Source organism: Cylas formicarius, unplaced genomic scaffold, assembly GCF_029955315.1.
Source record: "Cylas formicarius isolate icCylForm1 unplaced genomic scaffold, icCylForm1.1 PGA_scaffold_6__28_contigs__length_40554024, whole genome shotgun sequence".
NCBI lineage: Eukaryota > Metazoa > Arthropoda > Insecta > Coleoptera > Brentidae > Cylas > Cylas formicarius.
The window spans coordinates 5,171,068-5,281,438 of record NW_026844347.1 but is presented as its reverse complement, the minus strand read 5'-3'; the positions used below and the strand labels follow the sequence as shown (position 1 = coordinate 5,281,438).

Genomic DNA, 110,371 nt, shown 5'->3' with positions numbered 1-110,371 from the left:
CACTGGAACACAGTGTTCGAAGTGTTTTCGGAGCGCGAGCATTGAAGATGCCAAGTGAGATTTTGGCGAAACGTCTGCAGGATTCCAGTCGGATGCAAGATTTGCAGGATTCCAGTCGGATGCAGGATTCCAGTCGGAGTTCAACGAGCGAACGGATGATATCCCGGAATATAGTGTCATCATATATATATATATATATATATATATATATATATATATATATATATATATATATATATATATATATATATATATATATATATATAAATATATATATATATATATATATATATATATATATATATATATATAATATATATATTATATATATATATATATATAATATATATATATATATATATATTTATATATATATACACTTCGAACATTGTGTTCCAGTGTATATATATATATATATATATATATATATATATATATATATATATATATATATATATATATATATATATATATATATATATATATATATATATATATATATATATATATATATATGCATTATAAACTATTTGATCATGACAGGATTATAAAATGAAAACAAACATTAAATATACCAGATAGTAAAAAATAAAATACTGATTTATCACTAAACTAACACAATAATTCCCCTCTGGTTTGAACAGGTCCAGGGTAACCGATTTTCGACACCTCTACGAACTAACTCGCTTATCTTTTTTGTGAAACGAAAAATATGGCACAACCGAAATATCTGTATTATATAGATATTGCAAAGCACCTCTGTTTTCTATTTGAGAACTTATCAAAAAACTACAAGTATACGGAAACACGTCAATACATTGTCTTACAAAACTTTATTTTTAATAAAACACCCTTCATATTAATTGCATTTTGATAAAGTTGCATACAGTAAAATTTAATATTATAGATTTAAAGAAGCTCGTAGTCATAGCCATATGGCTATAGGAAATGACACCCAACAATAACACGTCGTCATTTGCTCTTATCCAATTTGTTTTTAAACTGATTTATATGACAATTTAGCGCATGTACATGCACATGTAGACTCTTACAGTCACATCATAACGTGATTTCACTTTTAAACAAATATAATTTGGTAAGACATTTAACGGCCCAGCACACTAAAATTGTCTTCGTTAGTTAAGATGATTTTGATGTTAACTCATGATCAATTGGAAATTAAATCAAGACCGCATATGAAGTTCGATTAGTTCTTGTTAGCCAAAACCGCAGATATGCGATAGATTGCATCATTAGTTTCAAAATAAACAGCGCTGTCATTTCAGTCACTGACATTGTTCACGTTAACAGTTATCCGAGGAACATATTATTTTAGGGCTATATCAGTTTCTTGATGATGCGCCGTTGCTAAACTCTTATTGTAATGCCTGACGTGTCATAACGCATCAGAACGATCCGTTACCTCATAATTAGAACTAATTTCTTCCAAGAATACGTTTTGTCCATCTGATAAAATACTATGATTAAAATGACTTACCAAACAACAGACTCTATTTAGTGTCAATTAATTATAATTAGCAACATATATAATACGTAATGTATATTTTTGACAACTCCAGAGCAGTCAGTTAGTATTTAATTGATATTATTAATAATTAATATTAATGTTATATCCAAAATTCATCATATCGGGCATTTGCGTTCCTTGCAGATTTGTATATTTTGTTTTGCATAAAACTTTTCTAAAAAATTCGTTGAGTGACCAAAATCAATAAAAAAATTAATATTAAGTTTGTGTAATCTTATTATTAAATTTCCGGATGAGTATAAAACTATCAGTACAAATATGCTAATGCAAGGAGAAGCACGGGTGCAAACTTATTCTGGAACGTACATCTTGAATATTTTCGTAAATCTCTCGTTTGTTTATTTACCATAGCATCGTTCTTATATTTTAATATATTTTTTAATTGAAACAATTTAATAGAGATGGGTAAATGGATAATCCTCAATAATAAGTCAATATCTACTAAAAAATTCTCTATCATTGAAATGCCATCGGAATGATTGAACTATTTATCCATGCAGTAATAAAACGTACCATTTTTTTGTTTTGGTTAAACTATTAGTGCAATGTGGCAAAATAAAACTTCTCCAAACCCATAAACCCTCAAAGTTATTTTGATGATGACTATTTTTATTATTAATAAAATTATTTTTATACGTTATGAAGCAGTAAGCTGCATAAATATTTGGATTGAATTGAATTATACCATTTTTAATGTACGCGTTTACACATTTACGCACTCCGTAGTTTTTAACAGACTGTAGGTAAGTACCTTTTATTTGTTATTTTTCTCATATGAAATATGAGTTGTTATAAACCCGTTTCACAAAATGTAATTATTCATCTCTCACAGAAAAAAATGGTAGCATGTGAGTTGGCAGAGTTGCCAACAATCGAACGGATTGCCTTTATATTTTTATTCCGATCGGAATTTACGATTAAAAATTTGGAATTGAATTTAGCAATGTTGCCAATAATCTGGGGAATATTCCTCAAATATTTTTTTAGAATTCTTGTCGAATGATCAATAGGTTGAATTAAAATTATTCTTGGTTCAATAATATTGAAGACACCCATATTTTTACGTATTTCCACATCAATCTAATATCGGATTTAAATTGACAATCAAAAGTTTGATACTTTCTGGACAATTTTTTAAATTATTGATTAATTTAAAATTTTCAAAAAATATTTAATAACAAACGTTTTTTAATTATTTCCGGTTATAAATTTTTTACATATATTTTAGTTTTCATCTTAAAATAAACATATTTTTTTAGAACCGGGTGTGTATCTTTATTTCATTTTACCATAATAATTTAAGAAATAATAATGAAATAAAAAAAAGTGGAATTCTGCTTTTATGCTGTTATATGCTGGCAAAGAGTATCTGATTTTACTTAATTATATACAATCATATGTAAGACATGTAAACTTTTTCATTTTTTTTTAGAAAAATTCTTTTCATTAGCATTGAAAAAATTACTTAAAATCCAATTCATGGTATAATTTTTTTTATCATCATTACTTAGAGTGCAAAAAGTAGTAAAAGTGGTAATATACATTAGTTTTCAATTAGAGCTAGCAAGAAACCCGGATTTTCCAAATTTTTCCAACTACTTGAAATTAACTCCTGAATTTATAAAAATACGTTACTTCTGCAAATTTCCCACTAGCCCTTACCGTTTCGAAACATCAAACAACATTTCCTTAAAACCTCAAGAGACAAACTAAATTTTCACAGCTGGAGTAAATGTTTGTCCTATACATACCCACACAATAACTTCTATAATATCGTATTTAAGGTTTCTGAGAAAAATTTTTCAGTAAAAAATGTTTGCAGTGCAGCTGATGGAAAAGGATAATTCTACAAATTTTAAAGTGCATGGATCGGACACTATGCGGACTTTTAAATCAATTTTGATGTGCAATCAAATGTTGTAGAGAAAAAAGTACCACCTATTACATTTGCAGCACTTGCTTTTGGCTATATTTACTAAATGTAACTATTCTGAAAAGTAGTCGCGTCTCTCGTTTAATTTGCCATGAACTTTAGCCATATAGCTGTTAGCTACTAACTAGTCTAACAATATTTCCAGTAGGAGAACAGCAAATACTAAGTATAGGCTCTAATGGACAGAATTTTTTAGGACTTCCAGTTGTTTATTTGTAGGATCCTTCAAAGCGGTGTTCTTTTGATATCTATACCTAAAGACGCATTTCGGGTTGAATCTTCATGGGTCTCTGCAAAATGCAACACAATATTTTGGCAGATATTTTACGTCTTGCAAACGTCATTTTTGGCATTAAAAATTAAAAATGTCAAAAACGGTTAGAATTAGGTATAGGACATTATACACAAAATATTTATAGAATTTTGTATAGAATTCAAAAATGAAGCAATATACCAGGTGTTCGATTTAAAAGGAGACAGTTGATACTCGCCCACGAAATATGAAACACCCTGTATATATAACATTAAGATAAATTGAAGTTTTGTATTTTGTATTTAACTTTTGTCTCCATCCTCTATAGTTTCTGAGGTAAGGTAGTGTCCCAAGGTAAACAACCCACCCTATACAAATATCCATTAAACAATGGGTTATCCGAAACAACACCATTCACTAACTTAGGTATGTTTAAATAAACAAATTTAATTAATATAATTTTATTATAATTATTATTTATAATTTCTTCAATCCATTTAAAATAATTATGGTTGATTTACTCCATTCCGGTCATTTCACATTGCCTTTGGTTTGAGGCTACAAATAAAGTTTTGGTTAGTTTATATACTAGTTTAATTTTACAGATTTTTGTACTTCTTCTGCCTCTTTTTTAGTACGGATTAATTAAACAATTATATGAAGAGCATTAATAAAAAATAAACGTAAAATACTTATAATACGAAATTAATTATCATAAATTAGCAGCGAAGATCGTTAATATTCAAGATAACTAATTTCTTACCATTACATACAAATGGCGCGAAATACTTCTATCAACCAACTGATTTAATTGATCTTGTCTTAAGGCTGGACCTTCTGTACTACCTTCTGGGATTTTTAAAGTAAATTTCGGTAACATTATGCAACCTCCAGTTAATGGATACAAATTGTATTGCACAGTTTTCACAGAATTTGGTAAAACAGATACCCCAAACTGCAAATAGAACTCTCTTAATGTAGTGATAAAAATGTTGGAATAGTAGAACCTCTGTGTAGCCAGCAAACATAACTGCTTCTTCATCATTTGCTTCCATCCCAAGATTCAACTGCACAAGATGTGATGAATGATTGATTAAATGGTAACTAACAATCACAGGGGTTCTAACAAATCCGTGAGCAGGTGCAGTCATTTTTAAATTTAAAGGAATCCAATCACAGTGGTAGCCATACAAGGTTACCTGTGTTGTGGTTGTTTTACCGTTTTGCCTGCAACAAAATGCATTACGAAAATAAACAACACCTGATTGGGGTTGGTTCATGCACAGAGCAATTATTTTTATTGTATTCTATTCTATATGTCTATTTTGTTCTCAACTTAAACAAAATTGTATAGTAACGTCGAGATGTGTAATATCACCAGGTACTACAAAAAATGATGAGATGTTTTTTGAAGCATAATTAAAAATAATTTTAAAATAGCCTTTTGTAGTTACCTTTTCACTTCATCTGCTATATTTATACACAATCTCTAACCAATAGCCTTGAGAATATTTTACCTGCTCCGCTTTATGGAGAGAGAAATAGGCAGGTAGAGTTCTCTAACGATATACTGTTTTTACCACCTTTTATGATTTTGACTTCAGAATGAGTTCAAGACCCACCTGTTGTAAAGCGAAAGGGACCATTCTTTTTAGCACATGTACGACAACCAGTTTTCTTTGACTAAACTGCTATATTAATTCATATTGGTGTGCTTTTCATAAATCTGCCAAAAACAGTCCCTACTTGAGGTAGCTCGATTTCAAGTTGAATTTGCCTATTAGATAGGTTGATCCCCTATGTTAAAAACACATTAGGAAGCACAAACTGATTTCCAAGTGACGTTAATTATTATTTTTATGTAGAACAAGTTTTTTTAAATAAATATTCTAAAATTGTTTTATAGCTAAATTTACTCCTTCATTTACATTTATAATAAACATTTTAAAGTAAGAATAGATTTTTCGCCGCATGGACTAATAATAATTGAGTAACCTCACCAATGAAACTCTACACTAATCCGTCAGCTTTCAGCATTTGTATATCGTTTGGAGAACTATACATTAACATTTGATGGGAGCGCTACAGGAGAGTTAACATAACTGTCGGAATGAATAACCATCAAACAGCACGTGAAAAGAATATAATTCAACAGTAGAAAAACTTAATTTCGTCGAAATGTACCAAACTCTACTTTTTGATAGATATACATTGGAAGTTAATAATCTAACATATAAAAAATAGTTAATGGGCAAAAAAGTCATTTTCCGCTGCAATATTATACGCTTATTACACCCAAATCCTTGCAATATAATGGGTAATTGTGAATCGCAATAAGAAATAAACAGTACCTTTTCCACTTGATAGTATATTCGCCTACAGTAACGTTTTGATCTGACGATTTTTCACATACTGCCAAGTAAAATTCGTTGGCAATTTCTTCTTTATAAAATGTTAATCCTGCAATTTGACTCTTGGTATTCTCTTCCAGTGCTTTCACAGGAAGTAACTAAAAATGAAGTCAATGTGTAATTGTAATCAACCACTAAAAGACAACTTACAAAGTCCAATGATGTATCCTCTATGAAAATGGGCCAAGGGGATAAAAAGTGAAGAAGCGCAAGTACCGCAAAATCTTCATGGGCATAAAATTTGTGAATTTCGTTCATCATGGTAGACATATATCTGGTACTAACTGTGAATGGTTGCACCACAGGTAAAATAACTGTTTCATTTTTAACACTAAGTACTGGCTTTTCCGTGTCAAGCGCATATGTTATTTTCAATTGGAGAGTCCTTATCCCATCAACATGAATTCTTACAAAGATTACTGAAGACAACTTAGCGCCGACTTTCAACTGTTGGGGCGTGTCTAATATCAAAGGAATCTTTTCTTTTCGCATTAACGAGGATTTATAAATTTCCACTAAAAAAGGAAAATAATAAAAAATATTTTTAATAATTCCATAATACAAATCTTTTTTTCATAAAAAAAATAGGTAAAGGCAATGTATCCTTTTAAGGTATACTCACTTTTAGTGTCATCCTCTAGTCCTAACTCAACAATCAAATCCTTAATATTAGACTGTTCCTCATTTACAATTACAATATTTATTTCGTAACATTCTCCCACTAATGCCGGCGGTTCATGCTCACACTTTACGCTTATTTTTGATTGTCTTGGAACAATTAGAGCAGTAAGTGAAGGTTTTAGGTTATCAAAATCTAAGACATTCTTGCATAGTTTAAAGTAATTTAGTTCCGAATCTTCATTTGATACTTCTATGCTATTGAATTTTAGATGAACCAAGCATTTGCCGGGATCACCTATTGACAAATTTATGCATTCTATCTAAAAAAAAAGAATGTTTTGTTTCATCATGATACAGAATCTATACGCAGCCATACTGTATATTCCTTTTTTATACTGGGCTTTGAATCGATTTTTGAAAAATCGATTTACTTTTAAAAATGTTATGATCTTCAAAACTGTGAAATCTTACCTAACAAAACGATATTTTGGGTGTAAATATTATCAGTTACCTCACTTAGTACGGTGATGATCGCCACCTCCCACAAAAATATTATGACAAACAATGGAAGGGAGTGAAGATAAACATCATTCATTATCCTCAATTCATAATAAGTTAAATGAAGTATTTAAAAAATCATTTGAACAATTACTGTTTAAACTCTTAAACTAGTTATTTCGTAGTAGTTAAATGAAAGAATCAGTACATGTCTACAAGAAATGTTACCTTGATTTCTTTATCTATACTGTTCATATCTGGCTCAAACTCAATATAAAACTTCTTAACCTCATTTGAGAGAAAAAGCAAGGAATTATCATTTACATTCTTTACTCCAAATTCTGATGTTGAGTCAGTTGTAGTTATATTCACTGAAATGTGAATAAACTTCAATGGAAATGGACAAGTGCACCTAAAATAGCAACCCATATATACATTCAATTGTATTACCCCATATGACTTACCTGACATAAATTTCTAAAGCAACCATCTGGTCGACTTCATAGTTGGATTTCAAAAACCGCGCTTTAATTTCCACGCAGGTAATTTTTCTGTCGATATCTACCGACAATTCTAAAAAGTTTTTGGCGAACACCGGTTGCCACAAAATTATTGCATCCTGAATAATATCGTGTGGAAGTTTAGGATCGCTATAAGGTATTTGTTTCTACAAATTAAGTATTATTTAGCTGCAACTATTAATTACCCTTAACAACCTTCAATATTCTCATAAAGTTTTCGTATATTTTCCGTTTCTCTTCGAAACTAATAGTCACAAATGAACCTAGGAGTTCAATGACAAGTACAACATAATCCTGAACATTGGCCGTTAAATATGCGCATCTTAGTGCTTTTTCTAGAACATGTGATATAATACTCCACCATTTTTCTTCTCTATAGTCCGACAACATATGTGTATATAACCTACGTAGAATCTATTAAAATAAATATATATTCGGCTTTTAAAACTTCATTACATACGTGAGAGCTTTTCCAAAATCTTTGGAATTATAACACTCATCCGCCATTTGTAACACAAGATGTCGCCTTGTTCTTGGACATTTATAAATTTTAAATTGCTCATTTGCTAATCCAAATAGGGAAATAATCAGGCTCTGGAAAATATTCTTGTTTATCAACCCTATAAACACTATTGTTCCTCTGCCGTCACTTCTTTTCTGTATTATAGACTTTACTTATCTTAATTGAAAACTAAAGCTATAATTTTCAGATTATGCTAATTTATACTGAAAATAGCGATGAAATAGAAGCTGAAAAATATATTAGCAACAAAAAATTAAATTACTTCAAACTTTCATTCAATTATGCAATATATACAATTATTAAAACAAATCTTAATTAAGAACAGGCATTGCGGATGATGCTCAATCTCAACAACATGATTTGAATTTGTTTTTATCCTAAAATGATGGCATTAAAATTTTAAAATTGTTTTCATATTAACAATGGCAATATTTTTATAGAATCTGAAAAGTAAAGACAACAGAAGTTTAAAATTGTTCTCTAACACACTTTAAAGAAACGCAAATTACACTTTTTTGTAACAAATTTATGAAAATCAAAATCTTCTACTACTACACTACAACTACATAAACATTTGTGTATATTATAACCTTTATGCATTAAATATATAGCCTTTATCTACTTACGGAATGATTTATCTGATTTTCTAAAAATTGAATGGCTTGTATCCCACTTGTTTCAACCGCAGGATCGGGTGGTTCACCAGAAAGTTTTCCTGGTCTCCAAGGTCTTTGTCCAAAAAATTCCACTTTGTCAAAATTGGTCAGTGGATCTGGATAAGGATATGCCATTGACTTCTAAAAATAATTACATAATTATTCCCAGTCAACCATATTTGCTGTACACGGTGATTTATTTGTAATGGTAATAATAACAGATTTATTGAGACCTGTCTTCTTCACCGCCCTGTCTAGGATCCACTTGCGTTATTTTCTATGTCATATTACATAGTTTCCTTAAATACTTTAAATCCCTTTATTTCTGACCCAATTTCTGTTATTTCGTGGGTCGTATTTTTTGCATATTCTCCAGAGTATTTACATAGTTAATAGTTAACATTTTAGTTATTGTTTCCATTTGGTGTTTAAGGTCCATGAAATTTTTTTGTCGCCAACTGAAAGCAACCCTCAATCTCAACTAACTAAAAATTCATAGACTTAGTTTATTTTTTGTAGAAATCACAATATTGAAAACATATTGCGTTTGATTTAAAAAAATATTTTTATGGCTACACTTGTATAAAACACAGATATCGTATTTAGCCATACTATTGCACCATCCTGTTTGTATTGTCCATAAGTGTACGTGCACACCGCAAGCAATGCAATGCCATCAATACAAATTCGTAAAATAAAAAGGAAACGTTCCTAGAGCGGCCTTCTTTTCTATGACATAAAGAGATGGGTGTTACAAGATCCTCGCAGCCAGAGAAGATTAAAAAATAGCCCACCAATAACGACAGAAATAATATGGTATGCAAACGGCTCAAAAATTCAAGGAGTAGTAGCTGGAATATATGAATCTAGGACGAAAATGAAAATTTTGATTCCAATGTGTAAGTTAGTGTTCCAAGTAGAGATTACCATAGTAGAACATTGTGCAAGAGAAATAACGATGAAAAAGGTTCATAATAAAGCAACTGCGTCAGTCATGTGCCCATTAAAGCTACATTATCTAGCAAAATAACATTGAAGTTAATTCTGGAATGCCGCATTAAACCAGATGGCAAGTCAGAATAAAGAGACGGCGCCTTGGGTACTACGCCAAGAAGATAACAAAGGTAGTAAAGGCGCTGACGAAGTAGCCCACCAAGGATCATCAAGGCGTAACCCTTTGGTGCGGGCCTAGATCCGTTGCAAAATCAATCATCAAAAAATGGTTGGAAAGAAAATTCTGACACACAAACACAAACATTCTTTGAGGTCCATGGGCCCAATTTACAGCAGACCTGCAAAACTGTAAAAGAAAGGCGATAAGAATAATGATAAGTCTATGGGTCTAACAACTTAAAGAACCCTATGGGAGAGAAGAAAACACTGAATGCAGATTCTACCAATAGCAGGAAACACCCACACAAGTACTTTGACAATGTGAAGGACTATGGCGTTTTCATCAGCTGGGCTTAACCAAACCAGAAGCAATGAGGTTCACCAAGGAGCCACTATCAAAGATGTGGATTTTACTCACCAAATGAACCTGCATAGAGCTCTATAGCTATGGAGAGAGTCGGAATAACGGACAGGCCAATTGCTAACTCTCTTAAATCTTCTACAAATCATCGTGCCTTCCTTAATGGATATGTAGAAATTCCTAAAGAAAATTTCCTAGTACCTCAAAGCAGAGCATTCTTGAATCCGAAAAGGTACTGTTTTGACTATATATTAATAAATCAGGAAACCAATGAATAAAATTATTTAAATTCAGTAAATACAATTTTAACGATTTACCAAAGTGTAGTGGTAGTAGTTCTTGTAGGATGAACAATTAATAAAAGTTTCACAACTTTTGCTTTCACAATTATTTAACATTCATTACACATTGCACCCAGTCATATCTTCAACGCATTGAACAAACACCAATGATATCAACAATATAAACAAAATATATACCAATATAAATAAAAAAATTAACACCACATACATTTTCTAATTTGTTAGTATTTAAAGAGACAAAGATTTTATGATTGTACTATCTGTCCAAAGGTGCTTCAAAAATGTTCTGGGGAGAATATGTTTTTCCAAACTCACAGTTGGTTTCTAAAAACATACTTACATAAATACGAGTAGTGCATTAATTTTGAACATGAGTTTAGATGAAGAGTAATTGTATTTTTCCATGTTAAACCGGGCGAAAATATTTGTAACTTTATTCAGTTGACTTCTATAGCAATGGGTACAATAAAAAAAACTGTTTTTGAGGGGCTTATATATATTTTCTGCCCGCTTGTTAACAGGATTATTGACCCTCTACATGCTCCCCAGTTTTTTATATGATTCTTTAACCATATATGTGCTATATCAACTAAACCTTACTCCTTATTTTAAATTTCAAAAATAAATAACAAATGAAAAGGCAGCAACCAAAAAAAAATTTGGAAAGGTCCTTTGTCACCACAAAAGATCAGTTTTTTTCGTCTCTAGGGAAAACTCAGACTGGCGTTTTTAATCTTTATCAATGTTTGGTGGCGCCATTTACTGAAACATATTTTAAATATCTTAATTACCGCACAGAATTCATGACAGGACTTTTTCCTTAAAATAGCATACTGTGCAGCCTGTTGGTAATATATCCCAGGATGTTGTGTCTGTACAGCAGGTAATCCAAGTTTAACAGCTTCATAAAAAATATCTCCAAAAACTTCAAACCTAGAGAAAAAAACATGAAAAAAGAATAACAAACTTGAAACTGAAACTTACTGTTTGGATAACCAAGCATAATGTTCAAAAGTGAGTTCTTGAAATCCCATTTTGTTTCTAAATTTATCAATGTGCACCTTAAAATGGGCGATAGCATCACGAGGTAGGTTTAATATGAACATCAGACGGCAAATTTTATAATTTATAAAACATGCAACTGTCCGAATTTCCAAAGCATTGGTATCTACTATTCTTATATCCAATAAATTATTATAAGCTGTTGCATAATGCCTAAAATATATACTAATTAATGTTTGAAAATATGTTTGGTGGACATACTTATGAGCAGTATGAATGTCTTGTCTCAGCTCACTCAAATATGCCATTTTAAATTGATGCCTCACAAATAAATACTGATGTGAAGTCTTATTCAAATGTTCTTTGTGTGCTTTGATATTTTTCAGATTGTTGTAGTAATATGATTGAGCAAACTCCAAAAATGTATTTTCTAACCTTATTGTATAACCCTAAATCAACAACACATTTAGTATGATTGAAATGAGAATCATCATCAATGAAGTCATACCATTATATGCTGGCCATGAGGCAAGACATAGAGCGACTGTGAATTCAATTCACAACTTGAGCATAAAGTTATTGCTCGTTCTGCAGCTAATGGATCGTCAGGAAGAGGCGGCTGACTCTGAATTAATACTACCACAATACGAGTATCCCTGCCTTCTAAAGCTATCCTATATATAAACAAAAATTGATTCAATTACTTATTGACAGTGATGGTACAAACCAATAAAATTTAAAACTTTAATTTAAATGAGGGAGCAAGTGTCTTCTATGCTGTTTTTGGTGTAGAATTGTATGCCAATGCCTGTATATCCGTAATACATACCATAGTCTTGAAAAATGAAAATTATTTATGGGATTAGATATTTTAAAAATTTATTTCAAAAGTCTCCTTTGCAGTGTCTAGTTGAAAAATGTTTTATTAATGGCGGTATGTATTAACTATAACCAACTGCTTATAAAATAAGGCAATGAAACATTGGAGCATGAGTTATGTGCAAATGACTGATGTTATTTAATTTGAAATAACACTTACTTCATGGATTGAACCCTTGATGCACATTCAATCATCTTTTCATTCCACAAACTATCATTCCAATCCAAATCATAAAATATAATAATCACCGCAGGCACTTCATTTAGATGTTTTACCATCCAGTTACGTTTCAAAATACCTTTGGGAATGTACCAATCATATGAATTTCTCTTAGGTTTAACAACAGGAAATTTGTAAGTATTGCTAATCAGCTTATAGCTGACTGGAGCTTTTTCCACCCTATTTGTAAATGCTTCCCAAACAGATTTATGTACTGCATTATTAATAGTATCTAATCCAGAAAATCCTATCAAAGCTAATGGTTTAATAATTAACTCTTGTGGAAGGTTGTAACTATTCTGATAATTCATCAAATTTGTTTGGAAGTTGTGCATTTTTTGTCTAAAGTAGGGTTGAGATTTTGAGGGATGTTAGATGAGTAACTCTTTCACTTCTCCTCTTGGTAACAAGAATACCAATTCCAGATTAATAACCTTTTCTTTCAAATATATAACTCGTATTTCGTTTCATATGATCATATATAAACATTTTTGCGAGTTGTTTGTCAATTTTGTCATATATGTCATACATCATCTTCTTTGTTTTTGCAGAAGCTTGGGCAAATATCTATGAGTACACGCTCATTACTGCTCACTAGAAGCTTTAATGTTTATGAATTTTTATTGGAGGAGAAGCAACCACTGAACAAACAAGGGTAGAAGAGGTAGAAACCACAAGTGTTCGTCTGGTTGCCTAACATTTTTTAGGTTACACTAAAAAATTGGAACATCAATGTGAAGAACCCGCATAACTACTGGAGATCTAAAGGCCCTGCCTAATGCCGATAATGAATGAACCTATGGAGAAAGTATACAAAAAAAATTGAGTAGGTCGATTTAACATGCGCATGCGTGAGATTTAAAATTTCGTTTTTAAGCAATTACCTTGTTGCATTTAACAGTCAACATGGCCGCTGACATTTGGTTAATAAGTTCACAGTTGTGCAGCGATAATTCAGTAGATCTCGTTAAATATTTAAGTGTTAAGAGTGTGAAAATCTGTGTTTAAAAAGAATATGGTGCAAAGTGCAGGTTAGTATGTTAAATGTAGAAGCGCGGAAAATCATCCCTTCTCTTATTGCAGAACACTAACCCAGTATAATGTTCAAAATGTTTCTACTCTCTACCCTAAAATATCCAATTATGAACTAAGCAAACGTGCGCAAGGTACCATTTATTTAAGGCGTAACCTTCGATAATCACGGTAGTAGCTTTATTCTGGACTTAGATTCGGTATGGATAGGATGTTTTCGATTTTGAACATAATGATATTTTTCTACTCCAATTTGTAAAATACCTATTTCTTATCTGCTTATTCTTATTTCTCTTATTGTCACTGCCACATCACTAAGTGAATGTATTCGTGGTGTTTTCCAAACATATAGTTTAAAAATAATGTTCCTCGAAAAAGTAGAATACCCAACAAGTTGTTAAGCTTCAGTCACTGGTTTAGTAAACACCACTTCTGCTTGTTCATATTACACTATTTCAATGTTTCTGAGGGAATATTTTTAATTTTGACTGTTTATTACTTCATCCTTTTACTCCAAATATCTTGACGGATTCTACTTTTTCTAATAAAGCGAACGCTGTTGTGGAATCTGGTCAGTCAACAGTTTTCTACAAGTGCTGTTCTTAGGGATCACGGCTTGCTCAAGTATTATTGCCTATATGCCTGTAAACCAACTTTTGCACCTTAGTCTACAAATTTTTATGTTCAACCTTCGTCTTCAAAAAGGGGCGGTATATTAGTTTCCATTCCGAAATACATTTTCGTGCTTTCAAACCTCAACAGCAGAAATGTTAATTTCATCTGCTAGACAGATTTATAACTGGTAGGTTAATTAAAACTGTCTTGTGAAATTTCCTGAAAATCTTTGCTCTCATGATTATTTAAATGATATACACTGTGGATGGTGTTTAACACCAGTTTACCTAAGAATTTTTGTGTACTTTGTAGGAAGCATGTAAAAATTCTATACCCAAGTTGCAAGATCTAAGAAACCTAACTAGCATCATAAACTGATTGATTTTCATCAAGTCAGAAAACATTGGTGTAGTATTTATTTAGGTAACTAGGATTATTTTGCACAGTAAAACATTGTTAATCTTAATAAAATATATTTTTAAATGTAACATAAAATAGAAAAACAATTTACTACTATTCTTACAGGTGAAATGAATAGAAGGTTAAATATTCAAACACATCATCATAGATTACGCTAAAAGTAATCAAACAGATGATGCACAAATTCATTTATCATAACGCAGCGTTAAAGCCTTTTGTACATTTATAAATAACATTGGTGAATTAAGCTTTGATAACTTAACACAAAGACTTCTAGTTAAGATAAATGAATTTCTTTAACTGCCAATTATACCACATATTGGCCTTGCTTAATTAACTTAAGCAAGCTTTGGTATTCCTAAAAGTATATATTAATAAAATTATAAAACTTTATGTTAAAACACATTAAAATAATAAAACATACAAGTAATGTCAAATAGTATAGCAACTTGACTCTACTTATAAAATACTTTAAAAATGTGTCTAAAAATGGACCACAGTTTTTGAAAGGCTGCATGAAGATCACACATTCTTGCATAATAAAAGAGCACAATGTTTTGTACTAAGTAATTTAGTTGCCGTTCAACAAAAATAAGTTATTAAAACAAATATCACTTTAACTATATCTATAAAAATGAATTAATATCTGGCGCTAAACTGCCTTGCTTTTATATTTTGATTAGCGATCTCACTTTGTTAACACATCTGTCCATAAAGTTCCTTTTTCGTTTGGGATCACTCTGATTACTATTTACGGAAGTTTTATCCAAGTCAGCACTGTCTATCGAATTATCCAAAATGTCATCCATACTATGGAATCGTTGCTTAGTAGTTGTGCAAGTTTCAGTCTCTTCTTCATCAGTTTTGTCATTTTCGGTATTGTTACCATTTCCCTTGGCGAAACTGGTTCTGGACGGATTTTGCATCTCTTCAGTTACTGCTAGAGCTGTAATTGTGGGTTCGGACTCGATGAGACCATCTAAACTACGAGATCTATTAGGAGTTGTGGGACTATTGTTCATTGCCAATGACGAAATTGGTGTAACCGAGCCTCTCCTATAAGGATACTGAGGTGGCAACCCTCTCGAGGATTTCGGGGTTATGATCCAATGGCGGGACGGGCTTCCTGCTTTGAAGTATCTGAAATTAGGAACTGAAATATAAATAATTAGTCCAAGGGTTCGGTTAATTTTAAAGGCAAGCGTTAAGGTAAAAGCTATAACCCACGCAGAAGCAGCTCAGATACAAATTGTAGCATGCGTCTCAAGGATTGCATGCCCATTTTAGATTGGTAGTCAGTTGAAAAACATAATAAAAGAACGTTTTCTTTGGAAACAATTAGTTCATTTCTCCTGATTATGTATTCAAGTCACCTGCGTCAAGTGACAAAATTTTGAGTTAGGTATGGTTTTTTATAAATATGATCTTTATTCACATAGCAACTATCTAGAAGTATGCGTGTGACGCTCATACTGCTGTAAGCAAGTTTGGCTCAATACACTCTTATTTATGGAAGGAATACTCAAAATAACTTACCGAGGCAAAGGTGTTGGCGCATGAACCGAGGCTTGGGGTCCATCTAGTCAATCTCGATTGTAACCTGAATTACCATTAACGTCTTTGTCTGACCCTTTTCCACTTCCAGAGTCATTGCTGTGCATTCTTTGATAGCTTGGCGGTTGTCGCACCATACTGGGGTTGGATGGTGTACCAGGAGTAATGTCGCCTTTAAGACCAGTTCTTATGAGGCTACCATCGCTACACCGTGTATTTAATTCACCGCGCATAAACCTGGAAAGAATATTGCTGATTACCTCATTTGAGACTAAATAATAAATAATAATTTGTATTTAGTATTATTAAATTACTTAATAATTAATAATTAGTTGTGGCTAGTTCTGATTAGTTTTTGGCAGCTGAAATTGTAGTTAGTCACATTTAAAATGCATTTAACTGAAATGATATATGATATCCATTTTTTTACCATTGTCGATGGAAGTATTCTTTATGCAAAAATTAGTTTTGCCGTAATTTGAAACATATAAACATACCAGCCACATAATTTCAAAGGGATTAGTAAAACATCTCACATGCAATTAGTATTAACATGATTATAAAAAATAAAAATACCTTAAGCAAATACTGGTAACAAGCATGCTCCTCTACCTAAATGCTACCAGATTTTTCATTCTCCCGCCATTACAATTTTTGTGCAGCATGCAAAAAAGCAAGATAATTAAATTTGATTTTCTACAGTGGGAAGGGCTGATTTCTGTATGATTTTTTAAGATTCATTCTAAATATTTTACTTCATATATGATGTTTAAAATATTAAAATTGTACTCACATTGCTTATTTAAGTTTATCTTTATGTTGTATGTTACTATTTATAGAGAATTAAGGCTTAGCAAATAATTTAGTCAGTTCCATTTTTGATTGTATCAATATCTTCTCTTTAGATCCCTTCGAATTTTTCTATGAAAAGAAAAACAAAATTGTTAATGAATTGGTAGGTTGATACTACCATCAGATAACTAGGAAATGTGAGACCAATGACAAATAAAAAGTTTAACTTGAATTAAAATGATAATTTTTAAAACTACCATCACCAAAAATAGTTTATTATCATCACATAATGAAAACAAGTACAAAGTTATATAAAATTAAGAATCGCTGAAGATAGGTGTTCCATTGAGAAACCTGAAAAGTTAGCTTAGTATTTTAAAAAGTTCAGGGTTAGTATATCAGTAAATCTTAGAACAACAGTTAAAGTTATCAGCAAATTTAACAAACCTTTCTAGCTTGTCCACACACGCGTCTTGATAATCGTGTATCCATCGCACTGCATTAAAATGGCACACTTGTCTCATATCTTCAGGTAACTCATCCGGTTCAGGGAATGTAAAGTTGTCAATAATAGGAATAATATTACAGTTTGCTGACAAAGCTGCCACAATTTCCTAGAGTAATTTTAGATTCAGATATTAAATATGATCAAATAATGGAATGTTATCATGTACTTACCCTATGCACCCAGTCTTTTCTCTCAACATCCTGTTTGCACCTTTCCAAAGCATTTGGTGTTAATACTAACAAAAAATGTTTTGCTTTCTGTATGCTTTGCAGAAGATTATTATCAAATTTTCCTGCCTCCAACCTTTCTACATCTATGAATACACTGAATCCCCTAAGCTGCAAATGGACTTTGAGCAGACTGGCCAATTGGGAACCATTTGACCTTCTATAACTAACAAAAACATCTAGGGATTTGTCAGAATTTTCGTCATTCATTTCTCCGCCCATTCTGTTCTCAAGTTGCCTTATGCCTTCCATTATCCTGTATCTATGTATTGAGTTCAAAATATTGCATTCATTAAGCAACTGGTCTTCTGAAATATTTCTTAGTGCATCTTTGGTTTCTACACCGGCATTCAGAAGACTGTAAGTGTATATTGAGAACTCTGGACCCATTGTTTGTAGAAAAGTGTTTATATTTGCGGTATCTTTGGATGTATAATCAGCCATGCGTTTTAACTTTTGCAACTCTCTGGTGAATCTGAAACAAGACAATGTTAAGATACTAAATCTAAACTATGAAATCCATTTCTACCTTTTTCTTTTGATCCCATTTGTAAGGCCGATGTCATCGCGCAAATTTTCTTCTGTAAGTTGTAGTAAAAGATCTCCATCAACTCTACTTTCTTCAAAACTAGGAACATAATCTGAGAATCCAATTTGTTTGACCCATTCTTCGACATCTTCCGTCGACCACAGGGGAACTTGTTGGCTTAATTTATGAGGCACTTCCTCTCCGATATGGCGTAGGGCTTGAGCAGCATATTTAGATGCAACTGCATTTGGACAACTAGCTACTTTTTTCAGCGCTTCGACAGCACCGATTTCAGAGAAAATATTTGTATTGCCTTGTTGTTTCTTAATTCCAGCCTCCATGCAGAAGTGAAAAGCGGCAAGATTTGTGGCTTCTTCTCGTTTTGAGCTTAGGACCGGCACTAAATGCTTTAACCACGTTTTGCTTTGACCGTGGGCGTGGGCTAAGTTTGATTTTGCGAACTCTGATGGGTCGTGAGAGGTAACAAATGGTTCAACTAGGCCAAGTGTTCCAGATTGAATAACTTCAGCTTCTATTTCTGCGTTGGCTACCAAAACAGTTATTGCAAGACATGCATAATACTTAATATTATCATCATTATGAAAGGCAAGTGGAAACAACCACATTGGTACTTTTCTTTTGATCATTGCTTCTTGATTTTCCGCACCACCATATAAACTTAAGTTGGCCAGTGCTCCAGCACAATGCCTTAAAGTCTCTACATCACTTTTTCTGCATTCAAATAATAGAGCATCCAAGCCTCCTAGCCTGACGACATCACTACATGTTTCCTCACTGTGTTTGAACAAGTGCTCTAAAATTCCTGTACCAACCCTGGAATGTTCAACCGAATTTGCATGTTTTGTGCATACACAGGCAACATTAACCACTTTCTCCAAACCGTGTTGCACGACATGCGCCCTGTTTTCAGTTGTAAGGCACTGTTCCAATAATTTAGCACTGTTGAACTGTAGGTCTTTATCTCCTTTGGTACAGTTTCCCATAAGCATGTCTAAACCACCGCAGTTTCTGAGTGCATTGCATAATGAATACCCCAATTCGTGGCCATACGTTGGTACCGCCCAAGCTTTTTTAATCACATCGTTAATTTTGTTTATGATGTCTGGCGCTTTGGGATTTTGCTCGATTTTTAAAATGCATTTTACGGATGCGTCAAGATACGTCGAATATTTGTGTATCGCCCGTTCAACTTCTGATGAACTGGAAACTGCCGATAATTGATCCAAATCATCTAAAGGGGTCGCCAAAATCTCCTCCTCCTGTGATCCGTTAAGTAACTCATGGAACTGCTGAAACCAATGTTAAACCAACTCATAAATATCAAACCACACATGAAGCAAAAACTACCTGTGTTAACATAGAAGCGGCTGTAGATGTAATTCCTTTAGAGGTGGAGTAAACGGCGTGACTAGAAGACCTGTGCTTTTCTTGGTTGTAAATACCGGTGGACGTTATTGTTTGCCTCTGTTGCTGAGATTCGATGTTAGATTTTTCTGTGCTGAATTTGTCCGTAGTTAGCTTCATGTTTGTGTGCGCTAGGTTCTTAGATTCTTGTTGGCTAAGGTCTCCCGCTTTTAGGGATCTCGCTTCCTGGACAAAAGAAAATAATTAAATCTTCGGTATGAAATCGAATAGTGTAGTATTAACAGAGTGGCGCTAAAATATGTCATTTAATTTTACTCAAATACAAATTAATACAATGGAAACACACGTTGTATTGAAATTTTAAACAAATTCTATTTAAATTTAAAGGAAACATTTTCTTTCTCTCTCTATAAAACAAAATTATTAAGAAACAATCCTATTGCTATAAACTTTCATCAAACTAATTCGGAAAGGTAGATCAATTGTGCTCCGATATTATAGAGACATTGTCTACCCATAGCGAAAACCAAGGAAAGGTTTCCATCCGAATAGGAAATGATTTGCTAGAACCAGATTGTCAAGATAGTAAGGAGTCAACTTGTATGGAAATTTATGGAAACCTACCGTCGTGAGGTGGAATATGGATTTTTGAAATGCGCTGAATGTTCTATTTTGCACATTGTCAAGATAGTAAGGAGTCAACTTGTATGGAAAGTTATGGAAACCTATCGCCGTGAGGTGGAATATGGATTTTTGAAATGCGCTGAATATTCTATTTTACACATCATTTTAGAAGCAAGCGCCCGTTGTATGAATGAAAAAATTCATTATTTATTATTATTTTGCTTTATTCGTATTACTGTACCGGTTTAGTAAGATTTCAGTACATTCATTGGGGCTACACAGTGTGTTAAAATAAGGTTAATAACGCACTGATTAGACAAGAGACATGTGTTAAATTAAATAATACATTCATGATTCATTTCACTTATTTGGAATTCAGTACGTGTTGATAACAATTATTTTTAGAAAAAACATGTGATTGCCACAAAAGTTAAGTAAATTCAAATCTGTAAAATGTTATTGATTGATTGAGAATCCGTTAGAAAATGTAATAATATTCATGATTCATGCAATCATAATATTCATCATAATGTACGACTTTTAAAAAATATATTTTTTTAAGTTTAACGTACATAATGTTTTTTAATTTTCGAGGCCCATTATAGGTTGCATAATATGTTTAACGACACATCGTTCACAGTTACCTAAAGTCAAATCTATAAAACACGCTGAAAAAATTGGATTTGTGCCCATTGTCATTTATTTTTGATAACAGGATGACTGGGTTCCTATTTTTGCTCATTATTGCAAACTAAATTGCTAAACACATAAACTGTCCAAGAAACCGACCAAAGTGGTTGGGATATAAATTTCACTTCGCACTTGATAAGGTCGGAGTGGTATAAAGTGTAATAAAAAAGAACAATGAATTACGTTTGATATAAGTTGGTGACGCTTTGACGGTGTGTATACAACATTCGACGTAAGCACCGGTAAAGGGTCCTCGTTAAAATCGACACTTCTAAAGGCACCTCTTTTCACCGGCCAGGGTGCTGACATTTTAGTCGACGACATGCACTCAAGTTACACGCACTCGGAGTCAGAACGAACACTCGACACTCACATGATACGGACGCGCGGAAATGAATTGACGCACAATACGACTACGCTCGTGGCGCTGAAAGTGACTGAAACGACGGATCATGCAAAAATTTGGTTTATTTCTGGCTTGATTCTGCGGTTTGTTTGTTTTAACGCACAGCTGATAGATTAAATTAAAGTAGGGAACATTTATTGAGTGTTTATAAACGTTTTCGTATTTATCTCTATATCATGCATGCAGTGGGATAAACTTAATACATACTTCCGATGTACGTGGTGAACATAACGCTGGCAAACGTAACTCGTAACTAGCACTTTGAACCCGTCGCGTTATCATTTACGTGTTGTATTACGTTCAATAAAATTAAAAAAATATAATAAGGCTGTGTGGTTGCGTGTGTAAAGCAGCGTCGAATGTCTCGTCGCGCAGTCGGCTAAACGGCGATTTTAGCAAATATAAAGAAACTTAAAATTTTAAAAATATTTTATAACAACTTATTTCCATTTTAATACCTTAAATATATGCCAAAACGTGCAGAAATGTCTAATAAATATTTCTTGTGATTTTATATACAGGCAGTAACAAATTTAAAATGTATAATGTATTAACATTTATTATATAGTGATATTGGAATGTGGAATTTTTTTGGCTATAAGCTGAATAGTTTAAATTTCATAAGGGTTCAAATGGTTGAAAATAGACCAAAATATCACTTTTCAAGTGTCAATAGCTCAAAAATAATTGAGAATAGAGTCATGTAGATCAATATAAACAATACTTGTTAAGATTTTTCAGGGGATTCCAATATAATGTAATGTATTATGTGTGTAGGGTGTTTAACCTATTAAACTTTCGATAAACCAAGTTGGAAAAATTGATGTGGTTTTAAAATTAAAATGTAATAAAGATTGTAGTGGTGAACACTTTCTGAGCACTTCTCTCTACTTACTCTTTACATAACGAAATTAATGCAATGAAAAACAATACAAAAAGAATTTTGTTGGTATAAACCCCTTTGTTTAAAAAAAACTGCTTGTAGGCAAATTTTGGAGATCAAATTTGGCTTTAAAATTTTGATAGGGAACTATATGACTATACGAAAAAATTATCAACTTGAATCTAGCCGAATCTAACCTTTGAAAAATATTACAAGCTATGTTAAAACATTACCATAGTTCATTTTGATATAGCGAAGCGTATTTGACATTTAGCTAATTTATAAACTGATCCGCCCTGCATAAGAGCAAAAACTATGGTAAACCTGCAAGTAATAATTAAAATACAAAACTTTTATGGTCAACTAAAAGGTTAATGACAGTGACAAATGGTTTTAAAAAAATAATAAACAAACGAAATATATCAAAAACTATACCTAACAACGTTTGTGCTAAAGCAAAATTTCGAAAACGACTTTAATTTCTAATCTCTCAATTGGCTGTTTTAAGCAACGCAATGAGTATTAGGTAGCTACAGCGGCATAGTACTGCTTTTTGGAAAGCTTTTTTATTTCAGTATTTTTTCAGAAATTTTCGGTTTGGGTTATGAACGGGGTCCAAGAACCCAGGCGCATCAATTAAAATGCTAGCCAGCGGATATTGTTGACAATAGCTTATTATGCAACAAGTGCGGTAAACGGCATTTGACTCACGAGTTTATTTGACACGAGCGGAGCGAGTGTTTAATAACGAGTGACTTGCCGAACGTGTTGCATACTATACTTTTTCTAGGACCGTTAGTTTTTGGATATTTTGTCGCAAAATAACATGAATAAATTCACTGACATGACCGTCAGAATTGGCAAATGTCAAAATTCAAGGCGTGGGAAATATCTCCGAAAACATCCGATTGCTCGAAAACCCGTGCGGTAAAATTCCGGAAATGTCCGAAGTGGCTCGGATCCGTGGGAAACGAAACTGACGTGGTAAAGTGACGCTTTCCGCGCGCTAGATCGGTGTGTAATTAGGCATTTTAAAGACAGGAGTAGAAAAGCCTAATTTCCTAATAGGGTATTCTGTATACCATAATTATTATTGATTTACCCTCTCCTTCAAAACAAAGACGAATATTTATGAACACTTGCTAAATTTTCTTTTTTTTTCTAAAGAGGTAAATATTTATGTGATCGGTAAGGTTCTTTTTAGAAGCGGATATTTTGGGCTTATGGTTTATGTGAAAAACGGGAATGTTAAAGAAATCGATTTAAAACATATTCTAGAACTCTAGTTACGTATCGTAAAAAAGTCAAGTCAAAATCTCTTGACGAAGTGCAACATTATAAGCAAGAACAGCAAAAAGTATAATGAGACTGACAGGAGTGCTATTTGACGATCTTATTTGTTATTGGTGCTTAAATGCGAAATGACCGATTAAACAGCAAAACGCGTTGAAGCCAAGCTCGATAAGCAAATTGATGTCGAATTAAACGAACCTTCGACCAATGACTGCATAAGTCTCTCCTGGTTGTATTGAGAGCCGCTCCCACGGGGCCATTGCCAATGAACGTAATTAAATAAGGATAGCAAGGTTTCGGAAAATATGTCGGTAAACTATTTGTAAGTAGACGCCCGAGAGCGGCGTATTTCATAGCTTCCGCAAGGCAAACTAAAGGACGACCAAGTGAGCAAACGCTGCGACGCCATTCGATATCGATTTGGAATTGCTTGGTGGGAATTGCGATGGAATCCACACAACCTAAATAGTTCTGGATGTTTACATTTATTTCGGAAATGTCTGGTCCACAATGTTGGGACGATTCTAAAGTGACGAATATAATTTTTTGAGTTTGTGGCCCAAATTCTAATAAACTATTTATTTACTATTTTTTTACAAATGTACAAAAAAAAACAATTAAATTACCTTCCAAATGATCGCTTGAAGGAAAGCACTGAGTATTTAGAACGTATTCAGAAAATATTCATCAACATTCTACAAATGAATCCGTTCCGATGTCCTGTTGGTTGCGGTGTACTCTGGTAATAGTGGTTGCAGATTTTTCAAAGAAACTTCCACAGGCTCTTGTAATACTTTTTACAAAACTTCTGGATTCCTCCTGTATCGGTTTTTGCTGAGTCGAACTCGTCAATCATCCTGTGGGCTTCTTCAGAGCTTGACTGAAACGTCAGCAAGTTCGACTCGGCAAAAACCGACACAGGCGGAATCCAGATATTTTGTTAAAAGTAACGGTTGCAAAATTGGAAGCTGTTGTCATGTGCTGAATTGCAAGTTTAATAATTATTAATGTACCATTTAAAGCTTTTGTTTGCCGAGGAACTACAAAAATTATAGGAACTTACAGTCTAGACATTATTATAATAACTTCAGAGAGATTGGTCAAGTTTACTATGTAATAAAAATGTTAATGAGGTTTGTAACAAGTTTTATCAAACATTGTATAATATTTTTAACGACTCCGTCACTTTATCAGTTATCCATAAAAGATCATTTCCTGTATCAAAGCAATTAAGCGAAAGCATAAGTTATTCAAGAAACACAAATATAACAGATCAGAGTCAGTCAGTTTTAATCCAATATAAAACAATACATGCGGACATTGAAAGAATAATTGACGTCCCATGTAGAAACCACATCTTTAAGGCCGAAAATGCAGTCACAGAGGATCCGAGTTCTTCCTGGTCATTTATTAGATTTAAGCGTTCAAATACCGAATTGCCAGAGATTTTCACCAGCCCTGAAGAGATTGTTAATGGGTTTGCTAATTTTGTTGGGGGGTATACAAGACTCCTCAACAACAGATCCCTCAGTTGAATGAACTTTCTAGTGTATTTATTACTATTGATCACTTAACTGGATGACACTATATTAAGAGCATTAGCATGAGTTAAGAACAAAGTATCTTGTGGTCCTGACAAAGAACTTTGTTTGGTTATGCGAGATTGCGCACATGCTTTGGTAAAACCATGTCTCTTATTTTAAACTTAGCCCTAGCAATAAACATCTTCCCAGATGTCTGGAAGGAGGTCAAAATTACTCCCATCCTGAAGAAGGGAAAAGCATCTGATATATCCAATTACAAGCCAGTATCGATAGTATCGCCTTTTGCGAGGGCTTTCGAGATATCACTGCGTGATAGTATTTTCAACCAAATGGTAACCCACAAACAATATGGTTTCTTTAATAGTCGAAGCACCATCAGTAATTTGGCTAGCTTTAAATAATTCACTGCTAAGGTTTTTGACGACGGGAGGCCGCCATACAAAGACTTTTCAAAAGCCTTTGACCGGGTGGCTCACACGGTACTGTCCTCTAAACGAAGATGCTTGGATTTTGCGATGATCTTATGGCATATAGCGCCATTGATATTCTTGCTTTGCTGATGATGTGAAATTGTTTAGAATAATTGATAGTGTGGTGGATTGTGTCTCTACAGAATGATTTGGAGATTATTGGGTCTTGGTGTGTTTCTACTAACCTACCCCTGAATACAGATAAATGTTTCGCGATGACATTTTCAAACAAAACTAATACCATAATTTTTAATTACCATCTGGATAACGCGTTATTAAGAAAATGTGACAATTTTAAAGATCTGGGTGTAACGTTTAACACAAAACTCTCCTTCAGAAATCACGTCGATGAAGCCTGTAGAGGTTCACTCAAAATGCTGAGATTTCACCTAGTATCGCCAAGAAACATTTTTTTGATCAAAGGACCTCTCTATCAGTTGATGAAATTATTGAATGACTTCTGTAATGATATTGATTTTTTTTGTCTGAAATTACTTTGCTGGAGTGAATATAGTTGAATACTTATTATTGTTATACTTTACAGTTCCTAAGATAAAATTGTCTTCTAAATGGATGTTAATCTGTTAGACAATATAGATTATTATTATTATATAGGTAAACTTTGTTTAATCCAAAGTAGAGTACATAAAATACATATTTTTAAATATGTATTCTTTTATTTTTTTTTCCTAGGGATTGCAAATAGCAAATATCTGTCATAAATTAACCGTTTACGAAATATTCTATTAATATTAGTAGAATGATTCTAATGTTATATACTATCTGTATCCATTGAAAAAACTGTATGGAGAACATCAATAGAACATCAATAGAAGGCTTCAGATATTCAAAATGTAAAAATAAAATATTCTTTTTCTATTCCATACTTTAAATGGTTGTTGGTTGATTGTGGACCTACTATCCTTACTCGTAGAATGTGTATATTATTATCGCCGAAAAAACGATCAATATTAATGTTGTTACGCCCAACTGTTATCGAAAACACGTAGTTATTATCAGGTTTTGCATTTCACAAATAAAATCATTATTAATCACCACAAACCACAAAGTTATATTGTGTCGCCGGCAGGAACTTTCCAACCATTCATTTGATGCTGTGAAATTTTCCATCTTCAAACTGCCTGCTGCCTCCAGTGCTTTTTGTTTGAGCAGCGGCCCAGATATTGGAATGGCTTTATTTCTTGCCTCGCAAAACCAACTGTAAACGCCTTGATCCAGTGCCAATTGGACTTTGGAAATTTTCGCTTTTCGCTTCCTCGACCGTCTTTTTTAATTCAACTTTATTTTTCAAAATTTCGTTGATTTGCGTTTTTCCAACACTAAATTTTTCGGCTAACTTTCGCGAACTCAATGAATACTTTTCACTTTCTACGATTATACTCAGTTTTTCTGTTAATGATAAACGTTTTCTTTTTAGCGACATGGTTAATTCGAAAGTTCTTATGAACGAATCAAATAACCGAGAGAATGTTTTCAAACTGCTTTAAACTAATTCTATCTCGTAACTGGAAGATATTTTCCAAGGTATTCAAAATTGACGGTTATTACTCCTTAACGTGAAATTAAAAAAAAAAAAACATTAAATTTCTAATATAATTTTACGAATTAAGGAAAGACCCGGGCAAGCTGTAAGAATGAAATATGGCCGAACAGGTCCGTACTTTGCTTAGAATTAAATTTTTGGGGTCTTGTTAGGAAAAATATTAAAAAATATTTATTTATTTATGTATGTATTTATGTTTAAATCTAAAGTAAAATTACAAATTATTTTTATTGCCTACTTAAATTACTTAAAATTCTTCACATAATATATCAGTATCACTATCGCTATCATCGACTGTTCTAATTATAATTTGTTCTATATTATTTGCAATATGGATTGTTCTGCTTTTTCTATATATTTAACAGAATTTGCCCAACTTTGTGAAGTGAAGTTAAAAACTTCGGTTTCTATAAGTTTGAGGACATTGGAATTAACACGGGGAAAAACATTGTTACGACGAATGGCAGATTTCATTTGGTGCCAAACATGTTCAATGGGATTAAATATACAGTGGTAAGGTGGAAGTCTTAAAACTGTATGTCCTAGATTTTTTGCATAATTATAACAGACGTATTCCTTTTGTAGGTTCAAGCTTTGTAGAACCTCAATTAATTGCCTTTTGGTATAATCTTCGTGAAAATAAATGTCGTTATTATATACGTAATTTTGAATTGTTGCTTTTGTGTCACATAAGGAAGGGGTTTTAGTCAACCGTCTACTAGTCTACTGTGATAACTTGCATTGTCCATTACAATTACGCTATTAGGAGGAATGTTTGGAACTAGTTTGTTTTTAAACCAACTTTCAAATAAATCAGCGATGGTGTCTTCATGGTAATCCAGAGAAGAATCTTTAATATTTTTCGCAGACATAGAAAGTCAATTTGGGAGCCAACCATCTTTAGAGCCAGCATGCAAAATAGTTATTCTTTTACAACTTTTTGATGGCGCGTTTGTTTTACACTTATCGCTTGAGTCAACCCTACCCTTTTCCGGGGTATTATAAGTTTCAAACCAGGTTTCATCCAAGTAAATAATTGGCCTTTGTTGTTCTCTGTAAATCCTAATTTTATCTAGATATTCCAGTCGCCATTTCCGAATTCTAAAAGGTTCCATTAAAACTTGCCTTTTGTCAATTTTGTTAAATCTAAAACCCATGTGTTGAATACACTTCCATAAGGTAATTCACACATTTAACACCGGTTTCATCTTTTTCAAACCTCCTAATTAAGATATCTAATGTAGGCACGCTTTGTTCCTCGTATAACTGGTAAATTTTACGCCGTATTATATCTTGATCATTTTCATCTACACTGGAGAAAGTGCCCAGCATCGCTTCTTTTTTTCCTCGCTGAAATGGGATTATTCACAATTTTCCATACAGTTGATGTTCGAATTTTCGTCAATGTGGCCGTTTCTTCTAAAGATGCTTGCTTGCTGGCACCAGATTCAAATAAACATTGTTTATAACTTCCTGAGTCTCAATAGAATAGTGTTTTCTACATTTGGGTGGGAGCATCTCCTGAGATAAACTAGACTAGACTAGACTAGACTACACGAAGTAAGAATGATTACTAATAAACTTAAACTAAGTAGTATACCAAACCAAAAATATTAAACACAGATCTGAATTTAAATTCCGAAACTCTAGGTAATAATCTTGTTGCATTGTATGTTAATGACCACCCTTGGATAATCCCATTCAAAAGCAATTAGTCACTATGTTACATCTATGAACAGACCATACCTATTTCTCGGCTAGCTAACGCGTTCGCAAATTTCAGCGATAATAAAATACCAGAGTTCTTGGAAATGAATTTACGTAGAAAAAAATAATTACAGGCCCATTAAAACGGGGAAAATAAAAACGGTTCGTGTCGTGCAAAGAACAAAAATCACGCCACAGTCGTCGCTGCCAGGAATATGAGGCGGAATCCTTGACCTGTGTGTATTTGTTATTGTTGCGAGACCCTTGCGCGAACATTATTCAGGCCAACCGGGCAAACACACTCAACACTCCTTTTTTCAGGCGTGTCTGATATAAATACCTGGTGACACAAAATCAAGTTCATTCGTTCGATTTTTAAATAAGATAAATAGGAAAACTTATTTTGAAAGAAAAATCCTAACTCCAAAATGTCCAATTATTCACCGATCACTTATAAAGTTATAAGGCGTCCAAGTTTTTGTGGATTCTGTAAAATATTTATTTTGTAAGCTGTATCGATTTCGATACTCGTGAAAAATAATTTATATGCAACAAAAACAGTTCGAAGGGGTTAAACTGAGTATCATTGAGAAACGGTTTGCCAATTTGACTACTCGTACCAAATTTCAATTCATTGTTAGCAAAATTGTGGGAGGAGACGCAAAAAAACAAAAAATCTTTAAACTTTTTACACTTTGCATCTCGGAAACAAAGGTTCCACGGGTTAATGATATTCTTATTATTTTGTTTTGAACGTTTAACATGCAATAAAGCAAAGGTTTTATTCCAAATAATTAGGTAATTTTCTCATTTATCTCTACATTTTTTGTGTACAGTTTACAAAGACATTCAAAAGGCTAAAAAGTTTTCAAATTAAATCTTACCGCAGTTAGGTATAATTTAAAAATCGACACAACGAAGTTAATGAATCTGAACAAGGGCGGGTTAACGTGGTTCTAAGATTATTAACGAGCAAGAGAGATTCAATATCATAACATTCTATAAGCATTATTTTTTCTTTCAAAGTCAGAGTTGTTTTTAATTGTAGTTTATTTTGTATTAGTTTTCAGTACCACTGTACAAGACCTAACGGTCGGAAACGCTCCTAACCGAAAGTGCCGAAAACCTTCGAAATGATTCGCGACAGCGTTTAATGAAGCTGACGGTTAAAATAGACACTATTTGAAATTAGAGAGTAGAAGAAAAAATCGAAATAAATATTCAAAGATTATTACCAGCTAGTTAAAACAACACACAAATTACCTACTTCCCACTCGAATGAAATCGCCAAATTCAACTGTCAAGGCCTCTACATGTATTTGTTTATCTAGCAGACACCTTCACACTCGTGCCGGAAAAAATCATCCGGAATTATAAACCCATCTAAATAGATGCCACAAGCGTAAACCCGCCTGATCCTACGCGCATATCTAATAATGGAAAGGCATGTCGTTTTTAACACTTCTTTAATTGCCTGCGGTTCATGAGAATTTCGAAAGTGTAAATAAATTTTTTGGAATTGTTTGTTTTTCATATATCGTTTGATTTTTGGCGTGCTTGATCTTTTACTGCTTCGCTCATATCGACGGTAGGATTTTTGGGAAACGGTATATTTTCAGGAAATGAGCGGATTATAACAGATAATAAGTACGGAATTTTGCCGGCTATCCACTACAAGAAATTACTGGAAAAATGTTAATGTCCAAATTTTTTCGACAAAAGGGGAGTAATATTATCACATCCCACTGTTAGAATACACACACAATATATTGTTTGTTGGTCAATTGACACAAAAAAAATTGACCGGTCAATTCCACAACCCTAGTTGTTTTAATAGATGCTTCCTTCATACTCCGGAACGAATAAAGATATCGGTTGTGTTTTAAACATGGTTTCTTGAGTGGTTCCTTTGCTGAGCTTTCTGAATCCGATGAAATAATTAAATGTTTAAATTAAATAAGAAAACGAACTTTTAAATAACACACAACAAGGACAGTAACAAATATCAGCGAATCCCAACATGTCATAATATACTTTAATTAGGAAAAGTTCAACCTTGCTTGTCGTTGTCGTCCTCAAATGGTAGGGATTAATTCATGCAGCCCTATTCTAGTCCAGGGAGGAGAAAAAATACTTTAACGAAACCAAGTGAAATTCATAAACAAATCTTTAGAATTCATTGTTTCCAACTATCTCTATCATCGGATTGATAATTGAAGTTTGAAAATAATATTATATTGATACTGCTTATATGGTGCGGGTTTTTGATTTAACAGTTTTTATTGTAGGGCGCAAAATAAGGGAAAAAATTGAGTCCATGGTGTTTCCTCAGTTGAGAGTTGTTTGATATTCACTTACTTTAGCTTTAATTTGACTTTTTTCGGCGGATATCCCGTCCATCTCCAGTCTTGCCTTGGTAGCTGCCGCGGCACTGTTTTCCTCGTACGTCATGTCGCCCGCTTGAATCTTCTTCATTTCGGCAACTTTTGCACTTTCCTTCTCCGCGCTGATTCCATCTTTAATTACCTGCAATTAAGATAAATATTGTCATTTAAATAAAAATAATTCACGAAGTCATTTCGAATACTCATCCCAAATTAAACTATGTATGGGTATCATTTGTTTTTGTCGTTTGTGCAAATCAAACTGAAATATGAGTGTTCAGTGAACCGCGCTGACCTCCTCGGAAACCATAAATTTTATTCAGAACAAGTAGAGTCGGTTGCGTTTAGTATTCGCGGCACCAGTTACGTAACGAGTAACTATATATTTCGCTGCGGAGGCTAAACCCCGACAAACGGGAGACAATGCAATGTTTTATTACAGCAATAAATAAATCTTGACATCGGATCGTGATTTTTTAATGGAAATCCTTTTGTTTTGCGGCAAAATATGGAAGGCGGTTTTTTCATTGTTCCTTCAGAGCGACCTTCACTGTTAATGGTTGTAAATTGCACTGAGCCACAGTGCTTAAATAATAAGGAATAATTGCTCTTCATGATAATAGCTCTTGATGACGATGACAAGAATACTGTAAACGCAAAATTACAAAAACCATTTTTTAATAAAATCAATAAAAAGAACTTTGGATATTTTTAAAATGTTCGAAAAAAATCAAAAAATAAATTAATTTTAACTAATCAAACTCTTGACTGGAACCTTCGGCACTGCACTAACACACAATAACGCGTTTTACCACAAACCGAAACTCAATTTTACTATATCTTAAGAATAACTCGATTAAAGGAGAAGAGCCTTTTTTAGGAAGGCATTCAAATTGAGTTTTTTTTGTCACACATGTAAATAGCTCTTTTAAAAAATCATAGCTTGTTAATTTTCAGCCCAAAACTCAGTAAAAATACCGAAAAGGTACAAAAAATACGCAAGATTTACAATTGGTCACGATGTCAAAGATTTCGACCTAAATAACTAAGGAGAAGAAAAGACTTTGTAAGCGAATTCCTTATTTGCACATGCATTCTAAAATATAGATTAAACGGTCTTGTACCAAATGGTAAAATCCCCCTTTTTAGATTTCCAGAATTAATAAACAGGGTGTTGCACAAGTTATCACCAGGGTAAGGTTAAAAAATTATAAATAAAATAGTTAATCGTTTAGAAGTACGAAACTGCCTGGATTACTCCAAGACCAACATTTGCCACCTCATTTATTGAACAAGTCTTCTTATTATAATTTATAGTATTATCTGTTGCTCTATAACGGTTAAGTTATTAAACGCTCAATAAAAACCGATGAGTAATTTTTTGTCCATCATGCAGGCAAACCTACCAACGTGTAATCCATAAATTAGTCAAATAGGTAAGGGTAATGAAGTCGTCCAATTCCCACACTATTTTGAGAAGCCTATCCATATTTTATTATTCACATTGTAAAGAAATTAAGGCAGGCTTTATAAGACGAATAGACGAAATGTTATTTCTGCACTACAGCGCATGATCAATATAAATCATAAAGTGTTCAAACTTGTGACTTAAAATTTCTCGATTGCAATAAAGTCCTTATGGTTATTTCGTTGATCCATTCACAAATCACGTAACATATAAATGTTAACGGCATCCTGCAAAAATACTTACTTTTGTTTTCTTAAAATTATTTGTAGTCTTCTGTTCGAACTTGAGGCTCTCCACGGTATTCGTTGGTGAACCGATTTCGGAAGGGACAGGGGTATCGTCAGGGAAAGTCACCAAAGGCTGCGAGATATTCGTCATGTCATCGTCGTCCTTGTCTACCAAGTTCTCCAGTGAGCTTCTTAATTTTTTAATGTCGATTGCGGAAATACTGCTTTTCATGTCGTTTAAATTGTTCTTGAAGTCCACGAGGTCTGATTTCATATTAGATGCCTTCAAGTCGGAGCTAGAGGATAGGTGCACCCTCTGCGTTGAAGTCGTAGTCGAAGAGGTCGAAGATTTGACACGCGTCGTAGTCGAACTGGTCTGGGAATTGCTCTGCAACTAGAATTTAAAAGGTCCCGCGATAAGTCACTGTTGTTATTTTTATTTAGGTGAATCTTTGAGTTTATTTTTGGAAATTTTAAAAGGCCAAATATTTGCTGGAACGATGCCAGGTAGGGAAAGCGTACAAAGCGACAAAATCGTATTTATTCGTAAAAGTGTTTGGTTCGTTTTTCCAAATTTTCATCGATATGGAATTTTATTGCGCAACTGTAGAATTTCGATCTTATAGTACTTTCGAATAACACAGCGAAGTGGAATGCATATGTAGTCAGTTTGGCTTTTGGCAACTGTTTGAGGACTAATAAATTACCCGAAACTAGAACGGAATTTGTATCAAGAATTTTATTATCTATTGCGAATCAGTTCTAGATTCTGAGTTTTTAAGTTGTTTTTTCTAGTTAAAATGTCTCATAGATTTTCTATCGCCGAATGTACACAAATATCAATTAAATCTAATTATAAAATATCGGTCAGTCTGAACTTACTTCTTAATAAAGATTAACCAACAAAATTTCTCCACTTTTTAGGAAAATTAGATCGATACATTTTTTAGCAAATTCCTACGTCTCGTTTTGCCAAACGTGAAATATACTGATATATATTCTCGCACATCTATCACATATGTATTACATATCATTTATATGATCTACCGCCAATAATTATAAGAGCATACTTTCTGTACAGAATTGACGAAGAAAACAGAACAGCATGGCAAATATGTTGTAATCTATCAAGAAATTATGGTTAAATTAATAATAAATTCAGGCTTAAAACTGCAGCGGTATGTTGTTAATGAAGTGGAATATACAGGGTGAGTCGAAAAGTTCGGTGAAAATATTGGGACTTTATGAGATTTCTTATTTCCGCATCTGGCTTTTATCATACGGGGCGTTCAAGTTCGCAAGTTCAAACAGTTCGCAGTTTTATACATATTTTCTGTAAGGTGAAGTACCTTTTGCCAAGTAAATTTTGTAAGTAAATAATGCTTACTATAGAAGAAAAAGAGGTTTTGTCTACCCAATTGCTCTCCCAAATATCCCCATTTACGCCTATAGTCTTAAAATTATTCATTTATTAATTGCATAATTTTTTCTTTGTTTCTTTTTAATAAGAAATTCTTAAGCATAAAAGATAAGCTTACTTTCTTTAAATGTTAAAGACAAAACAAAGACCACTAAAAATATCTACTAAGAATCTTTTTTTTTTCTTCTTAGTCCAGATATAGCAAGGTACGAACATTATTTTGCATTTTTATGAAAGTTAAAGACATCTCTGACATTATTCGTATAAGGATTAACGAAGGAGGTAGACACACAAATTCATTTTGTCTTAAAATAATTCAGTTTATAATTGTATTGTGTATCGTATGTAATTGTTTTTATTTATTACTATTATTCTTTATTATGCAAGTGAGAAAATTATGCAAACGGGTTTATCATTAAACGAAATAAATGTTGAAACCATAGGCGTACATTTAGCAAATTATTGTATATACCAAGCTTCAACAAAATATGTGAGAAACTGTGATATTTATAAATGAAAATGTTATTTTTTAAATCAAATAAATCTGTGTTATATAAACCGGGCCACTCACCAACTCACCCTGTAGACACATATAGAAAATGTTGACTTCATAATAACCAATTAACCTCAGAAAAATCTCAAACTATTTATAAAATGTGTGCCAATAATCTCGCTTGAATTAAAATATATTACAAGTTTTTCCGGAAAGTCCAAGTGAATCACCGTTGGCGCCAGTTTTCTTTTAATAATAAATTTTCAGAATGAATAACTTTACGCCAGAACTGAATGAAAATCTTAATTCTTGAAACAACAGCCGAGTCGTCGAATTAAAATAAAACTAAATCGTTTACAGTCGTTTATATATGTAATTTTGCTTTGTTCTTAGTACGTAGGTTGTACCATTACGAATATTAGTTAACGATAAATGGCCCTTGATTCTACAAAAAAAATTCTTTTTTCTATTGTTATTATTTTATATATATATATATATATATATATATATATATATATATATATATATATATATATATATATATATATATATATATATATATATATATATATATATATATATATATATATATATATATATAATTATTATATATTAAGTATGTCTGTCCACAAGACGTTTTTGAAACGAGACGCTTATTTGGCACTTTATTATGGTTGTGGTAACTTGACACTATAACCACCACTTCTTTTTATTGTTAAAGGTTTTTGGCATTACTTGTATTTAAAATACAAGGTACAAGCTATTAAATCTAACCAATAAGCAAGATATGTGTGTGTATTCCAAAAGATCTGGTAAGATCGGTAGGGATATTTTTGATTTGGTTCAAATATTATGTTTGCAGTAAGATGCAAGTTAGTTGAATTTAGCATTTAGACGTAAAAAAGGTGCACGTTGCTATGAGCAGCCACTGGGGCATGAAATGATAGAGGTGCATGAGAATTAAAATATAAAAATTTGATATTTCTGTACCTTTTTTTAGTTCTATAAATTTTATAAATTATTATTTATTTTAACCCATTATTATTATTTTTATTTTATGGATCAACCCAACTCACGTAATTTGAATCAAAATATTACTTCGAATATTATGTAGAAAAAACAACATTCCGTATCTCAAAGGCGGAGTTCTTGAACCCACGTTTATAGAAACTTTCTGTTTTGAAATTAATAAAGTAACTTTAAATTGTATAACAGAAGCTTTGGTTAGTTTTCTGTGAAAATACTTTCGCCGTCACTAATCGAAAATTCCTTGGATACTTATTTCTTATTTTAATGTAAAAATTAAGATAAACAATAGTTAACAAAATTTGCTTCTATTGCTCTAGATGTATTTTTTTTTTATTTATTTGGTAAATTTTCATTAAATAGAGCTATATACCTAAATTCATACCTGACATTTGGAGTTGCCATTAGAATAAGCAAATCTTTTTATACAAAGATCTACCGTCTGTGCCAAGTTTACTTTTTTATCTGGCGCAGACGGATTAAAGCAACAAATATGCCCTCTTGATTTATTCATGTTGACGCACCTAATGGCAACATTGACCCGACTTTACAAGTTTTCTTTGTTTAAAAAGTTTATAAATGCAGACATGACCGTTCCCAACAAAGGGGAAAACCACATTTGCAAGTTATCTTCTGAAACGCCCACGAAGTGCCAGAGAGACTCTCTTGGTGCGACCACTAACTTTTTATGCGACGATTTGACAGTTTTATTAAATTCCAAAAATTACCTGCGAGGTCGTCACTATTGCCCTTGGGATGGTTTTTATGGTCAGCATGTTCGGTTCGTTTCCATTGGCGTTGTCATTTTGAAAATCGGTAGCCATCTGCAACAAAAAATCACAATGTATTGATCTAAACTAGATATTCCATTTTTTTTATATAACCAAAGCTTGAGCATTATAACACCTCCGTTTAAAGTGTCCGTCAAGTTAGTGCCCCTAATTTTATAGAAGGAAGATAATATATTGCACGTGTTTTATTGTACGACTGTATCAAAATTATTCCGTGTGAGTTTTTTTGAATTCGGATAAGCCGTTTGAAAAATACAGCGATGTAAATAATTATAATAGACATTCAGGAATCCACTCATACTAAGATCGATCCCACATGAGAATCAAAAACTTTTACGGAATGGTGCAGGTTTTTTAACAGTGGTATTAAAGTTATAGTTTAATTTGAGAATTTTCGATCTTGAATTTCATGATTCATCCTATCATTTGCACTCCCTTGTGGTGAAATGCGGAGCTCAATAGCCAAGTTTGATAAACGCTACTTTAGTCACGAGCGGAGCCCAGCGCAGCGAGTGTTTAATAAACAAGTCACTACAGTCAATGTTGCATCTCTACTTTTTCTGCGACCATTACTTTTCGCGTACATTTTTGCCAAACAACACGTACCAAAAACTTGCAATAACATTATGCAGTTACTACTGACTTCTGTTTTCCGAAATGTAGAGAAATTATCATCCGTATAAAAACAAAAGCAATTTAATAATTTAATGGATTCGTGGGAATTGCTTATGTACCGAGAATCAGCCGATTGTATTTAATAAATTATCTTCCTCTCAATGAACCTTTTATGGATGGACGCAATACATTTCTCATTCTATCTTGCTTGCGTTTCATTAAATAGACCCACGTAATTTGTTGCGTAATAATTGGATGTTGTGTTTTATGGAGTTGGTGGAAATGCTATAAAAAATTTATTGCAGGTATAATTTCTCATATCCGCACTTTTATTATAGCACTGCTTCGTCAAAACTTTAACCCGATCATTTCTAAATGTAGTTTAGATAGACATTATGCGAGATTGGGATAAGGGAGGGGTAAGAGATTGTTGGTAACGTATATTCAAGATCAACAAATTTTTTCTTGCGTAAAGTAAAAAAGAGTAGGCTAGCGCTCGCCTACCAAGTCTTTCTGTTTAGCAGATGAATGTGGTGCTGTGATAAACAGATAACAACGTCTGTGATGAGATTTGGTAAGGGAAAATCATGATATACATACAAGCTATCCCAAATGAAGACAATTGGCAGAATAATGTCAGCTGTAATTGTCATACGCCGAGTAAATTTTTCATGTGAATGTTTTAAATATACTACCAAAAATTCCATAGACAAATATCCAAAAGCGTGGGTATTCCCTGCATACCTACGTATAAATCGGGTTATCTTGAAACCATCAATCATCTTCAAGGTAAGATGAATTTAGTAACTTCCTTGATATTACCTGGATAATATTTGCACCTCTATTTTAAATAAAATTTGCCAGCTCTAAACAACCTATTGGTATTGGCAATAAATTTTGCAACAGGGAAGATAGTTGTCAAAAATTGACGGCCGAAATGTTTTTTCTTTAACTTACCCCTCATATTTTTTACCAAATTATTTGTTAGGTCCATTCGCTAACCAAAACTATCCATAACTTACTTCAATGAAAACCAAAATTAACGCGGCTCGTTTTGCGATGCGCGGTATCTTACAATAAACTGTTTACATTAAACTGATAAAAAGTATTTCTGTTGAATTATTTATCTCCTATCGCTCGTCAACTATGCTCGACAAAGATAACATAATCTTAAATACCTTTTTATTCGGTTGTATTTACGGTAAAAGCATTTACATTGGTCAGACGGTGTATAATCCCCAATAAACAGATAACGTGCTAATTAATTACCCATATTACCTACTCTCATTCAGTACGTGGCATTGGTTTAATGTATATATACGAGTATATATGTTATGCTGATGAATCTTAGGGTAATAGTGGTGTTACAAGTGTCCACTATTACGAAACATTAAGCTGTTTGAGAGGGGCCCACCTTGAAATCTATGAGTGTTATAAAAAAAATTGGAATACAAAAGTTCTGTCCAGTAAAGTGATCTTTATTTTTTTCTTTTATTTCAATTGTCGCAATTACATACAGAGTGGCCAAATAAGGTTACTTTATTTTAAATGGAACGCCCTTTATTTTATTACATTTTTAAATAGCACTATAAAAAACGAATCCCACGAAACGAAATTTCTTAGCATTGTGGCTTAATTTTTAAAGTGCTTTTAATATTTTTTTAATGAAATTGCTGTTATTTCAAATCCAATTTATCCAAATCCAAATTATACATGAGCATTCTTTTTTTGAGAACCAATAATTCGGCTGGCAATTTAGTGACATCAATTAGGCTGGTTTCCATGCAACGGAGAAGTTTATAATCAACAATCGCTTGGGATATTTAACGGCAAATTTTGTGTAATTATCGAGAAATCAAGAGCTGTTTTGTTTAAAACGATATTTACGGTAGGCAAATCAGGCTTCGCTTTACCCTTCTGCATTGCCACAATTAATCAATTTCAAATTCCTTGAATATGAACTATGTCGTACGCACTTGGTAACTAGTTTGTAAATAATGCAGTGTGTCTTTCACGGCGTCGCAACTTAATGATATCGATATAGTCGGCCTACTTTGATGATTTTTTTGCATTTTAAGTACATACTAGTTAAGATCTGGATTTTATCCCCATTATCATTGCTAATTGTAAATAATTGCTACCTTGGGATCGATCAACCAATTAATGGTCATTTGATCAGATACCTGTATGACTGAAAATGACTGTGTTTGATGAAATATTTTATTTGTAACCGTTTCTTAAAGTTGAACGAATATATATACCGACGTAGTAGAGAAATTTCGTAAATGACCTTCACAACGAACAGGTTTATCGGTTTGTTCTCGAACCTTATAACAAGTTTTGTGATCCATTAAGTTAGTAGACACCGCATTGGATTGTGGTCCCAACTTATCAAGTTATGATAAAACCGTGATTCTGGCAAACCCTACTAATTCTGAAATGCTAATGCTAGCTAGATATTCGAATCAATACAAACTTGCGGTTGCCATTTAAGTTTGATTATGTTGCGGATAGATCATTTTGATAAAAGTCGGTTAAAAAACTGAAAATAACTTTTGTATTGCCGGAAATATGGCATAAAAATTCCGTTTTTCTTACGGACGCCATATTGTAGTTTTGAATAGCTATTTCCTTTTTAAAATATTGCGGAAAATGTCTATATCATAATGGATTTTGATCGATTGTACGAACTTTTTCATATGATATTTTTGGGTTTCATAATCGTGTTGATATTGTATATAATGAAAAAAACGCATGGTTTTGATTTGCAGTATAACGTAAGACGATTATTAATAACCAATCTGGATTGTTTACTTCAAAGGTGAGGATTAAAGGGTTTGGATTAAAGTCACATTGTAAAAGATAAGGAAATTTCTATGTTATCGTCGCATGTCTACGTATTTTATTATATTGTCTAATACTAGTCCAGATTAATCTAGAAATAAAATAATAAATTTCAGTAAAAGGTAGGTATGTAAAAAATAATAAAATCAATAGGTGAAGCACAGCACATTATAGAAGCCACTTCATTTAAGTATAGGGTTCATCAAAATAAGATTTAAAGGTAACACGAACAGAAAATTATGAACAAAGTATTATATTTTTATAAATGTTTGCGCAGCTGCCGACGAATGAAATGAAAAAAAGCAAAAAAGTACATACATATGTCAGTTCCAATTTTTTAAAGATGTTTAGGGTCAATACCAAATAAATATAAAATTAATTAGGTATAGAACAACCTGAGACCCTGAGCTGTTAATTGTCCAATATCTTGGTGTCATCGACCCATATTAAAGTCTAGCAAAAAACTTGGTTTTAAGGCCATGCATAAAACCAAAAACTTTAACATGGAGTTGACGCACGTAGTTTTAAAGAAACTGCAAAACAAAATTGTAAATTGTTTATGCGACTGCAAAACATTCGAGTATGCAGCAAAATAAAGTCAGTGAACTACGTGTACGTGATCGAAAGTTAAACATTGGTCGAACAGTAATTTTCTTTTGTTTCTTTTTAATTATTTTTCGCCCAAAAACGCGGGCGTTTAAAACATTTTACCTTCTTATCAAAAATACTTCTTCTTTTTTCGAAACTAAGTCTGTCCAGTCCGGCCCTCGGTTTTTGCCGGAAGTTGGTTTTGTCTGGAAACATCACATGCAGATTTGTTTCCGAATGAGATTTCTGACCGAGCATAAAGAAGGCAATTACAAATTACATAACACATTCGAGAGCACTCTATTACGCGACGAACTTTCGACGACACCCAAAAATATTTTTGTTGTAAATTCGCCCGAGGATCGTTATCGTTTTAAGGCAGTAAGTACCGACATTTGCGATGGCGCCCGCCGCTTTCGTTGTGAAAGCAAGTCCGATACGAGCGGACTTGAGCATGCGACTGTTTTGAACGTTACCTGCACATTTTAAGGAATGTTTAAAGTTTTATCATATCGTTATCTTTCCGGCCGACGACTGTTTAAAAATATCCAAGAAATTCGTGATAATCTCCACTGTTAATAATCTACGAAGCAAATAAATTCTGGCACACGGGGAAACAATATCGTCAAAATTTTCAGAATCGATAAGATACTTTTATTAGCTGGCCCTTAAAAGTAAAAGCTTTTGAAAATGAAAAACAATTCAGTTCCAACAAATCATCATTATATCAATTCAATTCGATATTTGCAGAAGTGATTGTGATAATATATTTAGCGACAGGGTTTGGACCTCACATGAAATCTTCTATTACAAAATATACCTGTACAGTGTGGTACGTTACTGCATTAGGATAGAAGAGGTGGAGAGTAATTCTCAAAACTCTCCTTTTTTTAACTCTCTTATTACTGGATCATTTAAGGAGATAAAAAAAACTTTAAGAACAATAGTTTTATGACTTCTGCCGTAAAATCAAGTGGTGTGATTAAAAAAAATTATGAATCTTTTAATTTGCGATACTATCAAAAATTTAATTTTCATGTTATTGTAATAATATATAACAATTAAACTTTTGTTTTGTCCTAAAGAGCTTAAATACCGAGAAACAAAATTTGATTAATTTGGATTGAATAATTATTCTTTTATTTTATAATAAATTAAAAACCTAGGATATTTGATAAACTAAAACAACACACAAATTTATATATATATATATATATATATATATATATATATATATATATATATATATATATATATATATATATATATATATATATATATATATATATATATATATATATATATATATATATATATATATATATATATATATATATATATATATATATAAACTCAATAATGATCTTCTGCATTATATGGATGAGTTACTCAGAGTATGAGGATATACAGGATGTCCAATTAAAAAAAAAACTTAGTTATGATAATAATTTGAAATTACTATTTTCAAATCTTCTGGATTCCTCCTGCATCGGCTGTTTCACCAATCATCCTGTTGGTATCTTCAGAGCTTAACTGAACTGGTTTGCATTCTACTCTGTATGTGCTTAAATTCTGTTGGGTGCACTGGAGCTAATTGCTGTTAATTGTTTGGTTGTTTAGAGATTTCTATGGATTTTCGTATTTTTATTGGGTAGAAAAATTAATTACATGCAAGAATTTTAGTTTGACGTCTTGTCTGATGAGTGTGTCTGGCAACTGTTGATGAGATTATTTGTGGTAGTTTGAAAGCTCTTTCTTCCATGTTCTTTTAGCCTTGTTGATATTTTTCGTCTTTGAAATTTAAAACATCTTGTTTTTTAAGTACGCCTTTGCATTCTTCTTAAAAACCCATATTCCAGTGAGTCAATAAAAACTGTCAGTTTTGGGAATTACCCTGTATCTTCTAACCCAATCGAGAACCCAATATAGTTGGCATAGGTCTTGCTTTGCGGGTTGCAATGGTTTGGGAGAGCACATTTTATAAAATAGACATACAGGAATATGCGTGTTATGAATAAATATGAATAATATTTTTTTAAATGACCAACTAGTAGGCACGATTAGCGTGTATCCCGGTACTATTTTAAAACCCATTAGAAAGAGTGAAAGTAATTGAAATAGCTTCGCACTATCTTTTCTATTCACGTTTACAGGATTGTACTGTATTCATAGTTCCTGTCTTTTGGGATTGTAACTACTCTTTGGTTGTATATAGCTAATATATTATACGTAATGCACTTTTTTTTTAATTTCAAATCAATATTATGTTTCTATTAAAATTAAATGTATATTAAATATAACTGCTAATAAAATTTAAAAATGTGACAGAATGTCGTTAGAAAACTAACCAAATACATGCACCTAAAAAAGAATCGATGCGATTCTTTATAATTTCTCGGAAACATACGTTCACTGTTTTTTCAATTAGACGCAATAACTTTACATTAACCTACGTAACAACAATTTTGTGCTATTTTTAATACATTGAGAACACCTTGAACTCATTACGCACGTCACTGTTGCCGCCAATAGGGCGCCAGTGCAATAAAAAGATAAATATTCGACTGCCAAGAAGGTCTTTGAACTAAAATTGACTTCTGGTTATTTCGGAATGTTCTTGTGCGGTGTGCGGTTTCCTTTAGAGATAATAGTGTAGGTGAACATTGCGGTTGTAAATATAGTTTAATTGTCTGTCTAGTCTTTCGGTCGGGCGCTAAACAAATGAGATAATGTCCAGATCTCTTTAGGCTTAATATTTCAGATTTTGTTATCTTGTTAATTCTAGAACTAAGTAAACAACACAAAAATGTAGAATTATCTGTAGCATTTAAATAATTGGGATCGAATTTGAAGAGTATACTAGCGGAGGAAAACATTATGGAACTTATTTACTTGTAAGGCGATATTAGAGAAGCATGTCCTGCTTAGGAGTGTAATAAGAAGTTATCTACCAGATATTCATAATTAGTGGTAACAGAGTTGGTAGTAATTTGCTAATAAGTGGTATTTGTATAAACAAACAAAACGGAAGGAATAATAAAATAACAAAAATAAGTGCTTAGTAATAGTAAAGGGGGAAGATCAACTCTGAATTTTCATTTTGCTGAGAAACCAAAAGCAATACTGCTTCTGATTTATATGTTAAGTCGGAAAAGAGAAGCTTTTGTACGTACTTGCTATCTTGGTAACCTTGTAACCTTTAGATGAAAAAAAAAGAAAGGGATTTAATTTGTTTTAGGAAGTTCAAAGTATTCAGTTCGATGGAATATTTCGCTGTCAGCACGTTTTGGTCATAATAATTATTTTATATATAAATAGACGCGAGGATCGCTTCTACTTTTTAGAATGAGTCACTTCATATGATCCTGAAAAAATGTTGAACAACTCGCTCTGATGAAAAGAAATGTGTGTAAGGCAAGAATTTTACATCTAGTACAGTTTGACCAGTCACCGTCGAAGTGACTGGGGCCATTCTCTTCCAATTCTTAGCGCGCCCCTTAGGTTTTTTGTCGAGAGAAGACCAGATGGCTGTCAATTAAGAGACAGCGAAGGTCTCAGCAGTTAAAGAGCTCACACAATGTTTTCAAGTGTGCTACGGCATACCTACACCGAAATGCATACTTGAGTTACTTAAGGTAACCGCCCAAAGGTGCAAACTTAGGCTTCCAGGATATGAGCAAGTTCTCATCATCCCACTGTTGTAGGCGATAGAGGAGTTCACAGTAGCTTAGGATGGCCGAAATCTTTATTTATTACCTTAAGACTCAGTTGTCTGTCAACTCCAGTGGTGTTTACAGGAAACTGGATTTATGACTTGATTGTTGATGGTCAATTAAGTGATTTGTTTTTTAGAGTTACTTCTTAACCCATAACTCATCATTTAACTAAGTTTAAACGTTTCCTAAGTTTAATGGACAATGACAAAGAGAAAATTCTATGATAAGATATATCAATTGTTCAGGTAGGTTGAAATTGTAAAGATAAGTGCCCTGTCATTGAACCCTCAGGGACCCCAATAAGATTTGAAGGCAGAAGTCTGTTAAATTAATGCGAATTTGGTCTAGCTTATCATTATATGGTTTTTTTAAAAGAATGTTATTTTAGTCTTGTATGGTAGATACAAAAATTTGCTGCAAACAAGTCTTCAAAATTCTGAGGTGAACAACTGAACCACAAGGAAATAGTTGACAAGAAAGGGTTGACCTTGTTGACCAGTTGACCAGTAAATAGAGGTAGATTAACAAGAAAAATTACTCTATCGCAAGGTACTTAAAAAACGCAGTTGCTGTTGTTGCTTCTCGCCTGACTTTACTGTTTTTGCACTTTTAAAATTCTTATTAATAATAACTGCTGAATTTCGACCACATTTTAGAATATCCCATAAATACTTTTTATACCAATATCATGCGCCGGCCTTAGACAACTATCCGTTAATTGCGTCTGGGTCTTACAAAACCGCATTAACATATCCGAGAGTATAGCGTTATAAAATGGTGTTGATTTGCTGGTTCCCGTCCACTAACCTTTTTAATTGCTATTGGTTTATCCATTTTTTAAAAGTTCTGCAATCGAACATTGTATTTATCACTTTGCCGTCGACGTTATAGATTTCGCGCTAAATACTCAATCCCATCGCGTCACGGAATTGGCACAACGCGCTCGTTCGGATCAAATTAACGTACTCAGATACAAATCAATCGGTTGTAAGGCTATTGCCGACTGAAACCAGGCAGTCATATGTTGTTTATACAAGGCCGTCCCGAGGAAAACCTACAAGCGCGCAATGTGTGTATACGGGCCGCCTGGCTACAATGAATGGCGACCAGCGCGAGAAGTGGCAAAGAATTTCGCCGAATGTCATGCGTGAGGCTGCCACGGCGCGAAGGACCATGCGGATAGTGAACATAAGAAATATTTGTAAAAAAAAACAATAAACAAGAAGAAAGAAAATTTGTCTAGACCACTATCACAAGTTACTTGTAATGCAACAGCCAGAGCTAGAGAAATTGTAGCATCCGGCCAAGCACTTGCCGACTTGTCAGAGCTTGTAATGTACACGGTCAATCTATGCATCCGATCTTAGTTTGCACCTTTTTATTTTGAGAGTGTTTCGAAATATTTGCAGTATTTTTTAAACTATTTTTTTTCTCAATTCGAATTAAAATTTTAAAATTTCTGCAAAAATTGAGAAACGCCGTTTTTGAAATAGGAAAGAAACTCTTTGGTTGACAGCAACTTTCGAACTGTACCCGGAAAAGAGAGTGAAAGGCAAGGCGCATTTGGGAAAGTAGCAGACTGTTTGAAACATCTGAACATGAAACAGGGCAGGAGATAAAAAAAGTGTTAAAGTCCAATTTACATGCCTTGCCTCATTTTATGTCCTTTCCATATTATGAAACTAATTTTCAGAATTTTTGATATACAAGTTGTCCGTGGCCCCAGTCCGATTCTGCACTTTCGTTTAACCTTCAGATTTATAAGGCTAACTGAGCGGTCCTAAGGTCTTGGTCAAAGAAAAAAAAGAATGAATGAAAGCAAAGACCAACCAAAACGTTAAGTTAAAGGGAGTAAATGCTACTTTAAAATTGTAAAATTTCTTCTTGATTTAGAAAAAAATTCTCTTTCATCTTTACCCATTAATAATGCATTTCTATATTATACAAAATATTGTAAACTAGCATTGCTAATAAGTTACTCTGCAAAAACAGCGTTATTGATCATTCAGGTACGCTATTTTCAGTGAACTTCATTTTGCGCTATAAATTATTATAATTCAAACTGTTAACCAGCATATTTTATAAAAAATATATCATATACTATTAAGCCGGCTCCAGACGGGTTCGATTAATTTCAAGAATGTCTTTTTAAGCCGATAAACGCACGAAAAGTATGTGTTTATTAATCTCGTTCTTAAGTTATTAACATTCGATTGGTGCGACTATATATACATATTTTTCCTTCCGACTAAAATTCTTTTAAATAAAGCTATGTTGTCGTAATGGCCGCAACTCGCTTCTATCGAGAGGAACATCGCTTCTCGCTTCCTAAACCCGTTCACTGAAATATTTTTTTTAAGGTCTTATGATTTTGATTATTAAAGGATCCTGTAATTGACATTCCATATTTGATTCAACCGCGTTTAATAATAAAAATCTCTAACCCGTACGAATTCTGAGAATACGTCTGTGGATGGACACAAACAACATAGTTCCAAATTCGAAAAATATTACCCCATACAAATTATGTACGATAATTGAATCATGGACATATTTACAACGACATAAAAAAAAACTTGTTGGCTAAATAAATTAGTTTTATAGAAAATTCTTTTGACATTAAATCCTATGGTATTGTAAACGTTTTAAATTTAAAATTGATAAGCGGATTAGGCGAACTGATAACAACAAAGATAACATGGAAAATATTTGACAAAGTTCCCAAAATGTTTCGATATATCCGGTTATGATTCATATTAATAAAAATTTTACACGGAAACATCCGCTCGTGATTACGTATAACGTATGCATTGTCTCCTTAAATAGAAAATTACAGTGGCTAAATCATAATTATTGTGTACTAAAGAAATTTGTGGTTATTCGATAATTAGGTCTCCAGTATAAGTAACATTAAGTTACTCTATTGTTGACTATTTAACAAAATCTTTGAATAATAATAAAAACTGATAGATTACTTAGATCAGCGTTAGCTTTTCCTACCTTACAATCACTAGTCAGAGTATCTCTGAATATTTTGATGTAACCAGTAGGCATTTTTTGCCGATCAATATTTTAAACATAGGAGATACTTTTCGACACATTACCGGTAATCAAAAATCAAAGACATCTGTTTATTTTAGGATTGATTATACAGCTAAAAATTACCTTGCCAGGGTTGCAACCACTACAGTGTGTGGCCAAATGTGTATATTAAGAGGGATATTTCATCCTTCCTTACTTAATTTTTTATTAACGGTTTAGAACAATAAGAATAAAGAAGCTTTTGCTAATAATTTAAAAAATGTATGTATATATAAAATATAATAAAACAGTATAAAGGTTCACTCGTATCGAATTCCTTCCAATTTTTTGAATATGATATTTATAATTTTATTCTAAAGATGGACCTCCTTTGTTTTGTTTTATTAAATTTCTCGAAAGAAGCACATGGTTTTTTGCTGGATTTGTATTCAAATGCTTTTTTTGATTATTGTAATCTGAAATTGTTGGTAAATATTTGTTATAATCACATTTGGCTTATCGTGTAATAACCGAGTGTCTAAAAAAGTGTACAGCACGAATACATTCATTAACTGGCGGGTGACATGACTAGTGTCAATTGACCACTTCATAATTGACTAGTCAAAAAATGTATTATCTGTCATTATTTAATAATAAATAATACTTATTGTATAAAAAATTATTAGGCGTTTGTGATGTATAATTAACTACCTTCAAGGAACATAGAAGGACTCGACGGCGACGTAATGCGCACGATAAATAAATAAATATAAATTTAATGGTATTTGAAAAATATTTCAATCAAGTGACCGGCCAATTGATTGGACATGACCATGAGAACTAGCCAATCATCACAATTTAAACTAAAATATTATTTCGTACACAAACAGTACGTATTAAGAAATATACAAATTTAATTAAAGTGGTTGTATACCTTCAATAATTTAATTAGTGAGTATTCAGTTAGGTTAGCGTTAGACACCTAAAGTCTGGTATCCGTAGTCTAACAAACGAAAGTTTCGCTTAATCTAAACGAACGTTAGATGTCCCTAAAAATGTTGATAGGAACGACCGTTAAACACTTTCAAATAATTTTAATCTGCTCCATGTATGAAATTCCTGTAAATTATTTGGGTTCAACATTCATTCAGTATTACAGTCATCGCAGATCGCAAGTAGCACAATACCTATTAATATCGAAACAAATGCTCATCTTTCCAAGATTAATTTTTGACTGGGTACTCCAGCTTATCAGAATGGGGACGTCACGTTTTCCAAAAAGCGTAACGGATCTAATTCCAGACACACCGATTACAAACGGCAAAAGTGTTCCGCAAACAATAGCTAAATCGTTAAACGAAACGCGGCTAATGTGTCAAAAACGTCACCCGCGCATCTCTGTGTGGAAATTGCTGGGTCGACTAATCAACCGTTTTATATTATTTGACAATATGGTGCGACGCATGTCGTTCTCGGTGATAAATCCCAGGACGTGTTATTCTAAATACGAACATTTTACGATGTTTAAATAACGAATTGTTTTTTGGAACATATCGATAAGAAAATCATTTTACGGGCTGTATTTCCGGCGTTGTTCATACCAAAGCACGTTCCGATGAGGCGAACGTTTTAATATTTGGTCAAGAAAGCAATTGCTGCATTCTTTAGTTAGACCGAAACATTTCCATTGGCCAAATAACTTATTTTTTCCACTCCCTAATATGCACCGATCAAGCGTGGGGAACTTGTCACTTTAAGACTTGGTTACCTACGGTCGACAACCATTCGGAAATTCGATACTTTACTCACGAGTTTGCGAACAGGAATATACCCGAGCTGTTTTGCCAAAATTTACCTGAGAGCTAATGCTCGTAGAAAAAGTATCGTACACAAAACGTTGATAAAATTTTTCAGTCACTCGTTTAATAAACATCCACTGTACTCATGCCAAATAAAACTCGTGACTAAAATTGCCTTTATGAATAGCTTGTTGCTTAATATACTATTACCATTTTCTTGGCTGCGCGCACTCGGTTAAAATATTTGTAGTTCCAAATTAAAATGTGACAGAATGACACAAATAATTCTTATACCACGTCTCAACTAATGTACAGGTACATCATTATCAGTAAGTTAGGGCGACTTGTATGTTTGTTAATTTAGGAAATGGTGATTTATTTATTATTATTTGTATATTTTCATTATCGTAAACTTTAACCTGTTACCAATACTGTGCGTGTGAATTAGTTGGGAGCCAGTAATACTCTATTCTATATTCAAACTTTTCTAATCATACACAAGCAACAGCTAATAAGAATAATATTCGGTACAACCGTTATACATTACATACGAGCATAGTTTCAGTACTATTACAAAAAAAAACATCCATTTTCCAAAGACTTATTCAAATTACATAAAATATCTATTTTATTTTAGTTTATTATTGAATTGAGTTTCAGATGAAAAATTATTTACCCAATTTTAGGTACATTATTATTAATAAAATTAATTTAATTATTAATAATTACCCCCTAAAATAACATAATTTTGTACACAAGTTTTTACTTATCTCATTGCTAAATAGGTTGCTATATATGCAAGTATATGCTTTACATGTACGGGTAAGTATAGTATTATCATCTATTTTATGTATATATGTATATTGTATCTTTTTAACTCAATTCAGTTGAAACGTGAATGAAAACAAATGAAACAAATTTGCAAATTAACGAATCGTAATGGCCGTTACGTCGTTATAATTCGTATTAAAATGACGCAATCGGTATTTCTACAACAATACCAATAACATAATACTATGCATATATATTCCACGTTCATTGGTATTTTAAGATCCTGTTATCAATGAAGATGAATCATTCAAATATTGTGCATGAATCATCACTATTTTAAATTTAACGTATTCCGCTGTTTGTTTATCAGCTGTTGAGGCAAATGCCGGTTCGTCTGGCGGTTAAAAATCTACCTGTTTACGCATTGTCCAGTAGATTAAAAAAAATTGTCTAGCTAGCTAGCAGGGTGGTTCGTAAAGCTTCGGAAATTAGGAAAAATATATGTCAAGATTAGTCCCGAAATATATTATTATGGACTAATCAAGAGTGCGCAAAGTATCATTTTGTGAGTGAGATTCATTAAACACTGACGCGAACTACTTCGAGAGAGTTCGGTAATCTAATCACAGGTTAAGAACGAACAAACGTCAAATTCTTTAAAGTTCGTCAGTCGTATTACACATTCATGTTGTTTTGCAAAAGTGTACTCGAAACTAATGTTATGCAGCATGTTTATAAACTGCCTACACAAACTGGTGACTAAAGTGTCGTTTAGGAAACTCGTTGCATAATTATTATTTTCATATTGATTTATACACAAAACTACTAAAATCTCGTTTAAGTGGTTATTTATTTTTTACGATTATTTCTTTTTACGATTATAAATATAAACAAATAGAACAATTATACGAATAATATAGCATACACTTGGCGTATACGGTGATAAGCGATGCTTCCCTTATCAATTTAATTTTCAATGCGTCGCAATACATACTTAGATATGCCGACTCCGACTAATTATGCCCTGTAGTGGTTTGAAATAAATAAGGAGCATTATGGCTGCGCGACATACCTAGAAGTGTTCGTAAAAAACAAGTTTCGAAAAAAGTATACGAGAATTAAACCACGTAGTTGTCGAAAAGTATTCGTGCAAACAGCTATGCTGAAGCGTCTTATCGTTTAATCATGCAATTAACAATCCTTTCAAACAAATCAATCACCTGAAATTATTCCTCTCATAGCGTTAGTTATCTGTCAGTAGTTTGATTCATTATCGCATTAATCTAAAGCTGAACATGTCATCACGCTCATTGATTTATAAAGCAAGTAATCGATTAGATGGATCCTTCCTATACTTTATCACGGGGTTATAAGTCCGAACCGCCAATTTTATCATCATCCTCTTTTTGTTTGTAGAGTTGCCAAGCCCATTATACAGGGTGCGCTAACAAGGCATAGGGCTAGTACGTGCTATAAACGTTAAAAGAATTAACAAATTCTTAATAATATTGTACGACCAAAAATGTTGTGCATTTATTGCTTTGACGTTTTTAGTATGTTATGTAACAAGTGCGGTAAACAGCAAAGTTTACCGAACGTGTTGCATACCATACTTTTTCTACGACCGTTAGTTTTGGTTAGTTGGGTACATTTTCGCAAAACGACACGAACATATTCACTGACATAACATGGAAATATCCGATTGATCCGAAACTCGTGCGCTAAAATCCCGGAATTGTCGGAAGTGGTTCGGATCCGTGGGAAACAAAACTGACGTGGTAAAATGACGCTTCCCGCACGCTAGATCGGTGGGTAATTAGGCATTTTACACACGGGAGTAGAAAATAGTATATTATGCAACAACTGCTGTAAACGGCATTTGTCTCACGAATTTATTTGACACGAGCGGAGCGAGTGTTTAATAAACCAGTAAGTTAAAAAGTTTACCGAACGTGTTGCAAAACACGAATACATTCACTGACATGACCGTCAGAATTGACGAACGTCAAAATTCAAAGCGTGGGAAATATCTCCGAAAACATCCGATTGCTCCCAAATCCGTGCGGTAAAATGCCGGAATTGTCCGAAGTGGCTCGGATTCACGCACGCTAGATCGGTGGATAATTTGGCATTTTACAAGCGGGAATAGAAAAAGTATTTTTCAGTACCATAACCGTAGACCTTCGCAGGACCGTGGTAAAACCCATCCCAACAGATGTTTATTCTGCATTAAGTATTTCTTGCCTAAGATGGACTGTAACTAATATTTGTAGAAACTTGAAATTTTTATTTGAAACGTAAATGGAAATTCTCGATTCAGCGTTTAAATAAATTAGAAACTATTTTCATAATCCATTTAATACCCTGGCATAAATCTTAAAGTCCTGCGATACCTGCGTTTATTTTGAGAGATTCTTAAAAAAATAGAAAATCAAAGATGTTACATAATGATTTTATGTTAAAATTCACGCGAGAAACGCAGAAAGCTGCAAATTATAATTCAGTGTATGATTTATAAACTCGATAATATTGCTTACCTTTTGAAATAAAATAAAGTGTATCTTAATCAATGCCGATAAGGTATGGCAATAATTTTTGATGACAATCGTAGTAAGCAATTCCTTGTTTCGTGTATGCGAAATTTATTTTTTCTTGTTTGACTCACAGGTAAACTAAAATTGCTATAGCTTTAATTTAAATGATGATAGGCAGTCGCCAAATGTCAAGAAACCTATTTGTCAGGTATCGGAAGATTTGTGTGCGATGGAAAGAAACACTTCGATAAAGGAAGTCAGATAAATTATTTTTCTCGAAATTTTTAATAAAATAGCACGTTAAAATCAGTTTGGAAAAAACCAAAATATGTATTTAATGATCCAACTTTTGCGTATCTTCTTTTTGCCATAAAATATTTTACTTTATGTTAAAGTGTCAAATAAGAAAAAAATTATTAAAACTCAATATTAGTGTTGGGACTGGTCAATTGACCATCAATTGACTACTCCTTAATTGACCGGTCAATTGACATAAATAAATTTGACCGGTCAATTCCACAACCCCACTTAATGAACTTAAGCATTTTAGAAATTTTTTAAAAGGAACGTATATGTTTCTTTTTTAATTTTCTAGGCGTTGCTTTTTTACAGCAGGTCCATTGGGTTCATCCTAGACAATTATAAGTCTAGGCTATTATCTTCATTCGGGTTTAAAGGCCGTCGTCGATTGGAATTACTTCCTAACGTTTCGCTAGCACGAGTGGCGAGCTTCTTCAGAGGTCCTTCCATCTCCGATGTTGGACGTAGACTGCAGTCAACATCGGAGATGGAAGGACCTCTAAAGAAGCTCGCCACTCGTGCTAGCGAAACGTTAGGAAGTAATTCCAATCGACGACGGCCTTTAAACCCGAATGAAGATAATAACTTATCAACGGGCCGCGAAAGCCTTAACCAAATTATAAGTCTATTTATTTAAGCATGGATAATGAAAAAACATTTTTAAATATTTTCCCCTGTGCAGGAAATAACATCAACAATTTTTGTTTCAAATAAGTCGAGCTAGAACATTATTTCTTTGACTTAATAGAGTGTTATGTGGTCGTAATTTTAACCTCAAACTACGCACCAGATTGCTGCACTGAAAAATTTAGAGACATTTTTAAATGTGATCGTGAAATTAGTCAAATTTTTTCTTATTTGCCATCACTCGTTTAAATTTAACTCAATAAAATCCCAAATGATAAGTCGTTGACACAAAGAAAGCATCATGTTTCATCATAGCCGATATAAATTCTTTGCTGATTCAAAGGCGCAAAGGCTAAAACTTTCTATTTTCTTCGAAACAATCGCGTCAGACCGAGTATGATTTAGCAAATCAACAACACATTATTTTTTGCAAACATCGTGAGAAACTTTTTTACACGAGGAAATTCAAATGGCTGTAACATTGTTATGCATAAATGCAGAAAACTAACCCGAACAACGTTCTCGATGTAGAAACAGCTGTGCACTTTTATATTAATAGCATTACAAAAAATACGGTATCGGAGTTTACCTTTTAATGAAGAAACAAGTAACAAACATACATAACGCGAAGTTTAAACAGAATTCAGCAGATTTAAATAATGAGAAAACACCCTCGTGTTTAACATAGAAACTGTCTGTACCTCGATAGAGAGGAAATTGTCTTTTTATTGACATTTTACCTTCCATCATCATCTGGTCCCAGTTGTCATTATTGATGGAGAGCTTCTTAACCCTTTCGAACTGAATCTCACGCGCTTGAAGTTTTGGAACAATAGGACGGTGTTTTGAAACAATGCACTACATCTAACTAAAATAACAATTTTTGACCTCGAACTGACCTTACAATAGCCGGGACATCAGTTACTTATAATCGTCTAGGGGACTTTAACCCCGTTGCGTTGTTCCATCTGTAACCAAGCGGATTCGAATTTCTTTGGACTTGCGGTTTCTGATGAGGTATTAGATTTTCAAATAACGTGATTATGTAGATTTAAATAAAGGCATAGGTGTCATGTTATGTCTCTTATCGCGTCGGCATATAGAAAAACAATAATAGTATCGCATTTCAGAAATTATTAGCCATGGCGCGTGGGAGATTAAATACAAAAAATGCTACGTCGCGTTTTATTAAGACCCACTTAAAAAATAACGATAAGTAAATATAGTTTCGAAAAAGGTTTGGAACCCCCAAGGTATTGCAAATATTTACTGCGCGCAATCTAAATAAATAGTGTTTTATTATTAGATCTACACTAAAATTAAATCGGAGTGGCCGCCTGTTTCGAAGGAATTCATACTTGCTGAAAGTTTTTTAGCAAAATGTTTCTAGAGATAAAGTCCACATATTAATTCCGATGATTCTTCAAACAAAGCACGCGTCAAAACGATATCACCTACTTTTTTTAACGGATAGACTCCGCAACATTTTTGTTATCTGTTACGATTGAGTTTTTACGCTTTTTCCAATTTACCAGTCCCTCGAAAAAATCGTTGAAACTTATTCCACTAGTAAAATCCCAAGATAAAAACGCAGTAATAGGTGTTATGATCCAGTAACTACATCAAAAAAATTTGGTTGTATATTATAAGTTTTATTAGAATGCCACAAAACCGAATACCTAGTAAATAATATACGGTTAAATTGCATTTTTTGACACCCTGTTGATTATAAATACCTACTGCAACATTCCATTGTAAACACTTCTTAACTATTCGAAAAATATTAAAATTAGGTTACAATAGGGAAAAATTCAAAAAGGGTTTAGGTTTAGGACTAAACCACCGAAGACAGCATACACGGCATTCTTTTTATACCACGTTGAATTCATTTCAATTCTTCTGTAGTTAGTACTGTACATTCCGTTTTCAACGTAATATAGTAATATAAAATATAATGACGTCCACGTTATTTAATAATTCTACTATGTATTCGGGAAAATAAAACCTTCCACAAATTCGAAATTAATTTCAAAATTGGATTACCAGATTATTTCATAAAGTTCCTCGCGAATAACTGTTATCACAAACTGTTTTTCCCGACTCAAACGAAACTAAAATGTATATTCTTGAACATTTTGCGTAGAATAAACTACCAAAAGTATTATTTAACTAAGAAAATATGTAATGCTTCAGAAATGCAAAAAGAAACATTGAATGAATACCTATTTTATAGTCTTTAAAATATTTCATTTCTTTGTGAAATTCGAAGAAACAAATGTCACATTAGTCTCGAACAACGATTTCAACAAATTTCCAGAAGCACTAATCTCAATGAGATTACTGGAAATATGTAAATAAAAAGGCATGAAGTAAATATCTGGACCAACTCATCCTAAGGCAAAATGCTAAACAAGCAACTTTTGCCGAAATCTCTATATAAGATCCTTTTACTCGGATTAGATTATATTTTTAGTATTAATATTGGAGTTATCCCTGTCAGCATATACTCCCAAATTTGCGCTGTGTAGTAAGAGAGAATGCTGTTAATGTAATAAATATTTTTAATGTTCTGAAAGTAGTAATATTACGGCAATACTAAAACATTAGGTCAGTAACAACATCCGGTTTAAACCAGATGCAAGATAAAATTGGAATTGGGAATTAAAAAACATGTTAGAACAACCATGTAAAGATGATGACAATAAAAAAAGAAATCTTTATCATAACTGTAGTTTCCACTGATGGATATAATAAGATCAGCAGCGATGTTAACACTTTGTTCTCAATTAAACCCGGCTACCAATTATTCTCATTCTGCCAGCGCTAAAGGCATGTCGCTCTCGCATCAGAAACAGGAAACATTGCAACACTTTTGTTTATTTGGGACATACACATGTCGCGCGTGGGTGATATTTTAAATTTGAAATTTATGCACCTGTCGGTTTTTGCCCGTTCCGCGAAACGCGCGGGAGTTGAAAACAATGCCTCGAATCTAATGAGTGAAACAGAAAACACAAAAGTGCGTATCCAGAGGAAGTGGAAGTAATTAATAAACAAACCATGGAGTGTAACCTCGGCCAGACATATCAAGTGTCAAAATAAGCGGTTTATTTTGTCTGCCGAATCGCGGGACATTTTGTAAAATTTTAAGTTAAGCTTGGTAACTTTCTAATTAATAAGTTCAAATATCGATTGCTGATTCCTACTTGAGAAGATTGGGGTTTGTTGTGTCTAAGATGGTCAAGGTGCAAAATATGAGTTGTAGTGTACCAAAATAAAACTCTTTTTATCTAAAAACCACCACCTATGGTGACCTCACAACGCTTTTCGGACTAGACTAGATTTTGGTACATTCTTCATTAAATTCTTCATAATATTGTAATATACCGTAGTTACGTATCTCCCGCCCATCACTCATAAACGTAGTTCTCAGCGGGAAGAAAAAAGTTAGTCCAGCGCCGTATTTTGTGACATTAGACATTAGACATTTATGAACAAGTTTTAGTGGTCACACACACAATTTTTTAATGCCAGTGCTTATATACTGTGAGCTTGTTTGTACGCCACCCTTAAAGTCGAGTTCTCGGGTCCGTTTTCCTCTGTAGGCCTATTCCACTAATGAAATGTAATTAGTTAATCATCCTCTTCTGCACAATCATCCACCTTGACGGCATTTCAATCATTTTGTCCATCACAATTAAAGCGAATTTTTGCGCAAATTTTTTGTTCTATTCATCATTTTTATGTCTAATTTGCTTAGACTAATATACACATAGACAACATACTCTTTTGTGTATGTGTATTTACATCGAAAACTGGAACTACTATAAAAGTGGTAGTAGTAATGACCTTCTGATTTACAGTATATCTAGATCGAGGAGTATTTTACTTACCAAAAATGTATATAAGCCATTGTCCATATTTCATAATACTTCCTAATTTACAAACAAAAATGGTGCCACTTTTACACAAACTGATGTGTCCTGCCAGTGCCAGTTTATTAGAAACGAGGAACGGAGCAAATACTGACCAAAAACCAGTTTTTCCTGGGCTGAACGGTTTTACCATACGCGAAAATTAAATATGATGGCAGTTTTGGTAAGTTTTTTGATTTTAACATATGAAGAAGTTTGGCCTAAAATCGAATTAGACTGGTAACATCTATAAGCAATGCGTTTATGGTTAAATTTTCGCCAATGCCCTAACAGAATCCGAATCACATTGCCGTCCGTGACTATTGTCGAAAATTTGTATACCGATGCCGAATGTGATATATTGTCAGATCATATTTAATGGCGTAGTAAATGTGCAAACATGTTGACACTACACAGGAGTAATAAGGTAAATTATTAAGAACTAAGGTGCGTATAAAGGTCCAACACGAATTTATAGATACTCAGAGCCGTACTCTTTAACAGATCCAAAAAATATATACTGTGGATGTTAATTTATGAAATAATCAGCTTTAGCCAATATTTTAATACCCAAATTCACCCCGCTTAAAATTAATAATATACAATATCAAGTAGATGTTTATGTCACTGCGGAAAATTTCTGCCTAAAACTTTTAAGCAAATTGGAAATTCTGGATACCATGTTCACATTATGACGGCGCATTTTAAATTTGGTTTGAGCATCATTATTGTTACGACCAAAAGCGATGCATTGACTGGAACCACTTTTAGTTTTCAATTCAACATTATTACCATCGTCTAATTTGATTGTCGATGTGAATTTTTGTCAAGGACGAATTTTTGTTACAACTGACGGCGGCCAAATGATTAAATTAAAAATTTCTTTCGATTATCTTCTGAGCCATCTGGCTTGGATTTCCTTAATTTTATAATTTGGTGGTGCAAAAACCGAGGGTGTAGACTTGCCCCGCCGGAAACATCGAAAACTGTGTGAAAATTAGACCATATTAGTAACCTGTTATTACAAACAATTTGCAATTTATCACCGCAACTCTTTCACATTAATCTTAATGACTGTTATTAAATATTCATTAATATCTCTGTGAGAGTACTGTGTAATAGAGTAAATTTCGTGTCAAGAAATGTTATTTACTCTCTTTATGATGTACTAGAATACCAAAAGTCGGTTATTTAAAAATATCCAGAGAATAAACATAGCACTGTTATTTAAGAAATACTTTCTTACTGGACCAACCGTGATAAGAAGCCGACATGTTTCAAACCAGAAAATGGATTGTTTCGGCGTTTGCGTTGCTTTAAATGTTTTTAAAAAGAATTCACACACAAGATTGCGAACACATAAAGAGTGCAGCACTAGAAAGAAGTTTATTTCATATTACTTACATTATATAATATAAATTCGTTAGTTCTTTGCAAAAATATTGTTACTTATATTAGATTAAGGGTACCAAATGGGCTCACAATATTGGCTAAACGAATGATCTTTTTCAATCGCAAATTAGCGCAACAATGGCTTAAACTGTTGTTTGGCAAACAATTCTGAACTTCGTGGTCCTCGCCGGAGTTACTCAAAATGATACAAAAATAAGGTCACTAAAATAAAAAGAAAATAATTGGCTAACCTTTCGATTCAGAAACATTCTTCTCATGTTTATGTTTGGTTGGGCAGGCATTGTGAACTTATTAACCACCATGCTTGAAGTTATCTAGTAAAACACCTACGTCCAACGGTCCAAAAACACCACGCAAAAAAAATCACATCACACGTGTAACCCACTTTCAGGAATTGAATCGTTTAGAATACGCAAAACGCGTGTTATCGGATCGCCTATTACAAAAGAAATCGATTGACGAATGCTTTCCGTGCAAAGAAAGTCAAACTTTCCAAGTCCGGTGAAGACACGGATTGTATAACGGTTCGAGGTTTGTTTCAAGGCTTTGACTGTTAAGCCAGTCCCAAACGTCAGTGTATTTAAGCTCCCCTCTCTGTTGGCGTGTACATCGCGACTTAAGTTTAGATTTAAAATTTTGTTCGGAGAAGCGAGAGTTTATTGTACAAGGCGCCATTAATTTTACTCCCGTTTGCCGCGTAGCGGAAAGTCGACATGTACGATTTTTGGGGAAATCCTATTTTACCCGGTACGGAACTGGGGCAGGTGTGCCGAGAACGTTGGCTCGCGATCAATAAATAAACGATTTGCAACAAATTCTCGCAATTTGATGCATGCCCCATGTTTTTCTATTTATAACCCGTCTTATATTCTTGGACAATGAGATCAAAAGTTTTTTCTACTCCCTTCTGTAAAATATCTAATTATACACCGCTCGAGCGTGCGAGAAGCGTCACTTTACTTACCACTTGAGTTTCTTGTCCCACGGATATGAGCCACTTCGGACATTTCCGGGATTTTACGTTTGTCAATTCTGACGGTCATGTCAGTGAATGTATTCGTGTTGTTATACCTATAAACTAACGGTCGCTGAAAAAGTATAGTATGCAACACGTTCAGTAAACTTCTTAAATCACTCGTTTATTAAGCACTCATGGCTCAAATGACATTTACCACACTTGTTGCACAATATACTATAGTCGATTGGAAAGTTAAAGCTAATCACGGGGTAGGCATTGTTTTACGCATCTTTAAGGTGTAACTGCCGCTTAGTGTTGAAGCGATATTTAACTTGAACGGATTTATTTAAATTCAGCAAATACATTTAGAAAACCTTGAATAGGATTATGATGTGCGAAAGAAATATTTCGATGAGAAAATTAGGCACTTGATCAATGTTGTAAACATCATTTATCTGAAGTTAAGTGTTCGATACATCTCTGCCAAGAACAACTGATGTGCTTATTATGTTGCTTTATCAGTATTAAGCATAAAAATATTTACATATTCAAAAATCTCAAAACATTTTAAAAGTGTAACACCAGATTTAATAAATTTCAGAAGGAATTTATAAATCTTTTTGAGAAATACACACCATACCAAGAAACACAAAAAATTTAATATATTTACCAATCTTCTGGATGCCTCTTGAGGCGGTTGTTGCTAAATTGAACTTGTGCTGACATTTGCTGACTTAATTTCTGACGAAGGAAAGAGAATGGTTAGCGAAACGTCAGTCAGTCAGTTTGATTTATCAACAACTACACTACACTATGAAGGCTTCTTTGAAAAATTTAGAACTAAACTTCTCTATTTCTCAGGAAAGATATTATAAGAACATTCGGGTGGCTATTAAAAACATTTCGAGAAAAACATTGTCAACCTATTGGACGTTTACCAAGATCAATTTGCAGAAATTTTTTGTTTTAATTATTATTCTTATGTAAATTCTATAGTGCTCATCTATTGGGTAAGCATAATTCCATACATGAAACCTCAAAATATAACCTTTTTTAATAGAAAAAAATGAAAATCTTTTTTATTTTTGCGATCTATCTAATGTGAGTTTTCAACATGAATTTTTACAATTTTTATTTTTTATGAAATTTAGCCAAACATTGTGTAAAGAAAATGTCGACAAAAGATCAAAGAAGTGCCAAAAAATTACCAATAATTGATCTAAATGAGCAAAGTGATTTTTTTTATAGTTCGTTTCTCCGAATTCAATTGGCCTTTCTGAGTTTTAGTCCTCGAATTGTGTATCTAAGATTTTTCGACAAGACAAATCTTTTGTTTGTGCAACGTAATTTGTTGTATCGTATTTTCATTAAGTTTTGCTTTGAGAAATTAGGTTTCTAAAATTGTGAAGGTTAAACATTAAATTAAAAATCACAAACTAATTGGAATATCTTAAATGAATTTAAATTAAAATGTAGGAAGCACTCAATTACGCACTTTGGTGGAATTAATAGCTCTTAATTAATAGAAGGTGAAACGTTCTGTGTTCCATTACCTAGTTTTAACGCGTTTTTTTTTAGGCTGACCTCAACCAAAACGCTACATAGTAACTATGTCTAGTTTTCATATAAAAAGATTCGTGAATGTTTATTTCAAGGTCCCTTAATTAAAGCAGAGTCATGAGAATAACCTGCATTTTTGTAACTTTGTAGCTCCCCATTTTCAAATGTTTCTTTTCTTGTTATTTTCCAATTACATGTATGCAAATAAGATTTTTCATACACATAGTAAAAGCACTCGCGGAGTGATTAATTAATTTAAATCCCCGCGTAATGGAATTTCCTAAGAAATTATAAACAATCCCGTCTTCATTAACATTTTTCTTTATTGTATATTCGAAAAAATATTTTTTTAACAAAGCATTTGAGTTAAAATCATTCTATTAATAAAAATGGAAAAAGTAGGCGGACTGTACTAAGTGAGTTGGTTTTCATTTCTTGATACTAGAATTCAAGGGCTATCTCATCCCCTCCATGAAGATTTTAGGTAGGTTAGATGTTTATAATGAACAAAGAGCAGGACCGTTTTGAAATTTTGGTTATTTACATAAGTAATGGCGATCTATTGGCCTAAAGAAACGTATTCACTTAGCGAACGTATACGCTCGCACGTATGCATACGGGCGTATACGTGCGCATACGCGTGTGGATGTAAATAATTTTATTAGTCAATGCATTTGCTCGAGGAAGGGTTCGCTTTCGTGTCGTTGTAGAGAAAACGTTTTTGGAACAGTTCACAAACTAAGTCAAATATTGAGTTTTGACCATCGACGAGGTTTTTCTCCTTCTTCTTGTACATCTTCGGCAAGTACGATGTACAATGTACTTGCTACTAAAATTAACTCGTAATTTCAAACATTTTTTTAAATTTAAATTTTCCGGTGTATAAATTCGTTCCCATACGATAGATAAATATATGATCATGTGCAATTTAAACAAATTTCTTTTACTGTACGGCCAACGTGATTGGGATGTGCACTAAATTTTACTGCGGGAGTGGGAGCCTATATCTTTTGTTAAATTAAGTGTGCAGCCATTTTATTTTTAATTTTTTAATAATTTAATTGAGTATTATCAACATTAATGTCACATTCAGAATCAAAATGATACTTTGTTAAACATTTTCTGGGACTATTATAGAGCGGATTAGAGAAACAAAGCTATCATTTCGACGAAACATAATTATTAACAACTGCAGCATAAGGCGAGATTTTCTATTTCATTAAATTGAAAATCTTAAATTTTAATAATTTTAAATAATAACAATGCAGTTTACGCTTATATGGAATAAATTATAAGTATAACTGACATATGATATTAATATTCGGCAAACATTTTTTTTTTTTGCAAAATTACGTATCTGATAAATTAATTGTTGGCAAATACTTCTTAATCAGTGGTTTCTTACCGTTTATATCATAAATGCAAAAATTCTGCCAAATGATTGTGACAAACTCGATAAATCGTTTTGGGATGTAAAATGTTAAATATCTGCAATACCACTGATTAAAATCCAATGTAATCCCCATTTCTAGGAAGTGGCGTATGTCAAATGCTAAATTTGAAAAGGCTTCTAGAGATTTCTTCTGCAAGTTTGTAAAATTTTATATACGCCATTTCGTAAAAATACGGGTAAAATACACTTTTTAAATGTGGCACATTTTTATAGCAATAATAGATTTATTGTGTCACTGGGTATAGATTACAACCACAGAACTTAGTTTATAAGGCGCCATATACATTCCAAACTTCTTAACTGAGTAAATAAATTAATTAATTCATAAATTTAAATTAAATTTAAATTTATAGGCAATTTAAAATTTCTGTGCGCAAAAAGTATCTCAATTTTTTTTTCTAAATGAACGTGACATTTCCACTTCAAAGGGTGAACGTACTCCTAATTGGGTTTTCTTTTTATTGAATCACTTAATTCGTAGTATCCATTACTTCGCTTTCAATTAAATCGTACAACGGCACGCGTCATTACAAGCAACTTATGAATGAATTTACCAATAAAAAGCAATCTGTTTCTGACGGCATTCTCTCGTAAATAACCAAACGGTGACTCATTTACTCGAGCTATATTATGTAAAATTTGTCTACAAATGAAACGTTCCGTCTCAGTGAAGTCATACTACATCGATTCTCGGAACCGCTTAAGGTACGAAGCATCAACGTCTTTGGTTCTGGGTGATTCTGTGCGTGAATCATCGTACATTTTGAATCCCGTCTGGGAGGCGTAACGTTAATGTGAATGAAAAAAAAACAAGAGGTCAAAACAATCTCGGGCATAATAAGTTAACATCCCGTAACGTTTAAAACCCTGTCGGATAAGAGGGGCTCAAGCTTAAAGATGTATTGTCTTGTTTTATTTTACAAAACACTTCTTTTCATTTTTTAAGATAGACACAATAATTTTAGAAGTGAAGAATAACCGAATCGCCTTAATATACAGGGTGTCTCGGTTAAACGTTTTGGGAAAACTTGAGCTGGAAATTTCCTTAAAATGTTTTTCATCAGGTTCATCTTTTGCGTTTTTCGAGATATTAATGGATTTCTTACTAGACCTAGATTTTGCCGCTTCTTACGAAATCGGCAAAAAGTCAAATTTGGCAAATGGAACACCATTTATCCAATATTCTTCAACTGATGTATTATATTTCTATACCTAAATGATAAGTAAGGTTTTCGAAATAAAAGCACTTTTCTTCAAAAATTTACCAAAGTATCACCTTAATATCAGCATTACACTGACAATTTGACCAGTATAAGGCACCACTTTGATATCAAACATTCGTCAAACAAATTCACGAAATTTCTTATTGTATAATTTTTATTTTTCTTCATAACAGACTGTTGCTTAAAAATTTCAACCAAATATATGGGTGATTCTGATTTAACTGTGATATTTTATATCTTGTATTGTTTGATTAATAATGAAATTTTTGTATTAGATTATCATGAACATATTTCATCATGTTTCTTATATAATACAATTAGTCATTCAGAGAGAACCTACAACATATCAGCTAAATGTCAGAGCATATTGACAAATAAATGCGTATTTAAAAATACCAAATCTTGATCAAATTATGTATTATATATGGACATTATGTCCAAGAGAACAAATTCGAACCAAAATTACTCTAAATTGCAATAAATTTTACCGTTTACAGAATAAATTGTGACCTTCTTTATCACTTTCAGATTTAACTCTATGCAGATAATTACTCGTTCTCTCTTGGTTACAGAGTACCCCACAAGTAGAAATCTGGTGATTCCAAGAGCCCCATCTTCTCAACCATCGATCGTCAGACATTTGAAGTAATTTCGGAAATTTGATCGAATATAATATTTTGCCGTAAATTGTGAATCTTATTTGCTAAGCTTTAAGAAGACAAAAAATCATTTCCAATCAAATGCATTTCAACTCGTGAAAGCTTGGCTTCATTCGTCCAAATGACTTTCTTTAAAAACTTATGATATTCGTGGGGGCGTTAAGGGATGGCGTCACAAAAGTCTATCTGCTTTTTATTGTTTTCTCGGTAAATTATTATCCCTTTATGAATTTAGTCGGGTACATGTCATGATTTTCAAGAATTTTGTGCATAAAAGCGTGAGTTAAGACCAAGTTTTGTTCTGCTTGCGGATAAGCGTAAAAATTGGCTAAGGTAATGTTATTGTTTTCCTGTGATGAGTGAAGACCTTATGTAATCGTGTTTCGGCCTTGAGCTTCGAACCATAATTACTAAAGCTACTTTCTATTCGTATAAACTCCTCATATTCATACGTAGCAAATCAGGATACATCTCGTCGAACCTTCAGCATCCTACCTTTTAATCCGTCCATACTCCCCAAATAATAAAAAGGTTCATCAAAATATCATATGAATAATCTGCTCCCCTTTTATTTTCTTTTAACTTTTTAAATAAAGATTGGTAAAAAAATTCTTTGTTAATAGAATGACTATTTTCAAACTGTTACAAGACATAAAATTTTATGGCTACCCTACCTACCAAATATGTCCAAATAATTCGATTTTTAGAGAAAATTGCTTGATTTCGAAAATCTTAGTATTTAGATATCGAAATGTCATACGAATTGAAAGGCGCATGAGAATATTGGATATTATACAGGGTGTTCAAATCAAGAGTTTTCACAACCCCTACATCGCAGAAGGCACTATTGCACAGAAAAGTATAGGATCCAGCTTTCTAGTAGTCAAATAGCAATCATGACATTCACTGCTGTGGTTAAATTAATTTAGTGTTATTTTACATGTAAGTTAAAGTCCATATCTTCTTATATCTCATCCTTAAATTTCAAAATAAACCAAACTCAGGTAAATGTTCATTCAAAATTTTAAATCATGTTCTATCCGGTTGTCCCGCTATCCGAATACACATAGATAGTAGTGAAAGTTCGTTTTTTTGTCTGGAGATCAAACGACGTATGTACAAGAGACGCCACCAATCGGCAAGAAATGCAATGAAAGTCTGGATAGTAAGGAAAACTCGCGCATACTGGCTGAGATTACCAGGGTCGGTCCATTCGACAACACACAACCGACACTCTATTAGCAATGAAATGAAAATTTTCTTTGTAATGTAAACCGAACACTGCAGCCTCAAATATCATACGCATAAATATGCCGATGATGACTAGGGCTATTTGTTCTTGGAAAATAAGGTAACGGCAAAGAAAGGGAAAAATCAGGAAGCCGAAACACTCAGACTTGAAAATCTTAATAAGTTTCCCCGATATAGAATAACATACTTTTTTGGAACATCGATCACACACACAAAATAAGTATATATATCGTGCCAGAACTATGAGTCATTTTGACGCTTTAAATGTAACCTTCTCTTCCGAAAATTTTTCCTGTCTTTAATTTTTTTTGTTGGAATTATTATAATGGGTGTTTTTTTTGGATGTATAGAACTTTAAGTTGGCATTACTGTTCAAGATGGCGGCCGATTTAACAGCTGTCAAGTGATTTATTCTCAGTTTGGTTTGGCAATTCATCATGAATAGACTCACGCCTGAACAACGCTTGCAAATAGTGCAATTTTATTTCGAAAATAATGGTTCTGTGCGGAATACGTATCGCGCACTACGTCAGAGCAGTTAATTCGATTAACCATGGAACGTTTTCGCAACACGTTTACTCTTATTGATAACTCGCATCCCCAGAGACGCCGTACGGTGCGTACAGAAGAAGCTATTGCTGCTATAGAGCGTAGCATTGAGGAAGACCGGAATGGAAGGATCTTGGTTTACGTGCTTACAAAATCCAACTCGTGCAAGAATTGAAGCCAAACGATCATCAAGTAAGGCGTAGATTCGTCAAATGGGCCTAAAACGAGACTGCCGTTGTTCCCGATATTTATAAGCGAATTTTGTTTAGCGATGAAGCGCACTTCTGGTTGAATGGCTACGTCAACAAACAAAACTGCCGCATTTGGAGCGAAGCTAATCCTCAAGTGTATGTCGAAACACCGTTACATCCAGAAAAACTGACTGTTTGGTGCGCTTTATGGGCTGGTGGAATCATTGGTCCGTACTTCTTCAAAAACGATGATGGCCAGAACGTTACAGTCAATGGTGATCGGTATAGAGCTATGATTACTAACTCTTTCATTCCTGAATTGAATAACAATGGTGTCCAGGAGATGTGGTTTCAAGAAGACGGCGCAATATGTCACACAGCTCGTGCCACAATCGATTTATTGAAAGACACGTTTGGTTAGTTTTGGACCTGTGAATTGGCCTCCAAGATCTTGTGATTTAACACCGCTAGACTATTTTCTGTGGAGCTATGTAAAGTCATTGGTCTATGCGGATAAGCCACAAACGCAGTGTTATTGCCGATATACTGGCACAAATGTTGGAAAAAGTAATCGAAAATTGGACCTCCATATGCCAGAAATCATATTTAAAATGTAATGCTACAAGATTATCTCTCGGATAAATAAAATTCATGTCAATCGAATAATCCATCGTTGTTTTATTGCAACTTAAGGTTCTATACGTCGAAAAAAAAACACCCCTTACTATTACTCCAATTAATGATACAGTTTACCTCTCCAATTACGCGTTCGGAGATTAGCTAGAAGCGGTTTAATACAATATAGGTACACGTTTTTCGCTGTTTGCCCACCCACAAACGTTAATCTGCATTACAACATACCTATAATCAAGACAATGCGCGGACTGAGATTACTTTTAAACACCGTTAATTTCATTTAAGCATGACAATTTTAAACAAATTGCCTCCAATCGATTGTACACTATTATTTTATAGTGCTATTAATGGAAGTTAATGAACAATAATTTGCACAGAAAATTTATAATTTTCGCACGTCATGTCAATATTGGGTACACAATTTTTTCCTCATAATCTTAGGGTAATAGTAGCTTTCAGGTCTTGAATTTTGTCTTTAGGTTTGCAGACAATGGCTTTCACTGTAATGATGTCAGGGCCAAGCGAACCCGGTATATGAAACGAACGGAAAGTGCGAGGGAGCGTCCTTAATAAAATCATAGTTAACCGATAGAATGATAAAACTCACCGGGGCCTTGTAAATTTACACTTTTTCAAAATTAAAATTTCATTACCAAACGATTAATCCTACTGGAAAATGGGAAGAAATAAACAAGAAAAAGAAGATAATGTAAATTCATTTTAATAATGAATACATTTTTATTGGTAAAAGTAGTTATTCAGGTGAGTAACATCAAAAGTTGCCACGAACTAAGAAAACTTTTTTTCCAAATTTGATATTCATTCTAAATAGATAATAGTGTTTTTATTGTTTATTGTTTAAAAATATTTTCACAATGGGCTTTTAAATCGAAAACCCTATATTCTACCGATTTTACCTATAATTATGTTCTTCCTGTTACATGTAGTTAGGTACACATGTAGTTCTAGAAAATCACTACTTAAATAAAGTTTGTCGTGAAAATTAACAAATAAAGCGTTTTTCTGCTGTAAAAGAATATATAGATAAGGATAGATAAATAGATAGATATAGTACATAAAATATACATGTACATAAAAGAATGCTAATAATGAAATATGAAAAAATGGGAGTTCCGTTTTTTCCGTCATTATGAAATTTGATCAAAAAAATATCCTAAATATCCACTTATTTCAATATTTAATTTGTTGATATTATATTCTTTTTGAAATACACTTTGAAAGTTTTTATGTAAAAATATCATATATTCCGAAAAATTGCCTACAACACAATAGTTCGGCGGAATACTTTTAACTTCACAAATACATTTATGTATCCAATTTTCGTGTCACTTCACTTCACTTCATCGTACATCAAGTACATGACACCTATGATATATAATATTATTTTTTGTATTATTGATATTAATATTAAACATTTTCATCATTAATCGAAAATGAATCAGCATGGACTTATGCAAAATAAATAAGAACTAAAAGGACTTATGCAGTCGCGTTATAAGTTCAAAACGAGGGAAATTTGAGAAATTAATGAACAATTGAATAAAACTATTGGGTTAAATTGTCATTAAACAATTAATGAATTAAAAATTTAAAATGAATCAACCAATACACAGGGTGTTTAAAAAGACGCGACAATATTTAAGGGAGTAATTCCACACATCATTTTATGAGAAAAGTTCCCATACATTTTAGAGTGATAGAGTTTTTTTTTTTAAATAATGTGTTCTAAATTAATTCAAATATCTTCTTACCGATTTTTTTGAAATTTGGTAGCGTTGTCAACTAAATAAATAAAAATTAAATGTGCTTTATGTACGATGGTGCACCAGCATTCTAGTTCACTCGTGCCTTTTTGACACTAAGTACAAAAAATCACTGGATTGGCCGAGGTGGACCTCACTTATTACCAGCATGATCCCCGGACTTAAAGCCTATGGACTTTTTTCTACGAGGCATCTCCTGTGTTTACGTTACTCCTGTGGAAAATGAAGAGGATATGAGAAATCGAATTATTGCAACTGAATTAGAACAACAATGAGTAGAAGATTGGATTCCCGTATCCGAGCTGAACTTTCAGCGACTTTTGTAATTTTTTTATAGGATAAATATTAAGTTATTTTTAGTCCGCAGATATTGTAGCAATGTTTAAAAAATATTTTTATGGTTAATGGTCATGCAATAAAAATGCATTGCATGCAAATAAAATAATATTATCTGAAGAGTCACCCCTTCACATATTGCCCCGTCAGATTTGGTCAGACCTGTGTTATTGAAAAATCATATATATTTTCAAAGTAACATATGAAAGCATAGTATATTGAACTTATGATATGCTTTACTACTTTTTTTAACGGAAATAGAAGTATGTACCACTCTGGAAAAAAAATTACTTTGAGTCCTACTACTTTCGAACGATACAATTCTCACGTCCGTTTTGTTTTCAACCAGTTTTCTATTGCCGTTTTAATAGAGTCGTCCCGGCGTCTCGGCTACCGTTCGAAGAAGAAATGCTAAATATAGCGCGATCATAAAGAAAATACCATTTAACGCCAACGTGTCGAAGGCGGTTAGTGGATTTTAGTTGTTTCTAGAACAACTCGGCTCTAAATCGGTGATACATACGAGTGGCGCCACGCTGGTATTAATTTTTTTGCTATAGTTGTCGAAGAGCTTATTTTATATAAAAACTCACCGCCAAATATTTCTCGCAACTGAAAAATGTACCTAAAGCATCGTGTTTAAATTTGCATAATAAATTTATAATTTATGTAAATGATTGAAAATATTTTTATAATTTTGTTTACATTGTGTTTTAATAATACGCATGCCGTAACTAAATTTTAATGCGATACTAGATTGTTAATTCCTAAATGACCGCATCGTTTATGAGGCTTTTATGACGAACGACAGTCCCTCGATTTCTTTGAATGCTCCCTTTTGTTGTCTTAAGATCCATTTATTTTGTCAAGAACATTTGGAAAATTTTGGTATTGTGTTAAAGTAGATGCGGACACTACAGGTTATATTTCTCGAATATAAGAAACTGCACAATGAAAATTTTAAATAAGCCATGGTTGACGATAATTTGACTTTACTAAAACACATGGAAGACTACTTGAAAACGCAACTTTGATATTCCTAGCACCGAGGAATATCTGTAAGCTTTTTCTAAACGGAAGCTTCGTTAGTATTTTGTATCAACAAACTTCTCTAACAGATTTTTTGTGCAATTTTGAAAATCATTATCCAAAAATTAAGAACAAAAATTAAATTAAAATGAAAAACAACCATTTGACGTAGTATTGAAGTCAGCATAGGCGACCCGACGACATAGCATCATATAAAGAAGTATATACCCAATTGTACATCGCAATGGAGCGAACTGATTTGGAACGCCACGATGCCCACTGTTGACTTAGCCTAAATTGAATTAAGGTCGAGGTCAAAAATACTTTTTCAAAAACCCTAGTGAAAATTTTCTTACTTCTTTAAGCATTTTTACACAGCAAACGATAGTTATAACATTCACTTAATCTGTAATGTTTTCTGACTTCTCAAACAAATTCCTCAAAAAATCCTTTTACTGATAAACTTGGTTGAGGTAGAAGCAAAAAAGTGGACTTTAAAAACAATATAAAAAATGGACTACCTTTGTAGATCAATTTTAAGTGCTAAAATATAACCATGAAATCTCAAATATGTTGCAAATAATCATCATCATTAATCATAAACAGGAGGAATAGAGACGATTTATAAATAGTAATCATAACAATACAAAAATACACAATTTGTCCAATGGCGATGGCGTCACCTGGGGTCGTGCAGCCATTCACGAAATTTGGCTGATGCATCACTAGTACGCAGCACCGGTTAACCAAAATACCACGGAAAAATGCCTTATGCAGGTCGGCAGTTTGTCTAATTGCAATGCCGACCAAAATGGCAACCTCGAGTTATGTGAATTACTTGAATTTCAACAACGCATCGATGTCAACTATAATTTTACCTGCACTAGTGTTAGTTGTTTGTGGAAAACACAACAACCATATGTGACGTTGAAATCCATAAAATTTTATGTTGTGGAAGGCGAGGTCGATAATTCAATGGAGTTTTTTCGATTGCACCCAAGTACAAATTTTTCAGACTTTTCTTTTTTATACCTTTTTCCCTGGACCCACTGGAATTACACTTTTTTCATTTGAAAACACATGAAAATCTTCTTGCATTTCGGACCAGTAGGACTTTTCCTTTAATGTTGAAGACTTGGATGAATCCATAACGACACCGAACGAAACCAACCATTTTTTATGCAATATCAGTATCACCATCATAAATCATACAATGTACACAAGAAATCCATGAAATAAAAATACCAGGCACAAGGTTTTGGTCGTTTCGTCATTTAAGTTTAACCAAGTTTATATATAGCATCATCACGGTCAGAAAGTTATACCATGGCCGAGGGAAAAGAAACAGAGTACAACAGAGTAAAATAATTAGTCACTTGTAAAATAATCATTTTATATAATATAGTCAGTGTAGAAATTGACGTTAGCACTCAACTGACATAAAAGTAACCCAAATAGTAACCAAATGCAACATCCGGATAGGTAAAGATATGGTTAGAAGTTAAAAACATGCTACTTGAGATTAACCATCCCTTTTTGCTCAAGCGAAAAGAAAGCAGAAATCCAGAATCGCCTATATTTATTTAAAATTGTATACTACAATTCTCAAACAGAATCTTGAAAAGATTATTTATTGAGTAACGCCGAATTCGTAATGAACGCCACTTCCTGGGCCAATTTCCATTTCATTCAAGATCCTCCTCATTATGCTTGTTATGTCGACGCGATCACTTTTTGTAAGAACGACAAATGGAGGACGCCTCTTTTGTCAAGAGTAATTGCGCTCTCTTGCCCCGGAAATATTATAAATCTAAATGCACCACGCGCGCTCGCGCCAGGATGTTGTACTTAAGCACCAGTGGCGCCGCATGCTTAAATAGCCACACCATAGTAGGGCAGTGTGAATGAAAGAAATTATATCCAAAGGAAAGCCGACAGGTCCTTGCGTACCGACATATCAGCTTTGTTCGGGTTCGTATCAAAACTGGTTTAGAACGATCCGGAATTTGCTTAGAACAATTCCTGAACGGTCCAAACCAGTGCCCAGCCTCGAGCAGGGATCCCGTTAGGATTATTTTTAGCGCAGGCTCAAGTCTTTAAAAGGGAAAGCTGCTAATGTTGGTTTTTTCTACATTTTTGTTATTTACAATACATTACATAGCACGTGTATCGTATCCTATTAAATTTTTAGGAAAAAACGATTTAGGTAGGTAGAGATCGCTCTGTGGAAAAAAGTAGCGAATCAACTAACTGCTGTAAAATCAAATGGAAAGCGTTTAGGCTCTCGCTCGCATTATTCATAGAAAAATTATATGTGCAAAATAACTTATTCTGTACAAATAAACAAAATTACAAAATGTAAAATTATTAATTATTATAATATACCGATTTCTTGTAAGAAATTGTAAAGGCTTTAAATATATAAACTCTATTAAACACCTACATATCGTACTTGGGTATTTCCAGATAGAAAATATTATGGCATTGCCACAGCGTCTGGATACAAACGCTCCTTGCTTGTGTTATAAATATGACGACATCCTATTATTGCTTGTCCTTCTTTAATTTTGATTGAAAAAGGCTCGGCATATCTTTGACACACCGGAGATATGATCGATAAAATGGAAATTGATGAATGGACATTTGATAAAGACACGGTGTTGTCGAAACAATTGTCATGTAAAAATATATAATTTCGTGAATATTTGAACTTTTAGTGCTTATTTATTTTTCATCAAGTAAAAGCCATCTTAGTTCAATTGATAAAATGGAAGCATGTGTGTCATGTGGAGTCCATATTATGACATTGTTCTTCGTTCCAACGATACAGAATAATTCGTCTTTACATAATTTTGTATTTAATATTTTAGTATTTATTCCATAATAGTTACATACGTGTTCATACAGAAACAATAAATAAATTTGTGTATCAGAGAAAACAATGGAAGAGCCGACAAGTTTTCATTTGTACGTTAACTTTTATGCCTGTTTTATTATCTGTGCAATTAGTAAGTAAATAAATAATAATAAATACATTTCCTTAAAGCAAAAAACAAATGGCAAGAGAGATATGAGCGAAATCTGAATCAAAACTTTATTTGTTGCGTAGAATCGAAAGTTGAAGCAAAATATATTCTAATCAAAAGAATCGGGTTATTATTTCAACTGCATTTTTAGATTTGGTACGAATTAAAACAACCGTTGAAAATAAATTATTTAAATTCGTAAACCAGTGGGCAGAGGAGGGACATGCAGATATGATCAATGCGCAATAATTATGATTTATGACGGTCTTTATGCGTATAAATGATATTTCAATTAAAACCGAAATGCTTCATTCATGCAACAGTTTAATATAAATTTGAATGTTTTTTTTTTGAAACAAAGCTATCGTCTGTAATATACACGTTCATCAAGTTTAAAATAAACATCGTAGTAACATGTTACCGGATATTATGCGCGTATGTATACGATACTGATCTTAAATATTGAGATAAAAGTTCGAGAAACAGGAACTAAACGAATGAATGAACTTCATAAAGCACGTTGCATAAAGCGTGCTGCTAATTTAATAACTACATACGGTCGCAGAACGCAAAACCGCAGAGCACATGTTAAAAAGTTTATATAAGCTCCTACATGTCCGTATCAGTTAACGTCAGTGAAAATAACGTTTAAAATTTTTCCTATTATTAAATTTGGTTTCAATAAATGAGATCTGAAAGGGAATGATCAATATTAGCTTGCTTATTCGCATTCATTTCAGAAAAAATTGTATACTGGATGTCTGAAAAAATAAGAGACAAAATAGGAAAAAATCATATAAATGAAGGTCTGGAAATGCCCAGTATGCAATGAAACTTGTTAATGTTGTTAATTTTGCTTTGGCTAATTAAAAATTATGACGTTGATGTTGCACGTCACTGTCTTTTTTGAAATTTTTGTTATTTACTTTCAATAAGCCACTACAATTACAATTTTTGATATGCTTGCGTTGTTTTAGTATCTTCCGTCGTTAAAAATATGAAAACGTATTCAAAATGATGAAAATGACAACCACCAACTTCATTGTAAGCAGGTAGCCTATGACGTAAGCATTTTCGCACAAGCCTTTTTAAAATTGAATGCCCCGTATATTGGCCTACGTGAACTTTTTTTGTTATGTTCGATTAATGAATTTGTGGTTGTTAGAGCCAGTAAATATTTATAGGGAACAATTTTATGGTATTTTTTAGAATAAGAGGAATTTCAGTTTAAGATGCACATGTTTTTTCTTAATCCTATTCAAAAGTCAAAGTTTATGATTTTTACTGAGTGTAACGATCGGTCTTGCGAACACTTGTCTATTAATTTATGACCGAAGACAAGGGTTCCTCCTAGGGGATGGTTCGAGTGGCTTTTCAAGTAGGTATTGAGTTAAACAGACGTGTTTTACTTTTTATAAAACTGAATTTTAGGACTTTAGTATCGTTAAGGATTCGGCCGGCATCGAAAGCCAATTGTTTCCGACGGGTTCTTTTTTACGAATTCGAGGCTTTGCTTGTTGAATTTATAACTTATCACTAATTATCTATCTTTGTTATTGTACATACTTTTTTACGTTACTTGTTTTTTTTTTACTAATTTGGTGAGTTTACTGAATTAAAGGGTTGTGTGTAAAAATACTACCTTTTATTTCAACGAATCGACGTGTTGCTGAAACGGGTAGTTTTGGTGACGCGATGGTGGTCATGAGTTGATCCATGGATGTATCTTTTATGTAGTTAGATATATTTAATTTAATTTTTCATCATGACAAGCAAAGCGACAATTTAAAATTGTTTTACTTGATTGTAGATATACTGTGAAGACGTACATGTGAAGCAATGAAAGTAGGAAAGCTTAATAACTTTGAAACTTAAACCGATAGCCAGTTTGGATTGCTCAATTTAAACTAAACGAGTTTTTTATTGGATCTCCTTTCCTATAATTCAAATTTAATTATTAATTGTGTCCATGTCCATGTGGTGATTATTTGACGGAAAACTTTGTTATTCTAATCTAGCGTATTATTTATTTTTCAGTTAAGGTTCCATCATATTAAAATATGAACAACCAACGTGTACAATTCTTTTTATTAATTTTCTTTAATGAACGTGTCGACAAATTCTGTTGTCCTCCAGATTTGAAATGATTTGCTAAGTGCATATCGCTTCGATGCGATTCTTTCAATCGCCAGCAAACTAGCAAACGCGACATTAAAATGTCGGTTTATATATACATTTTTTAATTTTAATATTCTTATTTATTGCAAAATTTATTATAATTCCATGAAATTTTTACATAACGTTAATTGACTCTTAGACTATATAATTGTTCTATAAAATCCCCATTAGCGACAATAACGGACTCAATCCGAGATCGGAAATGACTGCATTCTCAAATCAAAAGCCCTTACCACTTTACCAATTTAACAGTTTATAACATTTTTACTTTTTACAAAACTTATGAATTCTTCCTGCGTCGGTTTTTGCTGAGTCGAATTTGCTGACGCTTCGCCAATCATCCTGTTGGCCTCTTCAGAGCTTGACTGAAACTAAGCATATTGTTTGAGGGGGGCAGAGCAAAATGAGATGGTGTTTATGTCCCTCATTTAGCTCCGCCCCCCTCAAACAATATGCTTATCTACAGACGCGTTTATTTGACACGAGCGGAACGCAGCAGAGGGAGTGTCTAATAAGCAAGTGACTTAAAAAGTTTACCGAACGTGTTGCATACTATACTTTTTCTACGACCGTTAGTTTTTGGGTACATTTTGAATGAGAATTGACAAATGTCAAAATTCAAGGCGTGGGAAATATCTCCGAAAAGATCCGATTACTCCAAAACCCGTGCGATAAAATCCCGGAAATGTCCGAAGTGGCTCAGATCTGTGGGAAACGAAACTGACGTGATAAAGTGACGCTTCCCGCACGCTAGAACGATATGAAATTAGGAATTTTACAGACGGGAGTAGAAAAACTATATTGTATGTGCTGAATATTGAAGCGTCCAAATCCGGTATACTATATTTTGAGAGAATGCAGGATCTTAAATATTTCAGCGCCATTGTGTCGATTAATAATAATTATGTTTTGTTATCTTGTATAGTATCACTACACAATTATGAATTTACGAAACATAACACTTGAATGGGGGAATATTTCGCGACAACGCATGTACTGCATTTGGGCGCTTCAATACTCAGTGCATGTTGTCCTAACGCAGGACAGGGTGTAGAACCTACTATTAGCAAATCGCGGTACATTTTCTCCTGTGATTCGGCATACACTTTTCTAGGCTTGCGCCGCAGCATAGGAAATAATGCCAATAGACGGTCGGGTAATGGAATGCGACCATAACTGAGATGGAATTATCGTCTTAAAACAAACAGTTGTGGATTGACATTGGTATATGCATTTCCCGCGACTCGATATGATATTAAAGAAGTTTCGAGTCTAGATGCGAAAATTGACCTGTGCGGTATTTGTTTGCAAGTATTATTTATATTCAATATAAGTAATAGCGAAAGCGGCTGTGTATCATATTTATCTTACACGCAGAAAGGTCAGTTTCGGCTAGGAAACTAAAAAAAAATGCTTTGCCGATTTGCGTGTTTTGCGGTTATTTTCCAAAAGATAGAAGTTGCCGCACAGAACCGCGCGCCGCGCCGACTGCAACCCACACGTGTCGTTTCATTGTTGCAAAAAGAGGTGCAACGTTTCCGCTGCCCACGCACGCCATGCGGAATCGGTGATGGTGATCGCGAAATCGATGCTGATCTGAGATATATTAAGCTTTTTCTTTAAATGGAAGTTTTGTTTTATATTTGCGTGTTTTTTTTATCAGGAGAAAAATGACACATCTTGAATATATCTGATTCTTAATATTTATACAGAATCTCACGGTGCAAATGAGGAAATCGAATTTTTCGAAAGTATACGCGGTCGGTAGTGAAACACAAATTTGGGCAACCGCAAATTGGCAATGGCAATAATTGAAAATAATCAGAGTCGAAAAAAAAATTTATGTCGCGCATTTTTTCGATTATGTATGGTCGGGTATGTCAGTTTTCAGGAAAGTAATAAAAGACCCTGAATATTGCTCTTTTCGAGGGAAAATTATTATCCGCAATTGAAAGGTATTACAGATCGCAACGAAAGCGTATGTATTTCATATGTTTTGTATGGTTTCGTCAAAGTGAAAATTGATATTTCTCGTAAAAAAATTTTCTGAGGCGAATGAGGTGACCTTGACGTTGAATTGACCTTATATGTTTAAGGTTTTTGATATTTTCTTTTGTATTCCGCGCTATATTAAAAAACATATTAAATTTCGGAAATTTGAAGCTATCCACAGGTTCGGCAAAAAGACAAACTTCCACTTCAATATAACCAACTGACAAATATGGCACAATCGAAATTTTCGACCGTTTCGAGAAATTTATGAAAATCGAATTGAAAATCGCTATTCGTGGTTCATTTTTAAATATTTTCCATCATTGACATGATTTTGAAGCTGGGTCAAGTTCTTATTTGCAAGGTATTTTATACAATGCGCATGCATAGATGATACCAATTGATTTTGCGATTTTGCGTTATATATTGGTCCGCAGGAGCACTTTTATTACTTTTTTTAAGTTATCAGAACATTTACAATCCATTTCATATACGGCGATTCTCTTTTATCTCGATATATGATCACTTCTTTTTATATTTTAAACAGCATCTTTCGTAGTAGCGTCTTCACTACGGCGAATTTATATAAAACCTGACAACACGGGATTAATTAGGACTTTTCGGAATTTTTCAAAATGGGAATTTGGAAATGATGCAACTATTCCAGGAAATTGTACCAAATCAGTAATTTATTTATCATAAATAATAAATTTTAATATGTTTGTGGTGGCCCACTCGATCCGTTTTCAATTCGTTTTTTAAAGTCATCTGGATACTAACCTTGCATATTTTTGTATTTAGATTTTGGGTGTGAATGCCGTTATTAAAAATTTTCTAATAGGATACAATTCCACGATGTTATTTTGTAATTCCGATTGACCGATTTTGACCCTCTTTGGGATCGAGTAAAAGAAAATGACCAATCCGTTTCATTTTTAAATAAAATTTTGGAAACCAGGATTTTTAAAGCTCCTGATTAACCCAGCGTTGTAAGATTGTAAATGAATAAAAAAAGCGAATATTTTATAAAAATCGTTGGTATTCAACAATCGCAAGCAAGTTTAAAACAAAAAATAAGGTTTTTACGGATCCGTATAAAAGTAGACACCCTGCATATCCATCATTATACGAAAGTTGTATTTATTTATTTTGTTTCAATTTTCTAGTACCGTTTGCACCTAAATATTTTAATCAAATAGATTGACAAAAACTTTATAAACAAATTTAACTTTTAACGATTTTTATTGAATGTTAAAGACAATAATTAAATGTGTAAAATACTACTTGATGACCGCCTACATTGGAAGTGTAAGGAATTATAAATAAAGCATCCGACGGGTGGGATATACCAATCAGTTTTCGATTTTATTAGCCTTATTAAATATTAATATATTTACCAAACGCGTGTGTTTTCTCTGTTCCCGGTCGTCAATCTGAAAATAAAAAATAATTTAGTCAATTCAGCGGCAGAAATTATAAACTGATGGGTAAAATTTTTATCCAACGTGGTGACATTGACAACTTTGTAGGGAATTTCCATGGAACAACCTATTTTATATTACAGATCGGATCCTACTAAAAACTCATTTCCAGAACTGTTGGTGTTTGCGCAATCACAACCGACTTACTCGAATTTTAACAACACCGTTCTAATTTCTGCACTTTTGCATGTGGTCTATTACTTAAACATTTTGTGGAAGAAATAACTCGGGGGTGTTTGGTTTTTTTTGACATGGGTATCTATATGGTACCAATTATAGCGGCCAACTTTATTCGCTAACCAACACAACAGAGCGGGCGGTTTATGAATGGCATTACCAAGTACTTACTTGTCCCCCATATGAACATCTGCATTCGAAAATTTACTGATTTGATACAATTTCAAAGTGTACTTGAGTCATTTTGTAATTACAATTTTGACTTGTAAAAAAGAGCAATCTTACGTTGCCAAATTTTAAATAAAAATTGCAAATAATTACCTTTACCTATCATAAAAACCGGGGATAATAAAAAATATAGTACGCACAAAAAGTCAGTATTTAATGATCTTTAGAAAAATCATTTTCATAGATTATCATTAAAAATAAAAAAATTACGGATTTATACAAGCAGATAAAAGTGGACATCCTTTATAAAAAAGGACTAATTGTTCAATTCGATTCTCTAGTATATCCATAGGTACAATATCTCCGTGTAGTCAATTTACATCCATCCGAAAACTCTTTCTTTCTACCTATGTACCTACAAATGTAAGAATAAATTGTAATATAAACATATATCCGTAGAAACTTTGTTTTCAAAATGTGCGTCAAAGTTTTAATATTTTACCAAATATTGATTAAAATTGAATACTCCTCTGGAAGAAAAAGAGGATAATCATTATTGTCTTTTAAATTTCGGCTTGATAGAACAATGTTTTTTATATATTTATTTTTATATTTGTGCTTTATTTTTTATATGTTTAGTATATATTGCAGCAGCGTAATTATTAAAAACAGTACCAGTGCCGAATTGGTTTTGCTATTTGATCCCAAAGTCGGAGAAAGGTTAAAAACTTCTAATAAGATGTTTACATGCTCCTTTGAAATCTTTAAGAAATTTTTTATTTCAACAAAAAATTACAATTTTATAACCAATTTTTTTTGTCTGTAAATTTAAATATTCGCGTCCCTCATAAATGCCTATATGCGTCTTTGGAAAATAAATCCTGTATCCTGTTTTGAATTTGTGGTTTGGCAATGACCAACCATTGAAGTGTAACAACCGGTATTTCCAGCCATTATGTTGCGTATTTTTCAACCCAGAACTGGGTGACCCTAATAACGACCATATGTAATGGTGACGCAAATTGATTCATAAAAATACTATGAACACCACTCTAGATAGTTTTGTGAATGGGTTTCGCAAAATAACAACCGTTGCAATCTATATATTACGTCGCATGGGACCATCATTCGCCATGTTTTTTAAACTAAAAGTAGGACATGTGCAATATTATGCTTTTGCTGCAATAATTTTGCTTTTCTTGTACGTTCACACACCAAACGCCAAATGTTTTCGAAATTTAATTTATCAATATGTGTCTAATAGTTAAACATGACTCAAAGTTTACTAATTCTTGTTTTATGTAGGCACCAATTAAATGCAGCTTGTAATTTCAACAAATTCGAATTTCAATCTTGAATTTAGTTTTATACTACCACCAAGTACCTATTAAAAACTGTAAACCAGCAAATATTTGAAAATGTTTATACTTCTTCTTAGAGAAAGAAATATTTTCGATTCAATTTTAATATAAGTAGATAGAGAAAAGTACGGGAAATATACATCTATATATATATATATATATATATATATATATATATATATATATATATATATATACAATATAAATTAATATTTTACATTTATGTTCAATTCAGGTAATGTTTAGTAACAATATAGTTTACAGACAGTCACTTATACTTGCAGTTGATGTTTTTAAATAGTGTTGTATCAATCTCCCACCACAGGTTCCAGTTTTCAGATATCATCCACGTTTACTTTAGTCTTTAGTCCATAAGTTGATACCAAAAATGGTACAGAGTATTAAAGACGGAAATGAGAACTAGATATTTGATTTTGCAGAAACTAATCAACACCAAGATTTTAAAATTGCTACACTACGGTTTCTCAAGAATCGATTTTGCATGGAGCCATCGGACGCAGTGCACAAAGTGAGTGTTGCCTATGTATTTACATGCTTTTGGTCATGGGAATGATACCGAGGTTGAAGTTGAGAGTGGCAGAGCGAGTGTTTATTGCACGAGTGTCCGAAGGAGTTTATCAACGTGATGGAATTTTTTTCAAAGCAGCATGGGTACCCGGTGTGACCGTCATAACTGTCAAACGTCAAAGTACTTTCAGTATTTAAATTTATAACTAACTAAAGCCTAGAAAACAACATATTTAAAGAATTATTTTCTTTTATCTTATTTATTTTATCAAGATTAGCAAATTTTATTGTAAAAGATATTCGCACTCCGATATATGAAGATTTGTAATCGTTTGTTTTTTTTGGAATATTAATATTTTCAACAAAAAGAACAAAAAGATTTCGGATTCACCACTGATGATGTTGGAAAAATCGCCATAACTCTGAGCCATATTTCCGCCATTTTATGAGGTCATCTTTGTGGATATCGGCAATGTGTCCATAATGTACTTTTTAACAGTAAGGTTTTTTATTTTTTAATAATCGGTAACAAACAAGCAATTAAAGTTTATTCGAAGCAAATATAAATTAAAAATATATTTATTCCATTGTCAATTCCATACTTTGTGATAATATAAGATAAAGGCACTTGTAATAATAGCTATTATTCAATATAATATTTTCGCATAGATCGTGACATCCAGCCTTTCCTTAATAACTAGAAAAATTAAAGAAAACTATTACGTAATTTTCAATGTTTTTTAAACGATTCTAGGGCACATTTGCATTTAAGTAATAGTAAGGTTAAGCTATGAGTCATTCGTACAAGCAATTTTATGCACATTATCCATGCAGATATAATTTTTACCGCTTTTACTTGATTAGCAGTTGAATCACATTGGACCCAACTGACACAACCCAGGGAATTCCTATGTCGTGATATGCATATGTAAGAAATGTAGGTACACCTGCTGAATCCGGTAAGATGCGTCAGTCAGTCTGGTTTTTCGTGAACGTTGGGGAGCATTGTTACGTACTTTATTTAGATATACTTTATATGATCATTTTGCTTCTTATTCTTTTAAATAATGTCAATAAAATTCCGATTTACCTATACTAAAAGCCAAGAAAAGAATTGTCTGAGATCGATTTTTTTCTTGAGTAATTTCCCAACTGAAATTCTCAGCGGCTATAATAATTATTTGGGTGTAAATTTTTTATTCGCCAATCCATTTCGGGGAAATGGTCGAAGAAAAAGAGCATATCAAAACCAAAACAAGCACGAATTAAGTAACAATGTGGGATTGTAGAATACATTTTTGAATCATGCCTCATAAACCCAGTTCTTTTTCGTTAGCAATTTAATGGGGGTTATCGGTACATCAATATGCTGGACCAGATCCAGACAAACTTTTTGAAGGAAGATGTTATAATTGTTAATAAATATACTGGCTACAGTCCTGGCGTATTATCTTTTATAATTTTAAAATCTGCCTAAATCTACTTCCAAAAATTGGTCTAATAAATTAGTAAAAACCTGCGTGACACTTATCCCAAATATAATTAATTTGACACCTTACTTCTTTGGGGTGAAAAGCCTCAAAAGAATTAATTATAAAAAAAGCAGTATAAGTAGCTTCAAGAGGATATAATTACAGCGCAAAACTTAAGTTATAACCTTTGCAATAAACCGTTAGGACAATGAAAGTCTTAAGTCTTTAGAAGTGGGAGATCTGACCTAAACGGAAATACAAACGAAACAAAAATACAAGTCGCAAAAAATAATAAGGTTGGATCTACCAAAATTACCAGTATGGGAATTTTATTTGGTCCATTTATTTTTTAATGTTTAACGTTTTAATTTTATTAGGCAAAATAGAAACAATTTATTTCAAAAAGTTTTCCGACGGCAATCAAATGAGGATAACCTAAAATTTGGTATATGGAAAAGATCATTCAAACATACTGAAGCTTCCGTGTCCCCTATCCCGTTCCTAATATATGTTGTTCTAGGTTTAGGGGTAGAGTGGGTGGTAATGTCCGTTGGATATATATAAATCATTCTCTTTTTCTGGAAGGGAAGAGGAATCAAATTCAAAAACCATGAATTTTTCACAATAATCAATACAAAGCAGCTCGCAAGGTTTCTGAAACGATGTGTTGTTTTTTAACTCACTCTTAAAGCGTTTGAAAAAGATTACCTAACAGTTTATATACGTGTGATACCGAATAACCTTATTCGGAATGTTGTTTTCGACGCACGTTTATTAAATGTGGTAAAATAAAATGTAGATTTATTGTGGCTAATTACTATACACTCCTTTGATCGGCTGCCGAAAAAACAAACAAATGAAACAAACACATAATATCCAATAAAATTTACATTCTTGGAGTCAAATCGGGCGAACACTATCAAGATCAATGCGAGGTTGTTGTTTGCGTCCCAGTTTTAAAACCTCATTTAATTATTGAAATAAATTCTAACCGTTGCACAAGATTGTTAGACATTTTGTTTATCACGTATCAATTTTGTCCAAAAGCTTTGCAAATTTGCATGTCAATTTGATGTTTGGCGTCGCCACAGGTTTCACAAGAGACTTGTTTTTTACCAACGTTATGAGAATGTTGAGTTTTCTTGTCTCCATAGACATACGAAAGTAAACGCGTCTGGCCATGGCTAGTCCTGAAAATCATTCTAAAATGTGTGAACACAAAAATTATTGTTATTTTTTCATGGTGCTACAGTCAAATTTGTGATCAATTTTCCTCTGTCAATACAAGTTTGATAATAGTATATTATGCAACAAGTGCGGTAAACGGCAAGTGACTCCCGAGTTTTAGTGTTTAATAAACGAGTGACTTAAAAAGTTTACCGAACGTGTTGCATACTATACTTTTTCTACGACCGTTAGTTTTTGGGTACATTGGGACATGACCGTCAGAATTGACAAACGTCAAAATTTAAGCCGTACGGTAAGATATGTGACGAGGAAAAAATGCACCTAATTTTTTTTATTTTCCAAATGAATCACAGCTTATTCTATGAGACGAAGAAGAGCGTTTTATTCTTCAATTCTTAATGAAAAATCATATTTTTGGAATGAACTATCCTTTCTATTGGATGGTTGATGGATTCAAAGCAACAACCCGTCACTAAATGAAAATTAGTATATTATATAACAAGTGCGGTAAACGGCATTTGAGGCCCGAGTTTATTTGGCACGAGCGACTTAAAGTTTACCAAACTTATTGTACTTTTTCTACGACAGTTAATTTTTGGCTATATTTTTGCAAAACAACACGAATACATTCATTCATGTGAGCGTCAGAATTGACAAACGTCAAATTTCAAGCCGTGCGGTAAAATCTCCGAAAACAGCCGATTGTTCCCAAATCCGTGAGGTAAATCCCGGAAATGTCCGAAGTGGCTCGGATCCGTGGGAAACGAAACTGACGTGTCGCTTCCCGCAAGCTAGATCAGTGTGTAATTAGGTATTTACAGACGGGAGTAGAAAAAGAACTTTACTCTATCCGTTGACTCACCCTGTACATATTTGCATTTCGGCTCGCTAGGACTTTTCCTTCAATGATCAAGCCAAACTGTTTTACCAAGATCGGTAAAATATCACAATAAAAGGGACAAATATTTTTAATAAAACTAAATTTATGCAAAACAGCACGTGTACCTGATGACCATCAGAACAAATGGCTAAAATCCGATCGAACATTGAATATCGAACCCGGGTTATTGTCCAACGTGTGATAGGCTACCACACCAGCCCACCACAGTGTTGAAAATATTCCATGCCACTCGTTACAAACACTGCGCTTATTAACACCTGCTGCCTCTGAAGATCTCGCATTCTCAGGTGCTTTTAAAACAACTTGTACGAAAAATCACTAGTTATCCGTCTGTAAATACGGATACCTATACGCGCAACATTTCAATCTATCTGTAAGAAGTCTGTCCCTGGTTTCATTCGACCACCCGCTAGTTCGATGCATCGGCGATCCTAGTACATCTCAAACGTCCCAAGGGGCTAGCGACATTGGTTAAGGAATATGACGTCTCAAAGTGACACTTTGACACATCAAAATCAGAAAATTAAGTAGTGCTACTTAGAATGTTTTGATGTATTCCGTTTTACAGGATGTAATTTGCGTAAAGAAACAGATTTTTCACATTTCCTGATACACTTTTTCGAATAATAAAGGACGTCACTGTTGTTTAATATAACGAAAAAGTAAAAAAAAAAATCTTGTGTATTTTGACTCTCAAAGTTCTGCTGCAACGAACTGATATACGCTGCATATTAATCTTACAAGAGCGGGCACTATTTTGATAAGGATAAACTTGCCCGGTAATCAACAGATCCATTTTCATGTATCCGATAAAAAGGTTGTGCTATATATAGAAAATAATTAGTTAATAACTAATTGAGTGTAACAAAGGAATACAGTAACATAGATAAAAACACATGCGCCAGCTATGTAAGTAAAGTGAAAACCGCGTTCTTCTGTCACTTCAAATGTGCTAGATATTTCCAGAAAACATGAAAATTGGACGCCCTGAAGGTACAAAGTACAAAGAAACGATTCGTGTTATAAAATATACGGTGATGAACAGGCATGATTGGATTTGAATTTGCATGAATTAGATTTTTTTTAATTAATTTGATAGAGTTATATATTTGCGGTTAATAAATTAAGTAAGATAAAGTTCGGTATTAATTAAACGACTGTGTGACAGTTCGGTGTCCTAATTTGCAAATTCGAATTATAGCAAAACGCAAAAATTGATCGTTTCTCCGAACGTACTAGGCAACGCGGCGTACAAGTTTATAGTGTTTTTAATGCAACTCCGAAATACATGTAATAACAAATGACAGGTGAACGACTTCGATTTGAACCTGTGCCAAGTCGTTTTAATTGCTTGAAAGCAACACGGTACACACTGCTTCTTATTTTAACACGTAGCGAATTTCAGAATGGTATTGCTAGAATGCTGAGATAAACAGAACATTAACAAGTGTCTTAGAGTAATGTCAAGCAAATACGGCAAGATATAATTAGCAAAAGTAGTACCTGAAAATCTCTTAGATATTTGTTTAATAAGTCAATAGAAAAAGAAACTAAATTACAAAATACATAGGCAGCGAAATATTTCCATTTTTTGGTGAAGAATATGGAAAAGATGGAGACTGCTGTAAAGTTTTTTATGACGTTAGGGAAATCACTGGGGTCAACACCTCAATTTTTGCCAGTTTTTTTATTCCGTTTCTATAAAAACCAGGACATTTTATGAAATTCCGTGTTTATCTTAACATAAAACCAAACACTAACAGCGATCATCTAAATTGTATCAAAGAATAACTTGTAACGAAAATGGCCAAAACATAGTGCGACTAGACGAGGGTCAAAGTATTACTATTACTACTAGTACTACTACTACTGATAATAATAATAATAATAATAAAATAAGATCGTATGAACTTTTAGCTGAAAAAACATAAAATATAAAAAAAATACAAAGTGTTTTATTTTTCATCCAATACCTCTGAAAGTCAAAATCAAACTTAAGCTTTTTAGTTTACAGCTATCACACAATTTAAACAGCAATTCTTGGCCATTTTCTTCTTTACAAGTTAATCCTTGAAGCAGCAATTTTAGTTTGCATTCAATGAAAAATAAAACAGTTTCCGTCATTTTATTTTTTCATCTCCATCCATCCATACATTAAATAATCTTATTTTTTTAGAAATAATTGCATCAGTAGTAGCCTAAATAACCGCCGCTTTTCATAAACTCCCTTTTGACCATTTTTTTCCCTTGATGTAGTTTATCCGTTAGTTCTAATTTTGAAAAAAAAAACGGAATTTTGTAAAATGGCCGTATTTCCATGGCAAAGGAATGCATCAGGAACATGGCAAAGATGTCTCGGGATTTAGACAAAAATCCAAAACCACTGCGTCTAATACATATTTAAAAAAAAATTGTCATTAAGGAAACGAGCACAAACCACTCATATTAAAACGCTCTTCTTCGCCTTGTACAATAAGCTATATTATTTATGAAAAAACGGGTACCGCCGTGATTCATTCAGAAAATAAAAAAATTGGGTGGATTCTTTCCTCGTCACAAATATGCCGTTCTTCCGTTCGCTGTAGGCTCCCATTATTAAATTAAGGGTCCAGTATACGACCACAACATTGTCTTGTCAGTTTAATTCGGTCTTCGAGTAGGTACTGCCTTCAACATTCCAAAGGTCTGACACTAAAAATGCCGCGCCACAAATAATATACTGAACGTTTATTGTGGTTGATTATAATTTAAGAAAACAAAAATTGTAATAAAACCCACCCTTTGTCCTTATTTTCGTCGCCTTAAGAAATAACCAAATATAAAATGATTTAAATGATCAAAATCAGAATGAAATGCCATTAATAAGCACAACATTCAGTAGGATCAGAATTTGAGTTCTCTAGCTACAAATTATTATAAAAAAAATTTCTGGTTCCGCCCGGGATCGAACCGGGGACCTTCTGCGTGTAAAGCAGACGTGATAACCGCTACACTACGGAACCACATAGAAAGCATTGTCTATTCCTGCAAGAAATTTGAAATTGAAATAGTTTAGATTCAGAATATAAACTTAAATTGGGACTGGATATCCTTTCCGGGTCATTGCCATACTTGAAGCACCATATGACCAAAACAAAATAGTATTTTCATAACAAAAATCTTGTAGTGTCGTCCCACTTACTGCTTTTTTGATGTTGGCATTATCGATTATAAAATTAGATAAATTTGTGGTATAAACCTTAAAATGGCATTACCACTTGAAAACGGCAGTATCAATTGTTTTGTTTTAAACATTACTTATTACTTAATATGCCAATTTCTCGAGGAACCAGCAAATCTTATAGAACCGGACCGATTTGTTAACAGCGAGCTAGCGAGACAAAAAGAACGAGTATCAGTAAAATATACATAGATGAAATAACGCTGGCAAAACCAAAAAAAGTCTATATGCCCCGGGTGAGGATCGAACTCACGACCTTAAGATTATGAGACTTACGCGCTGCCTACTGCGCTACCGAGGCACTCAGTTATTTAGTGTATCAAAAGCTGATTACATTATGCTTAAACTAGAATTTTTTTCATGTTAATTTTCATAAAAGTGAAAATATAATAAAATGAAAACAAACACTTAAAAATAATCTTACCTTAGAAGGTTCAACGATGAGCCTTTGTTTCCTTTTTATTCTTTCGGGAGCTGCGATTTTTTTATTATCCATTTTCATGGATAGATAGCAAAACCGGTACACAATCAAAAACTTTTATAAGCAGAAATAATATCGTCAATAATTTAAGAGGCAGAAGAGGCCAATACAGGTAACACATCCATATTTTCATCTCACTTATTAGCATAAAAATAAACTCAAGGTGGCTTCAACAATAGAAATAGTTTTCGTGGTTCTACCCACTAAATTTTGTACGTTAAAAACTGCACTTGATTATACATTATTTAGTAATTGCCTGTTCGAAATCGATCATTTCTGTGTTTATTTATTACGGATTTAACCAACTAATCTTTGAAAATAAGTAAACCCAACAAAAATAAATTTCGCACTACGATAGAAATGGTGTGGACATCTATTGACGAAAAGTTCAAGACCGTTCGTTGTTGAAGGAACAGGTTTTTCGAAGGTGGGTGTTGTATAATGTGTTGCGCTTTAAAACTCATTCAAATCATGGTTGCGTGATCAAAAAATTCAAGTATCTTCTTTAGTAATTCAATTGGAATTTGACATGTTCGTCTCATAAACTAATTTAGTGCAGGCCGCGATTGTGTGTGTTATTGACATTTTATTGAAAATAGAGAGGGAACCACAACAAAGTGAATAATTGGTTGCATAATCCGAGTACCAGGTTTTTATGAGAATGTCATGTGGTCCAAATAAAATATATAGAGATGAAACTGATTTCTTTTACCATCAAAAAAGAAAAAAAAATAGGAAAATGAATAATTCTTCAGTAAAAGTAGTTATCTTCTAAGATAATTAGATCTACGCAGGTTAAAGCATAGAAGAAAAGCGTGGTTTTGAATTTTTCATTTGCATTTTGTTAAATAACTTTTTTGTAGTTTTTGCAGATTGCAATAAGAAATATATACACACTTTTTTCTTTAAAAATATGAATTCCGCAAAAAATGTATTTTTTTAATACAAAAAAAATGTTTTACCGCACATAATTTACAAACTAACAATTTTCACTGTATAATAAATAAATTAGCTTGTATTTATATGATTTATATAGCGAAAGATAGTATCTGATGCACAGTCCCTTATTGCATAAGTAAGTCGCTCATTCCAAAACCAAAGTTAACAAAGCATAAATTTCATTAAACACAAAACTTAAAAACATATGGACAACAAAATATGTTTTATTTAAAGTAATTAATAAGGTAACTAAAAGCAAACGCTTTTTTATAAAAAAAATGTTTTAACTTTTACATATGTGGTTTTTAAACATGTGAATTTTCAGTATGTAATCTAATTGGTGTTTATAAGAAAAATCTTTGAATGCCACTATGGGTACTGTTTTTGTAGGTTCACCAATACAGAACACAATTTTTTTGTATCGTATATCGATTTGTTTTTAACTAAAATTCATGTTCATCAGATTTATTTATTATTATTATGTTAGGGCGTGACTGCAACCAAAAATAAACAGTGACAAGTCTTTTAAATTGGTAAAAATATTTGTAAATAAAAAAAAAACATTTTTTTATCAAAACTTTTACATTCTGTATCTTAAAAGTGAGGTAGGTTGATGTGGGCACTGTGTACATATATTAATCAACAGGGTATATCACTGAAACCATCAGCTTCGTTTCGTCAGTTCGGGACTGTGTACTCCGCAGAGTACCAACCCTGGGCCTTATCCTTTTTAAAACGGTTACAATTCTAGCATTGATAATCAATTCGTATTTGTATTGAGTTATGGAGTAACCAAAATCTACTGCCACTATTTTTCTACATACATGCCAGCCAAAAGTTATATAGTAGTAAACTGTACCGCGTACACTGCATACAATGGTTTTCCAATATTGCTGAGAAGCAGTAGCCCTATTCGTCAGTATTTAATAACTAATATAATACATAAATATAATGTATCCATTTCAGTCAGCACTATATGGAAAACTTTTCAATTATTTTTTATAATTTTTTTTTTACCAAATATTCTAGATAATGAAATGCATATGATGCAATGATAATGAAAATGTCGATCCAACTACAAGTTTTTTTGACAAATATGAATTTTATGCAAGGGTAAAGTAATTTTATTTTTGAAAATATCAAAAGTTGTTATTAAGAAAAGTGAACAAAACCTAGTTTACAGGTTCAAAATAATAGGTATGTCTCCGGGTATGGACAAAAAATCGTTTCCTTATATTATCTGACAAAAAAAAGGTACATAATCCAGATTCTCGATTTTTTTTTTATATTGATTGTATTTATTACAGCGTCATTTGCTGATAATACAGGAATTTATGAAGGAACTATGAAAACATTTCTGACCTTACGGTATTCAACAATCAACATGGCCGCTGACAGATCGCCAATAAGTATGGATGCAGTATTTTTCTTTATTTATTTACGGTTTAACCAATTTACAAAATGTTCACATTAATTAAAGGCAAAGCGAGAAAGACAGCAGTATAACAACTAGAAACCAGAACAAAATGTAACATTAACAATAAATAGAATTGACACATCAGAACGAAATGAGCGGAGGCTGCCGAAAAAAGGATCAAGCTTTAAACAGTAGCACGCTTTCAGCATTATAGTAAGGGGCGAATAAAGTCAATAATTTGCGTGATGGTAAAGTATGCTGAAGATTGAGTTATCACGGCTTCTGTAATATGCGTTAAATTGTATGCTATGTAGAAGAGCTGGACAATAATACCAACCATTCAGAATCTTAAAGAGAAAAACTAAATCACTCTATAATACTGTAGTTTATCTGATACCCATTAGAGATAGTGATATGCGCCTCTGATGCCAAAGATCTTAAAAATACTTTCTGAACGGCTTCGATGTTATCTATATGGCAGGCATAATATGGACACCATACCACAAAGGCATACTCCAGTCTAGAGCCAACTAAAGAGATATAAAGGAGTTTAAGGCAATGTGGAGTAAGTTGGCCACTATTGCGTACACAAACTCAAGGAGTCGCATACACAGACCTGTTTACCACTTGGACAAAATGTGTCACAAAACTTAGTTTATAATCGAAGGAAACACCAAGGAAAGTATTCAATACTTAGTAACCATCCATCCATCAATATTGGTTGTGAACCACACTCAACGAACGACTAAAGCTAATACAAACAGCATTTCTTTACATTGAACGCGAGGCTATTAATCTTAGACAACATGCAAACAGTGTTTACGTCCCTCTGGAGCAGCAGAACATCCTCGCGCGATCCAACCGTCCTGAATATCTTCAAATCATCCGCAAACAAAAGACACTGCGATTCCGCGATCATTTTTAAACAAGTTAAAAAGGATGGGTCCAGTGTGAGAACCTTGGTGGACTCCCGAAAAAATATCAGTTTTACCTGAGACATAATTATTAATCCGAATCAACTTAGTATGACCAGACAGAAAACACTGAATCCATTGCACCAGCCCAGCCCCCAGGCCCAAAGCGGCACTATTTTCGGAAAACATGTCCAGATCCCATTAAATCTCCAGGCAAAAAAAAGTTTGTGTGAATATCGCTGTTTAGAAAAAAAAAGGAGCAAAGTGCAGGTTAGTGAGTTAAATGAAGAGGCACGCGCGGGAAATCAGTCTCTTTTCCACCCTTGTAAAGTACGTAGTTAGGCTTTAGGCTTTTTAACTCCACCATTGTAGAAGTCATAATTCGCACATGTCGCACTCTTTACTCACTTGTAATAAAAATAGTTATTCTTCTTCAACCTTAGGCAATTTTTTAAATACATTTTGAATACGTTTTCTTAAAATTTTTGTTGTCGTTTGTCATATATATAGCTTTATTTCATTTTAAAATTTATTTAAAATAGGCATTTATTTCATTTTCATTTTAAAATTTATTTAAAATAGGCATTGTTCCCCATTAAAATGCTGACGATATTCTATTAGTAGACTTCGAATAAAGGTTTTGTATTTATAGTAGTACAGGGTGAGTCGACGATAGCGTAAAATTCATTATCTCATTTGCTTCAAAAGTTATGAGCAAGTTGTAGAGATTGTTAGGATGCACTATTTAGAATTATTTTAATGTATAAAGCATACATTTTATTAAATGCAAAACAATATTTATATGTTTTTTTAATTCGATTTGAAATTCTCCAACCTTTTTATTAATAATTATACATACCTAAACATAGGAGTTTTTCCAATATTTTGATTTTTCTAAAAAATACTAGTTTTCACACTGGCAAAAAAATTTCGAGAGCGCCATTATTTTTTATATTAGCCTAAATGATATGCAAGGGAATTTGAATTAGATGCCATAGAGTGTTCAAACTAAAATAAACATCTGGATCATTTTAAAAATGTCGATTTTCTTAAATGGCACACCACATACCACACACCACTCATTGAAAGATTTTACAGAAACCTACTACTTTTATTAAGTATGCAATATACCTATTTCCAATACGATTTATTTTAACTTGTCCAATATTTCTTCTTTTTGTCTAAGACTATTTTCCGGGAGCCCTGGATCTTTTTTCAAAATAATAAGCAACTATTGAAAACTCTTGTTTTGTTAGAAAAAATAAAATATTGGAAAAAAAATTGTTTAGGTATGTATTATTATTAATTAAAATGGTTTTGTGAATTTTGAAAGGAATTCAAAATAAAACATTGTGTTCCATTCAAAAAAGGTAAATCGCGCTTTTTTGAGCCACTCTGTATAGTTTAAAATAATTTTAAATTGTGCATGCTAACAATTTCCATAACTTTTATATATACCATTTTGTCATAACTTTGGAAACCAAGGAGATACCGAACTTTACGCTATCGTTGACTCACACTGTACAGTACAATATTAATTTTTAAAAAGTGTCTTGGCAACAAATATAATAATATGTAAGTTCGGTATGTCTTCAAATATGCAAACATTATTTGATAGAAATTTATTATTTGAAGATATACTCCCAAATTAATAATACAGACGACATGCAAACTTTTTTTTATCAGGGTTGTTAATGTTACGGTTACTTTAAAACATGCAATATTATAAAGTTTAAATTAAATGGGCTTAAATGGTCATCAAGGTACCTTCTTAATAAACAATTTTATTTTCGTACTTCCTACTATAAAATACTCAATTATGCACTCGTCAGGCGAGCGCAAGGTGTCAGCTTTTCTGATACTTGCAGAAAGTTTCATTTTTGCATTGTCCATTGTTCCCAGCCACTTCGGACATTTTCGATATTTTAGAAGCGAACTGATGTTTGTGCTGTTTTGCAAAAATTTACCCAAGAAATAATATAGATAAATAGAAAAAGTATAGTATGCAACTCGATGAGAAACTTCTTCAGACACTCGTTTATTATGCTGCTGCCTTCCGCCGGAGCCAAATAAAACTCGTAACTTAAATGGTTGATCAAACTTATTTCCTAATATACTATTTATACTTAAGTACCTATATTTTTATATTAAAAGACGAAGCGGTCTTTTCAATTAGTATTTCCCATGTAAAATCTTCTTCTGAAAAATGTCGAGTCGAACTTTTTGAAACTACTGTTATTATTATTAAATTATTATTTAAATCAATTTTTTGCCGACTTCAAGAAATGACCGTACTTTTCATCTTTCTCAATATAAACAGTCACGCAACAGTCACCACTAGGTCCACCAAATACGATTCTGCACAGGAGAGAAACGCAATTGGAAGATGCTAGCCTTTCTCTATTTTTGCTCTAAAATACCCAATTATGCATCGATCAAGTGTGCGGAAAGTGTCACTTTAAGACAGCAGCGTCAATGAATATATTCGTGCTGTTTTGCAAAAATATATCTAAAAACTAATGGGTCTAGAAAAAGTTTAGTATGCAGACAATCCTTTCGCTGCGCCACACTCGTGACTAAATTGTCGTTTATCAAACTTGTTGCATATATAATTTCCATTCGATGCTAACTTAAGTAAAAGTGTTTGTTCTTCTGGCATTAATTACACAATTCTACAGTTTGTTGAAAGCTGTTTGCATTTTGTAAATTTTTGGGGCGTTTTTTTGCCCTATCGCATCATTTTTTTTATAGCGCTCTATATCTTAAAAATGTTAGTTTATTAATATACATGAACATACCTATGACATGAATATATTTGAATTGATTGAATTGATTGAATGAATTGATTTTTATTAAATTAAATATGTACGTATAAATATGGAAAGAAGACATTGTGTGAACAATCCAAATAAAATTTGTTATATCTGTGGTAGGTACGTTGTAGTAAAGCAAAGGCAAACAATAACTTCTTTCGTGAAAAATGTATACCACGCTTATTTTGGTATAAAAATTCTCAACCAGTCCTAAGTTCATCATAATGTTTGTTCCGTTTGCGTTGAACGATTAAGAAACTGACAAAAAGGTAGGAAGAAATGTGTTTTTTTGTTTTTTTGAATTTGTTGTTCCTATGGTATGGCGAGAGCCTAGGAACCACAGTAATGATTGTTATTTTTGTTCGTGTAATGTTTAAGGATTCAAGAGAAAAAATAAGAAACAAATTGTGTATCACAATCTTGACTCTGCTATTCGACCAGTTCCTCATGAACAAGATGTACCGCTCCTTACCGCCCCAAAAGAACTAGAAAACGTCATATTGTCAGAATCAGAGGAATCTAATTCCGACCCAGATGACTCAGATTTCGCACCAGATTTCAGAGAGCCAGAAGCGTTTAACCCCAGGGAATTAAACAATTTAATTAGGGATTTGCACCTTCCAAAGGATGCATTCGAATTGTTAGCGTTCAGATCTTCGTGACAAGTATTATTAGCACTCTCGAAAAAGAGTTATGTCAATATTTTAGTCAGGAAGGACCGCTAGTATGCCGCAATATTCCTAACTAACATCCGTTCCACTTTTTTACTGAATAAAAAAATAAATTATTTTAGAAATATCTTTTTCTTTTCCTTTAATATTTGCAAAAAAACCTTACGTGACACAAATAAATGCATAGAATTTTTGAAATCAGCCTACAAAAAGTTTTCAAAATAAAAACATCTGTCAAAAAGTTTAATTTTTTAGACCTGTGTTATTTATGGTATAAATGTGCATTCCATACATCTATTTTTTTTCTTACTGTTTCGCCTGTCTATTATTGTTGTGGGATAACATTATTTATGCGTTCGATACACATATATATCACTTTTTAATTAGTTTACGAAATAGTTCATAATGTAGATTAATTTCTCGAGAGGCAAAGGCAGGCGCGTGTTGTTAAAAATAAACGACTAATTTTATCTCTGACTACCAAAAGCTTTTAAAATATCGAACCCAATTCAAGCCAAAAGGTTGCGAAAAACCCTTAGATGTATTTTAATCAAATTTATTGTTATATCTGTTATGTGTGTAGGAGTTTCTAAGTCAAAACGTTTCACTGGAAAGTTAAAACAGTTTTGTACGGCTTGTTGTAGGAATTCTGCGACAATCATTTATTTACTATAAATAAAAATTGCGTCATTAACGAACAAATAAATTTATTTATTAATGTTAACAAATGATATTTACATATGGACATATTTATTTACTTGTCAATATTGGTTAAATTAATGTGCTTGCGTTAGTGGGTTTCGTATTTGAAAAAAATATCAAAGCAAATGAATACGGGCCAAGGGCATATATTTATTCTCACTTTATTTTTTAGCTAAATCAAAATTTTCATGTCGCGCAGTGTCATTTTCCTCTTCAAATATTCGACCCATCATTTATAAATAACTCTTGCCAACTTAATTTACTCGCAATTTTGAATGACAATTCTCAATTAGCGGTTTTCCGTTAATTTATAAAAAGTAAAAACATTTGCAAACATAGAAGGAGGTACTTAATCAGTATTTCGTTTTCAATAGATAATAGATAAATTCCTGAAGTAATTAATAAATTAAAAAAAAACATACAATATTAATTTGTGAATACCATTCTGGACAGAACAGAAACGCAATTGACATATAATAGCACTTTTCCATTCCCTGGTCTAAAATACTGTATAAAATAATGCATTTCTGGAATAAACGATAATAGGGAAAAGTATTATTTTATGGCAGTTAAATATAGACAAGAATGATGTTCTTAATTACGAGAAAATCAACTTGATATACTAGGTAAAAGCAAAGTGGAAACAAGTGGTATAAATAGATCAAAAGACCATTTAAAGAAACCCGTTCTTGCCATTAAAATCGCTTATTAATAAATGCTCCTTGGCACAGTATGTTCGGTTAATATCATGGGCGAAGCATAACATAAAATACGGGGAAAAAATTAAGTAGATATTTTTAATTCTTCTGGTTGGAACGAGTACGAAGTTTTTTTTTTTGCTCAGAAAATTGTCCAGTAGGTAAGCTGCAACATTTTTGAAAAATTTCACATCTTTTATCAAAAGTAACATTTGTGGGTCGTCAATTTTCCTTGAGCAAGTATAAATAAAATAAAAAAGAAAAAAAATAAATTGGAAAAACTAGAAGGCATTTTAAAAAAATCCAAATTCCCTATTATCGATATGCATGAAGGGTAAAATAAGCCAGTTCATATCTAATTAGTTTCAGGAACACCATCGGAAACACCTGGGAAAATCCCAAATTTTAAAGTAAAAAAGAGCAAACCTTGCGTCGAGTTTGAAGATGAAAACCGCATCTTTTTGGAATGATACTGTCAATATACTGCGAATACTGTTTTTTGTAAGACGATCTTTAGACAAGTAATTCAGTCAGGCCAATTAATGTTTTTTCTAATGTATAATTTTCTTGCTTAGTAAGTTTTTTAATTATTTGCCAACATTAGAAACGTCATTAGACCGGTGATATGATGATATTGGAAACCATAAGGTGACGTGCTGTTGAAAAAAATAAAAAATTCTCATATCCCTTGTAGAAGCGCCAAAAATTTACGGATTTCGTTTTTATTATTTATACTTTTATACTATTTTATATTATATATTATACTGTTAGTGAGGGGTCAATCACTGGGGTATTTTAATCTACAAGAGTGGAGAATTTCAGCGGAATTCCAAGGTATTTTAGAACATTTCAGGGGAATTTCGTCCAATTTTGACGACATGGTGAGTAAAGAATGTAAAGAAAAATTTTAATTTTTTTAAAAAATTTAAATTGAATGGTTAAATTTTTGAGTTTACGCTATTCTGACAGTTTGAGTATATATGCTCCATAAGTTGTGTGATCCAATTTGTGCTCGCCATATTTTTTCTTATGAATTATTTAATTGTTTTTTTCCAGTTGGTCTATAGTGCATATGAAACTAGTGTTTAGATTTTTATGGGTTGTTGGGAGCAGCTCTCTGGTTAAGCAAGGACAACTTTACTTCAACTACACTCCCGCAGGTAAATTTTTTACAAAGGATGGTACAGTTTTTAGTTATTTCTTTTTATTATTATTAGGTATCCCTTACGTTATACATTTTACGTTTTTTTCACGACTATATAATATCCTAAATTATAAAACTTTGACATTTAAAATTGACTTTGAATTTTCCATGCCCTTCCTTTTGTTCTATTTATTCAATATGACAGAAATTCCGGACGGGTCAAGACAATCGCTACAACTTTTGTATTCATAATTTTTTTGGCATAAAAGTTGCTACTTTCCAATTTTTGAAATAATTATTAGCCGATAGTTCAAAGGACAAGTAGAGAAATTTTATCGAATCTTTCAAACTTAGAGCCTCTCAAATTAGAGGATTCCCAGCTCTCAAGAGAGGACCAGCCTATGCACTTAAGAGAGGGCAACTACGAGTTTTGTTGTCCAGAAGTCAACACAGTTTTGAGTTTTTGTAAAAGCGAGTGTTGTGTTGCTGAAAAGCTACTCACTTGGTCAATGCGTGTATAGGTCGTGACACTATTAAAAATTTGAATTTAGTTGCACTACCTACAAACTACTAATTATCTTTGTTTTGTTTTTATACAAATACTATACTGAAAATACCTTGAAAATATTTTTGCTACTAGATCCCAAAGTTATTTTTGTAACACAAGCCTAAATTTGAATTTTCATCCTAAACACGCTTATTTTATATATTTATTATGTTTTTACTTTGACTTGCTTAGAGAATTTCCTGAAAGTTTGAAAAATTAGAAGTATTTCTGGATATTTATTAAAAAAGGGAATTTCATTTGGCAAGTTTTTCAGTGATTTACCCCTCGACTCTTAGTTTACTGCAAACAACACAACCTATGCAGCAAATAAATGGAAAAAAAGTTCAAAAGAATGGCCTTATTTTAGACCTCATTTATCGATTTTAATCACGTCTTCGAAAAAAATTTTGCGGACCTGCGGATGTGTTCTGCATGAAAATTTTTACTTTGAAATTCAATTTGGCATGCAGTCCTAACTTTAGTTTGCTGTTCCATGTCCGGGTTTAGTATAGTCTCTATGCTGTAGATTTAAAACGCCAGGTCCAAACAAATACGGGCTAGAAAGCAAAGTACTCTTCGTAGAACCGCATGAACTTTGCCTCCTGCATAAAACAAATTAAAAAATATTGTCGGCCAAAAGCACCACTCGATTCTGCAATAAAATAATTCTTCCCAAATAATGCACATCAGATTCCACAGAAACCCAAACACAGAAATTATATTTAAGTATACTAACCGGACTAATATTAAGCGACCATATGTCGTGAATATAGGACTCGATATACATATTAATTCTACAATAAGAGCAAAAAAAATACATAACATAAGTTTATGGAGAATCATGTTTATTTTTAACGAAAGAAGCTACTTACAAGCAATGCTTCGTAGTAATCATATCTGGAATTTAGTTATCAATGTCAATGTTGGCTGTTGTCGGCATTACTTACATGATCAGAAGTACTTACATGATCGTGTAAGTACTTCCTCCACTCCCGACTCTAAAATACCCATTTTTTACGTGTCAGCTTCATGGAATACCTGATTTGGTACTTTAAACTATTACTACGATGTCGAATATATATTCAAAATATTTGTTTTTTTAACAAGTGCTTACAAAACAGAGTATATCCGAAAATTACGAAACTAAGAACCAACAACAACCGCGCTGCAAGAAACCCAACTCCAAGGTCAGATAAAATAGTTGAAAGAAGAATGAAGACATCAATACACTGGATTTATGTAAGAGTAATACATTCTGAATTATCTCATAGACTTAATTCCATAGAATTTGATTTTATAGATCTTAGAAACCGAACTGATATATCAAACATTATTCGCAAAAAGTATCTAAGACAAATATCCAAGTTGGACAATTTAATAAAACCTACCAAAAACCAGTCAATCATTTCAAATTTTTCTAATCATAAATTTACAATAGATTTATTAATTTAACTAAAACTACGTTTTCTGAGAACATCAATAAGGAGTTAAATTGTTTAGGATATCGTAAACAAATACGTATTAGCTAATTTAATAAAATCCCAACTTACAACCAATAGTAAATTCCAGGATCGTTCACATATATCTATGGTAAAATCAATTAAAAATAAGGTTTCCCAGAATAATATAGTATTTACAAGAGCAGATAAAAGAAAGGCAGTTATAGCTATCGATTCTCTAGAATATATTACACAAACCAAACAGTTTCATAAAGCAGACATTTACCAAGGTATACAATATGATCCCACTGAGTTATACCAAAAACAAGTTTAAACGGTAATTGCATTTTCATCACTTTAATGACAGGGAGAAATACCAACTAATATTAATGAATCGTCAACCTCCAAAATTATATTCTTTAATTAAATTACACAAATAGGATATGCCAATTAGACCTGTAGCTTTTTTTGTAACAGCACCATCAGTTAAACTTTCAACACAAAGACATTAAAATTTCTCCTAAGGCAATTCTAGTTTCTTTGACATCCAAAATCTATTTCCTAGCATTCCACCGATTGTTGCAATAAACATAACATAAAACAAGACTTGTTAGATAGTTTTATAGTTTGTTTAGACCAAAATTATTTTCAATTTAATGGTCATTTTTATATTGCTAAAAAAGGATTAATTATCGGAAATCCACTACTTACAGAAATTTTCATGAACAATGTGAAAAATATCATACATTAACATCCTCTGAGTAGAGGATTTCTTTACTGGTATAGATACGTAGATGCTGTTTCTGCTTGTTTCACTGGAATGGAAAAACAACTGCAGGCCTTTTTCAATCATATTAACTCCATACATAAGCATATAAAATTTACCATTGAGGCGGAACTAAATAACTCTTTAAACTTTCTGGACTTAACTATGACTAAATTACAGAACAAATTAGATTTTTCCATTCACCTTCACACACGGACACAGTAATTCATAATAACTCAAATCACCCTCACACAGACACATACAATGGCTGCCTTTTATCCTTTGATCCACAAACTATTTAATATACCACTTTCCACAGAAATGTTTGGAAAAGAATTAAATATTATAAAACAAATAGCATAGATTATAAGATTATAACTAAAAACAGTTTCAAATGACACAGAACTCTACCTATTTGATATCAACTACCGAACCCAAAATTTATAAAACAATAAAACACATAGGAGAACCTAGCAAGAAAATTTCGAAGCATCAATTTACATTTGGTCTTGATTGCTTTTAAAACTGAAAAAACCTTTGGAAAATTTTTAAAAAACAATAAAACTAAATCACGAAAAACTCAATGGTCCGGAGTCTACAAGTTCAAATAAGAGAGCCTATAAAAATAAAAGTTCGGATTCTAAATATTCCAATTATCTAAATTCAGAATTACACAAGTTTGACTATAATTTTGGTACTTTACATAATGAAACAAAAAGCAAAAAACTAAATTTGTTGGAAGCTATGGATATTAAGAAAATGCGATATTCGAATCTATTCCTTAATGATCAATTGGACGTCTGCGTTGTTAAATTTAAATTTATAACCCTACAGCGGTAATTAAGAATCTAATACTACCTGATTATATACATAGATGTCGGAATATTGTCATACGAGTATGTTATATCTGATAAGGTCAGGGTATTGTCAAAACAGCTGCCATAAAGTAAAAGTGAAAATCTAAACTATTTTGCTCTAATTTAATTGTGTTCAAGAAATTGTTGCGAGCTACTTTGGACACTTCCGGTAAGTACTTTAGTCACAGTTTGGGAGCCATTAGATGTCAGTTTAGATGACCACGTGATACGTCACTCATGTAATGTATTCGTGTTATTTTCCAAAAACTAATTATCGTAGAAAAAGTGTACTATGCAACACGTTTATAAACTTCTTCAAACACTTGTTTATTAAACAAAACTTTGTTAATAAAAGTTGTTTAGGTATTAGGGTCATCTAATCTGAAATCTTTCCAATTCTGTCATTGATTTTAGCTTCCATATTAACATTTCAGGGTAATTGTGAACTATAGAAGCCACTGTTTCGTCTAACCTCCTATTTTTCACGGTTCTTATTGAGACTTTCCTTTTCAAGCTGACGACTATTATTAGGTTGTGTTGCAATCCTCCGAATATCCTTTAAATTTTCTCTCTGGATATTTTGCGTGCTGCCTCTGTTTTCTAACCAAAACTAACCATATGTCTATTAGATAATATAGTGACCCTACTACAGTAAAAAATTGATGTTCCTCAAGTGGCTATGATAATATCGTAGAGATGGGAATGATCTTCCGCGCATGCGTGTAAATTTTCTTTCTAAACAACGACATCCACACATCTAATTCCTTATTGCCTAAACATTTAATAGGATTTAAACACATTTTGAGAAAATACTGTCGTAAAAATAACGCATCCAAACTTATTGATGATCTGGCAGCGGTCGCGTTGGTTTTCATAATTTTCGTAATTGCTTCATAAGTTCCTGTATTATGTATGTATGTATAAAACAAGTCAAGGAACAAACTATCCAACTTTTCCTAATTTCAGTATCCATTTGTTTCCTGTGGTACGACCAAGCCCTGTATAAATATCAAGCGTGCTCTATTTTTGGAAGTACAATTTTATGTTCCCTTCAATTGGATGAAATAAAACAAATGTGCTAATGATAGAAAACAGTGCTGACTTTTGTTAAATGACTGAGGATGAGTAAATGTATGTTATATATTTAAAAAAAAAATACAATTTGAATCGTGGATTTATATTCAGATCGTAATAATTGTAAAGAATATTAGGATAACCTAATAAAACCATTGAATAAACACTTTCTAATTTTTTTGAGGTAAACAAACATTGATTTGTGGCAACTCAATATAAGTTAACTAGTACATAGAGAATTTACAATAAATGTATTAATATTGTTATGTAAATTACATTTGAGCTAATTTGAATGTATACCATAAATTTGCTAATTTTCTCGAGTAAATTATATTTGACTTAATTCGAATGCTTACTTACTTCTTCTAATTATAAGCGGGTAATCACACGATTTATCTAATTCTGCTTCAAGGATTTTCTCGATGTATCTCTGGGACTGTAACAGATCTCCCTGTGAGGTTTTTACCACTGTTTTCTATTAAAATTGAGCTCCCGAATCCGAAATTTTGGTCTAAATTCTTAAATTATATATATATATATATATATATATATATATATATATATATATATATATATATATATATATATATATATTCCTGGATAAATAAATTATAATATACTATAAGAAATAAGTAAGAAAATATACTTATTTTCTATCTTAATTTTATTCCAGTTAATTGATTTCTGCCAACTGCCAGACATTTTTCGCATAATTTACGAATATTTCTTCGGGCATTTGCGAGCATAATTGTCTAGAACCTTGACTCCATGGCGTGCTCAGATGTTTTATAAAGTGCAATTTTAGAGATACAAAATAATAAAACAGATTTTATAGGCTTTCAAAAAATATAGAAAGATTAGAGAATATTTTAAAACATAAGTATAATATTTACACTTTCCTAAAATTCTGCAATATAGTTTAAAAAAAAGACTATTCCAGATTATATTACGGATCGTACTTCATGCCATCCACATTGGTTTCGGATCAGGTTTACCGAACATTTTCATAGCCTATTCTACTTTTTTTTTAACAATTTATAGAGTAACTATGAAAAAATAGTACTTTTCTTTGTATTCTCTAATGATAATAATAATAATATGTTAAGTAGAAAAAAATTGGATAGAATATATAATATTAAAATATTTGTCAATTTAAGGTAATATATTTAGACAATTATACATTTTTGAAGAAGCGCGGTGAATTTTTAAAGAAATATACAAGGCGTTTCATTAAAAAAAACAACTTTAGCTGGTATCTTAATAGATCATTGCGATATAGGATATTTAAAAGACTGAATACTAAAATGGCCAAATTTTCTGATTTTCATTGTATCTAAGAAACCAATTACACGATTGTTTTGACATCGGTTTTTTGTTCACGACAATCAAGCACATTATTGCGAAAACCGTATCGCTATATCTCTAGAATAATTGAGATAATAAGCAATAATAACGAGAAATGGACACACTATACATATGTTAGAATCACACGCCTCAACAAGCCATTAAATCCGAGCACCAATCACAGGTCATTTCAAACATTTCATTGGAAATTTGTTAACGCGTTTTTTATTTAATTTAATTTTAATTTATTATTTTGGTATTTAAGCTTTAAACATACGATGGTATCCCGTAACTGTTGATCTATGGCGAGTAAATTTTAGAAAATTGACATATTTCATTTGTTGATTCGATTAATAGGTAACTATCAAAACTCGATAAGTATAGGAGGGCAGGTGGTTCGATTTTCAATAATCGCATGATAGAATTTCTGCAGAAAAATGTTCAAGCAAACCGAACTTACAGCAAGCTTTTCCCCCTTGTATTTCGGCGCGGCAAAACATTGCTGGACGTTACCCATCACAAATAATAGTCCACCAACACATTACAAAAATCGAAAAACTAACGAGAACGATTACATATGATGGGATCGTCCGCATTAAATCGCCAGAGGCGTTTGTCGTTCGTTGTCGCTCGCAACAGTTTTATCACAATTTCGTACGGCGACGGAAAAATTTCGGTGATCCCCGGGTATAAATTTGAATGTTTCGACCGGAATAATAATTGTTAAAACGCGGGCGTTTATTTTTTGCGGTGACAGACACCGATTGCGCGCGCGGTACGTATTTTTCTATCGAGACCACGCTGTGGACACATTCGCGGACTGCCGATGTTTGCCGCCGCGTTCACTATTATAAAAAGTTGTTTTTCTTACGTGATCGATCCCGTGCCGACTGCCGCGAAGATTCGGCATCGAATTCTATTGATTTATTCTTCACTTATCTCTTGGTAATTACACCATTGTTCTCCGAAATCGTTTTGTTACGGCGTTGGCGAGGTTGAGTCGAGCAGAGGACACAACTGACGTTGTGTGCTAAAATTTTGATGCTTTTTTGGGAACCGATGTAAGACCAAGCCCGCTATCGACCATGACCTCGCCAGAATGTCTGGTGGTAGTTCGAGGTTCTATCACCAATTTAAATTTGTTGAGGAGAATTACTCGATCAGGATAGATTAATCAATAAATAATCAGCTCTGTTAAAACGATTTCTTTACCTATCGCGACGTTGCATGTGGTTACCATGTGGGTTACTTTTACGTAAGTTAAGCGTTAACGTCAATTTAAACGTTAATGATAACTAAAATGATAAACGGCTTCTACGGCGACGTTAGACGGACGTCATAGACCAACCAATTTTTGACTGCAAATAAGTTATCGTCGCCTAGAGTGATTGAAGGGTTAAGGGAAAAAACAAGGAATATCACACTGTATTTTGGGATAATTAAAAATTTTGCATTTGGGAGTGAATATCTTTAAACCAAGGGATTAAGGAAATGATATAAATTTATATTTGTTAAAGGAATAGTATTATCTAATAAATATATGAACACATTTTATTCAAATTTTAAAAGAACAGATAAAAAATAAAAAAGAAACTTAACTACACGAAAAAAACAAGGGATGTCCCAACGTCACATTGTGGAGGTCTGGTTGCACAAACTTCCAGCAAAGCTAAAAAATATCGCTGTTAATTTAAAAAAAAAGGTTCGTTCGAGCATCACGTTTACAAAACCTCGTCAGTGTCCTCAGATTTTTGTACTTTGCGGCAGGAATTGGTAATAGATCTGAAAATTTAAAATAAAAATGATATTTTTTGACAGTCTCACATTAAACAAATTTGTCAACAATGTGTCTTATAGGCTGTACTTGTTTTGCAGACACGAAGGATCAGATTGCCAGTATCACAAACAGGTTCCAAGTGCTAACATTTTTAATATACGGAAAATACTGTAATTTGAAATGTATCCTTAAACACACACAAATTATAACTTACCGGTATATGCGGGTAATACATTTCTGACTTTTGAGGATCTTTTGGATTTTACTGCAGTAATATGGTTTTGTGTCCAGGTACCATGAAAACTTGTTAGAAAACTAATTAACTGTGATGGCCTTATCCTTGATGTTCTCAAAAGTTCGAACCAGTCATTCGGGATTTCCATGTGCGTTTTCAAATTTATCAGCCCCATATTTCCATATGGGAATGTCCTCTTTCGGGGAATGTTTTTCGGACCGAATCCAAAAGCTTAGTTGTATGTACGACATAATGAATAAAGCGAAACTTGGAATAGTTTTTATTTTGACCGCCTGCGGAGTCGCATGCCATTTTATAAGGCAGATTCTTCATTATGTGTGGCTAAGTGTATAATGCAATATTTAAAGCAAACGCAAAAATTAAGAAACTCCCATTGCAATTCACTATTTACTACTTTTTAAAAGCCTTTTACAAATGCAAAACCTAACTCCATTAGTAGATGGATAAGACAGTTCTCAAATGTGGTGGTGTTGATAAATCCATATTTACTACCCATAGTACACGGCATGCAGCCACATCCTCCGCGGCTCGTAAGGGAGCAAGTATGGATATAATTAGGCTGGCAGCAGGATGGACTGAAAAGTCAAAAACATATGCGAATTTCTATCAACGCCGTTTGTTAAAAAAGTCAAATTTTGCGGAGGCTGTTCTGGGCTCTTAATCTCTAATTACTCTTTAGATGTATTTCGGTTTAAGTTATAAAGGTAGCCTTTTGTTTAGTGTTTAACAATCGTTTATTACCATGCTTTTGTGATAATTTCGTTTCTTCCAGGAATAGAATACATATTTATAATTGTTGCAAATTTAATTATACATCTACGTTATACTTACTTATGAAGACGAGGCATAATATAATTAACAGATCAAACGAACTTACCTGTAGTGAAGTTCGATCTGAATTATATGAAGCCTCATCGAAATAATTAATTCTCTCTCAACCCATGACCCTAGGCATACAATCATAAATATTTGGTTTGCTTTAAAAGAATGAGGTAACACGCCGAGATGACGAGCCGATGGAAGCGGAGTGCAGGGAACAAACAAAAAAATCGATATTTTAAAATGCGTGTAGTTTGAACACAAAGTGGAAGGTACTACGTTATACTTAATTAGAAGACGAGGCGCAATATAATTCAGATCGACCTTCACTAAAGGTAAGTTCGTTTGATCTGTTAATTTTTTTTTAATTTGTTCCATATTTTAGTTGTTCACTGTAGGACTGCTTTCACGTTACTACCAACTTGTACTGCCGAGGTTATTTAACTTTGGATATTTAACGCTCCACATGTAATTTATAGAAGTGGCAGTGGTGTTGAAAAACATTTAAGTCCGACAAGTAACAGCAAATAATTTATATAATAATGATATTACTACAGTAAATGCCTCCCTTATTGGATGTATTCGTGAATGTTTTCACAACATATTCGTTTTTTCTTAATGCGTAAGATAGTTTTCCCAACCACCAACAAATATCCCGCATTAATTTGTTAGCAATTTGAGTAAAATACTCATACAAACCGCAAATAAAGGCACAGGTTTTTGGTGTTAAGACTATTTTTATTATTATTTTAAACCCCAGTAACCAAAAGTTCGTCTAAAAAATTCCTACTGAAAAACCCCTCTCTTTGCAGAAAAGCAACAATGATTTTTATTATTTTGGTAAACACTCTAGAAGCAGAGTTTATTCCAAAACGCACACCATTATACTCGCACAGAGGTCCATTATAACGAAATATTAAATATTTTGTATAATATTGCTTAATAGGTAATACAAATTATACGACTTTCAAATCCACCTTGGCCATAAAACTATTTGTTGTAAATAAGCGCGTAACTGCTTTATGTAGTACGTGCACTATAAGTTAAAGTGGCTATTTTTTATATGTATTTAAATGTTTAAGATTAAGAAGAACCGTTCCGCGGGAGGATTGTAAAAATATTCGAGAAACTGACCCTCAATCGGATTGATTCTAGAAATATCTCCAGTCTTGCTTAAGCAAACTACTTCCTTGGTTTTCGGCTTGTATCTGGTCTTTAAACAACAGTATGCAGCTGTCTCAAACCGAGTCCAATGCTTCCTGTGATCCCATACAGCCTAAAATATTTATCCCAATTCGTAAGTTCCTTTTGTCCGGAACAGATCAAAGTAATTTACTAAACGATCTTTTTTTCATTTTCTGTTATCCCAGACAGTCTTATTTAGTTTTTTGTTTTCCCGAACAGGCGAAGAAATTTGTTGTCATTTCAAACAGCAAAGACAGTAGTGTAATAAATAATTTTCATTAAGATGTTTATTTCTATTCACACGTTTTTTAGAGTTTAGAGTTTTTGTTGTCCGTCTCGAGTGATCCTTCGAAATTCCATATATTTTTTGTAGAATATTATTTGTGTTTTTTTGCTTCTATGTCTAGCTTCGATGTTGATTTTTTTAAATCTCCTTTCAGATTTGTGTGTTTGGGTTCTTTGATGGTATTTATTTGTAATTGTAATAATATAGTGCCGTCCACTATTTGTAATGAACGAACGCCGTGCTTTCATCAAATTGTCCCAAATCCTTATTTAATTTTCAAATGTCACACCACAAACAAAATATGACCAATAAAAAATGAGATTCAAGATTCCAATGGCGAAGTTTGTCCTTAACTTTTTGTCAAAATTAGTTACATAGCCAAAATAAAAATATATATTGTCAAAAAACAATCCGGTTGGGTGCATACGTACATGGTTGCAAGTCAAGTAGCATACAGGAACCATCAATTCTACAATAGTAAAGCATCCTTATTTCAGAAAATGTAGTATCTCGTAGTAATTACAGGTTTACTTTATTTATAATGCCAGAAAACGAAATGACGCTATTATTTTATAACTGGTGGCGTGTGTAATCATTCGCATATACCTAGTTTCCAAATTTACTTTGAGTAGAGTTGAACATATCCTTTAGATTTTGGTTGTTTAGAGCTTTTTATGGATGTTCGAATCTTTCTTTGATAGAAGAATTGATTACATGCAAGGATTTTAGTGTGATCCTTCATATTCTTTTATTGATATTTGATATTGATATTTTTTGTCCTGTCTCTCCAGTGCCGCATATGCATGGAATCCTGTAAACTTCCAGTGTTTCAAACGGAATTTTATCTTTGATGATCGAAGATGTTGAGGTTCTTTTACAATTGGACAATGCGGTTTCAATATTAGATTTCTTAAGAAATTTTCATATATGCCCAAAGTTCTGAATCTGAAGGGCCACAATGGCACGTGTGGGCTTGCTGATTTTCATTGGGAGGTTGTGGTGAAATATATTTTGTTTGTTTTAATTCTGTTTATTCTGGCTGAGATATTTTACGCCTCCGTAAACAAGTGAGTTTGTTTCAAAAATTAAAATTCTGTGTGAGACCATAGAAAGATGAAGCGAATTTTAGTTTGAGGAAAATCAAAAATTTGTTTTTACTTTCTTCCGGTTTACTAGCACAAATGTAAACAGTATTAGATCACACAACTTAACATTTAGATTTGAACATAAAATTTACGTAATGAGCAATGAGCATTTAAAAAAAAAAGACAATAAACTATTTTCATTGGAATATAATAAAACAAGATATATATTTCTAAATACGAGAAACAGCAAGAAATTTGAGGTAAACTTCATAAATCCAAAAGCGTAGAAAAATAATTTTCTAACTATAAAAATCTATGAATTATGCGTATCCCAAGAGGATTCTAAAATCCCAGCTCTAGGTAAGGTAATTGAATATATTTTCTAAATATAAGTTTAATTGTTATAATCAATCACTTCGATTCTTAGTCAGATATGTACATGGTTGTAAAATGTAAATTAGATACCTATAATTTCGTAAAACGTGGGCGGCTACGGCAAATTATTGTACCGCTCATTGGATGGGAAGGATGGGTCAAATTTGCATATTTATTAAAACAGTAATATGCGTGAATGACGAAAAGTTTTTTACATAATAAATACACCTGTAGTTAGAATACTTGTAAAATGCTTACCTACAGAATTGAATGTTTACGATAATTTGTCTCTGCAAGAAATTTTAATTGAATCACAACTAGGTACATATTGTTCTTTGATTGTTCTCTTAATTGTCTACTTTGTAAACGTGCTTAATAGAATGAGATTTGCTATCAGCTGTAACAATAATTTAAATTTTCGAGA

The 110,371-nt window shown here is 32.8% G+C and overlaps 2 protein-coding genes and 2 non-coding genes across 17 annotated transcripts; all 4 read right to left on the bottom strand.

Annotated features, from left to right (window-relative positions):
• Positions 1-4,180: 4,180 nt before the first annotated feature.
• Positions 4,181-13,396, bottom strand: LOC132703668 (trafficking protein particle complex subunit 11). Its single transcript, XM_060673065.1, has 16 exons — positions 12,783-13,396; positions 12,252-12,417; positions 12,005-12,192; positions 11,726-11,956; positions 11,533-11,674; positions 8,936-9,106; positions 8,247-8,380; positions 7,982-8,189; positions 7,730-7,932; positions 7,494-7,677; positions 6,769-7,087; positions 6,297-6,661; positions 6,087-6,244; positions 4,743-4,962; positions 4,499-4,690; positions 4,181-4,293 (listed from the first exon to the last, which is right to left on the bottom strand). The coding sequence occupies exons 1-16, from the start codon at positions 13,175-13,177 to the stop codon at positions 4,267-4,269; spliced, it is 3,303 nt and encodes a 1,100-aa protein (XP_060529048.1). The 5' UTR covers positions 13,178-13,396; the 3' UTR covers positions 4,181-4,266.
• Positions 13,397-14,942: 1,546 nt separating this feature from the next.
• Positions 14,943-104,753, bottom strand: LOC132704061 (NAD(+) hydrolase sarm1). Of its 14 annotated transcripts, none has more exons than XM_060673717.1 (11): positions 104,625-104,753; positions 79,260-79,295; positions 36,833-36,928; positions 33,182-33,559; positions 31,445-31,612; positions 19,888-20,130; positions 18,520-19,829; positions 17,934-18,465; positions 17,703-17,869; positions 16,446-16,700; positions 14,943-16,062 (listed from the first exon to the last, which is right to left on the bottom strand). In XM_060673717.1, exons 1-10 carry the CDS (start codon positions 104,679-104,681, stop codon positions 16,493-16,495), a joined length of 3,195 nt encoding a protein of 1,064 aa, XP_060529700.1. In that variant the 5' UTR covers positions 104,682-104,753; the 3' UTR covers positions 14,943-16,062; positions 16,446-16,492. The 14 variants fall into 14 exon arrangements, 12 of the variants coding, with proteins under 12 accessions (XP_060529700.1, XP_060529699.1, XP_060529701.1 ...); XM_060673716.1 differs by lacking the exon at positions 104,625-104,753 and adding an exon at positions 88,783-89,139; XM_060673718.1 differs by lacking the exons at positions 79,260-79,295; positions 104,625-104,753 and adding an exon at positions 59,268-59,574.
• Positions 88,068-88,140, bottom strand: Trnav-uac (transfer RNA valine (anticodon UAC)). The gene has a single exon. It is a non-coding gene; the product is annotated as a tRNA-Val (tRNA).
• On the bottom strand, positions 88,587-88,659 carry Trnam-cau (transfer RNA methionine (anticodon CAU)). The gene has a single exon. It is a non-coding gene; the product is annotated as a tRNA-Met (tRNA).
• Positions 104,754-110,371: the final 5,618 nt, after the last annotated feature.

Excerpts from the sequence above, each read along its gene's own strand:
- LOC132703668 (XM_060673065.1), bottom strand. The coding sequence starts at position 13,177 with ATGCACAACTTCCAAACAAATTTGATGAATTATCAGAATAGTTACAAC. Across the intron at positions 11,957-12,004 it reads GACATTCATACTGCTCATAA|GCATTATGCAACAGCTTATA; the intron begins GTATGTCCACCA and ends TATATATTTTAG. Across the intron at positions 4,691-4,742 it reads TGTTTGCTGGCTACACAGAG|TTTGGGGTATCTGTTTTACC; the intron begins GTTCTACTATTC and ends TTCTATTTGCAG.
- LOC132704061 (XM_060673712.1), bottom strand. The coding sequence starts at position 41,200 with ATGCTCGGTCAGAAATCTCATTCGGAAACAAATCTGCATGTGATGTTT. Across the intron at positions 20,131-31,444 it reads AAAGTCAAATTAAAGCTAAA|GAAGCGAGATCCCTAAAAGC; the intron begins GTAAGTGAATAT and ends TCTTTTGTCCAG. Across the intron at positions 17,870-17,933 it reads GAAAAGACTGGGTGCATAGG|GAAATTGTGGCAGCTTTGTC; the intron begins GTAAGTACATGA and ends AAATTACTCTAG.